The 144179-nt window shown below is 39.7% G+C and overlaps 3 protein-coding genes and 2 pseudogenes across 3 annotated transcripts in view; 3 read left to right on the forward strand and 2 right to left on the reverse strand.

Annotated features, from left to right (window-relative positions):
• LOC138807129 (zinc finger protein 300-like) overlaps positions 1 to 322 on the forward strand; it is a gene marked incomplete at its 5' end in the record, with an annotated part of 20330 nt that extends 20008 nt beyond the window's left edge. The window contains 2 exons of the mRNA XM_069992693.1: positions 1 to 47; positions 200 to 322. The exon at positions 1 to 47 is cut by the window's left edge and continues 1084 nt beyond it. Of these exons, the coding sequence (XP_069848794.1) occupies positions 1 to 47; positions 200 to 322 (170 nt within the window). The remainder of the gene's footprint in view (positions 48 to 199) is intronic.
• A 25090-nt stretch (positions 323 to 25412) lies between these two features.
• Positions 25413 to 27396, forward strand: LOC138807113 (sentrin-specific protease 2 pseudogene; annotated as a pseudogene).
• Positions 27397 to 27801: 405 nt separating this feature from the next.
• LOC138807114 (sentrin-specific protease 2-like) lies at positions 27802 to 29711 on the forward strand (annotated as a pseudogene).
• A 27846-nt stretch (positions 29712 to 57557) lies between these two features.
• On the reverse strand, positions 57558 to 117080 carry LOC138807115 (zinc finger protein 717-like). The gene is made up of 5 exons (XM_069992684.1): positions 116960 to 117080; positions 115678 to 115767; positions 113724 to 115021; positions 91655 to 91740; positions 57558 to 58311 (listed from the first exon to the last, which is right to left on the reverse strand). The coding sequence occupies exons 1-5, from the start codon at positions 117078 to 117080 to the stop codon at positions 57558 to 57560; spliced, it is 2349 nt and encodes a 782-aa protein (XP_069848785.1).
• A 23916-nt stretch (positions 117081 to 140996) lies between these two features.
• LOC138807117 (zinc finger protein ZFP2-like) lies at positions 140997 to 142540 on the reverse strand. The gene is given in 3 exon segments (XM_069992685.1): positions 140997 to 141172; positions 141322 to 141418; positions 141488 to 142540. Coding segments are annotated over 3 exon segments (1326 nt in total).
• Positions 142541 to 144179: the final 1639 nt, after the last annotated feature.

Here is a 144179-nt window from a genome sequence, read left to right on the forward strand (position 1 = left end):
AGAAACCTTATGAATGTAACAAATGTGGGAAGTTGTTCAGACAGAAGATACACCTCACTTCACATCAGAATATACACCAAAGAGCAACATGAATGCAACAGGTGTGGAAAGTCTTTCATGCAGCAGTCACATGTCACTTCACATCATAGTTTACACAGGAGAGAAACCTTATGAATGCAACAGGTAGAAAGTCACCTACAAGGCAGACCTTACTAAACATCAGAGAAGTCACACGGGAGAGAAACCCTGTGAATGTAAGAATTGTGAAAAGTCCTTTACCCAGAAGTCAAAATTTAATACTCATGTGAAGACACACTCATGAGAAACCCTATGAAAGTAAAAAACTGGACAGACTTTCAGACAGAAGTCATAACTCACTTTGTATCAGAGAACACACACAGTAGAGAAACCTTATGAAAGCAACATATGTAAAGACCTTCAAACAGAGTTCACACCTCAGCAGGCATAACAATTTACATAGGTTAGAAACCTTAGGAATGTAGTATATGTGCAAATCCTTCACCTAGCATTCACACTTTAGCAACTCATGTGAAACCTTTGGACTGTAAGATATGTGGAAAATTTCTCACCTGAAACAAAACTCAGTTTGCATCAAAGAACTCACACAGGAGAGAAGCCTTAAGAATGTAGCCCAGTGTGCAGTCTTTCACCCAGAAGACACTGCTCAGGCTTTATCATTGGACACCCACAAGAGAACTGTTACAAAAGAAACAAATGTGGAAAGTTCCAAACAAGAGTTTCACAAAACTAAGTTCATATCAGAAAACACAGCAGAGATCATATGAATGTAACAGATGTGGAAAATCCTTCATCAAGAAAGCAGGCTGTCATTTTGAAGAGAAACATGAGCACACATGTAGAAAGTCACCTGGATGGCATTCCTATTCATTAGAGAACTGACTCACAGTAGAAAATAGAACTTAACAAATGTGTAATTACTAAATCAGAAGTCAGTCTTCACTGCATCTGAGAACACATACAGCAGAGAAACAATTGAGTATAACAAATATAGAAAAATATTTTAGCCAGAAGTCATATGTCTACATGTACCAAGGTTCTTTGGTATGCAGAAAAGCTTGTTTTATGCAATCCCATTTTTCTGGTTTTCCTTTGATTTGTTTCAATTCTGGATCTTTAGGAAGTTTTGACCTGTGCCACAGAGACTTAGTGTTTTCCCTATCCCTTCCTGTAATATATTCAGGGTATCTGGTCATCCATTTGATCTAATTGTTACTAATCTGTTGCAGGGTTATATAGAAGGATTTAATTGTTTTCTGCATGTATAGCTAATTGTGCCAGCATCATTGGTTTCTTGTATTTTGAGATTTTTGTCTCCCTTATCAAATATTTGGAGGCTACCCACAAGTCTGTGGGTTCTATTACTAGTAGTAGTAGTAGCAGTAGTAGTAGTAGTATGGCTTTGTTAGAGAGTTTGAGGCTTGGTATTGATATTCTTCCAGCACTGTTTTTTCCCCACTATGGACTGCTTTTGCTATTCAACATCTCCAGTAATTCCATAAGCATTTGGGATCATTTCTTCTATGTAATTAAAAAATATTGTTGAGATTTTGAAGGGTATTGTGTTGAATTTGTAAATAGCTTTGTGTAGTATTGCCATTTTCATGATGATGATCCTCCCAATGCAGGGGCATAAGTTTTTTCATTTCTTTCAGTGTGCTTTAATTTCCCTTGAGGTTTTAAAAGTTTTCATCATAGAGGCCCTTCACATCTAATTAAGTTCTTAGCTTTTGTTTTTATGAGGCAGTTACAAATGGGGTTGCTTTACTGATTTCAGCCTCACTCTAATCATTGTTGGCACTCAGGAAAGTTACTGAATGTTTTGTGTTAATATTATAGCCTGCTGCTTTGCCAGTTTCCAATCAGCTCAAGTAAGTTGGGAGAGGAATCTGAGTTTCTTTCAATGCAATATCATGTCATCTGTTCCTGAGAAGAATGTATAGTCTTATGCTGCTGGGTGAGATATTCTGTAGATGTCTGTGAAGTCTAGTTGGTCAATGCAGTTCTTTAATACTAAGTTTTCTCTGATTAATTTTTGCTGAGTTGATGTATCTATAGGTGACTTTGGTCTGTTAAAGTCACCAAAAATCAATGTGTTTGGATCTGTGTATATTACGGGGTAAGTAGTATCTGTTTGATGAAGGGGGTATTCATTTGGGGTATAGGTATTTAAGATTGTTATATCATCCCATAGGAAAGGTCCATTTATTAGTATGTCATGGCCTTCTTAGTCTCTTCTTACTAATTATAATTTGAAGTATATTCTATCTGATATTAGTATTGCTATTCTGGCCTGCTTAGGGGGACTATTTCCTTGATAGAATTTATTCTACCCATTCACAGTCAGGATACTTGTTTCTGTGGGCAAGGTGTGCCTCTTGAAGACAGATAGATGGGTCTTGTTTTTTGATTCAACTAATCAATCTGTTTCATTTAATTGGGAGTTAAGTCCTTAAGTATTGACAGGAGTGAAAAGTTTTGGCAATTCCTGCCATGTTACCCACCTTTCTATGGCCTGTGCAGGAAAGCAAAACATAATACAGTGACAACAGGGGATATACTATAGGGGGAAGAACATGCAAAAAAAATCACAGTATAACAAAGAAAAACTTTGTTAAAAAAAGAAAAGCTGTATCCATGTCTTGGGGCTCATTTCACTTAGCATATTCTTATCTGTTCATATATATATATATATATATATATATATATATATATATATAGCTTTTGAGTGTTTCTGCTCTGATGGAGGCATAGAATTCCATTGTGTATGTATGTATGTATGTATATATATATATATATATATATATATATATATATACATACAAACACACCATGTTTTCTTCATCCATTCATCTACTGAGGGGCGTCTGGGTTTGTTCTATATCTTAGCTATGGTGGATAATGCCGCAATAAACATAGTTGTGCTGGTAGCTTTAGTATAGCCTTGTTTGTGATTCTTTGAGAAAATGCCCAAAAGTGGGATTGCTGGGTTATAGCAGAGCTCTATGTGTAGTCTTCGGAACTCTATTTGTAGTCTTCAGGTGATCTTTTTGAATCCTTTTCAGGCTCAGGGCAGTGGAGCATTTGTGGACAGGTCTGGAGGGATTAAGGTGTGCAAGGGAAGTCTTTGGTGCATCCTTTTTCACATTTTAAAAAGAAGCTGGGCTGTGTGGGTCACCCCTTTAATCCTATCACTTTTGGTTAAATCCACTGTTTGAATTAATCTGGAGTGCAACTTCCAACCAAGGTGTAATTGCTGTGGCTCAGAAATCCTATCAGAAGCTACTCTCTGATTGGTTCATATGCGATGCTCTGTGTGAGGTTGGGTTATAAAGATGCCAGTGAGCCATCCTGCTCTCCATGAGCCAGTGCTCCCAGCTCATTCATTTCCTATGGAACCAACATCTCCATGTCTTCCCTGCAGAACCTTTTGAGCCACACTGGCAGGCTAGGCCATTTGAGATGAGGGCTCTATCCTGCCTCTCTGGAGAGCTACCAATGTTCAGTGTGGGTGGAAGAGCCAGGATGTCTGAGCTTTTCAATTAATTGGTCGCTCTAGAACCCCATCATGGCACATTTGCGGTACATGTGTCCTATGCACACTCCATCAGGAATCTGGAGTAAATTCAGCCTAAAAAAAACGAACAAGATCTTGTTTTTACAACTAAATGGTGGGAGCATACCTCTATGTCTTGGGGCAGTCCTTGACTGTAAATTACTGTGCAAGCAATAAGTTGGTTTACAAAAGAAAGAAATTAAGTAGATGTCATTTCTCAGGTCCAAAAATAACAGAAAGCAAAAAAATAGAGTATTACTTGTGCCTAGAATCCAAGCTACTCAACAAGCTAGAGATCAAAGGATCACAGATCAAAATGAGCTTGAACAGGAAACTCATCCCCAGTGAACCAGAAGAAATCCAGAAGTGGAACTGTGGCTCAAAATGGTAAACCACTTGAGTAAGACAGCTTAGGGACAACACCCCAGCTCCAAGTTCAAGCCCAGAATTGATCAAGAAAAGAATAAATCATCCCTCAGGTTGGTGACTCACACCTGTTGATGACATCTAAGGATCACAGTTCAAAGCCAGTCAACCCAAGAATGACAGATAGTTACCTCCAATTACCCAATGAAAAGTTGGAAGTAGAGTCTGTGGGTCACCTGGTAGAGTGCCAGCCTTGAATGGAAAAAGCTGAGGGTGGACAGTGACCAAGCCATGCATTCAAGTCCCATTCCTGGCACACAACACAGACATACACACAGAAGAAGCAAAAGAGAAACAGAAAGAAAAATAAGTTTCTCACTTTCTAAGAGACTGAGAATGTTTATTGACTGAATAAATAAACAATGTATACATGGGTTCTGCTATGTGCACATGATTTACAACGAGCTAAACTTAAATACCTTCTTGAGATTGGAACATCAGTAAAATACTATTTCTCATTTTTAAAATCAGATGATGAGCAAATGTCAGCTGTATGCAGTGTATTGAACACCATGGGAACTCTCATAGTCCATGTGAAGGGCAATCCACACCCATCCTAAGTACCAGAAATAACCTAACACATGTAAGTAAAAATATCTAAAGCTGCTGATCACAGGAGACTCATGACTATAAACATGATGTCTGCTGAGTGAGCCTTGAAACAAGCCTCAGAATAAAATTCCATAAGATTCTTATCCCCAAATAATCACCACAAATGTGGGAAGTAGAATTAGAGATGTGGCTCAACTGGTAGAGCAGTAGCCTTGGGAAAAGAAGCTCAGGAACAGCCCTAAGGCAATGAGTTCAAGCTTTAAAATTGGATATTTGTGATGTATAGAAATTAATAGTGTGTAATGTAGATGTGATTTGTCATCCAGTATTAAGTTATTAGTCATTGATTTTTGTGTTAAATAATAGGAAAGAGGGAAACTGCAGCTTTCATTACAGACTCCTTGACTCCTTGTGGAGTTACAGTAAAACCCCATCTTGCCTCTGGGTAGTGGGTTTCCAGCATTTCTCTTGGGCTTTAATTTGCTAAAGCTGTGCACATATGTAAAAAAAATGAAAAAAAATAGATTATTTTAGGGGAGATGTAGGTGTAGAATTATTGCTTATGTCATTTCTTAAGCAGTTAATGCTCTTAATGCTTAAAAGAAGGCTAGCATTGTTTGCACAAAAAGTCGGTGATTCCCTCCCCCAAATAGTAATGAAATTACATCTGTTGAATAAACTTTTTACGTCATCTAATAATAAAAGCTGAAAAAAACCTTTGTTTCTATTTATAAAAAAATGCTTTTCTATATGTATCCTTGATAACAGATTTTGAAGAAATCATGTAAGATGATAAAGCATTTGAATGGTACAGTGGATGTAAAAGAAATTCAGTTTAAAGAACATTTGTTTTTACATTAAATATTTATTTGAAATCAAATGATTTTGTACATAAAGCTCAATAATATAAAAAAAGAAATTAATATAGTGTGTATAATTAATATAGTGTGTATACATGTGCAAAATGCACATATGTGTCAGTTGTGGGGCTTGAACTCTGGACCTGAGTCCTGTCCTGCAGCTCTTAAGCTCAAAGCTATTACTCTACCACTTGAGCCACAATGTCACTTCTGATTTTCTGGTGGTTTATAGGAAAGAGGATGTCTCACAGAGTTTTCTGTGTTGGCTGGCTTTGAACCATGATCCTCAGCTCTCAGCCTCCTGAGTAGGATTATAGGTGTGTGCCACCAGCACCTGGCAAAATTCACTTTTAAGAATTGCTCTTAGGGGCTGGGAAGGTGGCTCGGTGGTAGAGCGCTTGCCTTGCATGCATGAGGCCCTGGGTTCCATTCCTCAGCACCACATAAGCAAAAAGAAAAAAGCCAGAAGTGGTGCTGTGGCTCAAGTGGTAGAGCGCTAGCCTTGAGCTGAAGAGCTGACGGACAGCGCCCAGGCCCAGCGTTCAGGCCCCACAACCAGGCCCCCCCCCAAAAAAAAAGAATTGCTCTTAGAGGTAATAGGGTTGTGGGGGTATTTCATTAAGTCACTATTCATTTGAGGATGGCAGTGAACTCATTTCAAATAACAGTAAACCAATTGTGATTGGGTAGGCTTATAATTTTAATTTAAGAGGTGAAGTCAGGAAGTTCACTAGTTTGAGAGCAACCCAACCTACATACTAAGATCCTCCAAACTAAGTTTCTGTTTGTGTGCATATATGGTTGTTTATATATATCCACACATTCAAACATGCATGCATACATGTGCACATAGATAAAATACTGCTAGGTTATTGTAAAAAATGCTCATAGCAATGGTGAGCCAGGGAATGTGCTTAGTATCCTCTTTATATATACATACTGGTCCACGTAGAAGTAGACTATTTTTGTAAAGCTGAGCACTTGAAATTTCATCTTGTTTTATGCTGCAACAGACATAAAAGTAAAGAAACAGCCAAAGGTGGTGTTTGCCTCTAAGTCTAGATATTCATGAACTGAGACGTGAAGATCAAGGAATAGAGCCACCAGAGACAGAAAAGCCTACAAGGCTAGCTCCAATTAGCCACCAAAAAAGCTGAGTTGTGGGCATGGGATAAGAGGTAGAGAGCTCTGAGCAAGGAAATTCAACAAGCACAAAATCTGAGTTTATATAACAAGGTAGAAGCTGAGTTGTGGCACAAGGGCTAGAGCACTAGCCTTGAGGAAAAAAAGCTCAGAAAGCCCTCAAGCCCTGAATTCACCTGCAGGCCACACAAATGCACACAAAATTGTTCAACCATATTAAAAACGTTACTGTCAACTACTCGAGAGATGGAGGATGGTGGCTCAGGAGTAAAGCATGTGTTCTGCATGGGTGAGACCCAAGGTTTGAACCTTAACTACTACAAACATTAAGAAACGCCTTGGGGCTGGGTTGGTGGCTCAGTGGTAGAGCACTTGCCTTGCATGCCTGAGGCCCTGGGTCCGATTCCTTAGCCACACATAAGCAAAAAGACAAAAGCCGGAAGTGGCACTGTGGCTCAAGTGGTAGAGCGCTAGCCTTGAGCTGAAGAGCTGAGGGACAGCACCCAGGCCCAGAGTTCAGGCGCCATGACTGGACCCCCCCCAATAAAAGAAACTACCTTGTGAATATATAAACATAATAGTGATACATGCTTAACAATATGAACTTGAAATTTTCAAAGGTATATATTGATGTTATAGCTCATGATTAAAATGAACTGGTTACTGATTTAAAGTGAACTGATTACTGATATATTTGGTTTAGTAGAAATAATACACAAAACTGACTTTTACCCAGGTATCAGTGGCTCATGCCTGTAATCCTAGTTGCTCAGAAGGCTGAGATGTCAGAATTGTGGCTTAAAGTTAGCCTGGCCAGTCAGTGAGACTAATCACCAATTAACTAGCAGAAAACTGGAAGTGGCTCTGTGGCTCAAAGTGGCAGAGTGCCATCCTTCAATCAAAAAGCTCAGGGAGGGTTGGGAAGGTGACTTAGTAGTAAAGTGCTTGCCTTGCATGCATGAGGCCCTGGGTTCAATTCCTCAGCACCATGTAAGCAGAGAAAAAAAGCTGGAAGTGGCGCTGTGGCTCAAGTAGAGCGCTAGCCCTGAGCTGAAAAGTTGAAGGACAGCGCCCAGGCCCAGATTTCAGGCCCCACGACTGACAAAAAACAATCTCAGAATACCTAGGCTATTAAATCCTGGCCATGACTGCAGTGAACTTACATTCCTAAAGCTGGCTAGGTTGCTGGCTTAGCCCCTCCCCTCACACTGTTCACTCCTTTGCCTGTCTACAGAGGACTAGAAAAGAATAAGGTGATTGAAAAGCACCCATAAAATTGGCTTTTCTACTTTTATAGCACATAGACATACAGATAAGACAGAGACAGACAGACACACAAACCAGTTGGAAGTGGCATATTCTCCCATCTTTTATGAACTGGATGATTTCTGAGAAGGGATGGTTCACAGACTTCAGTTCTCCTACCTAGTCCTGTCACATACCTGAGTTCAAACAGGTCCTGAGTTCAAACCCTACAACCAAAACTTAAAAAAAACTGATTTCTTCCTCTTTGTCTTTGTTCCTCTGTTTCTTTCATTCAATACCTTTTTTCCTTATCTACCTATAACTGAATACTTCATGTCATTCCATTTTCTACTTCTTCCTTTTCACTTTTGGGTATTGAACTATGGAATGTAGATACTATAGACCAGACTATTCTTTCTTCTTTTAACATAAAAAGTCTGCATATTTAAGTTACTCAATGTTTTCCCTACAATTCAAAATCTTACAAGTGACTTTAGTTCACTTTCAATAGCACTGTGCAGGGGACACTCACTTCCTCTGCTGTCCCTTATAAATTTTCTGCTGTACATTTCACCTGTCCATAAACTAGCACTAAGAAACATTTCTGCCTTTATTTTGAACACAATGGGATTTGTTAGGCTAGGTAATGATAAGTGAAGGAAACCTTTTCTTTTCACTTACTTATTGTGATTGTACCCATGACATGCTATATATTTAAGTTTCTCACTGTTGTAGTATCAGTTCTCTCTGAACTACTTTTCAGTTTGTTTTCTTTATAGCACCGAGGTGACACTATTGATGATGAATTTGTAGCTTTGCACTTGATACAAAGATGCCTTAAATTGGAGCATTACCCATAGCCCCCAAATGTTTTTATTTACTTAGACCTTTTTGCAAACTAAGTAAAATTAGATAAATCTCAAGGGATGTTTCAGAGATTACACTCCTTTTTCTTCGGCCTGTGTAACTAGAAACACACACACACACACACACACACACACACACACACACACACACACACACACACACACACACACACGATATCTCCCTAATTCAAGGTAAACCAGATTTGCAAAATATTTAATTTTTGCTTCCTGGGCATCCCTCCCCCTCCCGCCCTCCCTCAGGTAGTGGGTGAAGAATCTTGCAATTTTTCTTGAGGTTTTTCAGTCAGTGATGGTATTCTACTTTTGAAGGCCCAGCTCCAGTTTTGCCTGTTTAGTAATTAAAGGTGAAGTCTGAAGTATTGCCTGACTTTACTGCAATGTTGATTTTGAACTGTGATCCTCAGCTCAGACTGCACAATATTTTTCAACATTTTAGAAATTTTCCATTGCCCCTTTACTTTAAAGGATAATGTAAAAAGCTACAAATCTAATGATTGGAAAGGTTTTGGTCAACATTAAGATATTTAGTTCTGAGTTGTACCCAAAGTCAGAGGACTAGCCTTAGTAAAGATGGTGGGGGACAGTCCCAGACCCTGAGAAAAAAGGAATGAAGGAAGAGAGGGATGGAGGGATAAACAGTATTCAAAAGAAGAATGTCTGATACCTGGTGAAACAATTATTCTTTTAGAAGTAGGACTCAAGAAAAATGGCTTTTATAAAAAGCAAACTCTTGAATCATTTAGAAAATGATGTAAACAAAGGCTCTGATATTTTTGTAGACTGTTGGAATAAATCCACTAATATACTGTCTTCATTTACATAGACACACAAAAGTTGACCTAAGTTTAGAATTCCTAGAGCCATGTTACATGCCAGTATATAGTAAAATCAAATAAGTCCTGTAGGCATTTGGAAATATGTCTGTATTTCCCCAGGAAGTGCTTAATTAGTAAACCAAGACCAGGACTCCAAATCCTATAGAACCCAGTCATTCTTCATAAGGTCTGAACTGTTTGCTTAAATTAAAAGCACTTACATAAAGAAAATTTTGTGTGCTTTTCTGAGGTTTTGTACTCTGGACATGAGTGCCATCCTTGACCTTTTATTTTCTTTTTAACCAATGCTATCCGTCTACCATTTGAGCCCCAGCAACAATTCATGGTTAATTGCAGATATTTCTACTGACTTTCCTGCCAGGGCTGGCTTCAAAGGAGATTCTCTGATCTTGGTTTCCAGAAAAGCTAGGAATAAAAACATGAGCCCTTTGTGCTGTCCTGAAGAAATCTTTTTTCTCTGGGAAATAGAGGCTTCATCCAGAGTCTCATTTCAGGTTTCCTAGTCCTTCCACAATTCTAGTATTTATTTTTTTCAAACAGGGCCATTTAGTCCTGACCATGAGTATATTTACAAGATGAAGACAGTGAAATTACACTTCAAGTGTTGTCTGCTCACACTGTTCATCCCTTTGCTTGACTGCAGAGGCTTAGAAAAAAATATCGAAAATATAAGAAAATAGAAAAATTGGGACGCACCTGTTTTTCTATCTTTTATGCCACATAGACACACACTCAGACACACACACACACACACACACATACACATGCACATACACACATACATACACAAGCTAGTTGGAAGTGGCTCATTGGCCCACCTTTTATAAACTGGATGCTTTCTGAGAAGGGATGGTTTTCAGACTATAGTTCTTCTAACTAGGCCTCTCATATTGCTAGAATTAACACACATGAACCACAAAATCCAATTCATTCAAGATAGGTCTGTTGGTAATGTATTCTATGCAAGGTAATTAAGATGAATTTGGATTGGTGTGTTTGAGGGAGGTGGGGATAATAATAAAGGGTGACAGTGACCCGGATGCACTATACTCACAAAGCTGTGGAATGGAAACCCTTTATACAAACTCTTAAAGATAATAGGAGGAATGGGAAGGGGAAACAAAGGAGGAGGCAACAATGCTTGATAAGAAATGTACTCATTACCTTGGCCATGTAATTGTAACCCCTCTGTTCGGTATTTTCACAATAAAAAAAGATAATAGGAGAAAATGTTTTTGAATAAAACAATTATGTAGGGTAAGCACTATTGCAAAGGATTTTTTTTCCTAAACAAAAGAAGGATGGCTGAGCACTGATGGCTCATACCTTTAATTCTATCTGCTGAGGAGGCTGAGATCTGAGGATGTTGGTTTAAAGCCAGCCTGGGCAGTATGGCCTTGAGCTACTTATGCCCAAATAACTACCAAAAAAATCCAGAAGTGGAACTGTAGACCCAGTGATACAGGGCTAGCAGTGAACAAAAAGCTCAAGACAGTGTCCCGGCCATGAAATCAGGCAGCACAACTTTCACAGAAAAAGTAGGATAGAACAAAATGCTACAATATAACTTACTGAGTCTTAAAACAAATATATGGAGCTTATACCATTTTTGTGTTGTTAAAGCACAATTCAAAAGTTATCTAAATGATTTTCTATATAATATCTCATTCTCTTTTTCTATAGTAACAAGGCTATCTTAAGAATATTGCTCTGCTGTTAATAAATATTTTTCTTTTTTTTCTTTCTTTCTTTCTTTTTTTTTTTTTTTTTTTTTTGTCGGTCGTGGGCCTGAACTCTGGGCCTGGGCGTTGTCCCTCAGCTCTTCAGCTCAAGGCTAGCACTCTACCACTTGAGCCACAGCACCACATACGGCTTTTTCTGCTTAATGTGGTGCTGAGGAATCAAACCCAGGGCCTCATGCATGCAAGGCAAGCACTCTACCACTGAGCCACCTTCCCAGCCAGCCCCAATAAATATTTTCTTAAACAAATGATTTAAGGAAGAGTTTTTTTTTTTCCTTTTAAGCCAAATATCTGCTATATTTTATAGCAGAGTAAACAAACTATTATTTTAAGTGATTCTAACATACTCTGCTCTGTATTTGTAAAGTGATATGCTAAGTATTGATGGCTCACTTGTATGTTAAATATATTTGTTTCCCAAGTTAATATAAGGCTTCTATGATGGAATAAAGAAAATGCTTTAAAAAGCTAGCATCCTCGAAGTTATTCAGGTTAATAAGCCTAGCTACTTAAAAGCTTCTGTCCATGTGTTCATTATTTTAAATTAACTGATATACATAAGCAGCGGGTGAGGGGGGGGGAAGGAGTAATCATGGATACTTCCTATGTAGGTAAAAAATGTGTTCCAGTTAACCTTCCTCTTACCCAACCCAACAACAGGAGGATAAAAAACAACCTTAACTGACTTCAAGACCAGTTTCAGAAACATTCCTCCTAAGCTAATTTCTCCCAATTTGATCCTACAAGGTCTTTTTAGCACTGAATCCCTCCTAAACTGTCATTTCATGCCAACTTGGGATAACAACGACTAGGACATCTCTTCCAGGCAACAAAAAAGGTTTCTACGGACAAACTTTATTCCAGCGATGAGGGACCATTCAGATTCTAATACTAGAGAAGTAAATTGTTAAGATAAGTGGGCATGTTGGCAGAGTCTAAATGGAGTTATTTGTGTCATCCATTTAAAAATTAATTAAGCCAAGAGATTCTAAATAAATGGTTCATAAGAATGGCTTTCTGGCTGGGCGCTGGTGGCTCACGCTCAGGAGGCTGAGATCTGAGGATCACGGTTCAAAGCCAGCCCAGGCAGGAGAGACTGTGAGACTCCTATCTCCAATAAAACCACCAGAAAACCGGAAGTGGCGCTGTAGCTCAAGTGGTAGAGCGCTTGCCTTGAGCTGAAGAGCTAAGGGACAGTGCCCAGGCCCAGAGTTCAAGCCCCACGACCGACAAAAAAAAAGCTGAAGCTAAAGCTGAAGCTAAAGCTTGCCTACTTTTCAAGGAGATAAGAATCAGAACTTTAACTTTTCTATCATCCAGTCTTTCCATGAGTTTAAGAAATCCAGGGGCTGGGAAGGTGGCTCAGTGGTAGAGCGTTTTCCTTGCATGCTCGAGGCCCTAGATTCGATTCCTCAGTACCACATAAGCAAAAAGAAAAAAAAGCCGGAAGTGGTGCTGTGGCTCAAGTGGTAGAGCGCTAGCTTTGAGCTGAAAAGCTTAGGGACAGTGCCCAGGCCCAGAGTTCAGGCCCCACGACCAGACCCTCCCCCGCCCCCCAAAAAAAAGAAATCCAGATACCCTACCTAGTTATAGATACACTTCATTTCTGAATGACAGGACAGTCCTATGAATACCTCTGTTAATATGCTTCAGGATTGCATAAGGCATAGGGACAGAAATGGAAAATACAATTTCTTCCCCTTTGATTTATAAAAGCCTGTCACTTCAAGCACTTGCCAGTCAAGTTTTACCTTCAAGAAATAGGAAGTATTTACATAAGAAAGTCATTTGCTTTTAAAAAACAAAAAAGAAGTCAGACCAAAAAAACCCCAGTTTTCACCGTTTTCTTCAAGCACATTTAACTTCCATAGCCAATATGTCACACTGGTATACTTTTAACTTTTTGGCAGTGAAAGTAATAAGCCTTCCATCTTTTCAGAGAGGATGAGGATGGATGCAGCCCACAATTTCATCTTGGAAGTAACAGAGAGTAGAACAGTAACTGTCCATGAGTTTGGTTTTGTTTTGTTGTTTAGTTGTGGGGCTTGAACTCAGAGTCCGAGCACTGTCACTGAGCCTTTTTTGTCCAAGGCTAGCACTCATGAGCAGCTTTTAATGATAGTGTCAGGACCCAGATTATGTACTAATAAAATCCTGAGTTGCAAAATGAGCTCTACCTCAGTATCTGATTCAGTAATTCCTTGGATGTGTCTGAGACCTTAGTAGTAGCTCTTATTGATTGGAATCAATGTCTACATTCACTTCAATTAAAAATGATGCTGACCTGTGCAGCACTGTTCACAATAGCCAAGATTTGGAAACAAGGCAGATGCCCCACTACTGATGAGTGGATCCAAAAATTGTGGAATATTATGCAGCTATTAGAAAGGACAAAATGATGGCATTTCCAAAGAAATGGAATGAACTAGAACAAATTATTTTGAGCAAGCTAAGCCAAGAACAAAGAGACAAATGGCACATGGTCTCTCTGATATGTGGATGCTAAAGCCAAAATGCAAGGAGATATGACAAAGTAAACAGGACTTGAGAAACAAAGGACAGCCACTCATTTTGTTGTATCTTTACTAAATGACTCCATGTTCTTGACCATATATATGGTGGATATATGCATGCAAAGGAGGGAAGCCAAGAGAAGGACACAGAATAAGTAGGAAGTGGAACAACATACAACAAAAGGCCCATCAGCTGCACTGGACACAGATGAAAATGAACTGAGCAACCCAAAGACAGTGATGGGAAGGGAGGAATGAGAGGAAAAGAGGGAACAGCTTGGTCTGGGAAGGTGGCTTAGTGGAAGAGTGCTTGCCTTGCATGCATGAGGCCCTGGGTTCAATTCTTCGGCACCACATAAGCAGAAAAAGCCAGAAATGGCACTATGGCTCAAGTGGTAGAGCACTAGCTTTGAGCAAGAGCTGAAGGACAGTGCCCAGGCCGAGTTCAGGCCCCACAACTGCAAAAAAAAAAAAAAGAGGGAACAGCTTACACTAAGCAAAAGGAAAGAAATGTAAACATCACCTGATGTGGAAGAAGTAATTTGTATTGTCAAAGCTCATAGAATTCACAAACTTTATAGACCATCATAATGACAATTTGCTTTGTGAAGGTTTTAATGTGTTTGTAACTTTATGTATCACAATACTGTGAAATATGAGAAATTTATGTAATCACCTAATCTCAATTTAAAAGAAAAGTAAGAGAAGGGATGGGTTAGGAGCAATGGGTGACAATGTTGTCAGACACCTTGTATTCATATACTGTTTTGTAGAATAGGAAGTTCTTTGTACAACTACATAATAATAATAATAATAATAATAATAATAAATGTTTAAAAATGGTGCTGAGGTCTTTGATATGTGAAATAATTTTCACAATAAAACACTCCCAGTGACCAGCCTTCTCATCATTTGAAGGCTACTGGAATAAGACTGAGTTGCAAGACACTTAAATCAGGCAGGTTCTAGGCCTGCTATGGGAGACAGAAGCTACAAATTCAGCTACAAAATGAGGTGGGACCAGAGGGTGTGCTTGGGTGTATGTAAAGAAAATGCAAAAACAAGGGTAGAAGCTGAGAAGGACAGGGAATTTATGTGCTGGAGGCCCCACCTGAGGTACTGGATTTAACCTCCTGTCAATGACATGAAGGATCTATGCAAGCTTGTTGTAGTGTGACAGGAAGATACGCTGGTGTTCTTCACCTAGTGAGGTAGAGATGCATGAGTTGTGATAAGGGAAAATGTGAGAGATATTGAATCCCCTGTAGTACTTGATAGAAATGCTTCTGCCAGGGAATGTTGAACACCTGCACAAGTGAGATGATCTTCTAAAGGGCCTTGTGCACAGAGTTTTCAACTGAGCAATACAAGTGCGCTGTCCAGGAACAGCTGGTCCTACAGATCAGGACCAAGTGAAGGATACAGGTAAAGAAGTTTGATAGAGTCAGGAAATGTAGGACCATGAAGTGATAGAGCACATTGATGTGGTTTAATTACAGAAACCAACCAAGTGTCATATGGCAAATAAGAGCCAAGGCACCTTTCATTTGGAGGGAGACAAAGTCAATGAATCAAACAACGACAGGAAAAATCATGCCACCAACTAAGGATAGCTGACACTGTGTGGACACTGAGAGCCAAACCCCGTGATCAAGTTTCCTGCAAAGACCAACTTGTGCTGTTCAGCCATTCCTTAGTATAGTGTTCACCTTCTTACTCATTGACATTGGCTGCTCTGATGAAAAGCCCATTGATAAAAAGCAGGAAGAAAAGGGCCAATCAATATATTTTTCCTTAAAACATTTTATTATTCATTGAGCATAAATGCATAAGGAATCATGTAAACTTAAACATTACAAATAATTTTATGCCATCCTTGTTTACTCTTGGAAATATTTCAGTTTCATCATGCTGAACTCTTTTTGACTAACATTTATGTAAATTTTCTTCTTCTCAGGAGAATGTAAAAAATCAATAACTTTAGGTTGAGTTGATATAATTAAAAACCACATCAGTCACTTTCATGAAATGAAAGATCACAAATAATCTTACTAATATATGACTGATAATAAGAAGTTTGTCTTCAAACATTGAGAATTGTTAGTGGGATTTCATGACTGTGACTACACATGACAAATTTCTGATCTATTTTCAAAATATACATTTTATTATGCCTATGATTAAGAATCTGTTGAACACATAACAATCCGTTGAACGACGTAGGCTCCAAGAATAATCTGGTGCAAGTATAGATATAATTTTCAAAATATTTAATCCTTAACTAAGCGAATTTGTCATAGAAAATTGCATATTTTGGAGGACTACTATATGATATTTTCATATTACAAAAAACCTTTGGGTGGTTACCACCATAAAGCTAATACACTTTGTATGAAGAGAATATATATATACTTTGTATGAAGAGAACTCACAGAAAATTCAAGCATCTATTTTCTTTTTTTGTTTGTTTGTTTGTTTCCAGTAGTGGGCCTGAACTCTGGGCCTGGGCACTGTCCCTCAGCTCTTCAGCTCAAAACTAGTGCTCTACCACTTGAACCACAGCACCACTTCTGGCTTTTTCTGATTATGTAGTGCTGAGGAATCAAACTCAGGGCCTCATGCATGCAAGGCAAGCATTCTACTACTGAGCCACTTTCTCAACCCCTCAAGCATTTATTTTCAAGGGCTTGCTAAAACAAATCAGTTGAAAAATAGATACATTTAGAAATAATTGTGAAAAAAATAAAAAATTCTGAAATTAATTGATTCAATATAAATCCATAAAGACAACACATTATGTGACATAAGAACCAAGGGAACCCATGTCAATGATTATACACTGGAATGTTAATTACAGCTTAACCAGTCAATATTACCTCATGTAAGAATCTTACTGTTAATTAGATTTCCAGGACTTACTCATCGTATATCACTGAAACTTTGCTTCCTTTGACCTAGAGTTGCCCATCTTCCAAATTAGCTACAACTATGCTCCTCTTTGCTTCCTAGAGTTCAATTTCCTTAGATGTGACAAGTGAGACCGTGTAATATTTCTTGCTGTGTCTTTTCTGCTTCACTTAAATACAATGTCCTCTAATAAAATTCTATCAAAGAACAGTATTATTTCCTTTGATGAATGAGTAATACCTTTATATACTATGCTGAACATATTTTTATCACTGAATCTACTTTTTAAAAAATCACTAGGGAAAATCAAAGTTTCAATAATCAGAATTTATTCCTAAATATATTTCTACAAATAATATGGGTAAGAAAGAACAATCCTTTAGGATCCAGGTCTGGGGTAAAGCTTCACATCTGACAGCTAAACACACCTTTGTCAATGAGTTGTAGTTTAGGTTCACATGAACTTTATGGGAAGGTCTGGGATCTACAGGACTTAAAATCAATATCAGCTAATTAGGAATCAGCTGCCATAGGGAAATCTGATTTCTTTCAAGAAATGAACTGAGAAGAAGTAAATCTGAAATCTAATGACTCAAACACTAATATGAAAGGATGAATAATTCCTGTAACTGTAATGAAGACTGATTTACTGGAAAAATAAAGTCCAATAATTCAGAAAGGAAATAATTTTTTTAGATAAAGAAAATATGTAGTTTCTGAAAGTTTTACAGATCAGTACCAATTTAGGAGAAAGACAACAGGTCTAGAAATAGCTGCTGTTTCTTTCTAAGACAGGCCTCACACAAGGGAACAACAAGCAGGAGCAGGGACCCAATAGAGAAGGACTCATGTAGAGGTGAAGAGAGAGAAAGCTTGGGGTAAAGAATGGGGGGAGGTAAAAAAAATAACATCTTTGTGAGCATTGTACAGACACATTAGAAAGAAACTCTGCTTGGACGGAAAACTTGCTGAAAATGTTGCACTTATAAAAATTCCTACAAACAAATTTCATACAAAAGTGAGCAAAAGGGGCTGCAAAGGTGGCTCAGTGGTAGAGCGCTTGCCTTATATGCATGAGGCCCTGGGTTTGATTCCTCAGCACAACATTAGCAGAAAAAAACAAAAGTGGCACTGTGGCTCAAGTGGTAGAGCACTAGCCTTGAGCTGAAGAGCTGAGGAACAGTGCCCAGCCCCAGAGTTCAGGCCCCACAACTGACAAAAAAAAATTGAGCAAAAGAAGAGAATTAATTCCAGTTCCATACAAGGGTCCTTTGATGAAAAACAGAATAAGGACAAAGTAATACCCCGAAGGAAATGAAAGTGGTCAGTCTTGAAAATTATCTACAGGGCAAGGAAAATTAGGAAAAAGTAAGAAAAAAAGTCATATCAAGCTTGGATGATCCCAAAAGTACACAGAGAAACACAGAATAAGGAACCTCTATTCAAGAGATAATAAATGTCACTGGGAAATCATTACAGCCAGGAATTGCAAAGTAGAGAAGGACTGTGACAAGGATAAGAAGAGGAAAGGGAAATAATTATTTTCAAAAGGCATTTGGAGCCTTTGTCTCATGCTTATAATCTTAGTTACTTTAGAGGCGAAGCTCTGTGGATCACAGTTATATATTAGCTGAAACAGAAAAGTTTGAGAGAGAGGGGCTGGGAAGTTGGCTCAGTGGTAGAGTGCTTGCATTGCATGCCTGAGACCCTGGGTTCGATTCCTCTGCACCACATAAGCAAAAAGAAAAAAAACCCGGAAGTGGTGCTGTGACTCAAGTGGTAGAGCACTAGCCTTGAACTGAAGAGCTGAGGGACAGTGCCCAGGTCCAGAGTTCTGGCCCCACGACTGGACCCCCAAAAAAGAAAAGTTTGAGAGACTTTGTCTCCAATGTCTCCAAGTAGCTGCCCAAAGAAACTCTACTGGAGGTATAGTTCAAGTGATAAAGCACCAGCTTGAAGTAAAAAGGTCAAATGAGTGTGTTGGATTCCCTAATGAAGAGACACAGTCCCATCACTACCAGAACAACAACAAAAAAAGAAGAAAAAGACATTTATAAAAGGTAGTAAACATCTGAGAAATGCACACCCTTTATGTTATAAAACTCCTGATGAATAAATGAATGCAGAGCTTGAAAAAGAAAAGGAAATACCTAAGGAAAGACACAAAAGAAAGATTAAATATTGTATCTCAAATTATCAGCCTGTATTTCGAGCACTTAGAAGGCTGAGGACAGAAGATCACTAGTCAAGGCCTTGGCTTCAACACAACACCCAATGTTGTTACACACCCCACAAAATCCAAATCATGCCTTAATAAAATATAATATTTCTAACTTTTTTTGGGGGTCCGGTCATGGGGCTTGAACTCTGGGCCTGGGCGCTGTCCCTCAGCTCTTCAGCTCAAGGCTAGTGCTCTACCACTTGAGGCACAGTGCCACTTCCGGCTTTTTTCTTTTGGCTTCTGTGGTGCTGAGGAATCAAACCCAGGGCCTCATGCATGCAAGGCAAGCGCTCTACCACTGAGCCACCTTCCCAGCCCCTATTTCTAACTTTTATAGAAAATAGGAGAATATAAAGTGGCTGAAGATAGAGATTAGAGGCTAAGCATGTTAAAGCTCCTATATTTGATCCATGACAATCAAATGGACAGAGGGTGAGAAATACAGAGAGAGACAGACAAGAGACAGAGAAAGAGACACACAGAGAGAAGTAAGAAGAGAGAGGAAGAGAGATATACCAACAGAAGTAAGAGAGCTGGGCACCAGTGGCCCATGCCTGTAATCCTAGCTACTCAGGAGGCTGAGATCTGAGGATCGTGGTTCAAAGCCAGCCCAGGCAGGAAAGTCCCACGAGACTCTTATCTCCAATAAACCACTAGAAAACCGGAAATGGTGCTGGGGCTCAAGTGGTAGAGTGCTCGCCTTGAGCTGAAGAGCACAAGGACAGCGCCCAAGCCCAGAGTTCAAGCACGACACCAACAAAAAACAAAACAAAACAAAAAACCCAACAGAAGTAAGAAAGCATGTTAAAGCTCATAGATCACTAACAATCAAATGGACAGAGAGAGAAAGAGAGACACAGACAGAGAGGGAGAAGGTGTACATGTGAGAGAATGTCCTGGACTAAAAAATGGATTTGAAAGTAGAAAAATCCTTAAGAAAAAGGACAGGTCTTTCTGGAACCACAAAATCTCTCCAGCCTTTAATAATGAAGTATTCTTTGCCTAAGGGAAATGGAATGGCACTGTGAAGATTCTAAGAAAAAGGCATGGGAAGCATGCATTTGATAGTAGCAGAGATTGGGGCTATTAGGTGTAAAGGCCTGACATCCAAGTCATTCTGGAAGACCTCAGTAATCCTGTTCCTATTGTCACACCAATGGGAGGAACAAAGAGGAACAAACAGATTTCATCCAAAAAATCCCCAGAGGAGCAGTGACAAATAGATTGCTAACTTTATTGATGCTGAGTTTCCTTGAGACTGAATGATGAAATAGAAAAAGAGTTATGGGGGCTGGGAAGGTGGCTCAGTGGTAGAGTGCTTGCCTTGCATGCATGAGGCCCTGGGTTCCATTCCTCAGCACCACATAAGCAGAAAAAGCCAGAAGTGGTGCTGTGGCTCAAGTGGTAGTGTGCCCAGGCCCAGAGCTCAGGCCCCATGACTGGCAAAAAAAAAAAAAAAAAGAAAAGGAGTTATGGGAGGGGCAATCATTAGGGTGAATTTTATATTCCATGTTCCTCTTCAGTTTAGGAGTTTCCTAACAAGACTTTCCTTTTGTAGGAAAAAAAATCTTTAAGCAACTAATTGCAAGGGACCTAATCAGTAACATTTAATGGACATTATTTAAACCAACCTTTATCTTTTACATTATATTACTAAACTATAGGTGATGTAGGGCACAGATAGCTATATTCAATACCATACTAAACAAAATATGTTGTTCATACAATCCAATAAGTACCTAACAAATAAATTAGCAAAAGTAAGTAAAAAACTAACAGAATTTCAGGATGTGCAGAGATGTAGGTCAAATTTGAGGTCTCTATGTGTGCTTCCAGTTTCTCTTAAGACTTCATTTACACTGTGTCCCCACAATCCACTTTGCTGTTGGGGAAGGGGACAGAGCAGAAATGTGGAACACAGATACAGGTTCAGGGTCACTGGGGAGACCAGATGAGGGAGGAGAACTTATTGGGGACAGGACAAAGAAGGCTCCTCAGATCCTAAAGGTCACCTGGGGTGGGGCTTGGGTCCATGGGCCCTAAGACCTGCCTTCTCCTCTGGGCTGAAGGTGAGCACAGGGATTACAAATGTTCTCCAGAAGTAAATGTCCAAGCATTCACCTGGGCAGACTGCAGAGCAAGATACCTTCCCTCCCAGAGAAGAAAGGTGTTTGTTATGTCCTGGGAAGGAAAGGCTGATCACACACTGCTGGACCCCATGTTTTCCCACCCACCATATCTCCCCCTGGGAGGCAACACAGTGCCCTGTGTTAATTATGGACAGCTGCCTGGACATCTCCTCCATTTTCCTTCAAACTGTAGAACATATTTAACACTACTCACACTGTTCTAACATGTCCTAATTTAAACCAGTCCTTTGTTGTTTCTATCACTTTAGAAAATTAGATAATGTGAAGTATTTCAGAAAGCAATGTTTTCTAAACATGAAGTAAAATCTGTTATATTTGTATCATTGGAGAAAACTTCACAAATGAATTCAAGGAATGCATAAAACGTAAGATTCAGTGTCCTTTAACTTCTCCATGTGAGCATTGTATTGCAATGTGGCATACAAAGCCACACTTAGAGATAGGATGCTTACAAATCTCAGGTAGAGACATAGTACCCTCAGGTGACTCCAGGTTCCCAGAGGGCTCCAGAACTGTTGGAACAAAGAGATTGGACAAATACGAGTCAGTCTGGGTTCCAGTAATTTCCTCACTGAATATCAGGACCTGCTGAATGCTCCCAGGGGGACACAGCTGGGTTGGGTGGCCTGGAAGCAGGAGCCTACTCCTGTCTGCAGCCAAAGGTACTTGGGCTGCTTCTCTCAATGCTGTATTTCCCAGGGGCCTTAAATATCGCAAACATCTAGGGAATCTTTTGTCTTCCTGCTGTTGACTTTGGTGAGTTTGGAAGGTAGGGAAGTCCAGAGTGAGAGCTGAACCACACTCTTGTCATCTCCACCAATGACACGTGAGATGACTCCTCCTAACACCAGTTCATGGCAGCCTTGCCAGTTCCCACAGGCTCTCCTTGTAATTCAACCTGCTGAAGGGGCAGGCATTCAGCATGACAGGAAAGTGGAAGTGATAAAATAGACTTCTCATCCTGGAACCATCTTGACTGCCTGCAGATTGTTACTTCTCTTATTTTCCTGTGTACTCACACACACACACACACACACACACACACCAGCTGCCAGTCTGGTCGCTAATTAGTTTTCCTGTATTCCTTCTGTGTGTGAGGAGGTGGAGATCGGGGTTTATGTGCCTGTCATACAGCTTAAATTCATCACCTGGGCACTGATTCTGAGCTCTTTTTGCTCCAGGCTACTGCTCTACTCATTGAGTCACTGGCTTTTTATTTTTATTTTTAGTAGTTAGAGATGAGTCTCCTGAATTTTCTTGACCCAGCTGGCTTCAGAGCACAGTCCTCATATCTCAGCCTCCTGAGTAACTAGAATTACAGATGTGAGCCCACCAGTAGCCACTATATTTCTTGAAAGAAAATTATGCAAGCCATCTATGTCCTTACTTCTAAAAATGTCTCCTCTGGCCCACTAAACACATCGTTTTCTTCCCCTTCCTTATCACTGAAGATGTGAATCTTCAAAAGGAATCCTGAGGAGTGAGAAGATGCTGATACCTGAAAGGTGCAGAAACACTGTCCATCTCTAGGTGCACCTGAATATTTCTGAGTAAGCTGCTCTCAGCAAAACCTGGATTTCTTGGGTCCCCTTCCAGCAGATGTCATTCTATTCATCAAACCCTGCCTGCCAGGAATGAAAGTTTGCACAGTTCAATTCATTGGTGCATTCTGGGAGCAGAAAACAGAGCAATTCTAAATAATAGGTGGGCAGGAAAAATTTCATAGTTCTTGTAGACATAGCTACACTGAAGTGTCACACATGATATTTGTGTAATCGTGGACTGTGAGGACAATGATAAACATGTGCGTGTGGCCCAGTGAGGTCTTGACCACCTCTATCTTCTTAAACACATTTATGGGATTTGCATATTAAGAACAATCACTTAAGGACCCATTTGTCAAGAACTGTTCCATCCTTCTCTATCATGAGATGGTGTGACAACTTGCCTGCACAAGATCAGGTCTTTGAGGAATATGACCTTCGCCACATCTATTTGATATAAAGGGCAGGTGAGATGATGTACCAAGAATACCTAGAATTTGAGCCTGGGAATAACAAATCCTTTTTGAGATCATGATAATCTCACCATTTCCTGAAAGTGGTTCCTAGGAATAGCCAGGAAGTTGGGCTAGGAATTCACAAGCTGATAATTGTTTCCAATTTCCATATTGTGCAATAAGCTAAAAAGGACTCAGTCATTTGTTCACACTCCTAGGTAGAACTGTTAATAACTACATACTAATCAGGGCTCACTCACTGTCTGTGGGATTGCTCTGAGGACATTTCCACCAATGTTGCCCACAGTGCCTAGGCCAAAGCCTCTCATAAAGGCCTAAAACCAACCTCCCAAGGCTCAGTCTCTGGGTGAGTTAATCATCATTGAGAAACTACGTTGCACAGTCTGTGAGCTATTCCCTTAGTAAGGATATGTATATGATGGTCCAAGTACAAAACAAGCTCCCAAACAGGAAGGTAACAGAATGTAGAACATCTACTAGGACAAAAGAAACCTGTTGTTTGGTGCACATAATGTTTTAACCTGTATAGTAAGTTAACAGGAAAGAAAGCCACACCAACAAACCCTGATACAAAGAGTCAAAAGGGCTGAGGAGAAAGGAATCCCATGTTCAGGAATCTAAATGGATTTTACAAGCCCTGCAGGCTCTGACTTTCTACATTGAATGTAAGGTACCAGATAGCCTGAGTTTCTAAGAGCTCAGTGTCTATGCTATTTGGCTCTTTGAGTCTTCTTTTCACTTCTATATCTGAGAGCAGCAGTTAGTACAGTGCATTTGTCTCCCAGGAGCTCCCTTTCTCTTCATACAGGGCTTAAAGTAGGCAATAGCTACAAGCTGCCATAAAATCAAACCAGTATGTGGGCTGGGAAGGTAGCTCAGTGGTAGAGTGCATGCCTTGCAAGCAGGAGGCCCTGGGTTCGATTCCTCAGCACCACATAAACAGAGAAAGCCGGAAGTGGTGCTGTGGCTCCAGTGGTAGAGCGCTAGCCTTGAGCTGAAGAGCTGAGGGACAGCACCCAGACCCAGAGTTCAGGCCCCATGACTGGCAAAAAAAAAAAAAAAAAAAAAATCAAACCAGTATGAAATAACACCATGTTCCCCCTGCAGTCCTAGATATATGAAGTTCCCAATTCTGAACAAAAAGTATTAATAGGTGAGTTCTAACAACCTTCACTGAATGGTGAACTCAGAGCACTTTTCCTAAAGCAAGTACCATCCAGTACAATAGCTGCTACCTATTATCCTAGTTATTAGGATGGCTGAGATCTACTGGACCAATCAACTTACAGGCCATGCAGGACAAATAGTGTAAGATACTGGGTCTCAATAGAAGAACCTGGGCCAAGTAGAAACATTTCACCATTGTTGGAAAAGGATGTGTCCTTAACTAGGAAAATGTATTTCTGTACACAAACCTGGGTAGTAATTGCAACAAAGTGCTTGAATTGTGGCTCATAGGTAGAGAGACTATCAGGTCAAACCTTACTAAAGCCAATAATAAAGCATATACAAATATAAAAACTGTATTTGGATTTCAGTACTAATATCTCTTTTAATATGTGTGTGTATGTTGGTGGTGTTGGTGTGTGTATGGGATAGTATTGGTTCTTAAGATCATTGTATTTGCACTATCCTTCAGTATCCTTTAAGTTTCTCATTTAAGTATGGTAGTGTTGTAGCTCTACTGCTTGAAACACAAAATTCTGGCTTTCTGACAGTTAACTGATGGTGAATGTCTACCATTAGACATTTGTCAGTCTGGGTTGGTTTCAAATTATGATCTTCAGATCTCATTCTCTGCAGTACAGCCAGCATTCCCCAAAAGTCACTTAATCTTTCTGATCCTCAGCTCCTTTCTGTGGAAAGAGAAAAGAATTACTTTGTGGACCTTAGAATCTGGTGTGAGCTATGACTGGGTGCAGGAAGTATAAGTGTCATGTATGTGTGAGCAAAGCCTGATGCTTGCATAAAGCTGCTGATTTTTATATTGACATGAATTCCAGAAAATGGAAACAAGAGGAATTTTTTTGTCTTGTTTGTTTATTTATCCATATGTTTTTTTTTCTTTTTGGGTCCAGTCATAGGCCTGAACTCTGGGCCTGGGTGCTGTCCCTCAGCTCTTCAACTCAAGGCTAGCACTCAACCACTTGAGCCACAGCGCCACTGCTGGCTTTTTTTCTGCTTATGTGGTGCTGAGGAATTGAACTCAGAGCCTCATGCATGCAAGGCAAGGGCTCTACCACTGAGCCACCTTCCCAGCCCCGATTTATCCATATATTTGAGGGAGAGGAAGAGGACACAGAAATTGAGGGAAAATGGGGAAACACAAGCAGCAGTGGTACCCAGTAGATATGATGTTGACAACTTGTGAACAAGAACAGGGGGGAAAACTGGAAGAGAAAAAAGGAAGTGGTGACATTGTCCAACAAGAAATGTACACTTTACCTAACTTACAAAATGGTGACCCATTTGTACATTACCTTTACAAAAACAATTTTTAAAACTTTCCAATTCTCTTTAGAGGCTCTCAAGACTAATGCCAACCTATGGAGTGTAAAGGTCAACTTATATGATAAATACAGCCAGAATCTTGAAGAAATTTTGTAACATATATTCCATTCTAAGTACCCAGTTTTCATTAGGGGTGGAGCTGGCACTGGCCCTGAGCCTCTCTGTGCTCAAGGCTAGTACTCTAGCACTTTAGCTACAGGACCACTTCCAGCCTTTTCTATTTACGTGGTACTGAGGAATGGAATGTAGGGTTTCATGCATGCTAGTCAAGTACTCTACCACTAAGCCACATTCCCAGCCCACAAAGCTGTTTCTTTTACTTTTTGTTTTCTACCACTTGTCTGGTCATGAAATCCTTCTTAAAGCTGTGGGACAAAGGTCTGTGATATCTTGGCACCCTGTCCCTAGGTAAAATCATAATCAATCTTTGAAATTAATATACTTTATTGTGAGTGTTATTGTTGTGCATGGGTTTGTCAAGCATTTGGCAAATATATTCATTTGCCAGTAGACATATTCAGAATTTTAAATTATCTGATATTTTTAATTCATAAAACTTTTATCACTGTAACCATGAATCACTTGGCACAGCAGGTATAAACAAGGTGGGGGAGTACTTTAAAATAAAACTACAAAACTGATTTTAAGATTTAGGTGCTAAGTGTGTCTAGGTGTTATTACATTTTAAAAAAGTACAATTCAAAATGGTTTTTCTTCATGGCTATAGAGTATTTTCTAAACCCATGTTATTTGAGTTCAAAGGTCTTATGAGTTATTTCAAAATGCAAATTAAAGAGGAAAATCACGGAGGAGGTAAATAAATACATATATGTTAATTTTTTAAAGGGAAAATGAAAATCCTAGATGGCAGACTAGAGATAAAGCAATATCAGAGCCCTATATGCTTCAACAAGAACTAAGAAGCTTTAATTGTAAGATCAAGCCAGAAAGTGGATAACAGGCAAAGGCAAGCAGAGTCTACCGCCAACAAAGAAACATCTCAATGTGCAATGACTGAGAGGCTTGATGGTGGTGGCCAAAGCTGCGAAGGCGGCAATGGCTGCAAGAGGTCTGGGGTTTTCATCTCGTGTGTGTTGGCCTCCACTGCTCCAGTCTGGTATGTAAACAGGGCTGAATAGGATTCTGGGTGCCATTTTCCATTTTCTGCAACTGGTCGTTGCCCCGAGTTTGGCCCCTCCTCAAGAGGTGGCGCTCACACAACACTCTGTTTTCTCCAGTGGGTACTGATGAAAATACCTGTTAAAGACAAAGATTAGATTGCTTTATTCACCAAGTAAAAAAGTTGCTGCAATGTTGGTAGCTTACTTGGATTCCCATTACAGCTGACCACAATGCCCATGGTGATTTCTGCTTGTAATGGAACATGAAATGTGGCCTCTTGAGGAGAGGTATTTTTGAACTCTTCATCTTGTGAACTGACAGGTTCTGGATCTCAGAACAACATGCTGAAAATGGGTAATAAATCTCCTAATGGAATAAGTGACTATCCAAAGATCAGTGGCAGTTACATGAGATCAGCCCTGTAGAGTCCGGCCTTCCTTTGGTTTTACTTTGAATTCAGAAGACTATGATAGAACAGCAATTGGTTGGGGCCACAGCAGGGGCAATTCAGAGAGTTGCATAACATGGAAACCTCAAGAACAGGATATAACAGATATTTCTGAAGAGGGTAGCAAGGGTGTGAGGTGTCCCCATTGTTTTGGAGAGGAGGTGAGAAATCACAGAAACAGAACTGACCAAATGTTTATGAGTATTATACAGAGGTAAATTCTAGAAATATTGGGTAAAAATGATGACTTCATTCTTGGAAATTGTTTAAAGTGCCTATGAAATATGTAAGAACACTTCTACTGTAGGCACTTGGATACATGTGATGGGAGTATTGAGAAGTTAGAGACACCCTTTTGAATTTTCTCCATAGGTTATTTATTTATTTATTATTTATGTTTATTTGTCAGTCATGGGGCTTGAACTCTGGGCCTGGGCGCTCTCCCTGTACTCTTCAGTTCAAGGCTAGCGCTCTACCACTTGAGCCACAATGTTACTTCCTTCTTTTTCTGTTTCTGTGGTGCTGATGAATCAAACCCAGGGCCTCATGCATGCCAGGCAAGCACTTTACCACTGATCCACCTTCCCAGCCCTCCATGGATTATTTAAATCAAGGAAACTGATATGATCATTCAGAGAAAGATGTAAGAAGGGAAAAGAGATGGACAAAACCATCAGCATTATGGCAGGAACAAGAAGAAATAATCTTCAGCGGAGACTGTCATGCAAAGAAGAATTATGGTAGTTGTCCAGGAAGGAAAGATCAGCTAGGGTACTCAAAAAGAAGAAGGAAATAACAGGAAAGGCCATGAAACTCTTATCTCCAATAAAAAAAATACCAGAAAACAGGAAGTAGCACTATGGCTCAAATGGTAGAGCGTTAGCCTTGAGCTGAAGAGCTGAGGGACAGCCCTCAGGCCCAGAGTTCAAGCCCTATGTCCAACAAAAAAGAAAAGAAAAGATCACTGTAAGACCTGAAAATGACAATAAAAGAGGGCATCTGGCTGTACGTGACCTATCAGAAGTATCAGCCTTACTCTGCCTGGAAGCAATGTCTTTTTTTTTTTTTTTGGTCGGTCGTGGGGCTTGAACTCTGGGCTTGGGCGCTGTCCCTGTGCTCTTCAGCTCAAGGTGAGCACTCTACTTCTTGAGCCATAGTGCCACTTCTGGTTTTCTAGTGGTTTATTGGAGATTAGAGTCTCATGGACTTTCCTCGAGCTGGGCGCTGGTGGCTCACGCCTGTAATCCTAGCTACTCAGGAGGCTGAGATCTGAGGATCAGGGTTCAAAGCCAGCCTGGGCAGGAAAGACTGTGAGACTCCTATCTCCAATAAAACCACCAGAAAACCGGAAGTGGCATTGTAGCTCAATTGGTAGAGCACTCACCTTGAGCTGAAGAGCTGAGGGGCAGCGCCTAGGCCCAGAGTTCAAGCCCCACGACCGACCAAAAAAAAAAAAAGAGTCTCATGGACTTTCCTGCCCTGGCTGGCTTTGGACCACAATCCTCACATCTCAGCCTCCTGAGAGGCTAGGATTACAGGCGTGAGCCACCAGTGCCCAGCTTGGAAGCAATGTCTTATTTAGGAGGAAAATAGTAGTAGTTGAGGCCAAGAAAAAGAATTTCTTACACAAAGAGAAGGACAGAAGAACAGATGATCTTGAACTTATTGAAGACCTGGAAAAGAAAATCAATAATGCCCTAGACCATGGCCCACAGGATGAGATCCTCAGTAGTGCTTTCAAATTGAGAATTACTGAGGGAGATATCCAAACCTTAAAAAACTTGTTCACTGATGAGGTCACTAATTTTTACATGAATCTCCTAATGGAAAGAAATAAAAGCAAGGCTATCCAGTACTTTCATGCATTCATTACTTTCTTCTATCCTGACCTAAGTCTGGGGATTACCAAGCAGTGAAACGATGGACCAAAGGGGCAAACCACTTTGAACAAAAACTTATTCTGTGTCTATTCATTAGAAGTTACATTGGATCCTGGTGGTGACAGATCTAAGATAAAAATATCTTAAGTATCTGGACTTTATGGGACAAAAGGGAAGCAAGATGGGCTGGGAAGCTGGCTCAGTGGTAGAGTGCTTGCCTTGCATGCCTGAGACCCTGGGTTCAATTCCTCAGCACCACATAAGCAACAAAAGAAAAAAGCTGGAAGCGGCACTGTGGCTCAAGTGGTAGAGTGTTAGCTTTGAGCTGAAGAGCTGAAGGACAGTACCCAGACCCAGAGTTCAGGCCCACGACCGGACCCAAAAGGGAAGCAAGAGCTGTGAAATTTTCCATCAGTATTTACAGGATGAAAGTAAGATGAAAAGAAATGTTGATCTAATTTTTTAGAGTGGACACACTACAGTATGAAGTCACATGAGATTCTTCAACTGTTGAATGGGAGCGATTGTGGAATGTTTACTTCCAAATATTCAAATTCTATATTTCTAGGGACAAACCTATCACATTTATGCAGGAACAGATGCTTCTCTTTCAGTAGAAGACAGTAGAGATCCTCCCTCAGCAGTTGCTGTGACCGTGCGCTGCTAGGTCCTTTTGCTGCTGGTGTTTCTTTATGGGCATTTCCTCATGCATCACAGGATACAGTGTCTCTACTCCATTTCTGTTTGCCCAGGTACTGAGCTGTAAAAGTGCATGCAGGCCCTCTGCGTCCAAATCCTGACAGGGTGGAGGAACAGCTTCCAACCTCTGGAAGGCTGTGTCTGCTCAACCCATACAAGAACAAACATTGATTGATTTCTCTTTTTGGTCGGTTGTGGGGCTTGAACTCTGGGCCTTGGCACTTTCCCTCAGCTCTTCAGCTCATGGCAAGTGCTCTACCACTTGATCCACAGCGCCACTTCTGGTTTTCTGAGTAATTTATTGGAGATATGAGTCTCATGGACTTTGCTGCCTGGCTTGGGTTTGAACCTCAATCCTTAGATCTCAGCCTCCTGAGTAGCTAGTATTATAGGTCTGAGCCACAGGTGCCCAGCTGATATTTTTTGTTTCTTTCAAAGAGTTATTTCCTTACAAATGTGGGAAATACAGGATTTATGCTATGAATTGTTTTGTTTTGTTTTTACCATGTGTTTGTTCAGTTATATTCTTTTTCTCATTTATTTGCAATCATAAGACTGTGGCCATTTTCCACTGTTCTTTTATACTTACGTTATTTGAACTATTTATTTCTGAAAGAAGTGTTAATCAGACTTCCACTCCTTGCTGAAGATTGAAAAGGAAAAAAAAGAGAAAATAAATCCTTTAAAGGAAAGACAAAATTCAGAAATAAATAACGAAAAACTCCTTAAGATTTCATAGATGGAGTTTGGGAGTTTCTGGGAAATTGTTAGATTTTGAGAAATCTAAATTGACACAAGATTATAGCAATCCTGATACTTTTTTCAGGGTATAAATTAGAGCAGTGGAAAATGGTCCAAGTTTAATGGCTGTGAATACCTTTTTAAAGTGAGAGGGGAGATATTCAGAAATTTTAGGCAATCCAGGCACTGGAATCCTAGCTGCTCAGGAGGCTGAGATCTAAAGATCATGGTTGAAAGCCAGGAAAGTCTGTGATACTCTTATTTCCAATTAGCCACCACAAAACCAGTGCTGTGTCTCAAGTGGTAGAGCACTGCCGTAAGCAGAAGAGCTTAGGGACAGCACCAAGGCCCAGAGTTCAAGCTCCAGGACTGACAAAAAAATGTAAGGCAAAACAGAGACATAATTTACATTCAACAAAATGTATCCATTAATCAAAATATTTAAATGTATTCTCATTACCTCAAATATATTATTAGAAGTAAGAATTTTAAAAAAACAGCTTATCTAATGCTCCCAATACATTTCCATCTTCTGGTTGGTCTTAGAGTATTTCAGGAGGCAAATAATGTTTTTCAAAAAAAAAATCCAACTCAGCTCCCACAGCTGGAAGAGAAAGGTCCCCATTCATTTATGCCCTCCATGGACCTAGGGTCTAGCACTGGTCAAACTCATGTAAGATTCCACTTCCTCCAGCATGGCACAGAGCATTGTGGGAGTTGTAGTCTCCATTTGAACACAAATCCTTTGAAAGTATGGGTTTTTTTTGTTGTTGTTCTTTTGTTTCTATTTTTGGAAAATATCCCACCCTGAAATCTATAACACTCCGTTTCAAGCAGTGTGAATATGGACAACTTTGTCTATAGTAAAACCTTCTAAGTTTTGTAAACATTCTTGTGTTGTAGAAAATTCAATACTGATATGCAAACATTGCTTTTTAATAACTCATATTGTCATTCCAAACAAAACAACAAAAAACTTTGAAATCTACAGAGTAGATTTCATTTTGTACATCACTGTAATGCTCGTTATTTTATATTAAAAGTTTACATTCTATGTAATTGTGTAAAAAAACACATGTGGATAAGAGCATTAAGTTTTATGGATCTACATTTTAGGGTGTCCTCAGCTTGATATTTTGTTTCAGTAACATAGAAGACTTTAATCTTCTGGTTCATTGGCTCAGGATGGGGTTGGATTGTGTCAATCCTATGACCAGTATTTTATGTTGCATTTTTATGAGGTTCTATATCTCTAGCAGGATGGCCAAGGTTCTTCATGTGACCATTTAGGAAAGTGAGTATTAGGGACTTCTCAAACCTGTGTTTACATCATCTTTGCTGATGCTCCTTTGGCCAAAGCAGGTTAAATGACAAATTGCAAGTCATTGTACAAAGGTGCTCTCAGTATTTGGATACAAAGAAATGTGCCATTTCAAAACCATTATGGAAACGTAATGCAAGAAATATATATTGTATACATTTTTCCTGTATAACTTTGGGTGAAAAAAAACTGAATTACAACAGACATCACTACCACGGTGTTTAAATATGTAAATGAATGAAGTAGAGTACAAATGCTGAGTTAAGTTCTAGGATATCTTTGCATTAAGAGAAAAGTAGTTCATACATCCCTAAGTGTACTTCACTAATAACTAGTTTTAGTGAAGATGTGATATGTTTATTGTTTTAATTATCCAATTATTTTGTGGGAATAGTAGTTTTAACTATATGTGTGTGTGTATGTGTGTGTGTGTGTATACATACATATGGTAACCTAGAAATGAATTGCTTTTATACTATCTAGCTACTGACTAATGGACTGTGGTTTCATCTTTAGTGGATAGTTTAATGTTCTATTTGAGACAGAAAACATTATTTTTTCATAAAAAAGCTTTATGCTTTTCCAGCCCATGTATGATGTTTTGAGAAGAAAAATCTGGGGCACAATCACACAGGTTCTTTCCTGACTACCTCATTTGCCTTCTCTACCAGCCATGCTTCCAGTATCTCCTGTTCATTGTCAAAGGCAAGAAAGAATGCAAGGATTTCTGGTGAGTTACTTTTTATTTCTCACTTTATTTTACATTCCATTTTGGGAACCTAAGAGTGTCCAAGATTGAAGAACAGAAAAGCAGATTCTGCTTCAGGAACATGTTCCTAAATAGATAAAGATTGATCATAGATTTAGCGAAATATAAAATCTTATATTCTGTGTAAGTTGAGTGATGATTTGCTTCAGTTTACTTCTAGTTTTTCTGATGTAGAAAAAATAGTCACACTTGTAATGTGATTCACTGACAGCAAGGAGATGACATCCCCTGGAAGGTGACTGTTCATTAGTCCAGTATCACATCCCCATGAGTAACATTAAACTATATTAATGAAGTTTGATGGGAGATGCTGAAATAGTGTGGTCACGTACACTTCAAATGCTGTAGAGGACGGAGTAAGCTATGGGTACTTAAATTACTCTCTATACATGCTTCTTGGAATGCTTTGTGGTCTTTGTCTTACTTAAAACTTAAGACTATATTTGATGGTATAGTCTACGGTGTTTCTTGAAATCCCTATTTTTTTCTAAAGTGTCCTCACAGTATTTTTTTTTGCTCTATTTTCTCTCTTCATTCCATTTCCTACTCATTAGCTTTTTAAAAATTTCTCTTTCTCTCGGGGCTAGGAAGGTGGCTTAGTGGTAGAGTGTTTGCCCTGCATGCATGAGACCCTGGGTTCAATTCCTCAGTACCACATATGCAGAAAAAAAAAGCCATAAGTGTTGCTGAGGCTTGAGTAGTAGAGTGCTAGCCTTGAGCTGAAGAGCTGAGGGACAGTGCCCAGGCCCAGAATTCAGGCCCCATGAGTGACCCCCCCCTCAATTTTTTTCTCTTCCTCTCTCTTCAGGTCTATTTTTTCTTTCTGTCTCTTTTCCTCTTTCTTTCTCTCAGTCTCTCTTTCATATACCTCTCATTTTTTTCTTTTCTTCAAATTATCTTTCTGGGAACCAGTTTTTCTTACTGTTCAACTTGCCTATGCTAATGTAGCTAACATGTGTGGCAAAATATCCTTAGGAATCTACTGAGAGAAATGATTCATGAATATGTGACACATTTGAATTGTAGTCAGTGAAAAATATACAAAAAACAAACAGCAAGATGCATAGATTATAATAATGTGTGCCTTTTGTTAATGTGTTTGTTATTAATGTTATTTCTAATGTGTGTTTCCAACTAAAATCTGTTTTAACATGTTTTCAAACACTTTCAATTCACTTGCTATTTCACTAGGAAAAATAGATACATAAGTCACTTTTATCACTGATAAAATTCAGAATCCAAAATTTGAATTTTCCATATTCCTTTTGAAGACAGGTCTTGCTAGTCCAGGAAACAATTGAACTTGTTGTGTAGCCTAGGTAGGTAGGCTAATCCTTCTTGAATTTCCCAAGTTCCAGAAGTATAGGTATTTGGCTACTAAACCACTCTTAAATGTACAATTCATTGAAATTGCACTTGGCCTCATTGTGTGACCATCCCTTCCATCCGTGTACAGCATTTTTTATCATCCACGTATGAAGCTGTGTAATCATTAAGTATACAGCTCCTATTCTTCTCTGTCCCAGTCTCTGGAATCATCATACTTTTTGCCTCTATAAGTTGTTCATCCTTGAAAGTTCAATAAGGGGAATAATACCATGGTTGCTCCTTTATGATTGGTGTATTTTATTTAGCTTATTGTATTCAAGGTTCATGCTGCTGTAAAATGTAATCAAATTGCCTTCCTTTTCAATGCATTTATCTATTGTTTTACATGCTTTTATCTTTTGGTTATTGTGAGTCATTTTAGTGAAGTGATTCTTCAAATATTTGTTCTAGTCCCTGCTTTCTGTTCTGTTGGGTACAAATCTAGAAATAGAAGTGCTGCACCATATTCCTAATTCTCTATATAGTTATTTTTGGGAGTCTCCATACCATCTTTGTTTTACATTCCTGCCAGAGATGCACCAAAGTTCATATTTTCACATCCTTTTCAGCAGTTGTTAGACTTTGGATTTTTGTTGTTGTTGTTACTTAAAAATTTGAACATATTAACAGTGTGAAGTATCTATTTCATTGTAATTTTGATTTGAATTTTTCTCATTAATATTGATATTGAACTTCTTTTCATATTTTAATCAACTATATGTATATATTCTTTTTAGTCTTTTTTTCCCATTTCAAAATCAGATTGGTGTTGGGGGTTAATTATAGGACTTCATTTTATATTTTCTAATTCTTTTCATTTAGTAATCTATTTAAAGATATATGCAAATATTTTCTCATATACCATGTTTTTTCTTCTTTGTTGATCATGCCTTTTGGTGCACAAAATTTCAATTGTATGTACTTAGTCTTGTTTGGCTTTGGATCAATCACTTTTGGTGTCCTATCTAAGGAGTCAAATGTAATCTCATGATCCTGTCTTACCATCTTGTCTTCTTGTCCTCCTTTCCCTTTCTTTTTCTCTCCTCGCCACTCCTCTCTTGTCTCCTCTTCTTCCTTCTTTTCCCTATCCTTTTGCTTCCCTTCTCCCCCCCCCCGCCTTCACCCATTTTCTTTTCTCTGTATGTCTGAGATGAGCACTTGCTGTGTTACCATAATTGGTGTCTAATTTCAAAACTCATGTGACACACCTACCTCAGCCTCACCATGCCTTTCTTGTGCTAGGACTGAAGCTTGAACTCACAGGCCTCATTCACTATTGGTACTGTCACTTGAGCCTTGCTTCCAGCCTGTTTATTAGCTGATTAATTTGTCTACTCAGGCTGGCTTCCAGACCTCAGCCTCCTTAGTAGCTAGGGTAGGATAACAGTTTTGAGCCAGAAATACTTATTTTACTTTGTTTTCTCTTACCTGACTATTTAACACTAACAGTGAATTGGATACTACAATAAAACAAGATTATTGTTATTAGTTTATGTAGAATTTATATTCAACCTAAATTCAAAATATTTCTTGTTTCAAATTAAGTGTTTTATTTTATTTCTAATTATTGTAACTGTTCTTGTAACTATGGTAGATTTTCTTCAGTAAGCAAATAGTTTAGGCTAACACAACTCCATGGAGAATTGTTTTCTAAATAATTTAATTTATTATAGAGGAGATGTACAGAGAGATTACAATTACATGAGTCAGGTAATGAGGACATTTCCTTTTGTTCAATGTCTTATGTTCACTCTCTCCCAAGCACTTTCCCCCATTTCTACTCACAAGTTATATAGTTTATTTTCATCAGTGTTGAATGACCTCCATTGATGCACTTTTTCATCCTGTTTGCACCCATTTCTTTGGCTTTCCCCCACTCTTCAGAAGATACCCTTGTGAATATAACATACATAATTAAAAACATATGTTTTTATTTCAAAGATGAAGTAAGAAAATGGCTACCTTTAATATTGTATAAATCTCAATGGTAGGAACATTTCGCCGATGTCCATTGTACTTTCCATGTTGTTTATTTCACTGAGATTATTAGAAATAGATTATTTAACTATAATGTATTTATCACAGCTTTATTTCTCATATTGATTTCTAGAAAGTTTGTCCTGGGACTTACTTTCAATGTGTCTCTCTTGGTAAATGTAACACCAAGTACTTTATAAATAGCATTTAGGTTAAGATAATGCCATCCATTTATGTGTTCCTGTTCACTTTTTTTTTTGTCAGTCATGGCCTTGAACTCTGGGCTTGGTCCTGTCCCTGCACTCTTCAGCTCAAGGCAAGCACTCTACCGCTTGAGCCACAGCACCACTTCCGGTTTTCTAGTGGTTTATTGGAGATATGAGTCTCACGGACTTTCCTGCCTGGGCTGGCTTTGAACCGCAATCCTCAGATCTCAGCCTCCTGAGTAGCTAGGATTACAGGTGTGAGCCACCGGCACCCGGCTCCTACTCACTTTTTGTCTGGCTGTTCTATCAGTACAAGGTAGTAGTAGTAAAGGTAGTAGTAAAGGTAGATTAAAAAAATTGTGTAGCCTTTTAAACGTGTCCTTGGAGACTTTGCTTTTCAGCATACAACTTTTACTATTGAGATATATGATCTGTTAATTATCAATGGTCTGTGGTGCAGTCATACAATTTCTGCTGATGTTTATTCCATTTCATATTATCATTACTTGCATTGTTCATTACTGATTTTGCTTATGTTATCTTTGTATTTATTTATTTTTATTTCTCTATACTTAGTGTATGTCTCTTTTGATACATATCATAGGGAAACCATATTATTAATGACTAAGTTAAAATAGAAACAAACATTTCTACTTTGATTTTTCCTTTTCCCATTCTATAGATAACAACACAGCAAGCTCCAGATATTTTATGTAAAACAAAAGCATATATACAGGAAAATGAAATCCCAGTCTTGGTGTTCTCATGATTACTTGATGTAAATGTACCCTTACAAAAGCTGTTGTCATTAGATGATGTAGCTGTGGACTTCAGCTGGGAGGACCTGACATTGGTCAGAGTACCTGATATGGGGATATAATGCTGGAGACCTACAGTAACCTGGTGTTCTTGGGTGATCAAAATCACATTAACTTGCTAGGGCCAAGTGGTTCATTTTTAGTATATATGTGAATATTTATCAAACTTTCAATTCTATTAGACATGAGTCCAGTCTGTAAGAAGTTTAATTTCTTTTTAAAGACAACTTCAACTTGATGATATAACTCCTGAGGCAATTTTATTCTCATTCTTCAAGAATCCAAACCAGCAGGATGACAAAAGTTCCAAACTATGTTCCACGGACAGGAGACTGTCTTCCCAAACCTGAGGTAATTTTTGTATGTTGATTCCAATCTAGGACAAGAATGTATATCACTATTGGAAGTATGCTCTGTAAATCATCAATTTAAAGTGGGTATTTATAATCCAAACCTGTCACTGGGTACAGTTTTTCATACTTGTAATCCTAGCTATTTAGGAGGCTGAAATCTGAGGATTTTGGTTTGAAGCCAGCAATGGCCAAAAATTCCACATAAGACTCTTATCTCCAATTAACTATTCAAAAACTAGAAGTGGGCCGAGTGCCAGTGGCTCATGGTTGTAATCCTAGCTACTCAGGAGACTGAGATCTGAGGTTTGTGGTTCAAAGCCAGCCTGGGCAGGAACGTCTGTGAAATTCTCATTTCCAATAAACTGCTATAAAACCAGAAGCAGTGCTGTGGCTCAAGTGAGAGAGCACTAGCCTTGAGCTGAAGCACTGAGGGAGAATGCCCAGGCCCAGAGTACAAGACTCACAACCGACAAAAGAAAAAAACAAAACTGGAGTAGAACTGGGACTCAAAACTGGTAGAATGCTAGCCTTGAATAAAAGAGCTGATTTCAAGCCACACAAGCAGCAAAATAGATCCAAGCCTGGGAGCCAAGGAGCCGGTGAGCAATGAGAAATATGATTTAGGAACAACATTCTGAACAGGATATCTGAGATCTTAGACCAATGATTACCCAGCATGAGCAACAGTTCTCCTCTACTTCTTATTATCAGGGCACTGTGTTCCTAAGCCTAAATTGATTGTCATTTGGAGCAAGGTGCAGAACCATGGTTAGGAGTAGCCTCAGAGAAGAATTTCACAGGTGAGTTAATTCATCTGGGATAGTGATGTTGGAGTCTGAACCCAGTTGATAAGTTCATCTTGTGCTGTACTGAGCAATAATGTTCCTAATTCCCCTGAGTCCTGTTTGTGGGAGAGAACTAGGTGATCCGTTGTCTGAAACACTTATGAATTAACAATTTGTATGGAGACATACTGAACTCTGTGTGGCAGTAGAGTTCAAGTTAGGAATTCTCTTTCTTTTTGCAGAAATCATACTGAAACAAAAGAAAGAAAATTCAAATGTAGAATATGAGATTTCATTTTCTTTGAAGCTAGGACTATGCAGATGTAGGAATTGAGTACACCAGAGCTGCTCTCATATGATAAGGAAAGTAGCAATTGGTGATGCACTGAGACTGAGAGTTAGACCAATGCTTTTAGTCTACAGAGAATGATTGAGTAGGAGGTAAGCTGGAATATTTTTGGTCTTCCATGGTTGTGAGGGGATGGAATGCCAGAAAAGGAAATCTGAAGAGACTTTGTCTAAGATGGGGAGAAATGAATTTTAAAATTCCCACAGATACCCAAAGTAATTCTTAGTGAGAATTTAGAATTGAAGAGATGTAATTATAAATCCTTGCTCTCAGGAAACATTACTGCTTAAGCAAAAGCTAAAGGGACGACTAAAACATCCTATGTTCTCCAAATCTACAAAATCATCCTGTTCATCACCTACTGATTGAGAAGCAAAGCAGTAGAATATATAAATTATTTCAATAATATAAAAGAGAACAATGCATTTATTCCCATGTGATAAAAAAATTGAAAAATCCCAAGAATACAAAAGGCATATGGTAAGTACTCAGCTTAAAACTCTACCATTATGTAGTTGAGTAGTTTGAGTAAATATTTCCTATGATATAAAAAGAAGAAAAAACAGAAACAGAAAAAAATTCTTTTCCCTTGCAAAATATCACTATTACTTTTTTAATACATTAGAGAGCAAAGCACATATTTCTCATAAATCAATTCTTATTTTGATATTTCAAAATCTCTAACAGGATGGGAGAAATGTTATTGTCTTTATAAAAAGGAATTTGGATCTCTGTTTTTGTCTATTTTTTTCTATGACTCATTTTAGATGTCTAAGAAATGGAAGACATGCTTAAGACCTTCCAGGAAAGTCCAGATGAATGTCTGTATGAAGTAGCAATCACAAATTCTACCACAGTGGAGGAAAGCGTGAGATTAGTAACAACTTTTTTTGAGTTCCACACATATACCAGAGCTTATTAGGATTAAGGAGAACTCTTTAGGCATGAGGGCTGAAGATTTCATTGAGTGTCAGAACATGCTTCGCTATAGTGAGCCTGAGGAGATGCATGCTTACGATAGGCCTGGTGTGTTTCGTGTAGTTGAAGAATCCATCAGGTATTTGGGGAGTCCAAATGAGCTGCCATATTTTGAATATGGTGGAGAAGAGAAAGTACTAAATTCATAGACTGTATTCTTTAAATGTAATTGGGTTTGTGTAGGAGAACCCTCCTATAACCATAACAAAGAAATTCTTCAGGGTGGAAGGAATATATCTGAATGTACTGCATGTGAAAAGGCATTCTACTTAAGACCTACAGTCACTACATATCACAAAATACACACTAGACAGCATCTCTATATATGTAGTAAATGGGGAAATTTTTTTGTAAGGAATTAAACCCTACGGAAGCTCAGAGCAATTATTCAGAGAAGTCCAATGAGCATAAGCAATGTACAAAAGCTACCTCTCAGAAGTCAGACCTGACTTTCCAACCTCAAACACCCACAGAAGAGAAACCCTATGAAAATGAGGAATGTAAGAAATTTTCCACCCATAAGTCAGCTCTCAGCACGCATCAGAGAACTGACACAGAAGAGAAACCTCGGAATGTGGCTTAGATACTTGGCCAAGCTTTCTGGGGCCCTGAAGCCCCCACACAGGCCCGGTGGCCTGAACAGCAGAATCTAAGCCTCTGGATTGGTCACTCACCTGGGTAGGAATGAATTAGCCAGTGTTGGATGGGCAGAAGTTACAGCACTTGATTAGGAGAAAGTTACCTTGGTGGTCCTCTGGCGACTCCATTGTAGGACCATGGGCTAAGGCCTGGAGCAGCTGGTCAGTACCCTGTCTGAAGTGGAGGAGGAGCATATCTACTGGGGAACCTATCCCAGGTTTTGTGTACCAAATGTAAGAATCTGTCATGACCATCACAGGGGACCATGGGGGGGCAGGCACAGGAGAAAGAATATTATAAGGTTTATTAGAGGGGCTATATCTGTTGTAAGTAAATCATCCAAAAGCCACATTTTAAAATATAGAGTATTGGAGTCTTTATTATACAGTGAACAGGCTACAGGCCACCAGTTGTTACAAAGGCCTACAGCACGCAAATACACATAACCCAGCTAGGAAACATGCTAAAGAGGAAAGTAATAACAAGAACAATACCAACAAGCCAATTCAGCTCCAATGGAGAGCTGAATTGGGGCTCCATGATGACTGGAGATAAGCCAGGAGATGGGACACATGACAGGATCAGAGACACATGACAGGATCAGAGACACAAGTGGCATGGAGTCCAGCGGCTAGGCTGGTCCAGGGCCTAAAATATGTTGGCACAGAGGGCAGATCCTCAGAAAATTCCCAGTCCCTGATTCAGTAACCTATCAGCCAAGTGCCTGCCCATGCCTCCAGGGGTCTGCGCATGCCTATTACTTGCTAGGCAGGCAATGGGGGTGGGCCAGGGGTCCTTCCCCCAGCATGAAGTTAATATGCCAGACCCTACCATCCACCATGTGGCCGATATGGAGCTGGCCAGACGTGGCTTCCTTACTTCATAACTCCTCAGGAAAGAGAGCAGTTGGCATATACTCCTATCCAGGTTGAAGGAGCGTCTAGGGGAGAAAGTGAGAGCTGAAGTGAGTGAGGTAAGTGCTTGCTAGGTAGGTCTGAGTGAAGGGATGGAGTGGCCAGCTGTTTGGAAGGAATTCAAGGGCAGGAAGTGAAGTGGATTCTGAGATGGGTCCCAAACTGGTATGATTCCATTTTGAGCTTTGCCTTTGTTTTAGGAATTTTAGACTTGATAGGCCTAGTTCCTGTGTAGTAGGAAGACCCCCTACTCAGGCAGGCAAGCCCACCTAGTCATCCAGAGTGACAGAGCCCACCGCAACAAAGTTGATATTAAAGAAGCAACTTTATTGAGAAGGTTCCTACACTGACCGGCCAGGGCCACAGCACAGGCTCAGGAGCTGATACTGCGACCCCGAATGGCCCACGTGCTTAGGTTTTTAAAGGCAAAAATCAGAAGGTGAAGCCTGGTCACATAGGCGACCAATGAGATTTTCACACACCCCAAAGACTGCACAGTCATATCAGACCACACGCAGGTGGCCAGTGAGGTTACACTTTGTCACATAATGGCTGTTTAAACCAGCCTATCACTTTTGGTTTAAATGACTCGCGAATTCAATGGTAAAGCGGAGCTTAAGGTAAACATACACAAGGGAGTTTAGTGGAGTTTAACATAAGCATGTGAAAAAGGTAGAGTTTATAGTAAACTCGCGATGTCACCAGCATGCCAGCCAGCATGCCAGCATGAGCCAGATTACTGGCTACCTGTTTAATCAGTCAGTCTTTTTTTTTTTTTTGGTCAGCCGTGGGGCTTGAACTCTGGGCCTGGGCGCTGTCCCTCAGCTCTTCAGCTCAAGGTGAGCGCTCTACCACTTGAACTACGGTGCCACTTCCAGTTTTCTGGTGGTTTATTGGAGATAGGAGTCTCAAGGTCTCTTCTGCATGGGCTGGCTTTGAACCGCGATCCTCAGATCTCAGCCTCCTGAGTAGCTAGGATTACAGGTGTGAGCCACCAGTGCCCGGCTAATAGGTCAGTCTTTAACAAAACAATGAAGGTGGGTTAAGTTAAGGGGAGGGGGACCTAGAAGCATTCTTTTCATTTCAAGAACTTGGCTGCTTGGAGCCAAGGTTTTTGTTTTTTTCTATAATCCCTAAAACAAAAAAAAAACCTGTAAAGTAGCAGGGCCTAGTTCACCTGGAATGAAGAAAATGCATCTGGTCCCTCTCCCCTTAACAACCTAACCCACTCTTGATTGTTCAGTTAAAGACTGACCCATAAGGGGCTGGGAAGGTGGCTCAGTGGTAGAGCACTTGCCTTGCATGCCTGAGGCCCTGGGTTCGATTCCTCAGTACCACATAAGCAAAAAGAAAAAAGCTGGAAGTGGCACTGTGGTTCAAGTGGTGGAGCGATAGCCTTGAGCTGAAGAGCTGAGGGACAGTGCCCAGGCCCAGAGTTCAGGTCTCACGACCGGACCAAAAAAAAAAAAAAAAACACTGACCCATAAAACAGGTTGTAATCTGGCTCCAACTGGCAATATCATATGCTTATGGTAAACCCTTACTTTTGCACATGCTTACAGTAAACTCTGCCTATTGGCCACCAGTGTGTGGTCTGGTATGTTTGTACAATCCTTTGTGTGTGTTACGATCCCATTGGTCAGCTGCTTGTGACCAGGCTCACCCTCATGGATTTTGCCTTTAAAACCCAAAGAATGGGGGCCGCTTGGGGTTGCAGTATCAGCTCCCGCAGTTGCTTGGGCCCTGACTGGTCTGTGTAGGAACCTTCTCAATAAAGTTGCTTCTTTGTTAACAACTTCGTTGTGGTGGGCTCTGTCACTTTGGACGATTAGGTGGGCTTGCCTGCCTGAGTAGGCCTCCTACTATAGGAGGCCCCGGGTCTAGGTTGAGCTGAGGACCAAATGTGTGGATAATACTAACAGATACCAGTTATACATTTTCCTGAATTGTTAGTGGCAAGAGATATTTTTGCCAAGCTTACTCCTGCAGATGACTAAGATTTCAGACAAACTTTTAAGCAAATTACCTTAGCTTGGCAACATTTTTCCAGGGTCAGCTGCTCTTGACCAGGCTCAACCTCATATTAGCATATTAAATACTTCTATTGAAGAATGCTGGGTGGGGATTCCCTGGAGCCCAGCCAGTAACTGACTTTACTTTTTGTCCCAATTGTCTAGAGCATTTTACATATCAATTGACCTTTGAATACCTTCAGTTGGATGGGGCTACTCTGTCTACTCACCTGGCAGCCTGACTTTCTTTTGCCAATTTTAGTTGGGAGCACTTTACAATTTTTAAACTGCTAAGATTAGCTAGTTGTTTTGAACCAGGTCCTCAGCTTCCTGCACACTCTCAGAGTATGCAGAGTAGGACACAGCACATAGCAGGATCTGGTTTCCCCCATAGAGAAGACACAAGACCAAACAGAAGAGGCTCCAGACCAAGACAAACACAGAAAAAAGCCAGCTAAGGTCAGGCAGACCCCAACACAACCATATCCAGAATTCTCTTCTGTATGAGAGCACTTTTGGTGGGAGTTGATCCACAGATCTTCCCGCTAGAGGTTGCAGAATTCTCCACACTATGAGAGTCTGCTGAGTGAGTGACTCCCACTCTGGGCCACCAAAACCTCTCAGCACCCTCCAATGGGAGAGCACATGTCCCTTTACCACTTCAATTTACAGATGGACTGTGTAGTCTCAGGTTTCAGAAAAATACATAAACAAAATATAGGACAAAGAAACAGTTCCAGAAGATTTCCTTTTTAATTTTTTTTTTGTTTGGGTCTGGTCGTGGGTCCTGAACTCTGGGCCTGGGCGCTGTCCTTCAGCTCTTCAGCTCAAGGCTAGCGCTCTACCACTTGAGCCACAGCACCACTTCTGGCTTTTTTCTTTTTGCTTATGTGGTGCTGAGGAATCGAACCCAGGGCCTCATGCATGCAAGACAAGCGCTTTACCACTGAGCCACCTTCCCAGCCCCTTCCAGAAGATTTCTAAGCCACTCCAAAAAGATGTTTGGATGAAATTTCAAGCATTGATGAGTTGGCTGTCAGAGTGGCGCAAAGACTACTGGGCCCTGGAACTTCACAGGGGTGGCATACCTCTCCTGTATGGGTTTCCTTCCCTTGGCAGCCGGCCCACCAAGACCATCCACCAGTGGCTTCAAGGAGCCCCGATGCCCTCCTTGGCACTGGGATCCCCAATGAGACCCCATCTGTTGTAAGGTGAAATGATCCCAGAAGGCACATTTTGGAAGATGGGATATTGGAGTCTTTATTACACCATTAGCAGTCAGCAGGCAGCCCATTGTTATGAATGCCTACAGGCCCCAAAATACACATAATATGGCTAGGAAATAGGCCAGAGAGAAATGAAAAAAAAAACAAAAACAATACCAACAAACCAATTCACCTCCCATGGAGAGCTGAATTGGGACACCATGATGACTGGAGATGAGCCAGGAGACAGGACAAAGGACACAATCATGGAGACACAGGTGGTATGGACTAAAGAAGGTTCTAACGGGGGGGGGGGGGGGGATGGGGGGGTGGGGGGGGGCAGGCCCAACGGAAATTCTTAGTCCAAGGCTGACAGGTTCAGTAATCTATACCTATCAGCCAAGTGCCTGCCCCTGCCTCCAAGGATCACCTGGACAAGCCTACTCATGGGAGATGGGGCATTTCCAAAAACAGAGAATAATAGTGTCTCAAGGTGTAGAGTGAAGGACTAAGCTAATTCCATTCTAAAAGCAAGCCATGATTTCCTGTAAAACTGGCCTCAGGTTGAACTTAAGGGACAAAACAGTTATTGGAAAAACCAGTCCTCGAAAGGTTATCAGAAAGCCTGCAATCGAAACTGCAATTATACCCCTAGCAACCGTCAGTTAAACAAGGGTTGAGAAACATAACCCCAGTTACTGGAAAATGGGCGGGATGGTCAGATTCCTTGTAGAAGAGGCTGTAGAGTCAGGGCCACCTAACCCAACCGCAGGAGCTGCCTTAAACAGTAAACTCCTGGCCACAACTGATAAACAGTTTAAAAATATATTGTTGCCTGCATTCCTGTGGTCAGTCTTATGTATCCCAACTAATGATCTGCTTGCTATGTATGACTTAACCAATCCTGTAACTACTAAGTTGGAAAGCCCCTACCTTTACTGGAAATGATTATGCCCCTAACCAATGAGCCTACCCTGAAATTTGCTCTCGAAATGCTGACCAATTATGTAGAAACTCACGAACCTTAAACTCCCTCCTATATGCTGGAAACCCTATAACAACCCTGCTGAACATGTGGTCGGGGCTCACAACTCTGACCCACTGCATTGGTGACAATTGTGAGTCCAGGCTCAAGTTTGCAAATAAAGAACTCTTTTGCTGTTTGCATTGGTCGTGGTCTCTGGGGGTTGCTTGGGGGTCTTGAGTTCGAGTCTAATATAGAGTAGTACCACTGTTGAGTGGAAAATATCAAGGAGAGACCTCAAATCCTGAGTTCAATCCCCAGTATTGGCAATAATAACAATAACAATAACAATAACAACAACAACAACAACAACAATAATAATAATAAATGTGTTACCAGCTGAACTCCTTTGAATAAATGGGATGTTGTGATTCATACATATAATTCCAGCTATATGAGAGGCCTAGTAGGAGTACTTCAGTATGTGAACCAGCCCTTTTTTATAGAACACAGTTTATAGAAGACAGATGGGAAAGTGAATGACTCCCAAATGGCCATGTGTGTGTTTATGTGTGTATTTTTGCCTGTGTCTATGTGTATGTTTCTGTGTCTGTCAGTATGGTGTAAAAATAGAAGAGCCAAGGCTACATGTGACTGCCAATCTCCCTATTTTTTGCTAAGGTTCTATAGAAGAGGCAGTGGAGTGAACAGGGTGACTGGTAGGAATAAGCTAGCAATAGCAAATCCACTGTAAATCCACTGTCTTTTTCTTATAGATGTAGACATGGCCAGAACTTAATGACTCTGTTGGAAAAAAAAATATTGGAATTATGGTAGACCTAGGAAGCCTGAGGTGAGACTCTGAGTGAAACCTCTTTTTCCTAAAGAGAAAAGATTCCTTCAGCTTGCCCCTGAGGGCTCATGTTTTTATTCTTAGCTTCTCCAGAGGCCAAGATTTGAGAATCTTGGTTTGAAGCTAGCCTTGGCAGAAAAGTTAGTACATATATTTCCAATTGACCACCTAAAAATTGTGAAGTGGAGCTGTAGCTCAAGTGGTACTAGTGTTAGTTTAAAAAAATAGCTGGAAGCTGGGTACCGGTGGCTCACACCTGTAATCCTAGCTACTCAGGAGGCTGAGATCTGAGGATTGCAGTTCAAAGCCTGCTGGGGTAGGAAAGTCAGTGAAACTCTTATCTCTAATAAACCACCAGAAAAACCGGAAGTGGCACTGTAGCTCAAGAGGTAGAGTGCTAGCCTTGAGCTAAAGAGCTAAGGGACAGTGCTCAGGCCCAGAGTTCAAGGCCCATGGCTGGCAAAAAATAAAAAAATAGCCGGGGGGGGGGGGCTGAGAAGGTGGCTCAGTGGTAAAGCCCTTCCCTTTCATGAATGAGGCCCTGGATTCTATTCCTCAGCACCACATAAGAGGAAAAAAAAGCCAGACATGGTGCTGTGGCTCAAGTAGTAGAGCGCTAGCCTTGAGCTGAAGAGCTGAGGGACAGCGCCCAGGCCCAAAGTTTAGGGCCCACTACTGGACCCCCCCAAAAAAATAGCTGGGTGCCAGGGGCTCAAGCCTATAATCCTACCTACTCAGGAGGCTGAGATCTAAAGATCATGGTTCAAAGCCAGCCTGGGAAGGAAAGTCCATGAAATTCTTATCTACAACAAACCACTAGAAAACTGGAAGTAGTGCAGTGGCTCATGCAGTAGAGCACTGGCTTTGAGCTGAAGAGTCCAGGGACAGCATTCAAGCCCAGAGTTCAAGCCCTATGACCACCACCACCAACAACAAAAAAGATAAAAGGTCAAGGATGACACTCAGGTCCTGAGTTCAAGACCTAGGTTTGGCACAAGAAAAAAAGAGTTCTTCATAAACAACTTCTTTTAATTCAAGCAAACAGTTCAGGCCTTATTAGGGATGACTGGGTTATATAGGATTTGGATTCCTGGTCTTGGTTTACTAAGCACTTCCTGCGGTAACACAAACATGTTTTTAAACTCCTACAGGATGTATTTAATTACTTAACCATATAATGGCATCCATGTTGTTCTAGGAATTCCAAACGTAGTTAATATTTCTGTGTATATATAGATGGAAATGTTTTACTCTAACATTCCATAAAATATCTGATCCTCTACATTATTTTCAAAAGGGTTAAAAAAGTTCCTTCTTTTTCTTTTTTCTGGTCATGGGGCTTGAACTCTGGACCTCGGCACTGTACTTCAGCTCTTCATCTCAAGGCAAGTGCTCTACCGCTTGAACCACAGCACCACTTTCAGTTTTCTGGTGGTTAATTGGAGATAAGAGTCTCACAAACCTTTGTGTCTGGGCTGGCTTTGAACCATGATCTTCAGATCTCAGCCTCATTAGTAGCTAGGATTACAGGCATGAACCATTGTTCCCCGACAGTATTTTATTTTGTAAAAGCCATTTTTCATGAGCCCAACCTCTAAAAGTATTATTCTTTGATTCACCAAAAATAAGAATTCTAACTGTGCACTGTGCAGCATTAAAGCCATCCTCTGAGACATTTAAAATTTTTTAAACAAAAATGGATAAAGTGTAATAGTATGTGGTGAGATCTTCTGGGTAGCAAATTTTCCCTTTTTTATCTTCTGAATTTCTTTTTTTAAAGTAGTATGGGCATGCTCCACAATGCCCTGTCCTTGTGGATTATAGGGGATACCTATGGTAAGAGTAATATGTAGTTGTGAGCACAATGTTTTAAAGGCTTGAGAAATACAAGTAGGACCATTATGTTTTAATTTGTAGGGGCAAATCCATAAAGGCAATAGCTCAAATAAATGTTTAGTAATATCTCTATAAGCCTTTCCTGTGTGATAGGAGGCAAGAAGTAATCTAGAGTAAGTATCTAAAGAAACATGAATATAGGATAAGTAGCCAAAAGAGGGAACATGAGTCACATCCATTTGCCATAGCTGCCCCTGCAGAAGACCCTGTGGGTTAACTAACCCCAATGGTGTGGGAAGCATGTGCCAGTGGATAACAGGCACATTGGCAAACTATTGCACAGGCTTGTTTATGAGTTAATCTAAACTGCTTACAAAGGGCAGCTGCATTTTGATGAAATTTTTGATGGGCCTCAAGTGCTGCATCAACAGGGGATTGAATAAGTATCACCAACCGAGTTAATTTATCAGCAAGGGCATTGCCAAATGTTAAAGATCCAGGTAAAAGAGAATGAGAGCATACATGGCAAATAAATACAGGAGTTGTGTACTATAAAAGTTGCTGTTGGAGGGTAGTAAAAAGATGTAACAGTTCCTCATTTGAGATGAGAATAATGGCATCACAAATGTGTTGTATAACAGAAACAACATACTGACAATCTGAGTACAAATTTATAGCAAAAGGGTACTGTTGTAAAGCCAAAGTATCAGAAAATACCTCCACCCTTTGTGCAAAAGTGTTGTACCTGGATGGTGGAAGTGTGATGTGGGGATTCCAATACGAGCTCCACCTTTTTATTTTTAGACTCACCAATAAACATATTGGGGACATTAGCAATGGGCTTAGAATAAATAAAGGAAGGGCTGGGGAAATGGCTCAGTGGTAGAGTGCTTGACTTGCATGCATGAGGCTCTGGTTCATTTCCTCAGCACCACATAAGCAGAAAAAGTTGGAAGTGGCACTGTGGCTTAAGTGGTAGAGCACTAACCTGGAGCTTAAGAGCTGAGGAACAGTGCTCAGGCCCAAGTTTGGCCCCATGACAGACAAAAAGAAAGAATAAATAAAGGAGCAGGCAGTAATAAAATGATCTCCCCAAAATGTAATGGTGATGTAGGCAAGTGAAAAAGTACTTGCCCAGAAAAATTGGCCATAGCCATTTGTCATTTTAAGGAGGTCTGTAATAGGCTATTAAACTCCATTCTAGTTATGTGCAGGCCCAAGGCATTAGGCTCATGCCCAGTCAATTGAATAAAATACCTATGTCCCTTAGAAATAAGTAAGGAAATTGAAGCAATTAAAGGGTTAATAAAATATTTGGAATGCAAGGCCAAAAATATCCATTTAATGGGAGTATCCTGCCAAAGGACAGCAATAGGGAATTTACTAGGATTTAAAATATACAAAACAATTGTTTGGATCTATGTGGACAAGTGGGCCTCACCAATTTGTACATTTAACAACTTTTTTAAAAAGTTGGGTGTGGTATTTGAACTCTTTCTGGGTGCTGTCCCTGAGCTCTTCAGCTCAAAGCTAGTGCTTGAGCCACAGCGACACTTCCAGCTTTTTTTTTGCTTATGTGGTGCTGAGGAATCAAACCCAGGGCCTCATGAATGCAAGGCAAGCACTCTACCACTGAGCCACATTCCCAACCCCCATTTAACAACTTTTAGGGCTTTAACAACTTTAGGCGTTGGGGAAGCTGAGTTAGAGTCATCCTGTAAAATCTGAAAAAGAGATTGTAACTGCTTTGAATTAATTCGTAATGAGGGGAGAATCCAATTGATGTCTCTCAATAACTTTTGAAAATCACTCAGTAGCCAGGCGCTGATGGCTCACGCCTGTAATCCTAGCTACTCAGGAGGCTGAGATCTGAGGATCACGGTTCAAAGCCAGCCTGGGCAGGAGAGACCATGAGACTCTTATCTCCAATAAACCACCAGAAAACCGGAAGTGGTGCTGTAGCTCAAGTGGTAGAGCATTCGCCTTGAGCTGAAGAGCTGAGGGACAGCACCCAGGCCCAGAGTTCAAGCCCCACGACCGACAAAAAAAAAGAAAAAAGAAAAAAAGAAAATCACTCAGTGTTTGTAATTGCTCAGTCCGTATTTTTAGTTTTTGGAGAGTAACTTTGCTGTGGAAGATGTGATAACATAGATATGAAAGAAGATGTTGTCTCTGAACTTTTCAGGGGGCATAATCAGGTCGTACAGCCATAAAGACTGTTGTATATATTAAAAAATTAGATCAACTTGTTTTTTATTTGATACTGCAATCAGGATATCATACATGTAATGGATTATATAGGCAGAGGGGTACTTTTTACATGGGCTGTATGGCTTTGTCCACATAGGGTTGGCATTCCATGGGGCTGTTGGCCATTTTCTGAGGCAGCACTGTCCATTTATATTTGTCATAGGGCTTAATCATATTGATGCTGAGAACAGAAAAAGCAAATATTTTCCCATTCCCTGTATAAAGAAGTATGGTTAAAAAAATAAAAACAACAACAATCCGTTCACTCCAATAACATAGAGAAAAAGATAATGGAATAGCTGTTGGTGAGGGCAAGCCAGGTTGCAAGGCACCTATAGAAAACAGCTTTATTATTCTCTCACAAGTCCTGAAGAAGTCTCCATTTCCTTGGTTTTTTAAAAAATAATAAAGACAGGGATGTTTCAGGAACTAGTGGAAGGTTTAATGGGGCCTTGTGACAACTGTTTATGAACTAGACCCTTGGCAGCTTTAAGTTTTTTAGTTTTTTAAGGCAAGGGCCACTCAATGACCCATAGAGGTGTTGAGGTCTTTCAACGTATAGGTTTTGTATGTAGAGCTGCCATTATCAGTGTGGCCCTGTGGAAAACCTAAGCCCTGTCTGTCTGAATTTACAACAGGCTGGTGAGGTTCGAACCTTCCTTTCCCTTGTGGAACATTTTATCATACCCTTGATTAAGTATTTATTGAGTAACAACTGGGTTGGGACTGTTGATGGAAGCACCCATCAGAGACAACTCGTTCTGGCCCCACAGATTTACTGGAAGATCAGGCAAAACAAAGGGTTGAAAGACACCCAGATGACCTTCCTTGGTCAGCCACCACAGCATGGCAGAACCTTTTTGAGTAACTTTGGACATGCCTGTACCCTGCAGCAGGGTGAGGGTATCTTCTTTTGGTCAGGAGGGAGGCCATTGTAGGCCAGGTATAACAGAAATATTAGCTCCAGTGCCAATTAGGCCTGTAAAAAGCTTCCTTCCTATGTAGACTTCTAACTTAAGTTGCTCTTGTCCAATTTTTGAAGTGAAAGGCCTTATCTGTGGAGCCAAAGCCTCTATCTTCCCTGTTAGGTTGAAGAGACTTATTAGAAGGAGAAACTAAAGAAAGCAAATCAATTGAGCAATGGGAGTATGAGCAGGAACAAGCAAGGTTCTTTTTTTAAGCCATCCATAATTTTAATCTCTCTGATATAATCATTATCAATACTCCAGGGTAAACAATCAGTCCTTTTATAGTCCAGCTAGACTTGCTCAACACCTGTCCCAGGTAGCAAAGGTCCCAGACCCCTGTAGGAATGGCAACTGGAGTTGTCCCCCCAAATACAGCCTCTGTTGTTTGTCTCCATCTTGTAAAACAGGAAAATGTTGGAAATCCCCAGTATCCTCCCACCACATCTTAAGCAGTCAGAATAGATGATTGTACTGCAGACATAGGAGTCTGAATTAAGATCAGGTGGTAATTGCCTTCCCCTATATCATAGGGAAAGTAGCTCTCACAGGGATAGGCATAGGAGTGGCTGTGGCCTTGGAGGGTTTTTGTCTTTTTTTGTAGGTTGTGGGTCTTGAACTCTGGGTTTGGGCACTATCTCTGTGCTCTTCAGCACAAGGTGAGCACTCTACCACTGGAGCCAAAGCACCACTTCTGGTTTTCTAGTAGTTTATTGGAGATAAGAGTCTCACAGATTTTCCTGCCCAGGCTGGCTTTGAACCATGATCCTCAGATCTCAGCCTCCTGAGTAGCTAGGATTATAGGTGTGAGCCACTGGCACCCAGTTCTTTGTCTTCTTTACAGAGTGTCAAAACTCTGACACAGATTTCTAATGTTTCTAACACTTCCACAGTAGGGCTGACAATCCTCTCTCTCCACATCTGATGTACAAAGGAGGGACTCTTTATTCTTCCCCTCAGACAAGGATTTTATAGAAATAATTTCAATCTGGTGATTGGGACCAAGACTCTCTTGAATTATATTGCAAACAGAAAATGTCTGAGGAGAGATAGCCATGTTATCCTCTGATTTTTATATGATTTTTAAAATTCGTGATCTACCTTTTGCCATATAGCCAAATCCACTGTTCCCTCTTTGGGGAACCATGGGCAGAGATCCTCCACAACCTCAAAAGATTCCTCTAGCCCATTTGAACTAATCTTGCAGCCTTTTTGCCTCACACGGGCCAAGAAGGCCATCACAGTCACCTTTCTTTGCTGTGTTTCATGGACTTTCCTGCCCAGGCTGGCTTTGAAGTGGGATCTTCAGGTCTCAGCCTCCTGCGTAGTTATGATTACAGGCGTGAGCCACACTGCACAACTTTGTTTTGCTTTCTAATTTTTTTTATTGTAAATGTGATGTTCAGAGTAGTCATAGTTACATAGTCATGCAGTGTACATTTCTTTTTGAACTGTGCTATTATTTTTTTATTTATTTTAGGTGTGCAAATTAGTTTCATTTAGCACTTTCAAAATATATGTATTTACTTTAATCAGATTAACTCATTCTGGGGTCATCTCTTCACTTGTTCACACCCTCCTTCCTCACTTCTATCATTCAACTAATTTCAGTGAGTTCCTGTATGCAGTCTTCTACTTTAGAATCCTGTATATCAGTGTTATTCAGTATCTGTCATTCCTGTTCCTTCTATTACTCCACCTTGGCATCCTGAGATAGATTGGATATTATAATTTTGGGTTAAGGATGTGATTATACATACATACATACACACACACACACACACACACACACACAGGAATGCATATGTATATTTTTAGGATTCCATTCCATATATTTTTTTGGTTGTGGGGCTTGAACTCTGGGCCTGGGTGCTGTAGCTGAACTCTTCACCTCAAGGCAAGCACTCTACCACTTGAGCCACAGTGCCACTTCTGGTTTTCTGGTGCTTACTTGGAATAAGAGTCTCAAGGAAGCTAGGCATATGTGGCTCACACCTGTAATCTTATCTACTCAGGAGGCTGAGATCTGAGGATTGCAGTTCAAATCCAGTTCTGGCAGGAAAGACCATGAGACTCTTATCTCCAATAAACAACTCAGAAAACTGAAGTGGCACTGTGGCTCAAGTGGTAGAGTGCTAGCCTTAAGCTGAAGAGCTGAGGGAGAGGTCCCAAGTCCAGAGTTCAAACCCAGGAAAGACAAAAAAAAAAGTCCCAAAGACTTTACTGCCCTGGGTAGTTTTGAACTGCAATCCTCAGATCTCAGTTTCCTGAGTAGCTAGGATTACAGGCATAAGCCACCAACACCCAGCTTCCATTCCATATTATATGAGAGCTAGATTTTGATCAAATAACAAGTTTATATAGTTACATTGGATCCCTGGCTGCATTTTCCTCTTCTTCTCTTCATTTGTCTACCACTTTCCCCTTAATCCCACTTCACCCCTTTCAAATACCCACTTTCTGGTGAAAATTTTGCAAATCTACTTTTCAGCCACCCTCTCTTTTTTGTCATTTAGTCCTTCTGCCTACCAGGATGAGAAGTATCATAATGCCCTAATACAGAGATGGAAGATGAGTTGTAGTTCTTAGCATTAAACTGACACAAGCAGAGATAACCTGAGTGTGTAACCTAAGTGTGTAACTCCTCAAGATGTGGGACAGATTCCTGAATTCCAGTTGTAGAACAAACACACCACTGATGGTTTGGAATTTTGTGAAATATTTTAGAGTTCTGAGTCATTTCCACTTTCTTTCATGTCTAAGCCACATTTTCTTTGTCTATTCATTCACTCTAGTGCTTCTAGACTGCTTCCACAGCTTGGCTATTGGGAACAGTGCTGCAATAAAGATGGGTGTGAACATGGCTCTATTCTATCCTGATATGAATTCCTTCAGATGTATGCCCATGGGTAGTATTGTTGGATCCTGTGGTACTTCTATTTTTTAGCTTTTTGAGAAATATCTATACCATTTTCCCCTAGTTATTACACTAATTTAAACTCAAACATCCTCACTAGCAGTTATTTTAGTGTACTTGATGTCCACTCTGATTGGAATGAGATGAAATTTAAATGTCATTTCAATTTGCATTTTCTTTATGGCCAAGGATGCTGAGCATTGCTTCATCTACAGATGTTCTCAGTTGTACTTTTTTTTTTCATTTTTGGTCAGTCATGGGGCTTGAACTCTGGGCCTGAGCACTATCCCTGAGCTCTATAGCTCAAGGCGTGTGCTTTACAACTTGAGCCATAGTGCCACTTCTGGTTTTCTATTGGTTAATTGGAGATAAGTGTCCCATGGACTTTCCTGCCTGGGCTGGCTTTGAACCACAATCCTCAGACTCCTGAGTATCTAGGATTACGTCATGAGCCACTGGTGCCCAGTTCTCAGTTGTACATCTTTGGGAGCTAAGTTCACTTTTTTTTTTGTCAGTCATGGGTCTTAAACTATGGGTCTGGGTGCTGTCCCTGAGCTCTTCAGCTCAAGGCGAGCGCTCTACTGCTTGAGCTACAGTACCACTTCTGGTTTTCTAGTGGTTTATTGGAGGTAAGAGTCTCATAGACTTTTCTGCCCTGGCTGGCTTAGAACCGTGTCCTCAGATCTCAGTCTCCTGAGTAGATAGGATTACAGGTGTGAGCCACTGGCGCCTGGCAAGTTCACTCTTGTCCTGTCAATTCATTTATGTATTTATTAAATGGATTATTGGTTCTTTGGGAGTTTAGATATTTGAGCTCTCTTTATATTGGTCATTAGTCTGTTTTTGTTGAGAAATGTTTTCCCATGCTGCAGTCTATTATACTGTTGTTTTAATTATACTTAGTAAAATCTGTGATCTGTTGAGAATGTGGCTTAGTGGAAAATTGCTTGCTTAGCATGCGTGAAACTCTTGGGTTTGAATCCTCAGTACCACATAAATAGAAAAAGCTGGAAGTGGCACTGTGGCTCAAGTGGTAGAGCGCTAGCCTTGGGCTGAAGAGCTGAGGGACAGTGCCCAGGCCCCAGAGTTCAAGCCCCAGACTGACAAAAAAATAGAATCTTTCATAAAATTATTCAAATAATTAAAGGCCATACTGTTACTTAATACACATGTGCTGAAGAATTTCTATGATATTAAAACCTATATGCTCCTTATTCTCCAGATATCTGATTTTCCTTTTATTTTTTTTTTTTGTTACAACTCAGCAAAATAAAATTCCGGGTTGATTGTTGTACAACATTGTTTCACACATACATCAAACAGGCCAAAAAAATAAATGAACAGCAACTTCATAGACAAAAAAAGGAAAAAAAAAAGAAACCTTTTTATCTTTGGCCTTTTTAACCATCTCATACAAACCAACTACTGTACTTATAGTACAGCTAAGTGCAAATACAGAAAATGTTACTGGAATGCTCGGAATAAGATTTTATTGTTTTTGCTTTATTTTTGTACAAGTTTTTTTTTCTCCTTTGAGATTATAATGAACATGATTACACACAAGTAGTCAGAAGGACAGAATGCTCTGAGGGTTATCGAAGATCATTAAAAATGGATGACCCCTAACAATATGTACAAAACTATAAAATGTAACTAAAAATAGAAACAAAATTTCCTTTTTAAAGTACTTTTAAGAAAAAAAGCAGGGCCTTGGAAGTTTTGGTATTTCCCCTCCCTGTTGCAAATTCCAGTTGTGGATTTGGTGGGGTGGTGGCAGGCTTCCCTACTTCCACATTTAGATTCTGAGACAGGAAGTAGAGGGTGAATAGGTCACGTGGCCTTTTTATAATGTTTTAGTTTTTGCTGTCTAGTCATCCTCATCAGTCTTGTCTTCTTCCCTCTCCTCGTCCTCTTCTTCTTCCTCTTCTTTCTTTCTTTCTTCTTCTTCTCCTTCTCCTTCTCCTTCTTCTTCTTCTTCTTCTCCTCCTCGTCCTCCTCCTCCTCCTCCTCCTCCTCGTCGTCGTCCTCCTCCTCCTCCTCCTCGTCCTCCTCCTCGTCCTCCTCCTCATCCTCCTCCTTCCCCTTCTCCTTCCCCTCCTTCCCCGCCTCCTCCTCCTCCTCCTCCTCCTCCTCCTCTTTCTCCTTGTTCTTCTTCTTCTTGTTCTTCTTCTTCTTCTTCTTCTTCTTCTTCTTCTTCTTCTTCTTCTTCTTCTTCTTCTTCTTCTTCTTCTTCTTCTTCTTCTTCTTCTTCTCCTTCTCCTTCTCCTTCTCCTTCTTCTTCTTCTTCTTCCACCTCATTATCAGTCTCCTGCTCTCCATTTTCCTCATTAGCATTCCTGTTGGCCAGGGGTGTCTCTTCCATTCTCTGCCTCCTCTACAACATCCTTCTTCTCCTTCAAGTCCTTGGTGGGTCTCTCGGAGCTGGTGTCCACAGAGAGTCTGACATGGGTGTGGAGGTGGGGGGGGGGGAGGAGGAGTACACCTGTGATCCAGTGCAGCAAGGGAAAAAAGAAAGCAGGAGTTTGGAGAGTCAGGCGAGAAAGCTACCAGTCTTTGGTGGCTGAGCAGGCGTGGTATAGGAAGCTGCAGCGAGCTGGATCTGGGAACAATGCAAAGATGGCTTCAGAGCAGCCAGTGGGGGGGCCAGAGATCGGATTTTTACATAATTGGCTAATGCCTGTCTCTTTTTTTTGCCAGTACCTGAGCTAGAACTCAGGTTTGTGCTTCTTCAGTTTCCTCTTTCATAGCTGTCTCTCTACTCCGAGCCATGCCTCCCACTCAGCTTTTTGCTGTTTAATTGAAGCTAAATTCTTTGTAGTCTTTTTGATCTTTCAGATCAAAATCTTTCCACATTTGTAATATTTTAAAGATTTCTCCCCTGTGTGTCCTATGAACTTGGATCCATGAATATTTGGTAAAGAAGGACTTTCCACATTTGTTACATTAGTATTTTCTTGTCTGTGTCTGTTCTCTGATGCTGTGTCTTCCAGTTGAAGGACTGCACATTTGTATATCTTAAGGTTTCTATCTTGTGTGGATTCTGTGTTGCAATCTCAATTTTCTTCCAGATGAAAGACTTTCCCCATTTGGACTTTCCTAAGTTATTGCATTTGTGTGAATCAACTTATGTGTGTTCAGCTGTGAGCTCCATGTCTTTCCACATTTGTTACATTCATAAGGTCTCTCTCCTATGTGTATTCTCTGGTGGAGAGTAAGCTTTGGCTTGTTAATGAAAGAATTTCCACATGTTACATTCATAAATTTTCTCACCTGTGTGTTTTCTGGTGGAGAGTAAGGTGAAGCTTCTGGGTGAAAGACTTTCCACACATATTACATTAATAAGATTTCTCTCCCGTGTGTGTTGCTGGTGGCCATTAAGCTTTGACTTCTGTGTGAAAGAGTTTCCACACAAGTTAAATTCATAAAGTTTCTCTCCTGTGCGTGTTTTCTAGTGGATAGTAAGTTTGACATCTGGGTGACAGAATTTCCACACATGTTACATTCATAATGTTTCACTCCTGTGTGTGTTCTCTGGTAGACAGTAAGGTTTTATTTCCAGGTGAAAGACATTTCACACCTGTTACATTTGTAAGGTTTCTTTCCTGTGTGTTGTCTGATGGACAGTGAAGTTTGAATTCCAGGTGAAATATTTTCCACACATGTTATATTCATAAGATTTTTCTCTTGTGTGTGTTCTCTGGTGGCCAGCAAGGTTAGCCTTTGAGGTGAAAGACTTTCCACAGGTGTTACATTCATAAGGTTTATCTCCTGTGTGTGTTCTCTGGTGTTTAGTAAGGATTGACTTCCAAGTGAAAGACTTTCCACATGTGTTACATTCATAAGGTTTCTCTCCTGTGTGTGTTCTCTGGTGGACAGTAAGGTTTGACTTCTGTCTGAAATACTTTCCACACATGTTACATTCATAAGGTTTCTCTCTTGTGTGTGTTCTCTGGTGGACAGTAAGGTTTGATTTCTGGGTGAAAGACTTTCCACACACATTACATTCATAAGGTTTCTTTCCTGTATGTGCTTTCTGGTGGACAATAAGGTTTGACTTCCAGGCAAAAGACATTGCACACATGTTACATTCATAAGGTTTCTCTCTTGTGTGTCTTCTCCAGTGGACAGTAAGGTTTGACTTATGAGTGAAAGACTTTCCACACAAATTACATTCATAAGGTCTCTCTCCTGTGTGTGTTCTCTGGTGGGGAGTAAGGCGTTCCTTCCTGGTGAATGACTTTCCACACACGTTACATTCATATGGTTTGTTTCCTGTGTGTATTCTCTGGTGGACAGTAAGGGATGACTTCCTGGTGAAAGATTTTCCACACATGCTACATTTATAAGGTTTCTCTCCTGTATGTATTCCCTGGTGGACAGTAAGGTTTGACTTCTGTGTGATAGACTTTCTACACACGTTACATTCATAAGGTTTCTTTTCTGTGTGTGTTCTCTGGTGGACAGTAAGTTGTACCTTCTTAGGGAAAGACTTTCCACACACATTACATTCATATGGTTTCTTTCCTGTTTGTTTATTCTGGTGGACAGTAAGCTTTGCTTTCTTGGTGAAAGATTTTCCACACATGTTACATTCATAAGGTATCTCTCCTGTGTGTGTTCTCTGAGGGACAGTAAGGTGTGTCCTCTGGGTATGGGTAAAAGAGTTTTCACATTGTCTACATTCTTCAACAACAGGAGTCACACCAGGACTATATGCAACATACATCTTACCAGGTTCACTGTAGACACCCATGTTCTGACACCCAGTGATCTTTTTTGTTCTTATCCCTAAGGACTTCCCATTATTCTTAATCAGTTCTGACTTCTGTTTTGAGCTCAAATTAAAAGTTTTTATAAATCTCACTTGTTCCTCCCCTGTGTTACTATTCATGACTGCTACTTCAGAGAGATATTCACTGTAATTTTCCTCTATTTCTTGGACATCTAAAATGAATTACAGAAAAATAGACAAAAACATAAATGAGATCCATAAATTCCTTAATGTAAAGATATTTTCTCCCATTCTGGTGTGAGATTTTTAAATATCAAAGCATTGTTTTATGTAGAATATGTAGTTTTCTCCACAATGTGGTAATTAAGAAAGTAGTACTAACATTTTAAAATGGAAATCAATGTTTTTCTGTATTTCAGATTTTTCCCTTTCTCTCAAGGAAATATTTATTCAATTTATACATCTACATACTCTTAATGCTTGGATTCTGAATCTCACTCTATGCCCAGCACCACTGACAAGAAATAGTCCTCATCAGAAGCTAGCATACTCCTATTTTCCTCCTACCTGCATAGTACTAGTTTAAAAGAAAATGAGACCTCCTTTCCTACATTTCTCATTGTCTTTTTCTCTTTAAAAATGACTAAAGACAAAGAGAATTGCTAACATTAACTATACTAGCACACCAAATTCACTTTCTCTCCACATTAATTCTGGATTGACAATTCCTTGAGACAAAGGATCACCTAGGTCGCTGCCAGACATGACTCAGGGGCACTAGAAATGCTATTGCTCGATACAGCTGAAGATAAACATACCAACTGGGCTGTGAACCCAATACTACCATTCAAGATGATTTATCTCACCTGTAAAATTCATGTCTGAGGCTTCTCTTGTCCATGGTTCTGCACCTTGCTCCAGCTTGACAATCAATTTAGGTTTAGGAACACAGGGCCCTGTGATTAAGAAATAGTGGAGAACTATTTCTCTTGCTGGGTCATCATTGCTGTAAGATCTCAGGCATCCTATTCACGAGGTTGCTCCTAAATCTTCTTTCTCAATTATTCACAACTCCATGGTGGACTTTCCCGCAGCTTTGGGTGTATTTTGCCAATTGGGTGGCTTGAACTCAGCTCTTTTGCTCAAAGCTAGCATTCTACTAGTTTGAGTCTTGGCTACATTTCCAGTTTTTGAATGGTTAATTGGAGATAAGAGTCTCATGTTCATTTTTCTGCAATTGCTGGTTTCAAACCAAAATCTTCAGATTTCAGGTTCCAGAGTATCTAGGATTCCAAGCTTGAAGCACTGCACCCTATGTCAGGTTTGGCTTACAAATACACACTTTCAACTACTGATTTCCAGATCATACTTGCAGTAGTAATGTATGTTCTACTGTAGACTGTAGATCAACATATAATAATCACTTCAAGTTTGGGAAGTCAGTCTCCTATTAGTGGAACATAGTTTAGAAATTTTGTCTAACTACTGATTTTCCTTCTTAAAGAATGAGAATAAAATTAGCTCTTGAGTTACATATAATAAAATTGAAGTTTCCCTTAGAAAGAAATGACATTTCCCTTGGACTGGAATCTTATACCTAAATAACATAAGTAGTCTAATGTCTAGGAAAATAAAACCACTTGATCTTCCAAGTAAAAATGACCTTTGCTTACCCAAGGACATGAGGTTGCTATAGGTCTCCAGCATTACATCTCTATGAAGGGCCCTCTGACCAGGATCCAGCTCCTGCCACTCCTTCCAGGTGAAGTTCACAGCCACATCGTTAAATGATATCAGCTTCTGTAATGGTACATTTCCTTCAAGAAATTAGACCTGGGTCATGAGAATTCCAAACTGCAATTTCATTATGCTGCATGTATGCTTTTGTGTTACATAAAATGTTTGTAGCTTGCTGTGTTATCTATTCACTGGGAGGATTAAATAGCAAATTAAAAATATTTGACAATATATAAACCCGGTCATTAAAATACAAAGATTTGCAGTGGGCTTGTGGCTTATGCCTGTAGTCCTAGCTACTCAGGAGGCTGAGGTCTGAGGTTTGTGGTTCAAAGCCAAGCCAGGCAGGAAAGTCCATGAGACTCTTATCTCCAATAAACCACCAGAAAACTGAAAGTAGCACCTTGACTTAAGGGGTTGAACACTCACCTTGACCTGAAGAGCTGAGGGACAGAAACCAGGCCAAGAATTTAAGCCCCAAGACTGTGAAAAATTTAGTTTCTGTAATCATGCAAACACATTTCTGTTGCTAGCAATAGAGACAAGATAAAAATTCTAAGGAGATAATAATCTGGCATGACAACATTAATTTTAAGGGGGTGTCTGAAAGATTATATTACCATATTTTTATAAACTTTTAGTACATATGAGGGTAAAAATGAATTAAACAAATATTTTTTCCTGCATTTACATATTCTGCATCACCTAAACCCTATTTACATCTTCAGTTAACAAGCTCTCTCATCAGCAAGCATAACACATTCAGGACATCACATAGAATACATAGCACATTAGTAGATCTATGAAAAGTTCAGTGTCCACAGGAATGTTAAAAACAGTAACAGTACTCCAGAAAGTAGCTAATGATTTTTTTGGCCCTTAATAGTTTTTAGTTCCTACATAAAAATATCATAGGCGAATCATGTTGGGTTTAAATACAAAATATTGAAATGTGGTCATAGATACCTGTTATTAACTTCCTATGTAAAAAAGAACTGCTACCATGAAGTTTTGTAAACTTTGCCTACACTCTACTATATACAATATAGGTGGGAGGGGAATAAAATGTTCCTTGACAAGATTTTCATTTTAATAAGCCTTCATGGAAGGTGGAGGCAAATGTGTAGAGGCTCAAGGAACACTCAAGATGACAAAAATGATAAATATAACCAAATGATCAAATGTGGCACATATTCCTCAGTCATTTCTCCAGTAGATCCCTAAGGATATACTTCTACTTGTGTTAGTTAATAGCAAAATTCCTCAGAGATTAAAATCAATTACTGAGCAAACATCTGTGACATTTTACAACAAGTGATATTTCTAATAGAGAAAACTTAGTCACTGTATTATTATTATTATTTTTTTTTTAATCAAAACCAGTTCCTATCTTATACTGGCAGTGAATGAAAATATTCAAAAGCAGTGGGATGGAAAAACAAAACTGAATACCACATCAAATGAACTTAGACCAAAGATAACAGAATCAGGAGAAATCAAATTTTCTTATATTGTAACATTTGGGGGAAGGAAGAACTTTTCTGTAGGAAACTCTAAAGTTGAGCTGAAGGGGAAAAGGTTTGAGAGGTTGGAATTCCAGCCTGACAGCACTGACAGCATTGAGAGCTGGCTGCAGAAGTGTTAAAAGAGAATTCTGGAGAGGGTTAAGAGACTGGAGGGCAGGCCTTTTCCTTACTGTTGGAAAGATAGCATCTGAAACTGAGCTACTGTTGACCTTGAAGGCTAGGTAAGGTGAACTTCATGTCTGCATTTTTTCTGGGCAGCAGTCTTTTGTCTCAGGTGAATAAGGAAATATGTATCTCTCCAAAAAGTTGTGGCTCTGATTGTAATAATAATATAGATACTTCATTATTGCATGTTATCAATGGTAACCTTCCCTGTGTGAACTTAAACAACTGTGCTTGCTTGCTGGCACCCAGGGACCAAGTGTCAGAGAGCCTCCGGACCCCTGCTTTACCCTATCTGTTTATGTTTTTGTGTTTCTCTAATCATCTTTATTTCTGGAATCCTGAGAATTCTATAGGAAACAATTTTTCCTATGTAATGGGAAAGAAAAACGTCAATCATAAGAACGACTTCAGCAAAGTAAAACTGATCACAAAGAATAACTAGTTCCCAGATAGATCATTTGAAGAAAAGAAACAACTGAGAGACACACGGCAGAAAGAGGGAATGGGAAAAGTAAGAAAAAATCATAGAAAGTTAGATACAAAGAGAAAGAGAAAAATAGCCAATACTATTGGGTAGAAAATCAAGAAATAGTAGGAAATCAAGAATTAAAGAGAGAAAATAGAGCAAAAAAAATCTTCTGAGGGTACTTTAGAAAACAAACAGAAATTTGTAGAAAGACCATAAAGTTCAGCATCAAATATAGCCTAAGCTTCAAGTAAGGCCAAGACCATGAAGTAGTCCAAGAACTATATATGGAGAGTAATATAAGTACATATAGGTTAATCATTCCTTAAGAACACATGCAGCAGTGAGTGACCACACTATTTCAGCAATTCCAGGAAAATTTCATTGAGATAGTTTAATTTTACTCATGAAGATGTGATCTGGTTCCAATCTATCCTTCACCTTCCATGAGATGTTCCTGCTTGGTGTCATTACATCACATAACAAGATTGACTACATTTTCTAACAACACAAAACCTAGACATCTGAAGCAAAGCTGCATTCAACTTAGAAAGAATATAAGCATTTAACCTGCTAAATCTACAAGCAATATTTATCTGCTAAATCTACAAGCCATCTTTGTCTGATTTATGAATATGTTCCTGAGGCTGAATCTGTGTGGTTGTATTGTTTTTAATTCTTGGACATCTCTAGGTTCATATGATGGAATGCAAAACAAATGAGAAATATAAAAACAACTCACCAGAGATCCATTCATTCTTTCTTGCTGCTGACAATGAACAGAAGATTCTGGAAGCATGGCTGGAATATAAGGCAAATGATGTTTTCAGAAAAGAATGTGTGGGATTTTTGCCCCAGAATTTTCTCTTGCAAATATGATATGTGGGCTGGAAAAGCATAAAGCCTTCTTATGATAAGAATCTTTAATGTTTCAAGCAGAGCATTAAAGTCTCCAATAAACATAAATCCAGTCCATTTCCTGGTAGATATATATTAGTAAAGCAAATAATTTCTATTTTTATATACGTAATACATTCGTAAAAATGAATGTTCCCACAAAAACCATAGAATAATTGAAAGCAAAAATATATCACATTTCCACTAAAAGTAGTTATTGCTTAATATACTTCAGGATGTAGGAACTGCTTTTTTTAATGCAAAGGTATCCTAGAAATCCATTGGATTTTGTGTTCTACCTCATTCATTTACATACTTAAACACCAGAGAAAGCGTGTATGATGTAACTCAGTAGTTTTCCCCCAAAGTTATAGAGAAAAATATATACAGAATATATTTCTTGTGTTATAATATTTAAATAACGGTTGTCAAATGGCCCATTTCACTGTACCCATTGCACACCTATGCAATGACTTGCAATTTGCCATTTAACATGCTTTGGACAAAGGGACATGAGTAAAGATGAGGTAAACCCAGGTTTTAAAAGTCCCTAATGCTCACTTTCTTAAAAAGTCATGGGAAGAACCTGGGCCATCCTAAAGATACAACATAAAATATTCAATATAGGAGTGACACACCTGAATATAGGTGACATCTACAAAGCATACAACCTTGAGTAAGACATATTACCTCAAGTTTTCTCCTGTGATTGTTCTTTTTTTTTTTTTTTTGTCGGTTGTGGGGCTTGAACTCTGGGCCTGGGCGCTGTCCCTCAGCTCTTCAGCTCAAGGCGAGCGCTCTACCACTTGAGCTACAGCGCCACTTCCGGTTTTCTGGTGGTTTATTGGAGATAGGAGTCTCACGGTCTCTCCTGTCCGGGCTGGCTTTGAACTGCGATCCTCAGATCACAGCCTCCTGAGTAGCTAGGATTACAGGCGTGAGCCACCAGCGCCCGGCTGTGATTTTTCTTATAAGGTCAATTGTCCCTGAACTACCAGAGCTAGCATTAGCAAATCCATACATGGGACATTTAAGATAAGAATGCATGATTACATACTAAAAATCATAGTGGTAACAGTCTGAATAAATTAGCAAGAAGAGGATTAGGGTCTAGTACATGAATAGATACTTTCAGTCATAACAATTACACCACCATCGCAAACCACAGCCTCAGGTACACTTTGAAATCTAGGCTCTGGCTTATTCCCAAAGCCAGCTCATCACGAGTCCTATAAATTAGTTTCAATCTTGCAACAACACAAAGTGATTGAGAGTGGTGTAGGAAAGAGTACCACGTGAATCTGGTGCTCAGGGAAGTAGCACCAATTTTTGCATAAGGCAAGGGAAGCTAGCAACATCTTCCCATTCCTTTGCTTTTCTGCTTCTTTTCTTCAGGACTTCTCAGAATTGAATAGGTCTGTCCATTTAGGATGGAGATTCCTATTCATAAGTACTCTTCTTTGAAAATTGCTAGGCTTTATTCCTAAAAATACAGGACCAGCACTCACTACTCCAATATCCCATGTACAACTGTCTCTAGAAACAGGGTCGTGCACAAACACCTGTGAACTCAAGCCAGGAGACTAAAAACTCAAGCCAAACAGATTAAAATGTCTCTAGGAGAAACAACACAGAAGCCCCAAATACAACTGCAATATAAGAGGACTCAAGGCAGGCACACACCTCACAATTTCACTAGAATTCTTCCTGTACTCCTCTTATACCTGGGCAAAGCAAATAAAGTCACATGGGTTAACAGAAGAATCCCTTGGTCTTGGAGTACAAAAGGAAATCTCTTGGGCTCTCCTCATCTGGACAATCACCCAGCTTGTTCTCAGACATTTGGGAACCAGGTTCTTGCATCTGAAGGCCCAGACACTAATGGCAGCACAAACTCCTGAACCTCTAGCAAATTATCACCCCAGACTGGAGAAAAGCATGTAGGGGGAAGTAGGCGCTTTGGCTCAAGTGTAAAGCTCTCCCTCTGAGCTGAGGAGCTCAGGAATGGTGCTTGCAGGCCCAGAGTTCAAGCCCCACGACCAACCAAAAAAACAGAAACAGAAAAAGAAAAACAAAACCGTGGAGAGTAGACTCCCACAGCAATCGCACACTTCCTACCTGACATCAGTTCCAAAGCCTGAGATTTCTTCAAGTTACAGCTCCAAAGATCCACTGCACAGAGCTGGGGGCTGGCCTCTTGGTTCCCACTATGGAAGGCCAAACTGTACTTGAGGGTACTTTGAGCAGCACGGAAAGGGAAAGAAAATCGGGAACAGGCCAACTTAAAACACCTGTGGTGGGCGGGGAGACGCATGCGCAACAGGAACTGCTGCTCCACCTATGCCCAACAACAACAAAAAAACCCAGTATTTTCAAACAAAATGTCCTCCATAGAGACTACAATTCCCACAATGCTCAGCGCACCCTGCTACACCCCTGATCACAAGAGTCCTTGGATACATTGGGACTTTTGTCTCCTTGCTGTGGGAACTAAGCTGAGTTTCTTCTTGATAACCACTGTTTCCTCTTGAATATTTTTTTTGGTGGTGTCTGGTCGTGGGGTCTGAACTCTGGGCCTGGGCGCTGTCCCTCAGCTCTTTAGGTCAAGGCTAGCACTCTACCACTTGAGCCACAGTGCCACTTTCGGCGTTTTTCTTATATGGTGCTGAGGAATCGAACCCAGGGCCTCGAGCATGCAAGGTAAGTGCTCTACCACTGAGCCACCTTCCCAGCCCCATGTTTCCTCTTGAATATTTAAGACCAACCAAAAAATGGAAATATATGGGGAGAATTGGATACATTGGCTTTTTGATTCTTAGTTCTAATAATGAAATTGAGGTTATGAGACTGCCTTGCTTATACCTTTCTTTTTGTTCAATGCTTGCGTTCTGCTGAATGTAAATTATATCTATGTTTTGCCTTCAATTGTTTAATACCTCCCCTTTCATCTTACAAAGGTACTCACACACACTGAACTTATACCTGGGTCATTTCTCATTGCTCTAGTGTATACTCTGGCATAAAATAGAAAGATTGTTAGGTAGATATGCAGCATAATCCTTGTTGATTTGGATTTCGCAAAATCTAACCATTAATTTTCCAGAAACTCCCCAATTCTATCTATTAAATCAAAGTTTTTGGTTGTTTCTGAATTTTGCATTTCACTTAAGAGTTTTATGTTTTTTTTCTTTTTGCTGTCAGTCCTGTGGCTTGAACTCAGAGCTTGGGCACTGTCTGTGAGCAGTGCTGTGCTCTATTTGCATTTCCTTTAAAAATTTCTTCAGGTAAGTGGTGCAAAGTTTCCTCACAGGGATTCTTAAGAATATGGCACATCACCTCCGTTTCCCTTCAAAGAGATGGTTTGGGGGGTCAGGCTGAATGCAGGTGAGATAGAAGGGTGAAGTTTAGGGTAGGTCTATGTTGATGTGAAGCTTGATCACTTGCAAACCAGTCTGCATTTGTCTTTTCATTTTGCGTGTGAAAAACTCTTTAGAATACTTACCTCTTCTCTGATCCTGAAAGTTCCTCTTAATAGCTTTAGGCTACATATCTTGGGGACCTCAGACTTGTCTTCTCAGACCTTATCCATTAAACTGTGGAATAAATCTTTTGTCTCCTGCCTCAGTCCCATCAGAGCACAAGCAAGGCTCAGAGGGCCGACAGGATGATAATGAAGGAGACAGAGAAATGGCTGATGGTACAATTCTGTTTATTCTAGCAAAAGCTCAGCAACATACACTTTCTAATTTCTCTGTTTTTTTGGGAGGGGGGATCCAGTCGTGGGGCCTGAACTCTGGGCCTGGGCGCAGTCCCAGCTCTTCAGCTCAAGGCTAGCGCTCTACCACTTGAGCCACAGCGTCACTTCCGGCTACTTTCTATATTTCTCAAATGCTTGTATAATATTAGTCTAGATCCACTGTGCGAAAAAGTGCAAACAGCACATATCTTTCCTCACTCTATTTCAATCCATCTTTTCCAACAAAGCCTCCCTTCAGTTAAAGCCCCAGGCCAAACACTACAACACACACTTCCTCAAACCAAGAAAGGGCAAGGACTTGCAATCCTGAGGGTAGGAGTCAATGGCCCTGAGGCATTTGCTCACATTTTGCCTGCTCCTGGCAGGCACCCCAGGGTCTGCAACAGTCTCCCTCTCTCTTTTTTTTTTTTTTTTTAATTTTTTTATTGTAAAGATTCTATACAGAGGGTTACAGTTACATGAGTGGGGTAATGAGTACACTTCCTCTTGAACATTGTTACCCCCTCCATTGTTTTCTCCCTACCATCCCCTCCCTCCCTCCCTTCCCCAAGGTTCTTTTTTTTTTTTGATTGTGATTAAGTGATTACTTAATTTCCGGAAATTCACAGTATTGTGGAATAATGATGCTCATTTAAAGTCACACGTTCATTCTAACTTTCCTGGAGCAAATTGTCTATCACAGTCTGTAATATATAACGGTGTTCATATGTTATATACCATACACGTGATCAGCAGCATGGGGATATTTAGTAGTGGTTCAACCAGATGAGTGGGAGTTCTTTGTTTCTTAAGTCCTGTTAGTTTTGTCATATCACCTAACATTTTGGATTTATCATCCGCTTATCAGGGAGACCATGTACTGTTTGTCTCTTCGTTCTTGGCTTACCTCGCTCAACATGATTCCTTCTAGCTCCATCCATTTCCCTGCAAATGCCATTATTTTGTCATTTCTAATGGCTGCATAATATTCCATTGTGTATAGATACCACAATTTTTGGATCCATTCATCTGTGGTGGGGCATCTAGGTTGTTTCCATATCCTAGCTATTGTGAACAGTGCTGCAATAAACATGGAGGTGCACGTGTCCTTGTATATTGGTTCCTGTTGTTCAGGGTAGATGCCTAGAAGTGGTATGACTGGGTCGTAAGGGAGGTCAATCTTTAGCTTTCTAAGGACCCTCCAGACTGCTTTCCAAAGTGGTTGTATTAGTGTACATTCCCACCAGCAGTGTAATAGCGTTCCTCGTTCTCCACATCCCCTCCAGCATTTGTTGTTGGCTGATTTGTGGATGTGGGACATTCTGACTGGGGTAAGGTGGTATCTCAGGGTTGTCTTTATTTGCATTTCCTTCACCACCAGGGATGATGAACATTTCCTCATGTGTTTCTTTGCCATTTTTATTTCTTCATTTGAGAAGTCCCTCTTTAGTTCCCTTGCCCATTTAGTAATTGGTTTGTTAGGTTTGGGAGGGATTAGTTTCTTGAGTTCCCTGTATATACAGGATGTTAACCCCTTGTCTGATATATTGCTGGTAAATATTTTTTCCCAATTTCTTGGTTGTCTTTCTAGCTTGGTTGCGATAGCTTTATCTGTGCAGAAGCTTTTTCTTTTAAGGTAGTCCCATTTGTCGAGTCTCTCTCCAATTTGTTGTGACCCTGGGACTCTGTTCAGGAAGTTCCTTCCTGTGCCTATTAGTTCAAGTGTCTCTCCTACTCTGTCCTGCAGTAGTTTCAGAGATTCAGGTTTAATGTTAAGGTCTTTAATCCATTTTGAGTTGATGTTGGTGCATGGTGATAGGCTGGGGTCCACTTTTAGTTTTCTGCATGTGGCTGCCCAGTTTTCCCAGCACCAGCGGTTGAAGAGGCTGTGTTTCTTCCATTGTATGTCTTTGGCTCCTTTGTCGAATATCAGCTGGCTGTAGGCCTGTGGATTTATTTCTGGATCTTCTATTCTGTTCCATTGGTCTTCGGGTCTGTTTTTGTGCCAGTACCATGCTGTCTTTGTTATTATAGCTCTGTAGTAGAGTTTGAAGTTCGGCATGGATAGCCCTCCCATATTGTCTTTATCCCCTAGAATTGTTTTGGCTATTCTAGGTCTTTTGTTGTTCCATATGAATTTTTGGACTGTTTTCTGTATTTCAGAGATGTACGTCATTGGGATTTTAATAGGAATTGCGTTGAATTTGTATATTAGTTTTGGAAGTATTACCATCTTTACTATATTAAGTCGGCCTATCCAGGAGCATGGGAGGTCTTTCCATTTCCTAGTGTCTTCTGCAATTTCTTTCTTTAACTTTTTATAGTTCTCATTAAATAGTTCTTTTACATCTTTGGTTAGGTTAATTCCTAAATATTTTATTTTTCGGGAGGTTATTGTGAATGGGGTTGCTCCCTTTATTTCCCTCTCTTCCTGTACATTATCAGTGTATAGGAAGGCAACTGATTTTTGTGGGTTTATTTTGTATCCTGCTATTTTGCCAAAGTGATTTATGATTTCTAAGAGTTTGGGGATGGAGGTTTTGGGATCGTGGAGGTATAGTATCATGTCGTCTGCAAAAAGGGATAGTTTAACTTCTTCTTTTCCTATGCGGATCCCTTTAATGTCTTTTTCTTGCCTTATTGCCCTGGCTAAGGGTTCTAGGACTATATTGAAGAGGAGTGGAGACAGTGGGCATCCTTGCCTTGTTCCTGATTTTAGGAGAATTGGTTGTAGCTTTTCCCCATTAAGTATAATATTGGCTATTGGTCTGTCATAAATGGCTTTTATTGTTTTTAGAAATGTTCCTTCTATTCCTATTTTCTCCAGAGCTTTTAGAATGAATGAATGTTGAATTTTGTCAAAGGCCTTTTCTGCATCTGTAGCGATAATCATGTGATTCTTGACCTTGGCTCTGTTGATATGTTGGATTACATTTATTGCCTTACGTATGTTAAACCATCCCTGTGTCTCTGGGATGAAGCCTACCTGGTCATAGTGAATTATTTTTTTTATGTGTTTCTGGATTCTGTTAGCTAGAATCTTGTTAAGGATCTTTGCATCTGTGTTCATCAAGGAGATTGGCCTGTAATTCTCCTTTTTGGTTGGGTCTTTGCCTGGTTTGGGGATGAGTGTGATATTGGCTTCATAGAATGAGTTTGGGATAGCTCCTTCCTTCTCTGTTTCTCTGAAGAGCTTGAGGAGTATGGGTATTAGTTCTTGTTTGAAGGTCTTATAGAATTCTGCTGTGAATCCATCTGGTCCTGGGCTTTTTTTTGTTGGAAGACTTTTGATAGCTTCCTGTATCTCATTATAGGATATTGGCTTATTTAATTGGTTAACTTCTTCTTTGCTCAGTTTGGGCAACTTGTATTTCTCTAAAAATGCATCCATTTCTGCCCGATTTTCTTCCTTTAGAGAGTATAGCTTTTGAAAGTAGTCTGTTAGAATTGTTTGGATATCTTGGGTACTTGTGGTGATGTTTCCCGTGGCATCCCTAATCCTATTAATATGGGTTTCCTCTCTTCTTTTTTTAATTAATCTAGCCAATGGGCCATCAATTTTGTTTATTTTTTCAAAGAACCAGCTTTTTGTTTGGTTTATTTTGGTTATGGTTTTCTGATTTTCTAATTGGTTAATCTCTGCTTTTAATTTGGTTATCTGGCTTCTTCTAGTAGCTTTAGGTCCCATTTTTTCCTGTTTTTCTAGCTGTTTTAATTGCAACATGAGATTATTTACTTGGTCTGTCTCCATTCTCTTGATGTGGGCACTGAGGGCAATAAATTTGCCCCTCAGGACTGCTTTTGCTGTGTCCCACAAGTTTCTTTGTGAGGTGTTTTCATTTTCATTGAGTTGTAGGAAATGCTTTATTTCTTCTCTGATCTCTTCTGTTACCCAGGCATTGTTTAGGAGTGTGCTGTTCAATTTCCATGTATTGGAGAAATTTCTGCGGTATGCTTTGTTATTGAGAGCTAGCTTGATTCCACTGTGGTCAGATAGGATACAGGGGATTATGTCGATCCCTTTGTATTTGCTTAAGTTCCTTGCATGAGTCTCCCTCTCTCTTATCAGAGAACCTACACTTGTCTCTTAGGAGTTTATTGTGATTTTTGGTGATCCTTTACATACATCATAATTGGGAAGAATTGATTGGAAAGTTTCACGCCTGATTTTAATTCTCCAGTGTTATGGGTTTTCCATGTCTCTTTTGTGGACCTGAACTATTCCTCATGAAAATGGGAATCAAAGGGCATATTTGGATGTATAGACTTCTACTTAAAAAGCACCTCTAACAATATACAGAGAAAATAATTTCATTCTGTAAAAGTAAATTCCTGAGACAAGGAGATAAGAATCAGGTAAAAACTGAGGTGCTTCCAAGCCTACCTGTGAAATGTAATTTTCATTGTTCAAGCCTACATTTGTGATGAATTTCTTTATTCTTTTATCCTTTTCTTTTTTCTTTTTTTCTTTTTTTTGGTCATGCCACTTAAACTGTGAGCTTGGGAGCCATTCCTCAGCTCTTCAGCTCAAGTCAAGTGCTCTACATTGTGAGCCACAGCACCACTTCTGGTTTTTTGGTGGTCACAGACATTGCTGCCCAGGCTGACTTTGGACCTCGATCCTTAGGTTTCAGCCTTTTGAACAGCTAGGATTAAAGACATGAGGCATGAGCCAGAGCTTGCATTTCTTTTGTTTTATGTCCCAACCCTGGGGCTTGAACTCAGTGCCTAGACACTGTCCCTGAATTTTTGCTCAAGACTAGCACCCTACTACTTGAGCCACAATTCCACATTCTGCTTTTTCTGTGTATGTGGTACTGAGGACTTGAACCCAGGGCTTCAGGTATGTTAGGTAAGCACTCTACCACTGCTGTGAGCCAGCCACAACACCAGCAGTGATCCGGAAGAACAAGGGGATGATAATGGAAGAGACAGAGAGAAGGCCAATAATGAATCTCTCTTTATTCCAGGAACAGCCTTAGCTATAGACACTTCCTTATCTGTCCAGTGCTTGTGTCACATTGTTCCAGGACTCCATGGGCCCACAACTGCAGGTCATATGCATCCTTCCTCATTCTAGTTCAACCTTTGTCCACCAAACTCCTACTGGTAAGGCCTCCAGGCCCAGAAGCTAAAAGGAACACACCCTCCTATGAAAAGGGCAAGTACTTATAGTCCTGAAGGTTGGAGTCAGTGGTTGTGGAACTTTGGCTCACACCTTGCCAGCTCCTGGCACCTCTGGGTCTGCAACAGGTCCACCTTTTTATTTTGTAAATTGAGCAAGTGTCTATTAGCCTGAATCTGGAAAAAGCTGCAGTTCTGGAAGAATGGAAGAAAAAGGAATACCAAAACAAGAAAATGCCTAAGAAATGGTAAAAAGGAGTGCTATTTCCCAGGTTGAATCCCTGCAGGTAATGGAGAACTGACGCAGCTAATTCTGCAGGGTGTGCTACCTATAGGGTGGAGTGACCAATATCAGATTTCTGACCCTGAAGCTGCATAATGTCTAAGCTTAAATTATCAAAGGAACAGATTCCTCCAATATGTCACTGGATATTGGTCCAAGTCATATTTCCATCTTATTTAAGAGGGATAACACAGATGTACTAACCAGTAGCATGACACATCAGTTTTAACTGGGTCTTTAGCAGGTCTACCTGATTATCAACATACATCATTGCTGTTTCCTAATCATGAAACATATCACAATCTTTTTATCTACAACCACCTTCATCCACGGGCACCAGAAACATATCAAGCTAAAGTATTAACATGTTGTGCTGTATATATGGTTTGGATAAGGTTCACAGCAGAATCAGTAGCTCTAGCAAGAACATTAAGGGTAGCAATAGTGGTAGCAACCAATATTCCCCAAAATCTGCAGCTATGGTTAACAGCCCTCTAAATATCAATAGCAAAAGAGACCCAAACTTATTATACCATCATGGTTCTATCAACTGAACAGGCAACATAAGTTAAGGTGATTGCATAGTAATCTCAGAGTATTTATGCAGTTAGTGAGAACAAAACTGTTCTCTGCAAGAGGCATCAAAAACCACCCCACCCTTGAAAACCATACCCAGCCCAACTACGATCATGTATGCGTACATAACACAAGCCCGCACAATAAATGATACAAAACCATGAAACAGGACAAGTCTCTGAAACAGAGGTTGGAGAGAGACATTAGTCCAAATAGGCCTCAGCAGCAGCCAGTTGCAGATGTCAGGGTAAGCTTTTCCAAACAGACTGACAAACATGGGGGCCAGCAAGGTACCACTGATCCTGTCACTCCTCTAAGCCCAGTCCCGCAGTGCATATTGGGAGACTTCCACCACCAGAACAGTGGACAAGATGTGAAATCCGCAGGCTCTCCATAATCCACAGGCCCGCCATGGTGATGGATCAGAGCAACAACAGGAATCACTGGGCATAGTGGAACCCAAGGGTGGTGCACCACATCCCCTGCCAAAGGAATTCTACAAGTGTTAAGCATAAGCTCCATCTTTTTCCATTCGTTCAACTTTTGCTCCAGAGGAAGTCAGAGCCATAATCTATCCCTGAATACCTTATCATACTTGTACCTTCTACCTCAGGACTTGCAACAGTCAATCATTGAAATGAATGAAGGTTATAATATTTGTATAACAAATAGAGACTTACATCCGTGAGCAATGAACAATTCAAAAATAATGTAGGAAGTAAATTCTATTTATACGAGTATGATGAACTTAATACTTAGAAATGAATGTTTGAAAAATGTACCCTTGAACAATGAAAACTATGCAACACAGCTAGTCTAGGAAGAACTCATTTTTAAATGATCCTTATCTCCTTGCCTCTCAGGAAGTTATTTTTAACTTTTACAGAAAGAATGTATTATTTTTCCTTCATATTATAGGTGCTCCAAAGTTGACGTCTATACATCAAAATATGCCTCACGATTTCCATTTTCATGAGGAATAGCTCACATCCACTAAAAGAGGCATGGAAAACCCATGCACTGGAGGACTGAATATCAGGCATGAATATTTCCTACACAATCCTTCCCAGTCATGATGTGGGGAAAGGATATCAACAATCACAACAAATCCTTAAGAGACAAACTTAGGATGTCTGATATGAGGGAGGGAGACAAAAGTTTTATGCCACAGTGTAATGGATACAGTCTGAAAAGACAAGTCTGATGACCCGTAGATATGTAGACTAGAGTTGCTGGCAGAAACTTCTAGGATCAGAGAAGAGGTAGAAAATCAAAACAAAACAGGATATGCAAAACAGAAAAGTAAAAGCAGACTGGTTTGGGGCAAGTGATCAAGCTTCACATGAACATAGACCTGCCCTAAACTCTACCTCCACCCACATTCACCCTGATCACCCTAGACAAACATTTTTTGCAGCGTCTTGGAGGAGGACTACCTTTTTCTAAGAAACCCTGGGAGCAAACTTTTCACTAGTTTCCTGAAGCAATTAACAAAAGAAAGGCAAGTAGAGCACAGCAAATGCTCACAGACAGTGACCATGCCCTGAGTTCAAGCCACAGGACCAACAACAAAAGGAGGAAAAAAAAATTTTGAAGGATAGGCAAATTTCAGATACAAAAAACCAAAAACGTCTTAAAATTTCATAGATGGAATTTGGGAGTTTCTGGGAAAGTAAAGAGGAGAGTATGACAAATCAACTTAATTCAAAGTTTATAAAGTATGTCTTCCTTAAAATTCTGCTAATTTTATTCCAGTATATATATGTATACATTCGTGTATGTATATATATATACATATATACTTGTATATATATGTGTGTATATATGTATATATGTATATATGTGTATATATATATATACATATATATATATATATATATATATATATATATATATATATATATATGAAAAGGAGGAAATGATCCCAGAATCAATCAGTTAAGTATCTGTAAATACCTGATCATGTGGTTTGAACTCTGGGCCTGAGCACTATCCCTGAGTTCTTCCCCTCAAGGTGAGCTCTCCACAACTTGAGCCACAAGGCCACTCCCATTTTTCTGGTGATTAATGACAAATAAAGCTCATGAACTTTCCTGCCCGAGCTGGCTTTGGAGCAGCATCCTCAGATCTCTGCCTCCTGAGTACCTAGGATTACAGGCATGAGCCACTGGCACCCAGCTGCAAATACCTTTTTAAAGTGAGAGAGGAGATATTCAAATTTTTTTTTCAGGTAAGGGGTAGGTTTATTCAGTAGACCTGCTGGGACCAGGCAAGGTTGGCATTCCACGTGGCTGGGAAAGGCCTGGGATAGAGAGAGAGCTGGGAAAGAGAGGAAAGAGCTAGAAAAGAGCTAGAAAAAAGCAGAGAGAGAGAGAGAGAGGAGAGAGCATAGAGAGCTAGAAAAGAGCAGAGAGAGAGAGAGCAGAGAGCAGAGAGAGAGCCGAGAGCAGAGAAAAAGAAAAAAGAGGAAAAAAAAACAGAGAGGAATCCCAGCTATCCTGACTTTAAGTCCCTTATCCGAGTCACGGCACATGGTATTCAGGTAAGGGGTAGGTTTATTCAGTAGACCTGCTGGGACCCGGCAAGGTTGGCACTCCACATGGCTGGGAAAGGCCTGGGAAAGAGAGAGAGTTGGGAAAGAGAGATGAAAGAGCTAGGAAAAAGCAGAGAGAGAGCAGAGAGAGCTAGAAAAGAGCAGAGAGAGAAGTGAGAGAGCAGAGAGAGCTAGAAAAGAACAGAGAGGAGATATTCAAATTTTTAAGGCAAAACAGAGACATAATTTATATTCAGAGGAATATACTCTTTGAATAAAAACATAAACAATAACCTTGGAGTCTCATAGCCTCAATTACATTAATAAAACTAAGAATTAAAAAGCCAAATTAATGCTCCTAATACATTTCTTTGTTTTGGTTGATCTCACAATCTTTCAGGAGGTAAACTGATTTTTCAAGAAGAAACTCACGTTAGTTCCTGCAGCTGGGAGAGAAAGGTCCCCAAGCATCCATGCACACTTAGGACCAAGTGTCTGGCACCAGTCCAAACCCTGTAACAAGCCCACTTCCTCTAGTTGAATGCATCGTATTATGGGAATTGTAGTTTCTATTGGGGCACAGATCCTTTGAAAGCTTGGAGGGGGGCCGGGGTAAGGCATCTGAGCCTCCTTGGCCACTGTTTGTTTTTTAGTTTGCAAATTTGGGTTTCTTTCCTTTTGCCTTGCTGCTGGAAGTGCAGCTTTGCACTCCATAGTCAGAACCAAAAGGTAGCAGCACAGTGCCTCTTCTTCAGGGGAACTTGGAAGCTGTAACTTGAAGCGATCTGACTCACCAGCCAGAGTCTGCCCTTAGCATCTTTCCCCAGTCTGGGGTTGAGGATATTTTATGAGCTCATGTGTTTGTGCTGCCATTAGCACTTGTTCCTCCAGGTGCCAGAAACTGGCTCACAAACCTCTGGTTCTCTAGACAAGGAGAGTCAGGAGTTGTGCGTTTATACTCCTGAACCTAGAGATTCTGCTACTCATCCATGTGATTTTATAAACTTGCTTCTTGTGAATTGAAGCCAATGAATGGTAAACATTCCTTGAAAATGTCTTATATAAACATAGTGATCTTCTTTTCACCCTCTGCACTTCCTATGGCTTTTGAAACTTTCAAAATGCTGCTGGCTCAGATATACTCCAATATATAATTAGCCTATTTTACATCACTTAAAATGAGAGAGATTGGCGGGGTAGGTGGTTCAGTGGTAGAGTGCTTGCCTTGCATGAATAAGTCCCTGGGTTTGATTCCTCAGAACTACTAAGTAGAAAAAGCTGGCAGTGCACAGTGGCTCAAGTGGTAGAGTGCTAGCTTTGAGTTTAGGAGCTAAGGAACAGTTCCCAGGCTCAGAGTTCAGGCCCCATGACCAACAAAAAAAAAGAGAGAGAGAGAGACTTCCTATATATGTATTCCAAATCAATTGATAAAATATAATTTGAATACAATACAGTGCCCTTGATATGTGTGTGCTTGTCCTGATTCTTAAACTCAGTGTCTGGAAACTGAGCATGAAATTATATGGTTCAATGATAATGCACCACTTAAGCCACATCTCCACTTCCAGCTACTTTGGCTAATTTATTGGAGATAAGTTTCTCAGACATTCTTGTGCTCATGAGTTCCATTTGCTATCCTTGTAGGGATCCTTTATTTCCATCCCAGGGGACCACAAGGAGGCACAGGAGAAAGATTATTATAAGGTTTATTAGAAGGACAATATTCCAAGGAGAGGGAGCACATGCATTTGTCTCTCTTCAGGTAGCAACAGGAGCTGGGGAGCAGGAATTTAGGTAGGTGCATGCTCAGGTAGATGTGGGTAGAGAGAGGGAGTGGTCAGCAGTATGGAGGGAACTCTAGGTCTGGGAGGAGCCCAGGTCTGGGTGGAGCTGAGGAGCAAAGGTGGGGATAATACTTTCCTCAGATCTCAGCCTTCTGAGTAACTAAGATTACAGCCATTAGACATGAGAGCCTAGTTAGTTACAATATCCTTTTTTAAATTCAGATTATATTCTAATAAAATAATATGAAATAGAAAACTTGACAATGTTAAGGCAGGACGTTCAGTCACTAATGTGGATGAGGACGGTCCAAATCCCAAAACAAACAGAAGATACCCCACTTTGAAATTTGTAACACTCCTCATCTTAAGTATTGTTTTTTTTTTTTTTAATCGGTCATGGGGCTGGACGCTGTTCCTGAGCGATTCAGCGCAAGACTAGTGCTCTTGAGCCATAGTGCCACTTCCAGCTTTTTCTGATTATGTGGTACTAAGGAATGGAACCCAGGGCCTCATGCATGCAAGACAAGCACTGTACCGCTGAGCCACCTTCTCAGCTCCTCTCATCTTAAGTATTGTGAATGTGAACACTTAGCCTATAATAAATTTACTTTAAGTTTTTCAAAGTAAGAAAACATTCCTGTGATGTAGAAAAACCCAGTACTAATGTGCAAACACTGCTTTTAAAGGATTCATATTGTCTTTCCTATCAAAAACAACCTCACTGAAGTAAACAGAATAGATATTCTCTTCTTCTAAATGTCACTGCAAAGTTCATGTATTTTATATTAACAATTACCATGGTGGATAAGAGGGAAAAAAAAAACCAGAATGCTGGATAATAGAATTTCCTGTGTCATCAACCAACAAGTATAAGCAAAAACACATACTTATATAAGTAGTTTCTTTTAAATTTTATGGATCTACATTTTGGGGTGTATTTTCTGTTAATATTGTTTAGTAACACATAAGATTTTACTCTTCTGTGGATTTGTCTTTAGTGGATACTTTAATGCTCTACTTGATTCAGGAATGTTTCTTCTCCCATAAGAAGGCTTTATGCTTTTTCAGCCCGCATATCATGTTCTGAGCAGGAACTTCTAGGGTAAAATCACACAGGTTCTTTTCTGACTCTCTCATTTGGCTTCTCTCCAATGACACTTAGGAGTTAACTTCTCATGGAAGGTAAAGGTTGGCTAGAATCTGGTCAGACATCACATCCTCATACATAACTAATGTTATGTATCCTAATGAAGTTTTACTGGATTTGCTGAAATAGTGTCGTCAAACATAACTTTGGCTGATGTACAGGACTGAGTGTGTTATAAGTACTTCAATTAGTCTCTGTAAATACTCTTGGACTGCTTTTTGGTATTAGTCTTTCTTGAAACTTAGGCTGTATTTTTGATGGAATTTATAGAAATCTCTGTTTTTCTCTAAGATACGTACAAGTGTAGAAGTGCTGGACCATATTTCCATGTAATTCTATACTAAGTTCTTTTTAGGACTCTTTGTCCCATCTTTGATAGTTTTACATACCAGAGAGAAATGCACCAAGGTTCACATTGTTGTCACATCTTTCCTAGCTTTTGTTAGGATTTTTGTTGTTTTGTTTAAAACTATGGCCATACTATCATGTGTAAAATAGTTATTTTATTGTAATTTTGATTGAATTTTTCTCATGATTATTGATACTACTTTCATATTTTAATCAGCTATTTGTGTATGTCCTTTTTAGAAAAGTCTTTTTAATCTTTTTCCAATTTTAAAATTAGATTTTATGGTGTGGGGGTTACATGGAGCATTTTCTTTATATTTTCGAATTCATATTTGTTAAGAATCTATTTGAAGAATATGCAAATATTTTCTCCTACCATGCTTTTGCTTCTTTGTTGATAGTTCTTTTCAGTATAAAAGGTTTTCATTGTATGCACTTAATCTGGTTTGGTATGGTATTTATTTTTTAATTTTTGTTCAGTTATTGATTTATTATCAGTCATGGGGCTTGAACTCTGGGTATGAGCTTGTCCCTCAGCTCTTCAGTTCAAGGCTAGCACTATACTACTTGGGCCATTGCACAACTTCTGGTGTTCTGGTGCTTCATTGGAGATAAGAGTTTCATAGGTTTTTCTGCCAGGCTGGCTTTGAACCATGATCCTCAGATCTCACTCTACTGAGTAGTTAGGATTACAGGTATCAGCCACCAGAGTCTGGCATTTGTTTGTTTGTTTATTTTTTGCATGAGTCACTTTTGGTGTCTTATTTAAAGATTTGCTGTTAAATCTAATGCCATAGGGCTTTCTTCATCTCCTGTCTTCTTCTCCTTTCCCTTTCCCTTTTGTTCCCTTCTTTCCACTACTCTCTTGTCTCCTCTTCTTCCTTCTTTTCCCTGACCTTTGGCTTCCCTTCTCTCCCTCCTCCACTCATTTTGTTTTCTCTATATGTCTGAGATGAGACTTGCTAGTATCACTACAATTAGGCTTCTAACTTAGAAACACATGTAATACACATACCTCACACTCCACCATGGCTTTCTTGAGCTACTATTGGAGCTTGAACTCCAGGTCTCCCTTTGGCACGATCACTTGAGCCTTACCTCTAACGTGTTTATTAGCTGCTTAATTTGAATTGTTTTTCTAGGCTGGCTAACAGACCTCAGTTTCCTCCTTAGTAGCTAGGCTAAAATGACAGTCTTGAGCCAGAAGTGCTTGTCTTGTTTTGACTTACCTCAACATTTAACATTCACACTTAATTGGATACTACAATGAAAGGATTATTGTTACTGGTTTATGTGGAATTAATATTCAACGTAAACTGAAATAGTTTATCTTTCAAATTAAGTGTTGTTGTATTATATCTCTAATAATTGTAACTTTTCTTCTTACTGTGGTAGATTTTGATCACCAAGCAAATCATTTATGCTGGAAATATTGTTTTATTATTAATGTAATTTAATATTATTATGGAGGTAATGCTTATAGAGATTAATAAATACTGTTTTTTCATACAGTGTGTTCCATTCCTTCACTCTCTGCCAATCCCTCCCTCCTATCTCTACTCCTGAATTGTATACTGTATTTTCATCACCCTATTTCCCTCAAATTCTATGGCTCTGCCACACCCTCCAGAAGATTTTCACATGAATACTCCATACATAATTGAAAGCACTTGTTTTTATTTCACAACTGAAATAAGACAGTGGCTCCCTTTAATATTCTATAACTCATACTAATAGCATACATTTGTTACAGATCCATTCTAGTTCCCATGTGTTTGTTTTACTGAGAGATTATTAGAAACATATTGTTGGATTTTATTGTGTTTATAACATAGCTTTCTTTCTCATACTGATTTCTAGACAATTTGTCTTCAGATCTATTCTCAGTGTGTCTGTCTTGGTAAATATAACAGCATAGTGCTTATTAAACAGCATTTAAGTAAAGATAATGCCTTCCACATGTGTGTTTGTGGTGACCATTTTTCTGGTTGTTCAGTCATTAAGAGGAGTATTAGACACCAGACGTTGGTGGCTCATGCCTGTAATCCTAGCTACTCAAGAGGCTGAGATATGAGCATCATGGTTCAAAGCCAGCCCTGGTAGGAAAGTCCATGAGATCCTTATCCCCAATAAAGCACTAGAGAACCAGATGTGGTGCTGTGGCTCAAGAGGTAGATCATTTGCCTTGAGCTCAAGAGCGGAGGTATAGCACCCAAGCCCTGAGTTCAAGCCCCATGGCTGACAAAAAAATAAAAAGAGGAGTATTCGTTCTCCAATCATAATGAGAGATTAAAGAAATTATCATTCTTTGGCCTTTTAACCATGTCTTTGTAGACTTTTCAGAGTAAAATTTGTATTATACAGATTGATGATACATGTTATTATCAGTGCTCTGTATCTGTGGTAACACAATTTGTGCTGATGTTTATTTCTTCTCATATTATCAGTATCTGTATTTTCATTATTCATTTTTGCTTCAGGTATCATTATATAGAGTTATTTTGATTTCTTGATAATTAATGTATATTTCTTTGGATGGATTATTGAGTTTTGTGAGTATATTTTCTTCAGTTCAAATCAGACAGTACCTGATATATTTACTATTTTTATATTACAATATAAATATGGTTTCATTTTAGTAATTACTTTGCTATTTATTATGTTTGTCTCCTCTGATACTTATTTCTTAGTTTGCTTTCATGTAATCTGCACACAGCCCTCTATACAGTGAAAATCACCTGTAATACAATTCCTGGCAATCTTCTATACACTGTAAATCACCTCTGATACCTATTACATTTTAAATCCTACTAAATAGTTGTTATACTGCATTGTTCATAGGATAATGCCAGTTTTTGCAAAGACTACATGATGACTATAGGTGCCATACGTTTTCAAATATTTTGGATCTATGGTTTGTTGAATCTGTGAAACAAACAAATATGCAAGGCATAATATACTCCTATAAAAATGCTACTACAGGGGCTGGGATGGTGGCTCAGTGGTAGAGTGCTTGCCTTGAATGCATGATGCCCTGGGTTTGGTTCCTCAGCACCACATAAACAGAACAAGCTGGAAGTGGTGCTGTGGCTCAAGTGGTAGAGTACTAGCCTTGAGCTGAAGAGCTGAGGGACAGAGCCCAGGCCCAGAGATCAAGCCCCGTGACTGATGAAAAGAAAAAAGAAAAAAAATGCCGTTAAGCAGTAGCTATACCCTAATCTGGTAGTCTGACTGTTTCTTTAATAAAGAAGTAACCACAAATTTTATGTACAGAATAAAGACCATCCTTAGGCTGAAGCACAGAACTTCTAAAGACATAAAACATGTATCATAATTGTTGCTATTCTATAGAACTGCAAGAAAGTAAATTTCCCAAACAGTCTGATTTTTTCTTATGGCAGACATAGGTAATTAAGTTGCTGGAGGTACTGCAGTTCATTATTAATAGGTACTCTAGTAGTTTACAGCATTCTCACAATACTCGCCTATGACATCATATAGTTACTTTTCAATGAGATAATTCCATTTAAAATCTGAATCAATTACACTTTTTAATTTTTTCTTGGTATTCTTTGAACACAGGTCCTCAAATTTGTCAGCAAGTTCAGTATTAATTGATCCATATTACTAATCTGCATACTTTGGTTTAATTACACTTATATATTTATATATTGAATCTTCATGCTTTATGAATCATGAATATGGTGCTGTGTTCTCCCTTCACAAATCATTTTAGACAACTTACATAAAATATATGTTCTATACATTCCTTTATATTACCTAAACATTTGCAATTTTTAGGTGTATTTTCATGTTGACATCTTTTTTATTGTCTTGAAGCAGGATAATTTCTTGTAACCGTCTGCAGATGGAGATGTGTTATTAATTAATTACCTTTCCTGAAAATACCCATAATATGCATTTTTTTAAGTGTGAATTGACTAAGAAAGAAAAACTTAAACACAGAAAAATATTATTTTAAATTGTAAAATATCAGTATTATTTTCATAAAACCTTAGGGAGAAAGGCATACAGTTCTCATAAATCCATTCCTACTTTGATATTTTAAAATCTTAAATTTTAAAAGATAATGTGTTACCTTCACAATAAAGAGTTTTTGGATATCAATTAAGTTTTTGTATTTTTTCCTATGACTCATTTTAGAGGTCCAAAAACATAGATGTTGTGATTAAGTCTTTCCAGGATGAATCTCTGTGTAAAATAGCAGTCACAACTAATGATACAGTTGAGGGAAGAGTGTGATTAGGAACACATTTAATTTTGAGCTCAAAATATAAGGCAGAGCTGATGAGAACTAATGGGAACCCTGAAGGATGAGGACTGAGGATTTCAATGAACCTGATGAAATGCATGCCCGGGGTGTCTACTGAAGTTGAAGAACCCCACAGTTATTCTGAGCATTTTTATGCAAAATTATGAAAGTCCAAATGAGCTGCAGCATTTGAATATGGTAGAGAAGGGAAGGTAGTACAATAAGAGACCATATTTTTTAGACAGTATTGGAGGACACTCCAGTATCCATAATGAATATAGAGAACAGTGTGATAATTCTGCTGTCCTTGCCCAAGAAATACTTGCTATTTATTATGTTTATCTCACCTGATGTGTATTTCTTTATTTGCTTTCATGTAACCTGCACACATCCTTCTATACAGTGCAAATCACCTCTAATATAATCTCCAGGGTATCTTCTATACACTGTAAATCACCTCTGATACATATTACTACTAAATAGTTGTTACAACATATTGTTCATAGGATAATGCCAGTTTTTTCAAAGACTGCATGTTTACTATAGGTACATACTTTTTCAAGTATTTTGGTTCTATGGTTTGTTGAACCTGTGCAACAAACAAATATGTAAGGCCTAATATATTCCTTTGAAAATGCTACTGTAGGTGCTGGAAAGGTGGCTCAGTGGAGAGTGTTTGCCTTGCATACATGAGGCCCTGGTTTAGGTTGCTCAGCACCACATAAACTGAAGAAGCTGGAAGTGGTGCTGTGGGTCCAGTAGTAGAGCAGTAGCCTTGAGCTGAAGAGCTGAGGGACAGAGCCCAGGCCCAGAGATCAAGCCGTGTGAATGATGAAAAGAAAAAACCTATCACAAATAACATAGTGCATATAATAATATTTAAAGGTGCTGGACACAAGTGTCTCATGGTGGTAAACCTGAGACCTGAGGATTGAGCTTTCATCCAGCCCTTTCAGAAAAGTCAATGAAACTCTTATCTACAGTTAATCACCTAAAAATCCAGGAGCAAAAACTAATGGATGGCTCAAGTTATAGATCCTTAAGATAAAATGATCAGGTACAGCACCCAGACAATGAGATCAATACCTAATATTGGTATATTTTCTGTGATATATGGAAATAAATGCTACTTTTAAAAATTGAGTGGAATTGTGCAAAAATGCATACTGTTCAATAAGTAATGAAATCAATTAAATCAACCATGTAATCAATCAAGTAATGAAATCAATACCTGGCTTATGTAACTTTGACGTGCATATATATATATATATATATACACATATTTATATATACATATATATACACATATATGTGTATATATAGATATACATATATATGTATGTATATATATATATATATATATATATATATATCACCTTCACAATAATTCTTGTAAGAATGCAAGAACAACAGAAACATAGAATAAGTTCTCCTGTGGATGTAGGTAGCATTTGGAGCAGGGAGGGTAAGCAGACAAAGTAAAGGAGGTGAATATGGTTAAAAAAGAAGTGTGTGTGTCTGTGTGTGTGGTGTTTATCAATGAAACTTGCTGACATTGGGTTTTTTGTTTTCATTTGCTCATTTTTTGTTGTTGTTGTTGTTTGACATTCCTGGAGCTTCAACTCAGGTCATGAGAACTGTTCCTGAATTTCATTATGCTGAAGGCTACCACTCTACCACTTGAGCTACAGCACCAGTGCTTCTAGGGGTGTTTGTTTGGTGGTTGTTGTTGTTTATTAGGTACTGAGAAATCAAACCCAGTGCTCCATGTATACTAGGTAAGCACTTTATCACTAACCCACATTGCCATCCCCAACCACACTGTTTTTTTCTTTAAATGTCAAAAATGTGTTTATTAATAACTGTCTATAAAACCCAGCAGCATTGTCCTTGTCAACATGATCAGAGTTTCCCAGCCAGAGAGAGTAAGAGAGAGAGGCCAAGCACTGGGAACTAGGCTGGGTGTCAAGCACTTGACAGGCCTCATATCAAACACTCAGCACCCTGAGGCTGTGCTGAGTGGGACTGGGGAGGCCTGGATCCACCAGGAAGGCCCCTCCCTGCCTCACAACCACACTGTTTTAAAAAAGGAGGCAGGGCTGGGAGTGTGGCTCAGTGGTAGAGTGCTTGCCTTGCATACATGAGGCACTGGGTTCCATTCCTCAGCACCACATCAGCAGAAAGTTCATTGTGACTTATCACCAATTAAATGCCAGAAAACTAGAAGTGACATTCTGGCTGGAAGTGGTGGCATGGTAGCCTTTAGTGAAAAGCTTAGGGAATATGCCAGGCCCTCCCTGAGTTTAAAACCCACAACCAACAATTAAAAGAAAAAAGATACAATCATGAACAAACAAAAACCTAAATGCTTGCTCATTGCCTTTGTTCTGCTATTTTTCTTTGTTCTTGAAACTGTATACTTCCTGTCATTCTATTTTCTACTTTCTTCCTTTCACCTTGGGGGATTGAACCTTGGGATTTGCACATCGAAGGTGGATACTACATACCAACCTATTCTTTCTTCTTTTAACATAAAAATTCTGCTTATAGGACAGGCAAGGTAGCTAAGTGGTACAGTGCTTGCATTGCATGAATGAGGAGCTGGGTTCTATTCCTCAGGTCCACATGCACAGAAAAATCTGCAAGTGGTGCTGGGGCTCAAGTGGTAGAATGCTACACTTTAGCAAAAGCACCACAGGGACAGCACCTGGCCTCTGAGGTCAAGCCTAAGGACCAGCAAAACAAAACGTCTGCTCATTTAGGCAATACTTCCCCTGCAATTTAAATGACAAACTTACAAGTGACTTTAGTTCACTTTAAATACTACTGTCCTCCTTTCCAGTGAGTGCAGGGGCCGCACACAGAAGACACTCTATGCCTCTGCTGTCACTTGTAAACTAGCTGTTGTACAACAGTAAGCATCAACAATACATTTCTGTTCTTATTATTTTGAACACAATGGGATTTGTAAGGGTTGGTAAAAATAACTGAAGGAAACCTTTCCTTTTCACTTATTGGTTGTGATTGTAATGGATCTATCTTGCTGAGGACTTAAGTCTGACACTCTTGTCATTTGAGTTCTCTCTGAACTACTTTTCAATTTGTTTTCTTCTTAGGACACACACACACACACACACACACACACACACACACACACACACACACACACAAATATCCTGAAGAATTCTAACTAGTTCATCAGACAATAGTTTTAGTACCAATTCTTTTGTCCACAGCAATTGTATCATCTACATTAGGCCACTGGCTTAACTTGACTAACAGGTCCCTGTGTCAACAGTCAGCCATCCTGAAACCTGGGCACACCATGTCCCATGCTAGATTTGCCATGTGGTGCTGGTGGTGTACTGATGGGTAGCACAGGCCCTGTTCTGGGCTCCTCACTCTTGTCCCAAGGGGCTTGCCAGGCTTGCATATTGCATGAAGACTTTGGCACTGCGCTCCTCTCCTTGGCTGGCTCCTCACCAATCTTTTCTTTCCTGTACCTTCCATTTTGAGTTCTGGCCTCGACTATGAGCCCAGCCAACTTCCAACACACCTGATGAAGTCTCCACATCAATCTATTGGTAACAAACATTTCAGTTAGAATGCACATATAAAGATTTGGCTTGGTTTGGCATGACCCCATGGACAAGTGAAGTAAAGATGGTTAGCTGTGGATGCCCCAGGTAGTGATTTTCTCAAAGTACTGACAACTTTATAACAGGGACTTCATAGAAAGATGTTTCTGATCAAGAAAACTGAAAGAAAAAATGTAAAAGAACCTCACAATTCACTGAGGAAACTGAAAAGAGAAGTAACGGTAAGATGTTTCTCAAAGGAGCAGGAAAAATGTACACTTAATATTATGCTAATTATGGGAGGAAAAATGACCTAGAGGTGGACAACGATAAAGATATAAGTGCTCAAGGTAATGGAAGGAGACCTTGTGTGATCCCTGAGGTTCTAGTGAAAATCCTATGATAGCCTTGTTCAGTACCCACTGTGCTCAGTATCCCAGCTTCTCTCCCTTCCAGTCACTCTGAGATGCATCATTCCAGTTAACCTCAGGAAGAAAGAAGGATTCACCTAATATTCTGCTCTCTCATTGGGATCAAGATTGCTTGGGAACTGGAGGGTTTTGGTTAAATACTTAGATCTCTGGAGAGCAGACTCTTCAGGGTAATGACTTTGGGTCATATGAACTGCCCCTGCTGATGATATCAGAATGTTCTGTAACATAGATGTGACTATGTTTGTGCACTTTATCCAGTAACATTCAATGAATGGCTATTGAAAATAATCTAATTTAGAGTTGAAATCTTTGAAGAAAGGGAGAACTCTTCTAAAGCCTAACTTTGGATATTGCTAAGGATGAAACTTGTGATAGGACTGTTGACATTCTGAAAAATTATATAACTGAACCCACTCTTAGTGATTAGGTTTAAGGTGGATATAAACCCAAGGCATGGTTCACCACTTCTCTTCTCAGGACATTGGAGCTTTTAGAATGAGCTGAAACTAAACATCCACTCATTCACCTCTGGGAGTGGCCTTCAAATAAAGTGCAATCCATAAGGGAAGAATAGCAAAAGTGCTTCTACACATCTGGACAGAACAGACTGAAAAGAGTATATCTCCTACATCTGTGTTTACACAGTAGAAGACCATTGTGTTCTCATTCAAATATATTGGTATTCTGAGATCTTAAATGATCACTATTGACTCTCTATGATACTGTTTCAAGTATACTGAAATACTTGGCCACATTTTATATGTTGAGATCTCTCTTGGAATGTCTAATTCCATACCTTAAAGATGGGGACCACATTGTGATTCATAGTAACTTGAACCTCTGCAAGGACCTATGAACTAGTCAGAAACATAAAGGAATATGCATGTCCATTCACATGACAAAAGATAGAAATTATTTGTGACAATTTATCATTACCCAGGCGTATAAGACATTTCAATATCAACTTCAATTGACGGACCATGACGATGCCCTATAGAGTATTTTAGGTTTCTATAGGAATGGAAACTTTCCTGCACGAAGGCCAAAGAACCCATTTTTACAAAATATCTTCCCCGGCCTTGAAGTTCTTTCTACTCAGGGCCTGGGTACTGTCCCTGAGATTTTGTAATAAAGGAACAAATGTCATGACAGTCTATCAACATGATTCTCAGCACTACTTGTGGGAAATTTGGTTAAAATTGGTGATAATAGTCTCACAGCATTACCTACCTTGTTGGTCTTTCAATTGTGATTTTAAACCTCATATTCGTTAGCAACTAAGAATTCTGATATGAAGCACCAGTGCCCTGTTAGATCAGGAGATCTTAACTACTTGATCTAAGGACTCATGGTTTCCACAGAATAGGATATAAAATTAATAACATCATATAGACATAGGCAAAGGTCCTTTTGCAATCTCAGTAAAGGTCTGTTTACTTATCATTCTGTAAACCACATCCAAATTCTTCCACTAAATATTTGGAAGAATGCATTGTTTGCACAGATCATATTAGTGGCCGTCAGGTTGATTTCAGGGGCAAAATTTGTGAGGCTTCCTGTACCTTCTATATCAGATGCCCTTTTGTATCACTGATTTTTCACCTTAGGGTCTTGCTTCTTTGTCTGGGCCGTTCAAAACACTAATTTTATAATTACATATCACAAGTAGCAAACAAGATAGGCACATATGACCAGATCCATGCTTTTATTGGCTAAGCTACCATTTTCATGAAGCTTTTACATGGGATGGCCTACAAATACTATCTTTCCAATTTCAGCTTCCTGAGTAGCTAAGATTCCACACATGAGGGGGTGTAATTGCTCATTTTTAATCACTGGTTTTAAATTAAAAGAAGGAAAGGGTAGTTTACCAATTCAGGGAGCAGTAAGTCCCTTAAATTTTGAGCTCAAGGAAAAGTGTTGGCCAAATGATAATAACAAAAATGATAAAATAAAAAATAAAATGCTATGATGAGGGCTACTTTGAATGAATGTGGTATGTTGGTTCATGTCTTTCAATTACAGCTACATGACAGGCCTAGGTAGAAGGGACTCCAGTCCATGAACATCCATTATCAGAAATCATCCAGTTTGTAAAAATGGGAGAATGAGCTATATCCAATGGCCAGTGTACGTGTGTGTATGTGTGTGTGTGTGTGTGTGTGTGTGTGTGTGTGTGTGTTACAAGTAGGAAGCCAAGGGCCTCCCAATGCCCCTATTTTTTTTAACTAGGCCTCAGTGATAAGCAGAAGGGTGAACAGTGTGAGGGAAGGGGTTAAGCTAGCAGCCTAGCTAAATCTGGCAATGTGAAGTCCACTGTCCTTATCTTATAAATGGAACCCTGGCCAGGATTTAAGGATTCTCTTTGAAAAATTAAAATAAATACCAAAATTGTTGAAGGGATAGGAATTGTGAGGTGAAGCACTGAATGAAACCTCTTATTCCCAGAGAGAGATTTCTTCAGAACAGCCCACAGGGCTCATGCTTTGATTCCTAGCTTTTATGGAGGCCAAGATCAGAGAATCAACTTTGAAGCCAGCTCTGGTTGGCTTCAACTCAGTTCCTGATTCAACACCTCATATTGGCACAAAAATATTTTCTTCATGAAAGTGTGAAAGTAGAGCTCTTCATGTAACCAAACAGCTCTGGACATATGTAGAATGACTGGCTTATATAGGATCTGGAGTCTTGGTCTTGGTTTACTAATTAAGCACTTTCTAATGTAACAGATATTTTTTCTAAATGCCTCCATGATATCTTTAATTACATAACTATACTGTGGCATCTATCTTGGCTTTAGATATTCTAAATTTGGGTCAATGTTTGTATTTCTGTAAAAGAAGACAGTATATTTGTTGGAAGCCATATTTGGGAAGATGGAATACTGGAGTCTTTATTACACAGCTAGCAGTCTGCAAGCAGCCTGATGTAGCAAAGACTTGCAGTCCACAAATACACTGAGACAGCTTGGAAACAGGACAGAAAGGGAAAAAAAGAATAAAAACAACACTAAGAAACCAATCAGCAAAATAAGGATACATGTGGAACCGTTGCAACAATGAGACGTACACGTTGTCATGTCAAAAATGAACTTAACAACTTAGGTGGGAGGGGGGAGTATTGGGTGAGGGAGCAGAAGGCTGGGAAGTGATGGGAAGGGGAAACAAAGGAGGAGGCTACAATGCTTGATAAGAAATGTACTCATTATCTTGCCCATGTAATTGTAACCCCTCTATACAGTATTTTTACAATAAAAAATATATAAAAAGAGAAAAAAAACATTACAGTGAAAATCTAAAAAAAAAAAAAAAAAGAAACCAATCAGCACAAGAGAGTGCTGAATTGACACACTATGATTACCAGAGAGGCCAAGAGACAAGACACAGGACATGATCACAGAGACATGTACCATGGCATCTAGTGCCACTGCTGGTCCAGCCTAAATAAGGCCTAAGCAGGAGGCAAGTCCACAGGAAATTCCAGTCCCAGGCACTGGACTAACAGATTGAGTAATATATCAGCCAAATGCTCACCCCTGATTCCAGCGAACCAGCCACACCCATCAGTTGGGTGGCAAGTGATGGATGGGGGAATTTCTTTCCCCCTGCATGAAGACAAGATGCCAGACCCCACTATCCACCATGTGGCGAATAGGGCACCAGCCACACCTGACTTCATTACTTAATATTACTGAATTATTAAATCAATTTATAAAATGTTACATCCTCTTTACCATTTTGTAAACATTCAAGAATTTGTTTTTGGTAGAAGCCATTTTTCTTGAGCCCCACCTTTGAAAGAATAATTCTCACATTCACCAACAATTAAACATTGTTCTTTTGAAAAGTTTATTTCTTCCTTCTTCCTCATTCCTTCCCCTCCTCTTTCACTCTCTCACTTCCCTCCCTCCCTCCTTCCTTCCTTCCTTCTAAGTTTCCTTCCTTCCTTCCATCCTCCTTTCCATCCTTCCTTCCTTCCTTCCTCTCAGGGACTAGAAGTAATGCTGGAGCTCAAGTGGCAGATGATTTTATTTTTTTGTTAACTTCAATTTTTGTGAGGTTTGACTTCGAGGTGAAAGACTTTCCACACATGTTAATTTCATAAGTTTTCTCTCCTGTGTCTGTTCTCTCGTGGACATTAAGGTGTGACTTCTGGGTGAAAGACTTTTCACACCTGTTACACTCATAATGTTTCTCTCCAGTGTGTATGCTGTGGTGTAGAATAAGCTTTGGCTTGTTAATGAAAGACTTTCCACACCTGTTATATTCATAAGTTTTCTCCCCTGTGTTTGTTCTCTGGTGTAAAGAAAGGTGTAGCTTATGGTTAAAGACTTTCTACACATTACATTCATAAGGCTTCTTTCCTGTGTGTGTTCTCTGATGGACAGTGAGGCTTGACTTCCTGGTGAAAGACTGTCCACACATGTTACAATCAAACGGTTTCTCTCGTGTGTGTACTCTGGTGTCCAGCAAGGTTTGACTTCTGGCTGAAAGACATAAGATTTCTCTCCTTTGTGTGTTCTCTGGTGGAGAGAGAGTGTTGCCTTTGAGATCAAAGACTTTCCACAACTGTTACATTCATAAAGTTTCTCTCCTGTGTGTGTTCTCTGGTAGACAGTAAGGCTTCACTTCTGGGTGAAGGAATTTCCACACATGTTACATGCATATGGTTTGATTCCTGTGTGTATTCTCTGGTGGACAGTAAGGTTTGCCTTCTTGGCAAAAGACTTTCCACACACATTACATTCATAAGGTTTCTCTCCTGTATGTGCCCTCTGTTGGACAGTAAGGTGTATCTTCTTGGTGAAAGACGTTCCACACATGTTACATTCATAAGGTTTCTCTCCTGTATGTGTTCCCTAGTGGACAGTGAGGTTTGCCTTCTTGGCGAAAGACTTTCCACACACGTTACATTCATAAGGTTTCTCTCCTGTGTGTGTTCTCTGAGGGAAAGTAAGGTATGTCTTCTGGGTGAAAAAGGTGTCACATTGTTAACATTTCTCAACTACAGGAGACACACTAGGACTATATGCAGCACACATCTTACTGGGATCACTGTAGACACTCATGTTCTGACACCCAGTGACTATTTCTGTCTTCATCCCAAAGGAGTTCCCATTATTCTTCATCAGTTCTGACTTCTGTATGGAGCTCAAATTAAAAAGTTTTGATAAATCTAACTTTTTCTTCACCTGGGTTACTTTTCATGATTGCTACTTCAGATGACTATTCATTGTGACTTTCCTGACAGATAATAATCATATCCTCCATTTCTTAGACATCTAAAATGAATTAGAGAAAAATAGACAAAAACAAATGAGATCCATAAATTCCTTAATGTAAAGATATTTTCTCCCATTCTGTTTCAATATTCTCAAATGTCAAAGCATTGTTTTATGCAGAATATATACTTTTCTCCACAATGTAGTAATTAAGAAAGTAGTACTGATGTTTTACAATGGAAAATAATGTTTTTCTGTATTTCAGATTTTTCTATTTTTCTCAAGGAAATGTTTACTGAAGTTATTCAGCTACACACTCATAAAGCTACGATTCTGAATGCCACTCCATGGCCAGCAACACTGATAAGAAATTGTCCCTATCAGAGGATAGTAGCCCTAACATACTCCTATTTCCCTCCTACCTGCATAGTACTAGTTTAAAAGAAAATGATATCTCCTTTTCTACATTTCTCATTGTCGTTTTCTCTTTTAGAATGACTTTTCTAAGGACAAAAAGAATTGCTAACATTAACAATACTGGCACACCAAATTCAGTTTGTGTTCACGAGAATAATGGATTGACAATTCCTTGAGACAAAGGATCACCTAGATCTCTGCCACACATGACTCAGTGACCCGTCCAGCAGGCCAGGTAATTTGGTGGGGGATCTGAGAGGGCACCTCCTAAAAGAACCGAGGGGGGCGAGAGAGGATCGAGACCAAGCGCATAAGGAAAGACAGAGTCAGTCTGAGTCGCGTCAAGGTCTCATTTATTGGCAAAGAAACTTAGGTTTTTATAAGGAAAGAAGGGGAAGCACTGTATGGAAGGGAGGGGTGGACGGAAATTTTTTTACAGTGAAGTCAGGGCAGGGTCTTTTGGTCCACTGGTTTCGGTAATTGACTGGCCCAGCCTGTTTTAGGAAGTAATCTAGATGTACACCTTGGAATTTCCAAGAACGGCTATTTATCATGGCTTAATCAGGTGTTTGAAAAAGGCCAGAGCATTCTCAGGCAGGTTTCAGGTCTCCAACAATTCCCCCTCCTTTTATTAAAATGGCCAGAGTTGACTTTTGGCCCGGCTGAGAGGGCCCCTGTCCAATTTTGTGGAAGTACAGTGTAGGCCATATTATTGCCACAAACAATAACCTGGCTCTGTTGTGAGTATAGGGAGGCAGAAACATTAATAATATTGTTGCACAGGGAAAAGGAGGATATCCCAACATCAATGTCATACTACCTGGGGAAGTTTATAACACTCTTTGCAATAAAACAATTAGCGCGGATGATCAAACTGAGGTAGTCACTCTGGGAGGTAAGGGTTAGGGAATCTACAGTGTTACAGTCTTGTGATTAACACTTGGCCTAGTCTGCTGGGCTCATCAAATGGCCCTTATCTTGAGCCCCCTAAATTGGGAGTTTTTACACAGGAATGCGGAGGAACATACTCCTTGTTTCTTATCTTGGGCCCCATTTGGCCATTTGGGGAAATTACTTGTTAGCCCTTTAATTATGACTACAGAGCTTGTCCCAGGGCCAACATCTAGACTCCAAAACTTTTTATATATCTCCAGGGATGGGAAGGGTCAGTGCAAGCGCAAGCAATTTTACAGAAGCAAAACCAGCAGTTAGCAATTGTAAAATGTAACTCTAATTTTTAATCTTTTATTCCCCCATTTTTCTTTGGACCAATACTAATCTTAAAATTTAGGGGGTTCTTATCTCAGTCGTAGGGGTGTCTCTATATTATCTTGTGGGGTGTCAGTTGTTCTCAATGCTTGGTATTTGGATCTCAGAACTAATAGAAGGACTGCGCTGATCTTTTTCTTTTACAAAAGACACCAGTCTGTTGAGTATACAAGGTCCGATTGTAACAAAAATAACAGTACCAGAGCCCCTTACATTTTTTTTCAAGGCTTTCTTTACTACCCTCTTTTTTTTATGATTTTTTGAGCATCTTTGTGGCTGTAGTTTAAAACTGCCCATTTTTCCTTTGGCTTGCAGAACCTTTATCTTAGAACAGCCTTAAGGCACCACTGTGATTCAGAAGCTTGCTAGATTTTAAGGCTAAGAGTATTACCTCCACTGATAACACACTCAGGTTATTACCATACCAGAGCCAAACTAGGCTGTGACCATAGAGTGGATTTCCAGTCACTATGCACTGAAGTGCCTAAGGCAAGCAAGCCAGTGATATTCTTGTCCCCAGTATCCACTGTGGGAATAGAGGGTTTCTGGATATCACCCAAAAGAATGTCCCACAAGATCTTAGATTTAGCAGCAGTCAACCAGGAAGACGACTCAGGTGATGGAATCAGGCAGGAGTTTCTCCAGGTGGCTGTCAGGCCATCGTTGAACTTTACCTATTAAGGTATGCAGCAGCAGCAGCAGCAGCAACAGCAGGGTCTCTCAGTGGCTCCAAGGGACTGTCACACCTCATGCTGGGCTGTAAATTCCTACACAGACTGTTTAAGTATACATTGCATAGCCTTGGCAGACTTTGATCCTGCTGGTTTTTAAGATCTTTAAACAATAGCCCAGGATAATTTACCAAAATCACAACCTTTTTACTAACCAGATATTTTTGTAAATAGACACAGAAGGCTCAGAAGGCTTAGTCTTGCAACCATCTCTGACAGATGCAGTCTCCACACCTTGCACACCAACAACTGTTAACACTATTCTTTATGTCTTTTTTTTTTTAATCTATTTTGCCTCATTTTTTTTTAAACTCTGGACCCTTGATCTTAAAATGGGGGTAGAAGGGTGAAGGTCCATCTTCTGTAACTTCTTCAAGCTGACTTCAGGGGCGTTGACCTTACCTAGCCAGGGACCTATAACTTTAGCCTATTTTACAAAGAGGCTATCAGGGTTAGATGTCATTAAGAATAATATTTTAACTTTTGACAACTGCACAGACCTTTTCTCTGGCTACAGCAGTGTAGCTTGTTTGGCACTCTAGTTGGCAAAAGGATCTTCCTAGATGGCTTAGGAATGTGATCTATAATGATCCCATGTAATGCCTAAGTTACCTTTGCAGGCCTTTAGACAGATATCAATGATATCAATAGAAACACACTCTCAGGTTTACAAACTTTTTCCTGAGCAGATGAACTTTATGTAACTAGTGTCAGCTCAATTAGAGCTGCCAATTAGAGCTTTTGGCACATAAAGGGGGTGAGATTTAAACTCTCTCCAACATTTTATAACATTAGCTTTTTATTACTATCACAGAGGACTGGCAAGTTCCTGCCCCTTACAAGGTAGATAGTCATGGACATTAGGCATGCTTACGAACTCTTTCCATGACCTCCCGGCTCTGACCAGTTTTGAAGGGCCATGCACAAATGACTCTAGGATCTGACATTTCTGCCATCTAAGCAGTGGCTTTATTGCCTCTGGATGCTCCTCCATTGCTTTCGTCCCAGGAGTGTCTTCTCCACATTGGGATGAATGCCTCATGCCTCATTGGCATTTCCCTTTAGCTGGTCGCTGGACTTGAACTCGGGGCCTGAGCACTGTCCCTCAGCCCTACAGCTCAAGGCTAGCACTCTGCCACTTTGAGTCCCAGACTCAGGGCTTGAATGCTGTCCCCTAACTCTTCAGTCCAGGGCTAGTACTCTGCCACTGTGAGTCTCGAGCTTGGGGCTTGAGTACTGTCCCCTGACTCTTTAGTCCAGGGCTAGTACTCTGCTGGCTGAATAGAGGTGACAGTCTCACAGGAACCTTTTTGTGCCCGGGCTGGCTTTGAACCAGTTTGCAGATCAATGAGTCTTACAAAAGGCCATTTTACTCCAATTAAAAGCAACAAGGTGGTCAACATAGAAGTAGCTTTTAAGCATGCTCTTACCTGAAACTTATTAAGAGTTAAAGTTACATCTGACAACTTGTAAGAATCCTCTGTGCTTTGCTCTGGGCTTGCTGGAAACTTAAAAAACCTATAAGAGCAAACTAGAATAGCAATTATTTTGGTAATCCTAATTTTTCCTTTGTGCACATTGAGGCCAATGTTAAGAACAATTTTATATTTAAACTTTATATCCAAAAATCCATTCCTATTTTTTAAAAATCTCTTATTAATTACCTTTAGTATTTTATATTTTAGTTTTTATTTGCATTTTGAAAAGATCCCTTGAAATCTTGAGGCCAAGTGTCACTCATTGCCTCTTGGTTGCTTGTTTTAAAACAGACACACATTAAGATTTTTAAACTCAAATGACAATTTTTCCTTAATGCAAGAATTACAGTCACCTTTACTATATCACAAAGCTAGACTTAACACCTTTATAACTTTTAAAAGCATCCTAATTGTGGAACATAATTGAAAGTAACCCACATTATATAGATAACTTTTTAGCCCTCTTTTAAGGCCTTCCTAATTTTAATGTTAACACATCCAAGGGGAGGTTTTAGCAATACTAATCAGATCATCACATCACTCATTTTAACCATCATGTTTTCAGTGTCTATCTGCAGAGAAAAGAGAGAACAAAGATGGGCCACTCAGCCCCTTCTATGGAATGGCCACACACCCAATCTGACTCTTTAGGGTTAGATGAACTGCGTTTGCATCAGCTTGCCCTCTTTTACCATGCGTGGACTCCTCCCAAGGCCTGTCCCACCATGCATGACAAGCTGAACTGCACTTCTGCTTGTTCACCCCTCACCCCTAACGATAGGTCTTCTGTTGGCTTCTAAGTTTTTCCCCGTCTCTTCTATTGGTTCTCAAATGAAATACACAGTTTTTAGACAGACAGAACAAGTAACATCTTTGACAGTGTTAAACTAACCTTTACATTTAAATTTCTAATACTTATCCCCAAATTTTAGCCAAGGGAACTAGATCCCAAACAGCCAATGCATTTTTGTTAAGCCAGGCAACTTGATTACAGTATAAACTGTCTTATGCATTTTAAAATATTAGTTTTTAAATACCAGATTTTTTAATTTGCAAGTTAAAGAATCTTTACAAAGCCATTTAAAACAATGTGAAGATTCTTTAAAATTTTTGGTAATGTCCAAACCTAATAACCTTTTGAATTTTTAAATTTAAACTCACCCAATTGTTACAGCATGCTGACAATTTTTATCTTTGAACACGTTCACAGACACACACAAAACACTCACACAGATCTTAAAGTGCGCAAAAATCAAAATCAGTTGTACGTACACCTTTTAATGTTGTTTAAAAAAAATTTAAGACAGTATTTCTTTTAAACTAGGTATCTTTGTTGGGCTTCATTTTCCCAGAGCTTGCTTATCTAGCAAGGCAATTCACTAATTAGTCTTTTGAATCTCTGTGCTGTTCTCATTCAGCAAGCTGAATCCAGAGTCTGCTGAGTGAGCCTGTCACACTCACCCAAATCTTCCCTACTTCAGAAAACATAAAAGGAACACACACACTAAACAAGACAAACAAGTGGCCACAAAGACAAAATCAGGTCTCAGTGAATGGGGCGACATCTCACCACCATTCACTTACCAGGGGACTCAACACCCCTACTCACCTCCGGAGGATTTTTTTTTTTTTTTTTAGATTCCTGCAAGCATTGAGGGGCCTTCCAAGGCTGAGGAGAATTGCCAGTCATCTTGGGGCAAGGGAAAAAAAAATCCCTAGCGGCCGTCCCCTCAGACTGACAGGTTCTCCCCCATGCTCAGACCCCCTGAACCAAGGCCCAAGGCTGAGATCTAACTGGGGCCACTCGCAGGTGGTCAGTGGCAATTTCATAATTGACAAACAAGCAAGTTCCTAAAACCTGACAATCTGGGCTCGAGCTGTAACTTTTTTCCAGTGATCTAAAGTCAGACTTAAGGGGGTTGTTAGTTGCCGCCCCTTCCCTTTAAGGACAACAAGACAGACAACAGAGACAATCAACACTAAACAGAAACAGAGGAAACCAGACAGGCGCTGCGCGGCAGTCGAAGGACTGCAAACAGAAAAAGCAACTTCAGATGGTAATGGCCATCTGAACATGTTTTTTGTTTATGATAGCCTGAGCCTCTGCCTTATCTATAAATTCAGCCTTCCAGGTTAAGAACTGGCTTCTAGTCAGGACTGACTGAACCACTTTAACCCACTCGTGAGGCAGCAGGCTGCCTCCTTGGCCCAGTCCTTCAAGTATAGAAAGGGTGAAGGGTGCATTAATACCATAATTTTTACTGCTGAATGTAAGTCTTTTAGATGTTTAATTTTTAATTTTTTATATTTGGCCTGGCCCACATTACCTCCCCCTCATTCCTGCTCTAATTCCTCCCCCTCTCCCTCAGAGGCTGAGGTCCCTTGTTCAGCATCTTCATCCTCTGAGTTATCACCCTGGGTGGTGTCTGCCTGATTCCCCTGAGTATCAGAACGGGTCATTACTGGAAAAGAGAGTGACCCCGAAGTTGGTGTCTTATTACTTTTACTTATCCTTGGCCTGGCCTGTGCTCTGGGTAAGGAACCCACATGAGGCAAAACAAAGCCAGCTTCTCCTGTAAGGTCAGTCTGTAATTCCTGTATTTGTTGGGTGAGATCTCTTAATTCCCTTTTTATGGAAAGGACATCTTTTAAAGAGGAGACCTGTCTTAACAGGGAGTCTTTAGTTTTTAAGAGTCCTTCTACCCCTGGAATCTGGGTAAGAGGAACTGAATCGTTTGGGGGGGCACTTGGAGCGCTGGGGGGACATGGCCCATATAGGGGCAGAGAGGGCCAGTGGAGTTGTCTGGGATGTCCCCGGTCTGCTATAAAAGCTTGGGACTGATATTGAGGGTGGGGCCCGTATTTTTCCTCCTCATATTTGGCAGCCTCCATCTCGAGGCTGGCCTGCTGTGAGGGGTCAAGCCAATCATCGTCAGGGACATTTTGATGAATTACAGGATAGAGTGCCTTATTTTTTAATGACTTATTTGGAGGAGGTGGCCTCAATAAAGGGGGGGCCAACTTAGTGGGGATAGGCTCATCAATAAGGGATGGGGAGGGCGAAGCCACAGTATCGGCCGCTTCGTCCGTCCTTGACATCCCCTTTTGTGACGGAGTCTCATTTGTTAGGGGGGCGGGTGGCAAAATGTCCTTAGAGCAAGACTCATGCTCAGCTGAGGGACAGGAAAGGGCGTCCTCCGCAAGAGCTAAAAGATGAGAAAATTGTCCATCTCCTTCCACATCCTTCAAGATGTCCCTAATAACCCCATAAAAACTAAAAAAGGCTTCAGGAACCGTCTCTCCATCCCTGAGGAGTTTGTTAATGTCCTTTCCCACTTTATTCCATGTAAGAGGGTGAATTCCTGGCCCATGTAATACTAACCATGGACATTTTTCCTCCACAAAACAAAAAAAATTATGCAAGTCCTTTTTCTTAACTCTAATTCCTCTCTCCCTAAGACTACTTTTCATTTCCTTAATGAAAAGACCTTCTTTAGACAGACTCTCTCCCATGGTTAGTTGACAGCAATCTTTACCTCAAGACCTTTCCGGGGTGCATGAGCGATGCGGTCCGGACGTCTCTACCACGCGTGTCAGGAGCTCCTTGCTTGTAGGCTGTCCGGTAGGTCACCGCGTCTCGGGCCCCACGTTGGGCGCCACTTGACCCGTCCAGCAGGCCAGGTAATTTGGTGGGGGATCCGAGAGGACACCTCCTAAAAGAACCGAGGGGGACGAGAGAGGATCGAGACCAAGCGCATAAGGAAAGACAGAGTCAGTCTGAGTCGCGTCAAGGTCTCATTTATTGGCAAAGAAACTGAGGTTTTTATAAGGAAAGAAGGGGAAGCACTGTATGGAAGGGAGGGGTGGACGGAAATTTTTTTACGGTGAAGTCAGGGCAGGGTCTTTTGGTCCACTGGTTTCGGTAATTGACTGGCCCAGCCTGTTTTAGGAAGTAATCTAGATGTACACCTTGGAATTTCCAAGAACGGCTATTTATCATGGCTTAATCAGGTGTTTGTAAAAGGCCAGAGCATTCTCAGGCAGGTTTCAGGTCTCCAACAACTCAGGGGCACTAGGAATACTATTGCTTGGTACACCTCAAGATAAACATACCAACTGGGTCTGGATCCAATATCACCATTCAACATGTTTTATCTTACCTGTGAAATACTTGTCTGAGGCTTCACTTATTCATGGTTCTGTACCTTGCTCCAGCTTGACAATCAATTTAGGTTTAGGAACACAGTGCCCTGTGAGTAAGAAATAGTGGAGAACTATTGCTCTTGCTACATCATGATTGCTGTAAGGTCTCAGACATCCTGTTCACAAGATTGCTCCTAAATCTGGTTTCTCAATTAACAGCTCCATGGTGGAGTTTCCCTCAACTTTAGGTTTATTTTGCCAATTGTGTGGCTTGAACTCAGCTCTTTTGCTCAAAGCTAGCATGCTACTAGTTTGAGCCTTGGTTTACAGTTCTAGTTTTTGAATGGTTAATTGGAGATAAGAGTCTCATGGTCATTTTTCTGCAGTTGCTGGCTTCAAACAAAAATCTTCAATTTCAGCCTCTGGAGTATCTAGGATTCGAAGCTTGAAGCAATGCACCCTATATCAGGATTGGCTTACAAATACACACTTTCAACTACTGATTTCCGGATCATAAAGTCAGTAGTAATGTATATTTTATCTAGAGTGTAGATCCACCTATAATAATCACTCCAAGTCTGGGAAGTCAGTCTTCTATTAGTGGAACATAGTTTAGAACTTTTGTCCAACTACTGATTTGCCTTCTTAAAGAATAAGAATAAAATTAGCTCTTGAGGTACATATAATCAAGTTGAAGTTTCCCTTAGAAAGAAATGACACTTCCCATGGACTGGAATGTTATCCCTAAATAACATAAATAGTCTAATGTCTACTAAAATAAAAGCACTTGACCTTCCAAGTAAAAATGACCTTTGCTCACCCACAGACATGAGGTTGTTACAGGTATCCAGCATCACATCTCTATGAAGGGTCTTCTGACCAGGATCCAGATCCTGCCACTCCTTCCAGGTGAAGTCCACAGCCACATCATCAAATGACATCAGCTTCTGTAATGGCACATTCCCATGAAGAAATTAGGGCTGGTTTATGAGAATTCCAACCTGGAATTTCATTATGCTAAAGGTATGCTTTTGTCTTACATAAAATGTTTGCAGTTTGCTGTGTCATCTATTCACTGAGAGAATTAAATAACAAATTAGAAATTCTGGACAATCTATAAAGCTAGTCACTAAACAAGAAAGGTCTGCAGTGCCCTGGTGGCTTATGACTGTAATCCTAGCTACTCAGGAGGCTGAAGTCTGAGGATCGTGGCTCAAACCAGCCCAGGCAGGAACATCGGTGAGACTCTTATCTCCAATAAACCAACAGAAAATTAAAAGTAGCACTGTCATTCAAGTGGTAGAGCACTGAAAGGCTGAGGGACAACAGCCAAGCCCAGAATTTAAGCCCCAAGACCATTAAAAAATTAGTTTCCCTAATGCATGCAAACACATTTCTGCTGCTAGCAATAGAGACAAGATCACAATTCTAAGGAGACAATAATCTACCATGAAAACATTAAGTCTAATGAGGTGTATGAAAGATGATATCATATTTTGATAAACTTTTAGTACTTATCAGTTCGATAATAAATTAAACAAATAATTTTCCTGCATTTACATATTCTCCATCAATGTAAACCCTATTTAGATCTTCTATTAACAAGTGCTCTCAAAAGCAAGCAGAACACATTCAGGACCACACATGGTATACATAACATAGCACATTAGTAGGTCTATGTTAGCACAGTGTCCTCATGAAAGTTAAAAACAATAACAATACTCCAGAAAGTGTGATTTAGGTTACACATAAAAATATCCTAATTAACCATTTCTTGTTTAAATACTAAATATTGAAATGTGGTCATAGATACCCTGGTATTTCCTTCCTATATAAAAAAGAACTGCTACCACGAAGTTTTGTAAACCCTGCCTACATTCTACAATAATAAATATAGGTGGGAGGGGAATAAAATATTCCTTTACAAGATTTTCATTTCAATAGGACTTCATGGAAGGTAGAGGCAAATGTATAGAGGTACAAGGAACATTGAAGATGACAAAAATGATAAAGATGACCAAATGATCAAAAGTGGCACATATTCCTGAGTTATTTCTCCAGTAGATCCCCAAGAATCTATTTCCACTTGTGTTAGTTAATAGCAAAATCCTTCAGAGATCAAAATCAATTACTGAGCAAACATCTTTGAGATTTTGCAACAAGTGATATTTCTAATAGAGAAAACCCGTCACTGTATAATTTTTTTTTTTTATCAAAACCAGTTCCTATCTTACACTGTCAGTGAGTGAAAATATTCAAAAGTAGTGGGATGGAAAAACAAAACCATACTACATCAAATGAAGTTAGACAAAAATATCACAATCAGGAGAAATCACATTTTCTTGTAGTATATCAATTGGGGGAAGGATGTACTTTTCTGTAAGGAACTCTGACGTTGAGCTGAAGGGGGAAAAGGTTTGAGAGGTTGGAATTCCAGCCTGACAGCACTGAGAGCTGGCAGCTGAAGGCTTAAATGATAATTCTTGAGAGGGTTAAGAGACCGGAGTACAGGCCTTTTCCTTAATTTTGGAAAGATAGCAGCTGAAACTGAGGTGCTGTTGACCTTGAAGGCTAGGTAAGGTGAACTTCATGTCTGCATTTTCTCTGGGCACCAGTCTTCTGTCTCAGGAGAATAAGGAAACATGTATCCCTCACAAACTTTTGTGGCTCTCATTGTAAAATAAATGTAGATACGTCATTTTTGCATCTTATCAATGGGAACCTTCCCTGTGTGAACTCAAGCAACTATGCTTGCTTGCTGGCACCCAGGGACCAAGTGTCAGAGAGCCTCTAGACCTCTGGTTTTCCCTAAGTCTATCTGTTTTTGTTTGTGTGTTTCTCTAATTTTCTTTGTTTCTGGAATCCTCTAGAACTCTCTTGGCAAAAAAATTTCCTATACAATGGTTAGGAAAAATGTCAAACATAAAAGTAGTGTGTTTTCATAATAAAAAAAGAACCAGATCAGCAAATTAAAACTGATCACTAAGAAAAAACAGTTTCCAGATAGATGATTTCAAGAAAAGAAACAACTGAGAGACATATGGAAGAAAGAGGGAATGAGGAAAGCAAGAAAAAATTAATAGAAAGAGAGATACAAAGAGAGAGTAAGAGAAAAATAACCAAAACTAGTGAGTAGAAAATCAAGAATAAAGAGCGAAAATAGAGGGAAAAAATCTTGTGAGTGTACTTGAGAAAATAAACAGAAATTAGTAGAAAGACCTAAAGTTCAGCTTAAAGTACAGCCTAAGTTTCAAGTAAGACCAAGACCATGAGGTAGTACAACAAGTACATATGGAGAGTAATTTAAGTACATATAGGTAAATCATTCCTTCAGAATACACGAAAGTGAGTGTGACCACACTATTTCAGCAATTCCAGGAAAATTTCTTTGAGATAGTTTAATGTTACTAATGAGGATGTGATCTGGTTCAAATCTATCCTACAGCTTCATGAGATGTAACCTCCTCTGTGTCATTACATCACATAACAAGTGTGACTACATTTTCTCTTTCTTTAAATTTTTATTTATTTTTTATTGTGAAAATACTGTACAGAGGGGTTACAATTACATGGGCAAGATAATGAGTACATTTCTTTTCAAGCATTGTAGCCTCCTCCTTTGCTTCCTCTTCCCATCCCTTCCCATCCTCCCCCAGCCCCCACCCCCAATCCTCCCCCCACACCCCAAAGTTGTAAAATTCATTTTCAACATAACGACTTGTACTTCTCATTGTTGCAAGGGGTCCACCTGTATCCTTATTTAAACGACTTGTTTTTCCCCTTCTTCTCCACAAATTGTACTGACATCAAATACAGTGAAAGAAAGCAGGGGTTATACTGTGGGGGAGGGACATACAAAGCAACAAAGAAATAATCTTATAAATGCGTTAGAAACAATCGCATGAAAGAAAAATAACATTTGAATACATATCTTAGGGTTCATTTCCCTAACATCACTGTGACTACATTTTCTGACAACATAAACCTAGACACTCTGAAGCAAATTTGCATTCAACTTAGAAAGAATATAACTGTTTAATGTGCTAAATCTACAAGCAATCTTTATCTGCTAAATCTACAAGCTATCTTTATCTGATTTATGAATATGTTCCAGAGGCTGAATCTGTGTGGTTGGTATTGTTTTTAATTCTTGAACATCTTTAGGTTAATATAATGGAATAAAAAACAAATGAAAAATTAAAAAAAAAAACAACTCACCAGAGATCTATTCATTCTCTCTTGCTGCTGACAATGAACAGTTGAATCTGGAAGCATGGCTGGGATAGAAGGGAAATGACGCATTCAGAATTGAATCTGTGAGATTTTGGGCCCAGAATTTCCTCTTGCAAACATGAGACATGGGCTGGAAAATCATAAAGCCTTCTTGTAAGAGAGGAATCTTTAATATCTCAAGCAGGGCATTAAAGTCTCCAATAAACACAAATCCAGTCTATTTCCTGTTAGGCAGATATTACTAAACCAACTAATTTCTTCTTTATGTACACACTAAATTTGCAAACATCAATGTTCCCACAGAAAATATTTAAAACTGAAAGCAAAAACATATCACATTTCCACTAAAAGTAGTTTCTGCTGAAATATACTTCGAGATGTATGAACTGCTTCCTTTTAATGCAAAGGTATCCTAGGAACTGATTGGAATTTGTGTTCTCCCTCATTCATTTACATATTTAAACACCATGGACAGCATGTATGATGTAACTCAGTAGTTTTCACCCAAAGTTATAGAGGAAAATGTATAAGAATATATTTCTTCTGTTATAATATTTCAATAATGGTTGTCCAATGGCACATTTGACTGTACCCATTGCACACCTATGCAATGACTTGCAATTTGCCATTTAACATGCTTTGGCCAAAGGGACATGAGTAAAGATGATGTAAACCCAGGTTTCAGAAGTCCCTAATGCTCACTTTTCCTAAAGAGTCATGGCAAGAACCTTGGCCATCCTGCTGGAGATACAGGGCTTAATAAAGACACAACATACAGTACTCAATATAGGAATGACACATAAAACCTTGAGTAAGACATATTACCTCAAGTTTTCTTCTGAGATTTTTCTTATGAGGCCAAATGTCCCTGATCAACAAGTTCTGAATTACCAGGTGGAACCAACCGATTACAGCTAGCATTAGCAATCCATAGATGGCATATTTAAGATAAGTTTCAATGCTTAAATACTAAAAATTATAGTGGTAAAAGGCTAAATAAAATAGTGAGAAGAGGATTAGGGATTAGTACATAAATAGATACTTTCAGTCATAACAAATACCCCACCATCCCAAACCACAGCCTCAGGTACCCTCTCATAACTTGGCTCTGGCTTATTCCTCAATCCAGCTCATCAGGACTCCTAGATATTAGATTAAACCTTGCAACAGCACAAAGTGATTGAGAGTGGTGTAGGAAAGAGTACCACGAGAATCTTGTGCTCAGGGAAGTAGCAACTATTTTTGCGTAAGACAAGGGAAGCTAGCAACATCTTCCCCATCCTGTGCTTTTCTGCTTCTTCCCATTAGGGCTTCTCAGAATTGACACGATCTGTCCATTTAGGATGGAGATTCCTATTCATAGGGTGGTCTGCTTCAAACATTGCTAGGCTTCATTCCTAAAAATACAGGACAAGCCCTCACTACTCCAATATCCCATGTACAACTGTCTCTAGAAACAGGGTCATGTACAAATGCTTGTGAACTCAAGGTAGGAGATTAAAATCTCAAGCCAAACAGATTAAAATATCTCTAGGAGAAACAACACTGAAGCCCCAAATACAACTGCAATACAAGAGGACTCAAGGCAGGCACACACCGCAGAATTTCACTAGAATTCTTCCTGTACTCCTCTTACATCTGAATCCCTTGGTCTTGGAGTACAAAATGCACAGCTCTTGGGCTCTCCTCATCTGGAGATTAACCCAGCTTACTCTCAGGCATTCGGGAACCAGCTTCTTGCATCTGAAGGTCCAGAGGCTAATGGCAGCAAAAACTCCTGAACCTCAAGCAAATTATCAACCCCAGACTGAAGAAGAGTGTGGAGGAGGAAGTATGCACTTTGACTCTAGTGTAAAGCTCTCCTCTGAGCTGACGAGCTCAGGAATGGTGCTTGCAGACCCAGAGTTCAAAACCCACAACCGACCACAAAAACAGAAACAGAAACCCATAGAGGGTAGACTCCTGCAGCAATCGCTCAGTTCCTACCTGACATTAGTTCCAAAGATCCATATACCTCCAAAGATCCAAAGCACAGAGCCTGGCTCCAGCCTCATGGCTCCCACCAATGGAAGGCCAAACTGTACTTCAGGGTACTTCCAGCAGCAAGGCAAAGGGAAAGAATCTGGTAGAATAGGTAGACTTCAAACACCCATGGTGATCAGGAAGTTGCATGTGCAAAAGGATCTTCGACCCCACCTCCACCCTACAAAAAAAGAAAAAAACCCAGGACTTTCAAAGGACATGTCCTCCATGGAGACTACAATTCCCACAATGCTCAGCACACTCTGCTACACCCCTGGTCCCAAGTGTGCTTGGATGCATTGGGACTTGTCTCTCCCTGCTGTGGGAGCTAAGCTGAGTTTCTTCTTGACAACCACCATTTCCTTCCTGAAATATTATAAGACCAGCCACAAAATGCAAATATATGTGGAGAATTGGATGCATTGGCTTTTTGCTTCTTAGTTCTAATAATGAAATTGAGGTTATGAGACTGCTTGCTTATACCTTTCTGTTTGATCAATGCCTGCATTCTGCTGAATGTAAATTATATCTCTGTTTGGCCTTAAATTGTTTAATACCTCCCCTCTCATCTTACAAAGGTACTCACAGACACTAAACTTATACCTGGGTCATTCCCATTGCTGTAATATAAACACTGGCATAAAATAGTGAGATTGTTAGGTAGATATGCACCATAATCCTTGTGTTGATTTGGATTTTGCAAAATCTAACAATTAATTTTCCAGAAACTCCCCAATTTTAAAGTTTGCTTTTCATTCAAGGGTTTTACAATTTTTTCTTTTTGCTGTTGGTCCTGAGGCTTCAACTCAGAGCTTGGGCACTGTCTGTGAGCATTTGCTGTGCTCTCTTGCAAGTCCTTTAATAATCTCTTCAGGTAACTAGTGAAAAGTTTCCTCACGGGGCTTCTTAAGAACGTGGCACATTACCTCCATTTTCCTACAAAGAGAGTGCTTTAGGGTAGAGGAGTGAAGTTTAGGGTAGGTCTATGTTGATGTGAAGCTTAATCACTTGCAAACCAATCTGCTTTTGTCTTTGCATTTTGCATGTGCAAATCTCCTTACAATTCTAACTGCTTCTCTGATCCTAAAAGTTCCTCTCAGTAGCTTCTGGTTACATCCCTAGGGAAGCTCAGACTTGTCTTCTCAGACCTTATCAATTAAGCTGTGCAATAAATCTTATGTCTCCTGCCACATTCCCCTTACAGCACAAGCCAGAGTCTGCCACCAAAGGCAGGATAATTAAAGAGACAGAGAGATGGCTGATGGCACAATTCTGCTATATTTCCAAAAGTGCAAACAGCACATTCTTTCCTTATTCTAAGTCAACCTATCATTTCCACCAAAGCCTCCCTTCCCTTAAAGCCCCAGGCCAAACAGCTAGAACACAGACTTCCTCAAACCAAGAAAGGACAAGGACTTGCATTCCTGAGGGTGGGAGTCAATGGCCCTGAAGCCTTTATTCACAGATTATATGTTGAGATCTCTCATTGAAGGTCTCTTTCTCCACTTTACAGACATGGACCACATTGTCCTACAGAGTAACTTGAACCTTTGCAAGGATCTATGAACTAGACAGAAACATAAAGTTATGTGCATGTGGGTTCACATGACAAAAGATACCAAACTATTCGTGACAATCTATCATTACCCTGGCTTATAAGACATTTCAATATCAACTTCAATTGAGGACAATGACTATACCCTATGGAGGACTTTAGGCTTATACAAGAATGGTAATTTTCTGCACGAGGGCCAAAGAACCCATTTTACAAAATATCTTCCCTGGCCTTGGAGTGCTTTCTACTCAGGGTCTGGGTACTGTCCCTTAGCTTTGGTAATAAAGGAACAAAAGTGTTTAGAGTCTATCAACTTGATTTACAGCACTACTTGAGGGAAATTTTGTGATAATTGGCCATAACACTCTCACAGCATTTCCTACCTAGTTTGCCTTTCAATTGTGATCTTAAAACCTCATACTCTTGAGCAAGTAAGAATTCTGATGTAAAGCACCAGTACCCTGTTAGATTAGGAGATCTTAATTACTTGATCCAAGTACGAATAATGGTTTCCACAGAATAGGATAAAAAATTTATAACATCATATAGACATATGCAAAGGTCCTTTTGCAATCACTTTGCACAGATCATATTATTGGTCCTCAGGTTGAATTCAGCGGCAAAAATTTGTGAGGCTTCCTGTACCTTCTATGCCAGATGCCCTTTTTTATCACTGATTTTTCACCTTAGGGTCCTGCTTCTTTGCCTGGGCCTTTTGACACACTAACTTTGTAATTACATATCACAAGTAGCAAACAATATAGGCACATATGACCAGATCCATGCTTTCATTGGCTAAGACCCCATATTCATGAAGCTTTTGCACGGGATTGCCTACAAACACTTTCTAATTTCAGCTTCCTGAGTAGCTAAGATTCCACACATGAGGGACTGTAATTGCTCATTTTTAATTACTAGTCTTACATTAAAAGAAGGAAAGGGTACTTTACCAATTCAGTGAGCATTAAGTCCCTTAAATTCTGAGTTCAAGCAAAGTGTTGGCCAAATGATAATAACAAATATAATCAAAGCATTAATAAAATGTTATCATCAGGCCTACTTTGAATGAAAGTGTACTTTGGTTCATAATTTGATCTACATAACAGGCCTAGGTAAGACTCTAGTCTATGAGCCATCCTTCTCAGAAAGCATCCAGTTTGTAATCATGGGAGAAAGAGCTATTTCCAAAAGTATGATGTTAGTGTGTGTGTGTGTGTGTGTGTGTGTGTGTGTGTGTGTGTGTGTGTGTGTGTGAGGTACAAGTAGGAAGGCCAAGGGCAAAGGTGCCTCCCAATCCCACTATTTTTTTTACTAGGCCTCTGTAGATAAGCAGAAGTGTGAAGAGTGTGAGGGAAGGGTTTAAGCGAGCAACTAGCTAAATCTTGCAATGTGAACTCCACTGTCCTTATCTTGTAAATGGAATCATAGGCAGGATTTAAGGATTCCTTTTTTTATTGTGAAAATACTGTAAAGAAGAGTTATTATTTTTGAACAATTGAAATAAGTACTGAAATTCTTGAAGCCACATGAAGCCTGAGCTGAAGCACTGCAGGAAACCTCCTGTTCCCAGAGAGAGATTTCTTCAGAACAGCCCACAGGGCTCATGCTTTGATTCCTAGCTTTTATGGAGGCCAAGATGAGAGAATCTCCTTTGAAGCCAGCTCTGGTTGGCTTCAACACATTTCCTGAGTTGAACACATAATATTGGCACAAAAACATTTCTTCATGAAAGTGTGAAAGTAGAGCTCTTCATGTAACCAAACAGCTCTGGACATATGTACAATGACTGGCTTATATAGGATCTGGAGTCTTGGTCTTGGTTTATTAAGTACTTTCTGATGTAACAGACATTTTTTTCTAAATGCCTCCAGGATATCTTTAATTACATAACTATACTGGGGCATCTAACTTGGCTCTACAAATTCGAAATTTAGGTCAAACTTTCTGTTTCTGTAAAAGAAGACAGTATATTTGTAGAATGCCACATTTAGGAAGATGGAATACTGGAGTGTATTACACAGTTAGCAGTCTGCAAGCAGCCTGTTGTAACAAAGACTTGCAGTCCACAAATACACTTAGACAACTTGGAAAAAGGACAGAAAGGGAAAAAAAAGAATATAAATAACACCAAGAAATCAATCAGCAGCAAGAGAGTCCTGAATTGGGACACTATGATGACCAGAGACAAGCCAGGAGACAGGACACAGGACATGATCACAGAAATATATGGCATGGTGTCTGGTGCCACTGCTGGTGCAGCCTAAATAGGGCCTAAGCAGGAGGCAGGTCTACAGGAAATTCCCAGTCCCAGGAACTGAACTAACAGATTGAATAACATATCAGCCAAATGCCCATGCCTGCTTCCAGGGATCCAGCCACACCCATCAGTTGGGAGGTAAGTGATGGATGGGGCATTTCCTTCACCCTGCATGAAGACAAGATGCCAGACCCCACCATCCACCATGTGCCCAATAGGGCACCAGCCAAACCTGATCTCCTTACTTAATATTACTGAATTATTAAATCTATTTATAAAATGTTGCATCCTCTTTATCATTTTGTAAACAGGTCAAGAATTTGCTTTTTGTAAAAGCCATTTTTTGAGCCCCACTTCTGAAAGAATAATTCTCACATTCACGAAAAATTAAACATTCTTCTTTTGAATAGTTCATTTCTTCCTTCTTCCTCATTCCTTCCCTTCCTCTTTCCCTTTCTCACTTCCTTCCTTCCTTCTTTCCTTCCTCTCAGGGCCTAGAAGTGATGCTGTAGCTTAAGTGGCAGACAGTATTCTCTTTGTTAATTTCAATTTTTGTGAGATATTAATCAATATCTTTGTGTGCTTGATTATTTCCCCTAATGTCATATCTACATTGGCCCTCTATGAGATAACACAGGTACGACACATCGTTCACACTGGTGTTTTATTATAGCTCACTCAGCAGAACAACTAAATGTGCTGAGTGAATCAATCACAAGTTGTTCATCACCAGTGATTAATTAAAGAAAAGAGCAAGCACTGAAGACATTTTGAGGTTTTCCCCCAAGGCAAAATCCTGAGACTCTTGTCTTTATTAATCCACCATATTTTTTAGAATATATATTTTATTGTAAAGATACTATATGAATTGGTTATACTATTATATGAATTAGGTCATGAATACATTTCCTATAGAGCATTGTTACCCCTCTGAGAAAGACTTTACTACTATGTATGTACTGCAATAAGGACTAATATCTTCCATTAGATCTTCCATTCAAAAACTGAACTGGAATAAGTAAGTCATTTCTACTGTATTGCATGGATCACACATACACAGGGGGATTTAAAGGAGCAAGAGAAAAAAAGTTGTTCTCATGTTCTTGCCTCCTAAGTCTTCACTCAACTATTGTTCCCCTAACCATGTTGCAGATGGTCTGAATGCAGTCCCAAAGGTACAAACCTCATATTTCTAAGAAGAGTTTATCAAATTACCCTGACACACCATTCCTTAGTATAAAAGACGCAAGTTAATAACTTCAATCTCTGAATTACTTGTTGTGACTGGTTGTTTCCACATGCTTTGGATAATATTGAATGACACCATCCCCACTCAATACGATGGAAGTATGAGAAATGTTGGCTCAAAGAAAGCTGAAGAATGAAGCATGGTTTCCCATCTTACCTAGCTTACCTCTGCCATGAAGGATTTCTCTGTATAATTTACACAGGTTTTCTGACAGAGATTTTCCTACATTGGGTTTCTTTCCTGGGTGAATGTTCTAATACTTGCTGAAGGTTGGCTTCTGATTGAAAGACTTCCTCTCATGTTTATATTTACAGAGATTCTGTCATGTGTCCAGGTCTCTGATACCTGTACAGATGGGACTTCTGGCAAAATGTTTTCTATACTCATAATTTCTTTCCAGTGTCTGCTCTCACATATGTTGAGGACTCAGTTCTGATTGAAAGTCATTTCACCTATGTTCTATGCACTACTTTCTTTTCTCCTATTGAGTCAGTTGTCTGATGAACATGAGCTATTCCTTTCTGATCAAAGAATTTCCACATTTGGAGTATTTTTTATTTTATTTTATTTTATTTGTTTGTGAACATACTGTACAGACGGGTTACAATTACCTGGGCAAGATAATGAGTACATTTCTTATCAAGCATTGCAGCCTCCTCCTTTGTTTACCCTTCACATCCCTTCCCAGCCTCCTTCCACCTCCCCACCCTATATTTCCCCCCACCCCCACCAAAGTTGTGAAGTTCATTTTCCACATGACAACTTGTACTTCTCATTGTTGCAACGGGTCCACCTGTAACCTTAAACGACTTGTTTTTCCCCTTCTCCTCTACAAATTATACCAATATCAGGGATTATACTGTGGGAGAGGGAAATACAAAGCAACAAAGCAATAATCTTATAAATCCGTTAGAAAGAAATGCATGAAAGAAAAAAACAAATACATATCTAGGGGTTCATTTTCCCAACATCACATTATCTGACCTTTTCTACTTCACTCATACATATACTTGATATTGCAAATAATAGGTCCCATGGTTTCCTTTATTCACATTTGTAATAGTTTTAAGATTATTCCGCTGTGTGTATCCTATGAACTTGGATCCCTGAATACTTGGTAAAGGACTTTCCACAATTGTTACATTTGTATTTTCTCGCCTGTGTCAGTTCTGTGATGCAAACTGAGTTAGGACTTTTTCTTGAAAACCTTTCCATTTATTTTTCCTACATAGGATTTCTCTCCTCTTTGTGTGTGAGGGTGTGTGTGTGTCTGTGTGTCTGTGTTTTGTGTGTTCTGTGATGAACCCTGAGCTGTGTCTTGTAGTTGGAGGACTCCACATCTGCTATATCATAAGGTCTCTATCCTGTATTGGTTCTGTATTGCAATTTCAATTTTCTTACAGATCAAAGCCTTTCCCATTTGGTACAATCCTAAGTTATTTCGTTTGTGTGAAAGAACTTATGTGTGTTAAGCTGTGACCTCCAGGTCTTTCCACACTGGTTGCATTCATAAGGTTTCTCTCCTTGTGTTCTGTGATGGATGTTAAGTTGTACCTTCCAGGTGAAAGAATTTCCATGCCTGCTACATACATAACATTTCTCTCTGATGGGTTTTTTTCTGATGGACAGATAGGTGTATGTTCTGGGTGAAAGACTTTCCACATAGCTTACATTCATAAAATTTCTCTCTTGTGTGTGGTCTCTGATTGACAGTAATGTGTAGATCTTGGGTGAAATACGTTCCACACATATGACATTCATAAGGTTTCTTTCCTGTGTGTTTTCTGATGGACAGTAAGGTATGACTTCTTGGTGAGAGACTTTCCATACATGTTACATTCATAAGGTTTCTCTCCTGTGTGTGTTCTCTGGTGGATAGTAAGGTGTGACTTCTGGGTGAAAGACTTTCCACACATGTTACATTCATAAGGTTTCTCTCCTGTGTGTGTTCTCTGGTGGACAGTAAGTTGTGACTTCTTGGTGAAAGACTTTCCACACATGTTACATTCAAAAGGTTTCTCACCTGTGTGTCTTCTCTGGTGGACAGTAAGGTATGCCTTCAAGGTAAAAGACATTTCACACATGTTACATTCAAAAGGTTTCTCGCCTGTGTGTCTTCTCTGGTGGATAGTGAGAGTTGACTTCTGGGTGAAAGACTTTCCACAAAAGTTACATTCATAAGGTTTTTTTCCAGTGTGTCTTCTCTGATGGACAGTGAGAGTTGACTTGTGGGTGAAAGACTTTCCACACACATTACATTCATAAGGTTTCTTTCCTGTGTGTATTCTCTGATGGACAGTGAGAGGTGACTTCTGGGTGAAAGATTTTCCACACATATTACATTCATAAGGTTTCTCTCCTGTGTGTATTCTCTGGTGGTCAGTAAGATATGTCTTGCAGGTGAAAGACTTTCCACAAATGTTACATTCGAAAGGTTTCTCTTTTGTGTGTGTTCTCTGGTGGACAATAAGCTTTGATTTCTGGGTGAAAGACTTACCACACATGTTACATTCATAAGGTTTCTCTCCTGTGTGTGTTCTCTGGTGGACAGTGAGGTTTGACTTCCAGGTAAAAGACTTTCCACAAATGTTACATTCATAAGGTTTCTTTCCTGTGTGTGTTCTCTGGTGGACAGTAAGGTTTGACTTCGATGTAAAAGACATTTCACACATATTACATTCCAAAGGTTTCTCATTTGTGTGTTTTCTCTGGTGGACAGTAAGGTATGCCTTACTAGTGAAAATCTTTCCACACATTTTACTTTCATATGCTTTCTCTCCTGTGTGTGTTCTCTGAGGGACAAAAGGGTGTGTCTTCTCAGTGAAAGACCTTTTACATTGTTTATATTCTTCAACTACAGAAGACACATGAGGACTACATACAGCACATATCTTACCAGGCTCAATGAAAACACTCATGTTCTGACACCCAGTGACCTTTTCTGTCCTCATTCCTAAGGAGTTCCCATTATTCTTAATCAGTTCTGACTTCTGTTTTGAGCTCAAATTAAAACTTCTTATAAGTCTCACTTTTTCCTTCCCTGGGTTACTATTCATCACTGCTACTTCAGAGAGATATTTATTGTGATTTTCCTGACAGGTGCTAATCACATCCTCCATTTCTTGGACATCTAAAATGCATAATAGAAAAATAGACAAAGACATAAATGAGATCCATAAATTCCTTACTGTAAAGGTAATTTCTCACATTTTAACTGTTACAAGATTTTCAAATATCAAAGCATTGTTTGATGCAGAATATAAACTTTTCTCTGCAATGTCCTAACTATGAATGTAGTACTGACATTTTACAATGGAAAATAATGTTTTTCTCTAATTCAGATTTTTCTATTTATTTCTAGGAAATATTTACTGAAATTATTCATCAACATACTCTTAATGGTTCCATTCTGAATGTCTCTCTATGCCCAGCACAATTCATAAGATATTGTTCTGATCAGAGAATAGCAGCACTACCGTTCTCCTATTTTCCTCCTACCTGCATAATACTAGTTTAGAAGAAAATGAGATCTCCTTTTGTACATTTCTTATTGTCTTTTTCTCTTAAAAAATGACTTGCTACAGACAAAGAGAATTGCTAACATATTTAATGCAATTTGCCTCCATGTGAATTTTGGATTGACAATTCCTTGAGACAAAGGATCACCTAGTTCTCTGCCATACTATACTCAGGGGCACTAGGAATACTATCGCTCTGTACAGCTCAAGATAAACAGACCAACTGGGCTCAGGACCCATCATCACCATTCAAGATGCTTTAACTCACCTGTAAAATTCTTGCCTGAGACTTCTCTTATAAATGGATCTGCACCTTGCTCCAGCATCATGATCAATTTAGGTTTAGGAACACAGTGCCCTATGGTTAAGAAATAGTGGAGAATTATTGCTCGTGCTGGGTCATCATTAATGTAAGGTCACAGACATCCTGTCCACAAGGTTGCTCCTAAATCTGGTTTCTCAATTGTTTTTTAGGGTGTGGGGGTCCAGTAGTGGGGCCTGAACTCTGGGCCTGGGCACTGTCGGGCAGATCTTCAGCTCAAGGCTAGCATTGTATCACATGAGCCACTTCACCAACTCCAGCTTTTTTTCCCCTGCTTATGTGTTGCTGAGGAATCGAACACAGGGCCTCATGCATGGAAGGCAATTCCTCTGCCACTGAGCCACCTTCCCAGTCCATGGTTTCTCAATTCTTAACAGCTCCATGGTGGAGTAGCATCCAGCTTTGGGTTTATTTTGCCAACTGTGTGGATTGAACTCAGCTCTTTCGCTAAAAGCTAGCATTCTACTAGTTTGAGTCTTGGCTACATTTCTAGTTTTTGAATGGTTAATTGGAGATAAGAGTCTCATGGTCATTTTTCTCCAGCTGCTGGTTTCAAACTGAAACCTTTAGATGTCAGCCTCCGGAGTATCTAGGATTCTGGAAGCATTAAACCCTGTATCAGGTTTGGCTTAGAAATACACACTTTCACCTACTGATTTCTAGAGCATACTGTCAGTAGTAATGTATGTTCTATTGTAGACTTTAGATCCACCTATAATAATTACCCAAGTCTGGGAAGTCAGTCTCCTATTAGTGGATCATAGCTTAGAACTTTTGTCCAACTACTGATTTGCCTTCTTAAAGAATGAGAAAAAAATTAGCTCTTGTGTTACATATAATGAAGTTGAAGTTTCCCTTAGAAAAAAATGACACTTCCCATGGCCTGGAAGCCTTTTTTTTTTTTTTTCCAGAAAATGTAATGGTCCAAAGGCTTACACCTGTAATCATACATTTAGGAGGTGAGATCAGAAGAGGCTGGCTTGAAAGCAACCTGAGCCCGGAAACACAGAATATACCCCAAAAGAAAAGCCAAAATAGAATTGTGGGTCAAGCACTAGTGTGAAAGACAAACAAGACCATGCTCTCAGACTCAAATTTGACTGGCTTTTATACTAGCAGTTTCTTACCTGGGAATGGACTGGAATCTTCTCCCTAAATAACATAAATAGTCTAATGTCTACTAAAATAAAAACACTTGATCTTCCAAGTGAAAATAACCTTTGCTCACCCAAGGACATGAGGTTGCTGTAGGTCTCCAGTATTACATCTCTATGAAGGGTCCTTTGACCAGGATCCAGATCCTGCCACTCCTTCCAGGTGAAGTTCACAGCCACATCATCAAATGACATCAGCTTCTGTAATGGCACATTTCCATCAAGAAATTAGACCTGGGTTGTGAGAATTCCAACCTGGAATTTCATGATGTTGCAGGTATGCTTTGGTCTTACATAAAATGTTTGCAGCTAGCTTTGTTAACTAATCACTGGGAAAATTAAATAGCAAATTAGAAATATTTGACAATACATAAACCTGGTCATTAAAATACACAGATTTGCAGGGCGCTGGTGGCTTATGCCTGTAATCCTAGCTATTCAGGAGGCTGAGGTCTGAGGATCAAGGTTCAAGGCCAGCCCAGGCAGGAAAGTCCATGAGACACTTATCTCCAATAAACCACCAGAAAATGAAAGTAGCACTGTCACTCAAGTGGTAGCACTCACCTTAACCAGAAGAGCTGAGGGAAAACAGCCAGACCCAGAATTCAAGCCCCAAGACCAATAAAAAGTTAGTTTCCATAATGCTTGCAAACACATTTCTGCTGCTAGCAATGGAGACAAGATAAAAACTCTAAGGAGGCAATAATCAGGCATGATAACATTAAGTCTAAGGAGGTGTCTAAAAATTGTATTATCATTTTTGATAAAATTTCAGTACATACCAGGGTAAAAATGAATTAAAGTAATATTTTTCCTTCATTTACACATACTGCTTCACCATAAATCCTATTTAGACCTCCTATTAACAAGTACTCAGAAAGCAAGCAGCACACATTCAGGATATCACATGGAATACAGAACATAGGACAATGGTAGATCTATGAAAAGCAGTGTCCACATCGATGTTCAAAAAACAGTAACAGTACTCCAGAAAGTAACTAATGATTGATTAGGCCTTTATAAGATATAATTGAGTATCCACATAAAAATATCTGTGGTTTACCATGTTTGGTTTAAATACTAAATATTGAAATGTGGCCATAGATACCCTGATATTTCCTTCCTATGTAAAAAAGAACTGCTTCCATGAAATTTTGGAAACTTTGCCTACATTCTACAATACAAAATATAGGTGAGAGAAAAAAATGTTCCTGGACAAGGTTTTCATTTTAATAGGCCTTCATGGAAAGTGAAGGCAAATATCGAGAGGGTCAAGGAACACTAAAGATGACAAAAATGGTAAATATGACCAAATGCTCAAATGCATCACATATTCCTGAATCCTTTCTCCAGTAGGTCTCTAAATATATATTTTTACTTGTGTTAGTTAATAGTGAAATACCTCAGAGATCAAAATCAATTAGTGAGCAAACATCTGTGAGATTTTGCAACAAGTGATATTTCTAATAGAGAACATCTCGTCACGGTATTAATTTTTTTTCAACACTAGTTCCAATCTTATACTGGCAGTGAATTAAAATATTCACCAGTAGTGGGTTGGAAAAACAAAACTGAATACCATATCAAATGAAGTTAGACCAACACAAAAGCAGGAGAAAACAGATTTTCTTGTAGTGTATGAATTGGTAGAAGGAAGTACTTTTCTGTAGGGAACTCTGAAGTTGAGCTGAAGGGGAAAAGGTTTGAGAGGTTGGAATTCCAGCCTGACAGCAATGAGATAACTGACAGCTGGCTGCAGAAGGGTTAAAAGAGAATTCTGGAGAGGGTTAAGAGACTGGAGTGCAGGCCTTTTCCTTACTATTGGAAAGATAGCATCTGAAACTGAGGTGCTGTTGACCTTGAAGGCTAGGTAAGGTGAACTCCATGTCTGCATTTTCTCTGGGTGACAGCCTTCTGTCTCAGGAGAATAAGGAAACATATTTTCCTCACAACCTGTTGTGGCTCTGATTGTACTATTAATATAGATACTTCATTTTTGCATAGTATCAATGGTAATCTTCCCTGTGTGCACTCAAGGAACTATGCTAGCTTGCTGGCACCCAGGGACCAAGTGCCAGAGAGCCTTTGGAACCCTGTTTCCCCTAAGTCTATCTGTTTATGTTTTTGTGTTTCTCTACTTTTCTTTGTTTCTGGAATCCTGTACAACTCTCTAGGAAACAATTTTCCTATACAGTGGGTGAGAAAAATGTCAATCCTAAGAGCCATGTCAGCAAAGTAAAGCTAATCACTAAGAAAAACTAGTTCCCAGATAGATCATTGAAGAAAAGAAAAAACTGAGGGACATATGGAGGAAAGAGAGAATGAGAAAAGTAAGAAAAAAATGATTCAAAGATAGATTCAAGGAGAGAAAAACAGAAAAATAACCAACACAAGTGTGTAGAAAATCAAAAGTAGAGAGAGATTGAGGAAAGAAATCTTGAGAGAATACTTTAGAAAACAAACAAGATTTTGTAAAAAGACCATAAACTTTAGCAACAAATATAGCCTCAGCTTCAAGTAAGACCAAGACCATGAAGTAGTCCAAGAGGTATATATGGAGAGTAATTTAAGTACATATAGGTTAATCATTCCTTAAGAACACATGAAGGTGTGTATGACCACACTATTTCAGCAATTCCAGGAAAATTACATTGAAATAGTATAATGTTACTCATGAGGATGAGAGCTTGTTGCAATCTATCCTTCACCTTCCATGAGATGTAACCTGCTCGGTGTCATTACATCACATAACAGGTATGACTACATGTTATGACAAGAAGAAACCTAGACATTCTGAAGCCAATCTAAATTCAACTTAGAAAGAATATAACCATTTAATCTGCTAAACCTACAAGTAATCTTTATCTGCTAATTTACAAGCCTTCTTTATCTGATCTATGAATAAGTTCCTGAGGCTGAATCTGTGTGTTTGGTATTGTTTTTAATTCTTGGACATCTTTAGGTTCATATAATGGAATGGAAAACAAATGAAAAATTTAAAAATCCACTTACCAGAGATCCATTCATTCTGTCTTGCTGCTGACAATGAGCAGAAGATTCTGGAAGCATGGCTGGGATATAAGGAAAATGACGCATTCAGAAATGAATCTGTGAGATTTTGGGCCCAGAATTTCCTCTTGCAAACATGATACATGGGCGGGAAAACCATAAAGCCTTCTCTTTTTTTTTAATTTTTATTTATTTTTTGTTTTGAAAACGTAAAGCCTTCTTAGAAGTGAAGAATTTGTAATGTCTCAGGCAGAGCATTAAAGTGTCCAATAAACACAAATCTAGTCCATTTCCTAATAGATAGATATTATTAAACCAACTAATTTCCATGTTTATGTACATATTAAATTCAAAAAAATCAATATTCCCACTGAAATTATTGAATAATTGAAAGCAAAAACATATCATATTTCCACAAACAGTAGTTATTACTGAATATACTTTGGGATGTATGAACTGCTCTTTTTTTTCCTTTTTTGCCAGTCATGGTGCCTGAATTCTGGGCCTGGGCGCTGTCCCTCAGCTCTTCAGCTCAAGGCTAGTGCTATGCCACTTGAGCTATAGCACCACTTCCAGCATTTTCTGCTTATGTAGTACTGAGGAATCGAACCCAGGGCCTCATGCTTGCAAGGCAAGCACTCTACCACTCAGCCACCTTTCCAGCCCATGAACTGCTTTTTTAATGAAAAAGTTTCCTAGGAATCCATTGGATTTTGTGTTCTACCTCATTAATTTACATATTTAAACACCATGGAGAGCATGTATGATGTAACTCAGTAATTTTCACCCAAAGTTAGAGAGAAAAATGTAAATAGAATATATTTCTTATGTTCTACTATTTCAATAATGGGTGTCAAATGGCACATTTCACTCTACCCATTGCACACATATGCAATGATTAGCAAGTTGCCATTTAAAATGCTTTGGCCAAAGGGACATGAGTAAAGATGAGGTAAACCCAGGTTTGAGAATTCCCTAATGTTCATTTCCCTAAACAGTCATGCGAAGAACCTTGGCCATCCTAAAGATACAACATAAAATAATCGATATAGGCGAGACACACCTGAAGATAAGTAACACCTACAAAGCCTACAACCTTGAGTAAAACATATTACCTCAAGTTTTCTTCTGTGAATTTTCTTTTTAGGCCATATGTCCCAGACCAATACTTTCTGTACTACCAGGCGCAACCAACCCATTAGAGCTAGCATTAGCAAATCCATAGATGGCACATTTAATGTAAGTTTTCATGATTACATACTAAAAATCGCAGTGTTAACAGGATTAATAAATTAGCAAGAAGAGGATTAGGGATTACTACATGAATAGATACATTCAATCATAACAATCACCCCACCATCCCAAACCACAGCCTCAGGTACCCTCTCACGACTATGCTCTGGCTTACTCTTCAATCCAGCTCATCACCACTCCTACAAATTAGTTTAAATCTTGCAACAACACAAAGTGATTGAGAGTGGTGTAGGAAAGAGCACCGCGTGAATCTGGTGCTCAGGGAAGTAGCAACAATTTTTGCATAAGGCAAAGGAAGCTAGCAACATCTTCCCCTCCCATGCATTTCTGCTTTTTCCCTCAAGAATGGTGCTTGCAGGCCCAGAGTTTAAGCCCCACCAACGACCAAACAGAAACAGAAAAAGGAAAAGAAATACGTGGAGGGGAGACTCCCTCAGCAATCGCACAGTTCCTACCTAACATCAGTTCCAAAGCCTGAGATTCCTTCAAGTTACAGCTCCCGAGCTCCACCTCACAGAGCTGGGCGCCGGCTTTGTGGCTGCCACCTATGAAATTCCAAACTTTACTTCAGGGCACTTCCAGCAGCAAGTTAAAGGGAAAGGATCCAGAAAACACCTATTTTAAATGCCCGTGGTGGGCGTGGAGACGCATGTGCAAAAGGATCTTCTGCTCCACCTCCGCCCTCCAGAAAACAAAAACCCAGGACTTTCAAAGAAAATGTCCTTCTTGGAGACTACAATTCCCACAATGCTTGACACCACCTTGGTCACAAGAGTGCTTGGATGCATTGGGACTTTTCCTGCTGGGGGAGCTAAACTGAATTTTACTTCAAAAACACTACTTCCTCCCTGAAACCAGCCACAAAATGTAAATATATGGGGACAAGTGGATGCATTGACTGTTTGGTTCTTTGTTCTAATAATGAATTTGAGTACATGTGACTCTGTTGCTCATACATTTCTTTTTGTTCCATTCCTGTGTTCTGCTGAATGTAAATTATATCTCTGTTTTGCCTTAAATTGTTGAATACCTCCCCTCTCATCTTACAAAGGTACTCACAGACATTGAACTTATACCGGGTCATTTCCTGTTGCTGTAATGTGCACAAGGGCATAGAATAGAAAGATTGTTCCATGGATATGCACCATAATCCTTGTATTGATTTGGATTTCCCAAAAATCTAACAATTAATTTTCCAGAAAACCCCCAATTCTATCTACTAAATCAAAAGGAGTTTTAGGTTGTTTCTGAAGTTTGCTTTTCATTTAAGGGTGTTATGATTTTTGTTTTTGCTATTGGACCAGTGGCTTGAACTCAGAGCTTGTGCACTATCTGTGAGCATTTGCTGTACTCTTTTTGCATGTCCTTTAATAATTTCTTCAGGTAAGTAGTGAAAAGTTTCCTCACAGGGATTCTGAAGTACATGGCAAATTACCCTGATTTTCTACAAAGAGAGTGATTTGGGGGTCAGAATGAATGCAGGTGTGTAGAAGAGTGAAGTTTAGGGTAGGTCTATGTTGATGTGAAGCTTAATCACTTGCAAACCAGTCTGATTTTGTCTTTTCATTTTTGCATGGGAAAATCTCTTTAATATTCTTACCTCCTCTCTGAAACTAAAAGTTCCTCTCAGTAGCTTTAGGCTACATATCTAAGGGACCTCAGACTTGTCTTCTCAGACCTTATCCCTTAAACTGTGGAATAAATCTTTTGTCTCCTGCCACAGTCTCATCAGAGCACAAGCAAGACTTCTGTGGGCCAATGGGATGATAATTAAGGACACAGAGCCATGGCTGATGGCACAATTCTGCTATGTCTCTCAAATGCTTATGTAATATTGGTCTAAGCCCACTCTGCCAAAATGTGCAAACAACACACTTCTTTCCTCATTCTATTTCAATCTATGTTTTCCACCAAAGCCCCCTTTCACTTAAAGCCCCAGGCCAATCAGCTAGAACACACACTTCCTCAAACCATAAAGGGCAAGGACTTGCAGTACTGAAGGTGGGAGTCAATGGCCCTGAAGCCTTTGCTCACATTTGGCCTGTTCCTGCAGGCACCCCAGGGTCTGCAACAGTCTCCCTCTCTCTCTCATAATCAGAGATGCTATACTTATCTCCTAAAATTTATTGTGATTTTTGGTGATCCTTTACATACAACATAATTGGGATGGATTGGATTGGAAACTTTCTTACCTGATTTTATTTCTCCAGCGTATGGGATTTGCATGTCCATTTTGTGGAGCTGAACTATTCCTCATGAAAATGGGAATCAAAGGCATATTTGGATTATAGACTTCAACTTAAAAGAACCTCTAATAATATAAAGAAAACCTAATTTCATTCTGTAAAAGTAAATTCTTAAGAGGCAAGGAGAAAAGGATCAGGAAACACTGGAGTGCATCCAAGACTACCTGTGAAGTGTAGTTTTCATTTTTCAGGGCCTATATTTCTGATGCATTTATTTATAATTTTATCCTTTTTTTGTTTCTTGTTCAGTCATGGCACTTGTACTCTGAGCCTGGGAACCATCACTGAGCTCAAGTGCTCTACAATGTGAGCCACAACATATTTCTGGATTTTTAGTGGTCACTGGAGATAAGTGTCTCACACATGTTGCTGGCCAGTCTGACTTTGAACCGGGATCATCAGTTTCAGCCTATTGAAAAGCCAGGATTACAGACATGAGGGACCATCACTCAGCTTACATTTCTTGTGTTTTATGTCCCAACCCTGGGGCTTGAACTCAGTGCATGGACACTGTCACTGAACTTTTGCTCAAGACTAGCACCCTAATACATGAGCCACATTTCCACATTCTGCTTTTTCTCTGTATGTGGTACTGAGGACTTGAACCAGGGCTTCATGCATGCTAGGTAAGCATACTACCACTGCTGGGGGCCAGCCACAACACCAGCAGTGCTGAGAAGAACAAGGGGATGATAATGGAAGAGACAGAGACAAGGCCAATGATGAATCTCTCTTTATTTCAGCAACAACATTAGCTATAGACCCTTTCTATACCTGTCCAGTGTGTGCATCACATTCTTCTAGGACTCAATGTGGCAACAACTGCAGATCCTATGTATCCTTCCTCATTCTAGTTCAACCTTTGTCCACCAAACTCCTACAGGTAAGACCCCAGGCCCAGAAGCTAAAAGGAAACACTCCCAGAATCAATGAGTTAAGTGTCTGTAAATACCTAATCCTGTGGTTTGAACTCTGGACCTGAGCACTATCCCTGAGCTCTTCCCCTCAAGGTGAGCTCTCCACAACTTGATCCACAAGGTCACTTCCATTTTTCTGGAGGTCAATTGGAGATAAAGCTCGGGAACTCTCCTGCCAGAGCTGGCTTTAGACCAGCATCCTCAGATCTCAGTTGCCTGAGTGTAAGGTCCGCTCCTGGATGGCTAGCAGACTCCACTCTCCTCCCAGCAAAGTCTCCACCCAGTACCTGTGTTACCTAGGTAACTGGGACACCTGGAAGAGGTCACATCTGCATCCACTGAGGTCACATCTGAATTTGATGTGGCCACACCTTTCTCCGCCCATACCCTAGATAAGGCCTAGCCCCAGCCCAGAAGCTCTCTTGTTGTTCTTTTCTAGCTCCATCTATCTCTATCTGCTCTAGCTCTTTCCTTCTCTTTCCTCTCTTTGCCAGCTCTATCTCATTCCCAGGCCTTTCCCAACCACGTGGAGTGCCAACCTTGCCTGGTCCCAGCAGGTCTACTGAATAAACCTACCCCTTACCTGAATACCAAGTGAGTGCTGCTGTTCTTACTAGGCTACCTCTTTTTAAAAACCTAACACTGAGTACCTAGGATTACAGGCATGAGCCACTGGCACCCAGCTGCAAATACCTTTTTAAACTGAGAGGAGAGATATTCAAATTTTTAAGGCAAAACAGAGACATAATTTATGTTCAGAGGAACATACACTTTGAATAAAAACAAAATCAATGACCATGGAGTCTCATAACCTCAATTACATTAATAAAACTAAGAATTGAAAAGCCAAATTATCTAATGATCCTAATACATTTCTTTGTTTTGGTTGATCTCACAATGTTTCAGGAGTTAAATGGATTTTTCAAGAAGAACCTCACCTTAGTTTCCCACAGCTGGGAGAGAAAGGTCCCCATGCATCCATGTACACATAGGACCAAGTGTCTGGTGCCAGTCCAGACCCTGTCACAAGCCCACTTCCTCTAGTTGAATGCATGGTATTATGGGAATTGTAGTTTCTATTGGGGCACAGATCCTTTGAAAGTGTGGAGGGGGTCTGGGGTAAGACACCTGAGCCTCCTTGGCCACTGTAGTTGTTTTGAGTTTGTAAATTCAGGTTTCTTACCTTTTGCCTTGCTGCTGGAAGTGCTCTGAAGTATAGCTTTGCACTCCATAGGCAGAGCCAAAAGGTAGAAACCCAGTGCCTCTTCTTCAGGGGAACTTGGGAGCTGTAACTTGAAGCGATCTTAGTTGCCAGCCAGAGTCTGCCCTTAGCATCTGTCCCTACTCTGGCGTTTATGATATTTTATAGGCTCATGGGTTTGTAATGCCGTTAGCACTTGTTCCTCCAGGTGCCAGAAACTGGCTGACAAACCTCTGGTCCTCTAGACAAGGAGAGTCAGGAGTTGTGTGTTTATACTCCTGAACCTAGAGATTCTGGCACACATCCATGTGACTTCATAAACTTGCTTTTTGTGAATTGAAGCCAATGAATCTTAAACATTCCTTGTAAAAATGTCTGATATAAACATATTGATCCTTTTTTTACCCTCTGCACTTCCTATGGCTTTTGAAACTTTCAAAATGCTGCTGGCACAGATATACTCCAATTATTGTGTCTGTTCTTGACAAATTACAATTTCTCCACTAATATAATTAGCCTATTTTACATCATTTAAAATGAGAGAGAAAGGCTGGACAGGTGGTTCATTGGTAGAGTGCTTGCCTTGCATGAATAAGTCCCTGGGTTTGATTCCTCAGAACCACATAAGTAGAAAAAAATCATAGTGTACTGTGGCTCAAGTGGTAGAGTGCTAGCTTTGAATTTAGGAGCTGAGGAACAGTTCCCAGGCTCAGAGTTCAGTCCCAATGACAGACAAAAGAATGAGAGAGACTTCCTATATATGTATTCCAAATAAATTGTTAAAATATAATTTGAATATAATACAATGACCTTGATATATGTGCTTGTCCTGATTCTTGAACTCAAGGTCTGGAAACTGACTATGAAATTATTTGGCTACTTTATTGGACATAAGTTCTCAGACTCACTTGTACCCATGACTTCAATTTGGCATCCTTGTAGTGATCCTTTAGGTCCATCCCAGGGGACCACAAGCTAAGAGTCCTCTGAACCTCAATAGCAAATGGAGACCCAAAATTATTATTCCATGGTTCTATCAACTGAACATGCAATGTAAGTTTTGGGGATTGCATAGTAAGCTAGGATTACTCATGCAGTTAGTGAGAACACAATTGTTCCTGCAAGAGGCATGAAACACCACCCCACCCTTGAAAACCATACCCAGCCCAACTACTAGCATATATGGATACATAACACAATCTTGCACAGTAAATGATACAAAAGCATGAAACAGGACAGGACTCTGAAACAGAGCTATGGGATGGTGAGAGGCATTAGTTCAAATAGGCCTCATGGCAGCAGCCAGGCTCAAGATGTCAGGGCGAGCTTGTCCACACAAACTGACAAACATGGGAGCCAGCAAGGTACCACTGATCACGTCACTCCTCTGAGACCAGTCCTGCCTTACATACTGGGAGGTTCCTACCACCAGAACAGTGGACAAGGTGTGAAATCCACAGGCCCTCTAGGGCAATGGATCATCGCAACCATGGGAATCCCTGCGCATAGTGGAACCCAAGAGGGATACACCACATCTCCTGCCAAAGGAATTCTACAAGTGTTATGCATAAGCTCCATCTTTTTCCATTGGTTCACCTTTTCCTCCAGAGGAAGTCAGACCCATAATCTATCCCTGAATACCTTACCATACTTGTACCTTCTACCTCAGGATCTGCAATAGTCAATAACTGTGATCGATTAAGTAAGAGAATATAATATTTGTATAATAATGAGCCTTGCAACTGTGAGCAATAAACAATTCAAAAATAATGTAGGAAGTAAATTCTATTTATAATGGTACAATAAACATAATATTTAGAAATGAATGTTTAAAAAATGTAACCAAGAACAATGACAACTCTGGGTCACAGCTAGTCTAGGTAGCACCCGTTTTTATCTCTCAGGAACTTACTTTTAACTTTTACAGAAAGCAATAATTATTTTTCCTTCATATTTTATAGGTGCTCCAATGTTGCCATCTATACATCCAAATGTGCCTCACGATCTCCATTTTCATGAAGAATAGCTAAGGTCCACTAAAAGAGGGATGGAAAACCCTTACACTGGAGGACTGAATATCAGGCATGAAAATTTCCTACAGAATCATTCCCAGTCATGATGTGAGTAAAGGATCATCAACAATGACAACAAACCCTTAAAAGACAAGCTTAGAATGTCTGATATGAGAGAGGGAGGCAAAAGATTTAGTCCACAGTGTAATGATACAGTCTAGGAAGACAAGTGTGAGGACCCCTAGATATGTGGCCTAGACTTGCTGACAGGAACTTCTAGGTTCAGAGAAGAGGTAGAAAATCAAAACAAAATAGGGTATGCAAAACAGAAAAGTAAAAACAGACTGGTTTGGAGCAAGTAATGAAGCTTCACATGAACATGGACCTGCCCTGAAGTCTACCTCCTCCCACATTCATCCTGATCTACCTAGACAACCATTTTTTTTGAAGAGTCTTGGAGGAGGAGTACCATTTTCTAAGAGACCCCTGGGAGGAAACTTTTCACTATTCCCCTGAAGCAATTAATAAAAAAAAAGGCAAGTACAGCACAGCACATGCTCACAGACTGTGCCCAAGCTCTGAGTTGCAGACACAGGACCAACAACAAAATGAGGAAATTCTTTATAAGGAAAGGCAAATTTCAGACACAAATAACCAAAAACTCCTTAAAATTTCATAGATGGAATTTGGGAGATTCTGGGAAAGTAATGAGTAGAGTTTGACAACTGTATTTAATTCAAAGATTATAAAGTATATCTGTCTTTAAATTCTGTTATTTTATGCCAGTATATATATATTAGAGCAGGGGAAGATGATGCCAGAATCAATCAGTTTACTGTCTCCAAGTACTTTTTTGTTTTTTGGTCGATCTTGTGGCTCGAACCCAGCCTGAGCACTGTCCCTGCGTTTTTCAGCTCAAAGTGAGCTCTCTACCATTTGAGCCACAAGGCCACTTCCATTTTCTTGGTAGTTACTTGGAGATAGGACTTATGAACTTTTCTGCCCAGGCTGGCTTTGAACTGGGATCCTCATATCGCAACTTCCGGAGTACCTAGGATTACAGGCATGAGCCATTGGCAGCCAGCCACAAAAAGCTTTGTAAAGTGAGAGGGGAGATATTCAAAACTTTAAGGAAAAACAGAGACACAATTTACATTCAGCAGAACGTCCTTTTTGAACAAAGACAAAAATAAAAACTATGTAGTTTCATAATCTCAATTATATTAAAAGAACTAAGAATTAAAAAGCCAAATTATGCAGTGCTCCTAATACATTTGTGTTTTTAATTGTTTTCGCAATATTTATGTTGGTAAACTGAATTTTCAAGAAGAAACTCACGTAAATTCCCACAGCTGGGAGAGAAAGGCACCATGCATCCTTGCACACTTAGGACCAAGTGCCTTGTGCCAGTCAAAACCCTGTAACAAGCCCACTTCCTTTAGGTGAATTGTGCATCGCATCCTGGGAATTTTAGTTTGTATTGGGGCATAGATCCTTTGAAACTGTGTGTGTGGGGGGGGGAGGGCGCGGGAGGAAATCAGAGGGGGGTGGGGGGGAAGTGGCGTCAGTGCCTCCTTGCCCACTGTTGGTGTTTTTAGTTTGCAAATTCGGGTTTCTTTCCTTTTGCCTTGCTGCTGGAAGTGCTCTGAAGTACAGCTTTGCACTCCATAGTCTGAGCAAAGAGGTAGAAGCCCAGCTTCTCTTTTTCAGGGGAACTTGGGAGTTGAAACATGAATCAATCTGAGGCTCCTAGCCAGAGTCTGCCCTTCCCATCTTTCCCCAGTTTGGGGTCGATGATATTTTATGGGCACATAGGCTTGTGCTGCCATTAGCACTTGTTCCTCCAGGTGCCAGAAAGTGGCTCACAAACCTCTGATTTTCGAGACAAGGAGAGTCAGGAGTTGTGCGTTTATACTCCTGAACCTAGAGATTCTGGTACTCACCCATGTGACTTCATAAACTTGCTTTTTGTGAATTGAAGCCAATGAATAGTAAACATTCCTTGAAAATGTCTTATGTAAACATATTGATCCTCTTTTCATCCTCTGCACTTCCTATGGTTTTGAAACGTTCAAAATGCTGCTGGCACAGATATACTCCAATTAATGTGTCTGTTCTTGACAAATCACAATTTCACCACTAATTTAATTAGCTTATTTTACATCACTTAAAACGAGAGAGACTAGCTGGGCAGGTGGTTCAGTGGTAGAGTGCTTGCCTTGCATGAATGAAGCCCTGGGTTTGATTCATCAGAACCACATAAGCAGAAAAAGCAAGCAGTGTACTGTGGCTCAAGTAGTAGGGTGCTAGCTTTGAGCTGAAAGTCAGAGGGATAGTGCCAGGGTCAGAGTTCAGGCCCCACACCGACAAAAAAAATGAGAAAGATTTCCTATACATGTACACCAAAAATAATTGTTAAAATATAATTTGAATACAATACAATGCCCTTGATATGTGTCTGCCTGTCCTGATTCTTGAACTCAAGGTCTGGAAACTGACCTTGAAATTATTTGGTTCAATGATAATGTTCTACCACTTAAGCCACATTTGCACTTCCCACTCCTTTGGTAGTGTATTGGAGATAAGTCTCTTAGACTTTCCTATCCCTGTGGCTTCAACTGTGATCCTTGTAGGGTTCCTTCATGTCCATCCCAGGGAACCACAAGTAGTCACAGGAGAAATATTATTATAAGGTTTATTAGAAGGACCATATTTCCCAGGACAGGGAACACAAGCATTTGTCATTCTTCTGGTTGCAACAGGATCTGGTGGGCAGGAAGTGAGTTAAGTACATGCTCAGGTGAGTCTGAGATGAGAGAGGGAGTGGCCAGCTGTAGGGAGGGAACTCTAGGTTTGGGAGGAGCTCAGGTCTGGGTGGAGCAGAGGACTAAAGGTGAGGATAATACTAACTTTCCTCAGATCTCAGCATTCTGAATACCTAAGATTACAGCTATTAGACATGATAGCCCAGTTACAATGCTCTATTTTAAATTCAGATTATATTCTAATGAAATAATATGAAATAGAAAACTTGAAATTTTCAAGGCAGGATGTTCAGTCACTAAGGTGTATGAGGACAGTCCAAATCCCAAAACACACAGAAAATTCCCCCACCTTGAAATCTGTAACACTCCTGATCTTAAGTATTGTGAATGTGAGGGGCTGGGAAGGTGGCTCAGTGGTAGAGCGCTCGACTTGCATGCTCAAAGCCCTGGGTTCTATTCCTCAGCACCACATAAGCAAAAAGAAAAAAGCCGGAAGTGGTGCTGTGGCTCAAGTGGTAGAGCACTAGCCTTGAGCTGAAGAGCTCAGGGACAGCGCCCAGGCCTTGAGTTCAGGCCCCATGACCGGACCCCCCAAAAAAAAAAAAAGAATTGTGAATGTGAACACTTAGTCTATAATAAATTCTTTAAGTTTTTCAAAGTAAGAAAACTTTCTTGGGACAGAATAACTCAGTAGTAATGTAAAAGTATTGCTTTTAAAGGATTCATAGTGTCTTTCTGAGCAAAAACAACCTCAATGATGTATACAGAATAGATTTTCACTTTTTGTATATGTCACTGTAAAGGCAATGTATTTTATATTAACACTTACCATTCTACGTAATTGTAAAAACTACATCACTACTCGATAACAGAATATCCTGTGTAATCAACCAATAAGTACAAGCAAAAGCACATAGGGATATAATTTGTTGGTTTTAATTTTGATGGATCTACATTTTGGGGTGTATTTTCTGTTAGTATTTTTTAGTAACACATAAGACTTCAATCTACTGGTCCCTTGGCTGGGGATGGTTGACTGGGATTTTGTCACTCCTCTGACCAGCATTTTAGGTTGCATCTTTATTAGGCCCTGTACCTCCAGCAGAATGGACATGATTCTTAATATGACTACTTAGTAAAGTGAGGGACTTCTCAATCTGTGTTTATATCATCACTACTGATGTACCTTTGGCCAAAGCAGGTTCAAACTCAAATTGCAATCATTGTACAAGGTATGCTAATTATTTGCATAAAGGAAAATGTGCCATATGACAACCATTACTGAAATATTATAAAACAAAAATATGTGCTGTATATATTTTATCTCTATAACTTTGTGTGAAAATACTGTTCATAACATATGTGTGTTTGAATATGTAAATAAATGAGGTAGAGTACAAATAATCAATGGAGTCCTAAGATATCTTTACATTAATAGAAAAATAGTTTATATATCTCTAGGTGTATTTCAGTTATAATTACTTTTAGTAAACAGGTGGCATGATTTCCTTTTTTGGGTTCAATTTTTCAACAATCTTTTGTAGGACCTTTAGTTTTTTTTCTGTTCTTTTTTTGGGGGGGTGGGGGGTCTGGTCATGGGGCCTGAACTCGGCCTAGGCGCTGTCCCTCAGCTCTTCAGCTCAAGGCTAGGGCTCTACCATATGAGCCACAGCGCCACTTCCAGCTTTTTACTTTTATGCTTATGTGGTGCTGAGGAATCGAACCCAGGGCCTCTGACATGCAAGGTAAGTGCTTTACCACTGAGCCACCTTCCCAGCCCCTGCACACATCCTTCTATACAGTGCAAATCACCTCTAATATAATCTCCAGGGAATATTCTGTACACTGTAATTCACCTCTGATACCTATTATAATTTAAATCCTACTAAATCGTTGTTACAATGAATTGTTCATTGGATAATGCCAGTTTTTTCAAAGGCGGCATGTTTACTATAGGTGCCATACTTTTTCAAGTATTTGGGCTCTATGGTTTGTTGAATCTGTGCAACAAACAAATATGTAAGACCTAATATATTCCTTTGAAAATGCTACTGTAGGTGTTGGAAAGGTGGCTCAGTGGAGAGTGCTTGCCTTGCATGCATGAGACCCTGGGTTCCGTTGCTCAGGACCACATATAACAGAAGAATATGGAAGTGGTGCTGTGGGTCCAGTAGTAGAGCAGTAGCCTTGAACTGAAAAGCTGATGGACAGAGCCCAGGCCCAGAGATCAGGCCACATGAATGATGAAAAGAAAAAACATACCACAAATAACATAGTGCATATAATAATATTTAAAGGTGCTGGACACAAGTGTCTCATGTTGGTAAACCTGAGACCTGAGGATTTAGATTTCATCTAACCCTTTTAGAAAGGTCAATGAAACTCTTATCTATAATTAATCATCTAATAATCCAGAAGTAGAAATTGATAGATGGCTCAAGTGATAAATCCTTAAGATAAAATGGTCAGGAACAGCACTCAGACAATGAGATCAATACCTAATATTAGTATGTTTTACTGCGATATATGAAAATAGAGGCTCCTTTTAAAAAGTGGGTGGAATTGTGCAAAAATGCATATTGTTCAATAAGTAATGATATCAATGAAATCAATCAAGTAATCAATCAAGTAATGAAATCAATACCTGGCTTATGGAACTTTCACATACATATATATGTGTAAATACCCATATGTATATATGTATACATACACATGTGTATGTATACATATATGTGTATGTGTATATATACATATATACATATATACTCATATGTGTATATATAGACATATAAATGTATGCATGTACACATATATATGCATATATATCACCTTCACAATAATTTTTTAACAATGCAAAAGAAACAGAAACATAGAATAAATTCTCCTATGGATCTAGGTAGCATTTGAAGCAGGGAGGGTATGCAGACATGGTATAGGAGCTAAATATGGTTTTAAAATGTGTGTGTGTGTGTGTGTGTGTGTGTGTGTGTGTGTGAGTGTGTGTGTTGTGTTTATCAATGAAACTTGCTGACATTGGGTTTTTGGTTTTCATTTGCTCATTTGTTGTTTTTGTTGTTGTTTGACATTCCTGGGGCTTGAACTTAAGGTGTGAGAACAGTTCCTGAATTTCGTTATGCTGAAGGCTACCACTCTACCACTTGAGCTACAACACCAGTGCTTCTAGGGGTGTTTGGTAGTTGTTGTTTATTAGGTACTGAGAAATCAAAACCTGTGCTACATGCATGCTAGGCAAGCACTTTATCACTAAGCCAGCCCCAACCACACTGTTTTAAGAAAGGAGGCAGGGCTGGGAGTGTGGCTCAGTGGTAGAGTGCTTGCCTTGCTACATGAGGCACTGGGTTCCATTTCTCAGCACCACATCAGCAGAAAATTCATTGTGACTTATCACCAATTAAGTGCCAGAAAACTAGAAGTGACATTCTGGCTGGAAGTGGTAGCATGGTAGCCTTTATTGAAAAGATAAGGGAATATGCCAGGCCCTCCTGAGTTTAAACCCCACAACCAAAAATTAAAAGAAAAAAGAAACAATCATGAACAATCAAAAACCTAAATACTTGCTCATTGCCTTTGTTCTTCTATTTTTCTTTGTTCTTGTAACTGTATAGTTCATATCATTCCATTTTCTACTTTCTTCCTTTCACTTTGGGGGATAGAACCTTGGGACTTGTACATGGAAGGTGGATACTACATACCAGCCTATTCTTTCTTCTTTTAACATAAAAAGTCTGCTTATAGGACAAGCAAGGTAGGGAATTAGTACAGGGCTTGCCTTGCATGAATGAGGACTGGGATGTATTCCTCAGGTCCACATGCACAGAAAAACTTGGAAGTGGTTCTGTGGCTCAAGTGGTAGAATGCTACACTTTAGCAAAAGCAGCTCAGGGACAGCACCTGGCCTCTGAGGTCAAGCCTAAGGACCAGCAAAACAAAACATCTGCTCATTTAGGCAATGCTTCCCCTGCAATTTAAAAGACAAACTTACAAGTGACTTTAGTTCACTTTCAATACTACTGTCCTCCTTTCCAGTGAGTGCAGGGGCTGCATACAGAAGAGACTCTATGCCTCTGCTGTCACTTGTAAACTAGCTGTTGTACAACAGTAAGCATCAACACATACATTTCTGGTCTTATTATTTTGAACACAATGGGCTTTGTCAAGGTAGGTCAAAATAAGTGAAGGAAACCTTTCCTTTTCACTTATTGGTTGTGATTGTAATGGATCTATCTTGCTGAGGACTTAAGTCTGACATTCTTGTCATTTGAGTTCTCTCTGAACTACTTTTCAATTTGTTTTCTTCTTAGGACACACACACACACACACACACACACACACACACACACACAAATATCCTGAAGAATTTTAACTAGTTCATCAGACAATAGTTTTTACTACCAATTTTTCTTGTCCACAGCAATTGTATCATCTACATAAGACAAGACAATTACATTAGGTCACTGGCTTAACTTGACTAATAGGTTCCTGTGTCAACAGTCAGCCCTCCTGAAACCTGGGCACACCATGTCCCATGCAAGGTGTGCCATGTGGTGCTGGTGCTGTCCTGATGGGTAGCACAGGCCCTGATGTGGTGTCCTCAATCCTGTCCCAAGGGACACGCCAGGCTTGCATATTGCATGAAAACTTTGGCACTGCGCTCCTCTCCTCGGCTGGCTCCTCACCAATCTTTTCTTTCCTGTACCTTCCATTTTGAGTTCTGGCCTAGACTACAAGCCCAGCCAACTTTCAACACACCTGATGAAGTCCCCGTATCAAACTTTTGGTAACAAATATTTAAGTTAGAATGCACATATAAATTTTTGGCTTGGTTTTCTTCAGACCTCATGGACAAGTGAAGAAAAGATGGTTAGCTGAGGATGCCCCAGGTAGTGATTTTCTCAAAGTACTGACAACTCTATAACAGGGACTTCATACAAGGATGTTTCTGATCCAGAAACCTGAAAAAAAAAATTTAAAAGAACCTCACAATTCATTCAGGAAACAGAAAAGAGAAGTTAGGGTAAGATGTTTCTCAAAGGAGCCCGAAAAATGTACACTTAATACTATGCTAATTCTGGGAGGAAAAATGACCTAGAGGTGGACAACAATAAAGATATAAGTGCTCAAGGTAATGGAAGGAGGCCTTGAGTGGTCCCTGAGGTTCTAGTGAAAATCCTATGAGAGCCTCGTTCAGTATCCACTGTGCTCAGTATCCCAGCTTCTCTCCTGGGATATTCAGTCACTCTGAGATGCATCATTCCAGGTTAACCTCAGGAAGAAAGAAGGATTCACCTAACATCCTGCTCTCTCATTGGGATCAAGATTGCTTGGGAACTGGAAGGTTTTGGTTAAATACTTAGATCTCTTGGGAGCAGACTCTTCAGGATCATGACTTTGGGTCATATGAACTGCCCCTGCTGATGATATCACAACGTTCTGTAACATAGATGTGACTATGTTTGTATATTTTATCTAGTAACATTCAATGAATGCCTATTGAAAATAATCTAATTTAGAGTTGAAATCTTTGAGGAAAGGGAGAACTCTTCTAAAGCCTAACTTTGGATATTGCTGCAGGATGAATCTTGTGGTAGGACCGTTGACATTCTGAAAAATTATATAACTTAACCCGCTCTTAGTGATTAGGTCTAGGGTGGATATGTACCCAAGTCATGGTTCACCACTTCTCTTCTCAGGACATAGGACCTTTTAGAATGAGCTGAAACTAAACATCCTGTCATTCACCCCTTGGAGTGGCCTGGAAATAAAGTGCTATCCATAAGGGAAGAACAACAAAATTGCTTCTACACATCTGGAGAGAACAGACTGAAAAGAGTATTTCTCCTACATTTGTGTGCACACAGTAGAAGACCAATGTCTTCTCATACAAATATATTGGTATTCTGGGATCTTAAATGATCACTATTGACTCCTTCTTTACTTATGATACTGATTCAAGTATACTGAAATATTTGGCCACATTTTATATGTTGAGATCTCTCTCGGAATGTTTAATTCCACACCTTACAGATGGGGACCACATTGTCCTACATAGTAACTTGAACCTCTGCAAGGACCTATGAACTAGTCAGAAATATAAAGGTATATCCATGTGCATTCACATGACAAAAGATACCAAACTATTTGTGACAATTTATCATTACCCAGGCTTATAAGATATTTCAATATCAACTTCAATCGAGGGACAATGACTATACCCTATGGAGTATTTTAAGTTTCTATAGGAATATAACTTTCCTGCACTAAGGCCAATGAACCCGTTTTTACAAAATATCTTCCCTCGCCTTGGAGCTCTTTCTACTCCAGGCTTGGGTACACTTCCTGAGATTTTGTAATAAAGGAACAAATATGATGACAGTCTATCAACATGATTCACAGCACTACTTGTGGGAAATTTGGTCATAATTGGCAATAACAGTCTCACAGCATTTCCTACCTCATTGGCCTTTCAATTGTGATTTTAAACAATCATATTCTTGAGCAATTAAGAATTCTGATGTGAAGCTCCAGTGCTTCTTTAGATCAGGAGATCTTAATTACTTGATCCAAGCAGGACTCATGGTGTCTATATAACAGGATATAAAATTCATAACATTATATAGACACATGCAAAGGTCCTTTTGCAATCACTTGGTAAAGGACTGTTTACCTATCATTCTGTAAACCACACCCAAATTCTTCCACAAAATATTTGGAAGAATGTATTGTTTACATAGATTTTATTATTGGTCCTCAGGTTGAATTCAGGGGCAAAACATTGTGAGGCTTCCTTTACCTTCTATACCAGATGCCCTTTTGTATCACTGATTTTTCACCTTAGGGTCTTGCTTTTCTGCCTGAGCCTTTTGACACACTAATTTTATTATTACATATCACAAATAGCAGAAAAGATAGGCACATATGACCAGATCCATGCTTTTATTGGCTAATATACTAAGTTCATGAAGCTTTTGCACGGGATGGCCTACAAATACTACCTTTCTAATTTCAGCTTCCTGAGTAGCTAAGATTCCACACATGAGGGAGTGTAATTGCTCATTATTAATTGCTGGTTTTAAATTAAAAGAAGGAAAGGGAACTTTTATCAATTTAATGAGCAGCAAGTCCCTTAAATTTTGAGCTCAAGCAAAAGTGTTGGCCAAATGATAATAACAAAAATAATAAAATCAAAAATAAAATGTCATCATCAGGGTTACTTTGAATGAATGTGGTATGTTGGTTCATGCCTTTCAATTACAGCTATATGAGAGGCCTAGGTAGAAGGGCCTTCAGTCCATGAACCATCCATTATCAGAAAGCATCCAGTGTGTCAAAATGGGAGAATGAGCTATATCCAAATGGCCGGTGTGTGTGTAGGGTGGTGGGGGGTACAAGTAGAAATGCCAAGGGCCTCCTAATTCCCGTATATTTTTCTTTACTAGGCCTCAGTAGATAAACAGAAGGGTGAACAGTGTGAGGGAAGGGGTTAAGCTAGCAACCTAGCTAAATGTGGAAATGTGAAGTCCACTGTCCTTATCTTGTAAATGGAACTCTGGCCAGGATTTAAGGATTCTCTTTGAAAAATTAAAATAAATACTGAAATTATTGAAGGCACAGGAACCCTGAGGTGCAGCACTGAATGAAACCTCTTATTAACAGAGAGAGATTTCTCCAGAACAGCCCACAGGGCTCATGCTTTCATTCCTAGCTTTTATGGAATCCAAGATGAGAGAATCTCCTTTGAATCCAGCTCTGGCTGGCTTCAACTGAGTGCTGAGTTGAAGACCTCATATTGGCAAAAAAACATTCTTCATGAAAGTGTGAAAGTAGAGCCCTTCATGTAACCAAACAGCTCTGGACATATCTAGAATAACTGGCTTATATAGGATCTGGAGACTTGGTCTTGGTTTACTAATAAAGCACTGTCTGATGTTAACAGACATTTTTTCTAAATGCCTCCAGGATATCTTTAATTAAATAATTATATAGTGGCATCTATCTTGGCTCTAGAAATTCTAAATTTAGGTCAACCTTTCTTTTTCTGTAAAAGAAGACAGTATATTTGTTGGAAGCCACACTTTGGAAGATGGAATACTGCAGTGTTTATTACACAGCCAGCAGTCTGCAACCGACCTGTTGTAACAAAGTCTTGCAGTCCACAAATTCACTTAGGCAGCTTGGAAACAGGACAGAAAGGAAAAAAAAAAAGAATAAATAAACACCAAGAAACCAATCAGCACCAAGAGAGTGCTGAATTGGGACACTATGATGATCGGAGACAAGCCAGGAGACAGGACACAGGACAAGATCACAGAGATATACCATGGCATCTGGTGTCACTGCTGGTGCAGCCTAAATAGGGCCTAAGCAGGAGGCAGGTCCACAGGAAATTCCAGTCCCAGGCACTGGACTAACAGATTGAGTAACATATCAACCAAATTCTCACCCCTGCTTGCAGAGATCCAGCCACACCGATCAGTTGGGTGGCAAGTGATGGATGGGGGGGCATTTCCTTCCACCTGCATGAAGACAAGATGTCAGACCCCACCATCCACCATGTGGCCAATAGGGCACCAGCCACACCTGACCTCCTTACTTAATATTACTGAATTATTAAGTCAATTTATAAAATATTACAGCCTCCTTACCATTTTGTAAACAGTTCAAGAATTTCCTGTTTGTAAAAGCCAATTTTCTTGAGCCCCATGTCTGAAACAATTATTCTCACATTCACTAAAAATTAAACATTCTTTTTTTTTTTTTTTGTCCAGCCATGGGGCCTGAACTCTGGGCCTGAACGCTTTCCCTCAGCTCTTCAGCTCAAGTCTAGAGCCCTACCACTTGAGCCACAGCGCCACTTTCGGGTTTTTTCTTTTTTTGCTTATGTGGTGCTGAGGAATCGAAACCAGGGCCTCAGGCATGCAAGGCACGCACTCTATCACTGAGCCACCTTCCCAGCCCCTAAAAATTCTTCTTTTGAATAGTTCATTTCTTCCTTCTTCCTCATTTTTTCCCTTCTTCTTTCCCTCTCTCACATCACTCCTTCCTGCCTTCCTGCCTTTCTTCCTTCTTTGCATCATTCCTTCCTTCCTTCCTCTTAGGGCCTACAAATGATGCTATAACTCAAGTGGCAGATGGTTTTATTTTTTTGTTAACTTCAATTTTTGTGAGAGGTTGATCAATATCTCTGTGTGCTTGATTATTTCGCCTAATGTCCTATCCACTTTGGCCCTCTATGAGATAACACAGGTGCGACACATCATCCACACTGTTGTTTTGTAATAGCTTGCTCAGAAGAACAACTAAATAGACTAAGAGTGAATCAATCACAAGTTGCTCATCACCAGTGATTAGTTAAAGAAAAGAGCAAACACTGAAGACACTTTGGGGTTCTCCCCAAGGCACAATGCAGATTGTAGTCTTTATTAATCCATCATATTTTTAAATATATATTTTATTGTAAACATACTCTACAGATTGGTTATACCATTATGAGTTAGGTCATGAATACATTTCCTTTTGAGCATTGTTACCCCTCTGAGAAAGACTTTACTACTATATATGTACTGCAATAAGGACTAATATCTTCCTTTAGATTTTCCATTCAAAAACTGAACTGGAATAAGTAAGTCATTTGTACTATAACGCATGGATCACACATACAGAGGGAGACTTAAGGGAACAGTAGAAATATGGTTGTTCTCATGTTCTTGCCTCCAATCCTAACACTATTTACTCATCTATTGTTCCCATAAGCATGTTGGAGATGACCTGAATCCAGTCCCAAAGGGCTAGAACTCATATTTCGAAGAAGAATTCATCAAATTACCTTGACACACCACTTCTTAGTATAAAAGACAGAAGTTTATAATTTCAATCTCTGAATTACTTTTCAAGACTGGTTGTTTCTACAGGCTTTGGATAATATTGAAGGACAACATACCCACTCAACATAATGACAAGTATTGGCTCAAAGAGAGCTGAAGAGTGAAGAATGGTTTCCCATCACCTTAGCTTACCTCTGCCATGAAGGATTTCTCTGTATAATTTACAGAGGTTTTCTGACAAAGATTTTCCTACATTGGGTTTCTTTCCTGGGTAAATATTTTAATAATTGCTGAAGGTTGGCTTCTGGTTGAAAGACTTCCTCTCATGTTTATACTGAGAGAAATTCTGTCATGTGGCCAGGTCTCTGATACCTGTACAGATGTGACTTCTGGAAAAATGTTTTCTGTACTCATAGTTTCTCTCCTGTGTATGATCTCACATATGCTGAGGACTCAGTTTTGATTGAAAGTCATTTCACATATGTTCTATTCACTACTTTCTTTTCTCCTATGTGAGTCAGTTCTCTGATGAACACTGAGGTATTACTTTTAGGTCAAAGACCTTCCACATTTGTAATATTTTAAAGATTACTCCACTGTGTCTGTCCTATGAACTTGGATCTATGAATACTTAGTAAAGGACTTTCCACATTTGATATATTTGTATTTTCTCGCCTGTGTCGGTTCTGTGATGCAAACTGAGTTAGGACTTTTTCTTGAAAACCTTTCCATTTATTTTTCCTACATATGATTTCTCTCCTCTTTGTGTGTGAGGGTGTGTGTGTGTCTGTGTGTCTGTGTTTTGTGTGTTCTGTTATGAACCCTGAGCAGTGTCTTGTAGTTGGAGCACTCCACATCTGCTATATCATAAGGTCTCTATCCTGTATTGGTTCTGTATTGCAATTTCAATTTTCTTACAGATCAAAGTCTTTCCCCATTTGGTACAATCTGAAGTTATTTCATTTGTGTGAATCAACTTATGTATGTTAAGCTGTGACCTCCAGGTCTTTCCACACTGGTTGCATTCATAAGGTTTCTCTACTTGTGTTCTGTGATGGATATTAAGGTTTGTCTTCCAGGTGAAAGAATTTCCATGCCTGCTACATACATAGCATTTCTCTCTGGTGGGTTTTTTTTCTGATGGACAGAAAGGTGTATGTTCTGGGTGAAAGATTTTCCACGTAGCTGACATTCATAAAATTGATCTCCTGTGTTTGTTCTCTGGTGGACAGTAAGGTGTAGCTTCTGGCTGAAAATCTTTCCACACATATGACATTCATAAGGTTTCTTTCATGTGTGTTTTCTGATGGACAGTGAAGTTTTACTTCCAGGTGAAAGCCTTTTCACACGTGTTACATTCATAAGGTTTCTCTCCTGTGTGTGTGTTCTCTGGTGGCGAATAAGCTTCGATTTCTGGGTGAAATACTTTCCACACAGGTTACATTCATAAGGTCTCTCTCCTGTGTGTGTTCTGTGGTGGACAGTAAGGTTTACCTTTTGGGTGAAAGACTTTCCACACACATTACATTCATGAGGTTTCTCTCCTGTGTGTGTTCTCTGGTGGAGAGTAAGACTTGATTTCTTGATGAAAGCCTTTCCACATACGTTACATTCATAAGGTTTCTCTCTAGTATGTGTTCTCTGGTGGAGAGTAAGGTATGCCGTCTTGGCGAAAGATTTTCCACACACGTTACATTCATAAGGTTTCTCTCCTGTGTGTGTTCTCTGGTGGCTAGTAAGATATGCCTTGCAGGAGAAACACTTTCCACAAATGTTACATTCAAAAGGTTTCTATTTTGTGTGTCTTCTCTGGTGAACAGTAAGCTTTGATTTCTGGATGAAAGACTTTCCACACACGTTACATTCAAAAGGTTTCTTTCCTATATGTATTATCTGATGGACAGTGAGAGTTGACTTCCAGGTGAAGGAATTTCCACACAAGTTACATTCATAAATTTTCTCTCCTGTGTGTATTCTCTGGTGTCTAGTAAGATATGCCTTGCATGTGAAAGATTTTCCACAAATGTTACATTCAAAAGGTTTCTCTTTTGTGTGTGTTCTCTGGTGAACAGTAAGCTTTGATTTCTTGGTGAAAGACTTTCGACACATGTTACATTCATAAGGTTTCTCTCGTGTGTGTGTTCTCTGAGGGACAATAGGGTGGGTCTTCTCAGTGAAAGACTTTTCACACTCTTTACATTCTTCAACTACAGAAGACACATGAGGACTATATGCAGCACACATCTTACCTGGTTCACTGAAAACACCCATGTTCTGACAGCCAGTGACCTTTTCTATCCTCATCCCTAAGGAGTTCGCATTATTCTTAATCAATTCTGACTTCTGTATGGAGCTCAAATGAAAACTTCTTATAAGTCTCACTTTTTCCTCCCCTGGGTTACTATTCATGACTGGTACTTCAGAGAGATATTTATTGTGACTTTCCTGACAGGTGCTAATCACATCCTCCATTTCTGGGACATCTAAAATGAATAATAGAAAAATAGACAAAAACAAAAATGAGAAACATAAATTCCTTAATATAAAGATATTTCCTCACTTTCTGTTACTATATTTTCAAATATCAAAGCATTGCTTTATGCAGAATATATACTTTTCTTTGCAATGTAGTAATTACGAAAGTAGTACTGACATTTCACAATGGAAAATAATGTTTTCTGTATTTCAGATTTTTCTTTTTTTCTCAAGGAAATATTTACTCAAATTATTCATCTTTGTACTCTTAATGCTTCCATTCTGAATCTCCCTCTATGCCCAGAACCACTGATAAGAAATTGTCTCAATCAGAGAATAGCAGCCCTAGCATACTCCTATTTTCCTCCTACCTGCATAATACTAGTTTAAAAGAAAATGAGATCTCCTTTCTACATTTCTTATTGTCTTTTTCTCTTTATGAATGACTTCTCTACAGACAAAGACAATTGTTAACATTAACTACACTGGCACACCAAATTGTTTGTCTCCAGGAGTATTCTGGATTGAAAATTGCTTGAGACAAAGGATTACCTAGTTCTCTGCCACACAGGACTCAGGGCCACTAGGAATACTATTGTTCTGTACAGCTCAAGATAAACAGGCCAACTGGGCTCTGGACCCACCATGAGCATTGTAGATGCTTTAACTCACCTGTGAAATTCTCATCTGAGGCTTCTCTTATCCATGGTTCTGCACCTTGCTCCAGCTTCACAATCAATTCAGGTTTAGGAACACAGTGCCCTGTGGATGAGAAATAGTGGAGAACTATTTTTCTTGCTGGGTCATCATTAATGTAAGGTCACAGACATCCTGTTCACAAGGTTGCTCCTAAAGCTGATTGTTCAATTGTTTTTGTTGAGGTGGTCCGGTTGTGGGGCCTGAACTCTAGGCCTGGGAACTGTCTCTGAGCTCTTAAGCACAAGGCGAGCACTTTATCACTTGAGCCACGTGCCAATTCCAGCTTTTTTTTCTGCTTATGTGGTGCTGAGAAATCGAACACAGAGACTCAAGCATGCAAGGCAATCGTTCTACCACTGAGACATCTTCCCAGCCTATGGTCTCTCAATTCATTTTTTTTTTTTGTCGGTTGTGGGGCTTGAACTCTGGGCCTGGGCGCTGTCCCTCAGCTCTTCAGCTCAAGGCGAGTGCTCTACCACTTTAGCTACAGCGCCACTTCTGGTTTTCTGTTGGTTTATTGGAGATAGGAGTCTCACGGTCTCTCCTGCCTGGGCTGGCTTTGAACCGCGATCTTCAGATGTCAGCCTCCTGAGTAGCTAGGATTACAGGCGTGAGCCACCAGCTCCACAGTGGAGTTTCCCCCCGGCTTTGAGTTTATTGTGCCAGTTGTGTGGCTTGAACTCAGCTCTTTTGCTCAAAGCTAGCATTCTACTAGTTTGAGTCCTGGCTACATTTCTAGTTTTTGAATGGTTAATTGGAGATAAGAGTCTCATGGTCATTTTTCTACAGTTTCTGGCTTCAAACCAAAATCTTCAGATTTCAGCCTCCAGAGATTCTAGGATTCGAAGCTTGAAGCACTAAACCCTGTCAAGTT

The sequence above is a fragment of the Dipodomys merriami genome, unplaced genomic scaffold, assembly GCF_024711535.1.
Source record: "Dipodomys merriami isolate MVZ:Mamm:240054 unplaced genomic scaffold, mDipMer1.0.p SCAF_411, whole genome shotgun sequence".
In the NCBI taxonomy this organism is placed as follows: domain Eukaryota; kingdom Metazoa; phylum Chordata; class Mammalia; order Rodentia; family Heteromyidae; genus Dipodomys; species Dipodomys merriami.

Bases quoted from the DNA above. Each gene is read 5' to 3' on its own strand.
- LOC138807115 (XM_069992684.1), bottom strand. From the start codon at position 117,080: ATGTCATTTGATGATGTGGCTGTGAACTTCACCTGGAAGGAGTGGCAG. The intron at 91,741-113,723 runs ATGTATGGAAAG...TTTGATTGTAAC, and splicing joins AGAAACCTTATGAATGTAAC to ATGTGTGGACAGTCTTTCAC. The intron at 58,312-91,654 runs GTAGAAAGTCTT...TTATAAATGTAG, and splicing joins AAGCCTTATGAATGTAATGT to CATGTGTGGAAAATCTTTCA.